The 144179-nt window shown below is 45.4% G+C and overlaps 1 protein-coding gene across 1 annotated transcript; it reads right to left on the reverse strand.

Annotated features, from left to right (window-relative positions):
- Positions 1–2763: 2763 nt before the first annotated feature.
- On the reverse strand, positions 2764–120161 carry PSAT1 (phosphoserine aminotransferase 1). The gene is made up of 9 exons (XM_085633269.1): positions 119806–120161; positions 75004–75064; positions 74419–74488; positions 74022–74227; positions 33945–34117; positions 21517–21686; positions 18325–18453; positions 15243–15380; positions 2764–3448 (listed from the first exon to the last, which is right to left on the reverse strand). Exons 1-9 carry the CDS (start codon positions 119863–119865, stop codon positions 3349–3351), a joined length of 1107 nt encoding a protein of 368 aa, XP_085489395.1. The 5' UTR covers positions 119866–120161; the 3' UTR covers positions 2764–3348.
- Between the last annotated feature and the right edge of the window lie 24018 nt (positions 120162–144179).

Genomic DNA, 144179 nt, shown 5'->3' on the forward strand with positions numbered 1-144179 from the left:
ATATTCACAACCCATCAAAGTTTTCAAAAATACTGTGCAGACACAAGATCATCACATTTGGAACCTTGGAAGAGAGGTGGTTTACAATGCTCCTCTGGATTCCACTTTGCATAAGAGGTACGTGGGAAGAACCTTGGGAAAAGGAGGGAGATGTTATTGACGCTCAAGGGAAAGTTAGGCCAAGAATATCTTGTAGAGAAATGAGGAAAAAGTGAATATTTTAAGGATTTTGTTTACAATAGGTCTTAAATTTGATGCCTTCCTGTGCTTTATGTTTTCTCGGTTATCTACTTCAATGTCTTGAGCATTGTAAAATCTACTCGCTTGTCGCATCTGTTTCCATGATTTTCTGTACATAGCTTGTTTTATTGGTTAAAGGAGGGAGTCAGATGATGATGTCGTGCCTACGGAGACCTTGGAATGATGGGTATGTCATGCTGGAATCTTAAGCGGGGGGAGAGGAGCAGTTGGCCAGAGAAGCTGGTGGGAGATGGCTGGGTTTCCTCTCCTTATGTTGGAATAAGCTACTTTCTCCTCCACATCTCCGCTATGGACTCATTCATTTCGCAAATGCCTGGAGAGATTCTTATAGTTAGCTTATGCCGATTGGGTATAAGCCAATCACTTACACATTTTAAGGTCAGGGCACTGAGGTCTTGTTAGCTGGCCGCAGGTCACTCAGTCGAAAAAACAGCATCATCATACAAAAAGATGCTTTTCCTTTCACATGCATACCCCTCTCTATTGATAAAGTAACTATATATTTATTACTACATGCTGGAGCTAGGATTACCCTATTTTCACAAGATAAATTCATGAAATTCTGGGCAAACAAGACATTATTACCTCAGTTTGTGACCACCACTACTACCGAAGTTGGCAAAATAGAGTTATTTGGATATTTTGGGGCAGAAATTAGTTTAAACTATAAAAATATGCAGAAAAACATTATGTTGCACAAAAGTACTATATTTTTTAGTATGGTGGCATCAAGCTGATCTGGGGAGAAAGATCCCATATCTTTAGTACATGCTAAACCACCCTGCAATTGGGTGCAAAGGTCTGAACCAATGTTTGAAGATGAAGTTGTAAAAAAAGCCCAAAAAAAAACTTTATGCACCATAAACTCAAAGAGCGGATTGTTAAAGTCAAACATCACCTTCTTAATGCCCCTGTGGCATTTAAAGAATACCCCATTACTTTCAGCTGCTGCATTCACGGTCTGGGACTGACCAGCTTCAAGTAGCATCAAAATGTTCACCATTCTAGAATGGGGCAGAAAGGAAGATTTTGGGTGTGAAAGTTTATTGTAAGAAGCTGTGATTGAGACTGTAATAAACCAACCTTAAGGTTACCTTTCATGGCCTTGTGTTCTTTAGACTATTTTTCAGTGTCTCAAAGTGTAAGAGGGGAACGGAGTAAGACAATTCAAAAGGTGTAAGAAGATGGTATCATTTTGGAGTTGAACGCCGCTATATGGTGGTCGCCTTTCATTTTGGCTAAAAAGAAAAACAGGTAAATTAACTTTGGGCATGGACTTGTGTTGGCTTAACAATGTTATTTGGGTGGAAACGTTTTCTCTGCACTGTATAGAGGATCTCATATGTTTTGAAGGTCAGCCCAAATGGTTTTCCAAATTTGATCTTCATGCCGTATACCATCAGGCAAAACTAGACACAGATTCTAGTCATGTAACAGAGTTTGTGACACAGGATGGCCCTTTTGAGTTTGTCGGATGGAACTGGGACACACCCTCTGTGGCGTGGCGCGGGCTTTTCTCAAAGTAATGATCAAAATGCTTAGGAATATGTCTGAAGTGGTAGTGTTTCAAAAGGATATTCAACTACACATTTAGAGACAGTACCTTGGATTTTCAGCTTAGTAACTCCTTAGAAATCCAAAAATATCTTCCAAATAACTTAGTGGCAAAATACGAACTCAAACAGATTAATGCTCTTCTTTAACTTTAAGTATTTTGAAGTATAATAAAGTGAATGAAAAATGCACCTGCGCAAGGCAAGGGACCGCAGGCCAGAGCAACTGACTCTGAACTCATGAGACAACAAAGATGTTTTGAAGTGGAACACATAAATGATCAATTGGAAACATGGAACACTACTGGATCATTAGCGTGCCAAAGCTTGAAGCAGAAATATAGGATACCTTTGAAAGGATACTGTGCATGCTGGTCTGTCCAACAAGGAAACAGAGAGCGTACCGCGAAGGTAAACACCACTGTGTCCATCACACAAAGAAATCCAACAGCACAGCATTACCAAGCAGAAGAAAGGACTTTCACCCCTAACAGACAATGCACAAGTACATTAGTTATTGAAATGTTTTATAAAATCGGTCCTAACTTTTCAATAGCACAACACAGTAAAAATAGATGAGAGGAAAGTCTGTTGGAAATTACAGAAAACGAATGAAATGTATTCCAAAATACAGAATCTAATGGGGAAAAGAGGTTAACAGGAATTCACATTGTGGAACAACACTTAAAGACAGAAAACGAAAAAAGTACCTATGAGTAACAGGGAACGAGGGTGTAGCAATTACTAAACAAACTATTTTGAAGCTAGGAGGAAAATGGCAACTTTAGTTTCGAGATCCAAGTGATTACGTCAAACCAAAAAACTCTGCAGCCTGCACATCTAAATATGTGCAATGCAGGAAGAATCTCAAACTGTTTGGCTATTTCATACACCAAAGTCAACCATTTTCTCCCAGCAAACATTCACAAGAAAATTAAATGTATGGGACTTCAGTTTTTAAAACACTTTTAATTGTTTCCCATTTCAGATAGATCATGAACTGAAATAAAGAATTTTCAGGAAAGAGGTCCAAATGTAATGTCACAAAAATGTTATTGCTTAATATCAGATGTAGGACAGCGAGTTACACTTGAGCATACCCATATAAAATGTTAAGACATACAAAATATCATGAAACACAGAACATAAACCATGCATTACATTTTTTACATAAATACACAGATATGATTTTGATTCGTCCAAGACACCATTGATAAGTGCTTACTGGCACAGCAGCTTTAATGAATGACGTTTGGATATTGGCAACACCGCTTTGTCATATCACAGTATATATAAATCATCGTCTTCTTGTAGTGTTCAGTACAACGCACAGCACAGCGGTGAACGGTAGAAATGCAAACATCAATTGAGGAATGTTACAAAATTGCAAAAATAAAGCCTACAAATATGAAGTTATTTTGCAAGATGGAAATGTCTGATGTTGCATGTGATAAGAGCATGTAAACTCAAACACATAGCTTATTTTCTGAGCTTTACAGAAAATGGTACACCGTTGTTTGCAGGTATTCCCGGTCTACTGCATCTGCATGAAGTTCCTCATAAAAGTTGCAAGCTTCTCAACTTCTTCAACAGTAACAGCGTTATAAAGGGAGGCCCGAATGCCACCGACTGACCTGTAACACAAAGGAAAGGGGAACACTTACACACCACAAGGTCACACTCAGTAGAGAGTCAAGAACACTTTCCAGTCCAAAGAATTAGGCAAAGCTGTGATTTAGTTAACGCGTGGAGTATACATTAATACACTAGGAAGTAAAAAGTGACAACCCCATACATTTTAACACTGTGCAGTCATATGTATTAAGTGGAAATAAGAGGAAAAAAAAGACACTAAAAACAATATTCCATGACAAATACACTGAACTGAACTGCACAAGCGGTCTATTGAGTAGGCCTTGTTTATAACCAATTATAGCTTAGACGTTGTGATGGGCAATCATCAAAAGGTTATTAATGTAAGTGAATGGTTATTTTTGTTGAAGGGATAGGGGTGAATGCAAGTACTGCACCATCCACTGTACGGTTTTTATCCATTCAGTGCCTGTAACTTCAAGGGTGTCCACATAAAACACTTGTGAAACCTCATGGTTGTTCTGTGCTTTTACAAAAGACATGAAGAACAATGAAGAGAACACAATCACCATTGAGACACGTGTAAAAGACTTTTAGATTGACTTTAGCCATAATCGATCTTCACACAACCAGAATAGTTGGTACATATGTGTAGTGTAACATGATTAATCACACTGCATGCCAGTTCTTACAGGGGGAATGACGGGAAGGAGGGAAAGGAAGAAGATGGAGTCTTTGCACCACTAAAGATATGATGTGCGTGTCAGTTTCATCTTTTTTTTCTTGAACAGAAACATGGGTACGGGAAACATGAAAATAATTTCTAAAAGCGCTTTCTTACCAAAGTCATTTTGCCGCTAACTAGCCTAAACAAACAAGTCGGTTAGATCTTATATCTGCTGTAAGAAAAGGTAGGTTTTGAGGAGCTTCCTGGAATGTGTGATCGTCCACAGCTTTGATGTTCACTGGAGGCAAAGTCCAGCTTGGCAGAGAGAATGGCAAAGGTACTTCCTACCCATCTAGATTACTTTATTCTGAGGACAGCCATGTCCTTGATCTCTGCTGACCTTGGAGGTCTCTAAGGGCATACCAATTAAACTTTGATTTAATTGATGCTGCACCAGACCCATATAACACCCTATGCACCAAGCAGAGGGCCTTAAACATGGAGCGTTTGAATACCGACAGCCAATGTAGGTCATTCAGTGTCTCTGGCACACTATCAATCTCACAGACAAATTCTGAGCAACATGTAATCTGGGACATACCGCCTGGGTGCCTCCCAGATAGAGGGAACTGCAGTAACCCAGGCGAGAGGCAATTTAGGCTTGGACAAGCGTTTTGTACCGCATGGGAGATAATAGGAAAGATTTTCTTGAGCATCCTAATATTAAAGTAGCATGTAGTTGTTACTTGGTTTATGAGAGCTTTAAAGGACAAGTCTTAGTCAAAAATCACTCCAAGATTCAATGCAGAATTGACTGGTTGAGTTACTGAACCCATCTCAGACGGCCATCATGCATGAGAGCAAAATATCAGGACATCTTTTCCTCACACGAGTAACTTTTAGACAATTTTATCATATCCACTTCTCATACAATCCTTGAACTTTTTTTTTTTTTTTTTAACCTATTTTATTGTTTTTGCAAAATAAGACCTTGACAATGGCCCCATGGGACCAAATATACATCGCAGAATGGCAGCATAGTAACAGTCTTAGGACATTATTACACTTATATGCAAGTGGATTAACCAAAGCGCTAACTCTCATCCCCCTCCCTTATATTATTAACTAACCGAGACCACCCACCCACCCAACCAGACTCACCAAGTTAGTAACACCACCTGATATCCGCAGCAGATACTCAATGCAGATTACAATTCTTATAATACAACTTGCATTTTGTCTATCACATTATATTAAGGACCGTTTGGGAACTGCTATGGGTTGGTTCCGCAAGATATTGGTAATGCACAGTAACAATCAGCACTTTAATGCAGTAAAGGTTCGGCAGAGACAAATGACTCCAACATTGCATCCCAGTCCAGAGAAATCGGGTTTTTCCTCAAGCCTTTGTTTTCTTCCCTGCTCAGTGCCATACTTTCAGCCCTCCCCCACCAGACCACTTCGTTATGCCATGTAACCGCTACCGGGGGCTGTGTGGATTTCCAACGCATTGTAATTGACCGTTTCGCTAAAATTAATAGCAGATTAGCAAACCTAGCCTGTGTTCCCTGCGACTAACGCTTTTTACATAGTCCCAATATGCAATATTCCACTGTGTCCTTCCCTAGCCCAGATGTTACTTCATTAATGAGTTTGTAAACTGTCGCCCAAAAAGATGACAGTATCGGGCATGTCCATCGCATGTGTATTAACTCAGCAGGATGTGTGTGGCATCGAGGACAGACATCTGCCGTGCCCGGGAACATTTTGCTCGATCTGTGTGGGGTTAGATACGCCCTGTGCACCAGCATATACTGGATTAGTTTGAACTTCAAGTTACGTGACACAGTCTTGGGATATTCCAATATTTTCTCCCAATCCTTGTCCGATAAATCCCGGAACAACTGTAACGAGAAAGTCTCACAGAATTCCACCGGCAGGCCATCAAGGCCTGGGGTTTTGTTATGTGAGAGGTCCTTTATTGCCGATCGGATTTCTGCTTTTGATATGGGTGCTGCTAGTTCCTTTTTAGGTCTCGCCTGACCCAGCGCTGGTCTAGCGAGACTTATTGAGAGAGCTCCAAAAAGTGCTACCAGGCCAGCCTAGAGCTACAGTGCATGTGCGCGGGCCGCGCTTTACAGCAATTACTTTCACTTTCGCGGCCGCTTTGATGTTTGATCGTGATCGCGATCACGATCACTTTCACGGTCGCTTTGCATAGCCAATAGGTCTCGCTTTTGGGACCTTATAAGTATTTAGTTATGCAACTGTTGCATGGCTAAACACTTACAAGGTCCCAAAGGCGAGACCTATTGGCTATGCCAATGCTTGTTCTGTGTGTCTGCTAGGTGGGGAACTCAAGGCCGTCAAGGAAGTCAGTCAACTGTTCCTCATTGAGTTCCACTCGTGGCACATAGAATGTTTTATAGTAGTTTCTAAAAGCCCATTGATGCCAGATTGCGTGTTTACCACTGCACCCTCCGGTGTATAAACCTCATGTATACGAGTAGGGGGTGGCATGTTTCGTACAATCCTAGCTAGTAGTGCACCAGCCTTATCTGCCTCTGCATGTTGTGTTTGAGTGGAAGTGCGGTAATCGATTGTCCTCAGTTGTTCCAAGAGATCGGCATGTTTTATATGTGCTTCCTGTAGTGCTTCTATATGTGCATCGTCTGACGCAGCAGCGTGTTCCAACCCTCCAGCTCTCGCAAGTCTTTATCAACGAGAGCCTGGACCCCTGCCTTAGTACCAATGGCCACACAATGGATAACCGTCTAGAATGCCTCTCACTCCACCTGACGTGTACTTGCAGTGTTTGCATTTTCTGTGAAGTAACTGGTTATGGCAGCGAAGAGGGAAGAACGAAAGACAGGGTCCTCTAAGGCAACAGGCTGCAACCTCCAAGTCGGTACCGCGTGGTGATTCTACCCCATTCCAGCGTCAACTCCAAGGGGTTATGATCAGACGGTATCTTCCCGATATAAGTTGTGTGGGCAACATTTTCGAGTAAAGGAATAGAGCAAAAACACCCTGTCAATGCGCAAATGCAACAAACGCATTGGGGAATAGACGGAATACTCCCAGCTTGTCGGGTTGTGCACCCGCCATGCATCCCCGAGATCCCACCACATCGCCCAGCTCATTAGTGCCTCGGATTGCCTCCTAGTGCCAGCTCCTAATAGTGGTGGGTGTGAACAATCAAGGTCTAATTTTAGTACTATGTTAAAATCCCCTCCCTCCACCCAGGGATAACCTTCCCAGTCCGCTAATACCGTATTTAAGGACCACAAAAATCTATCCTGATCTACATTGGGGGCATATATGCTTCCAAGTACCAGTGGTTCCCCATTCAGTGTACCACGGAGCAGCACATACCTGCCATTGACATCTATCTTCTGTTCAGAAACTACAAACAGGGTGCCCCCATATAGCTGCCCCTCTCGCAAATGCAGAGAAGGATGTACAGAATAGCTGCCACCGCCATTTTTTCCACAGCTTAACGGCATCAGAATGAGTGAGGTGTGTTTCCAGCAGTAAAACAATGTGGGCTTTCCGTCTGTATAGCTGCGCATAAATTCTATGTCTCTTGTGTACGGACCCCATCCCCCCCTAACATTCCAGGTCAAAATGTATTTCCCTGTAGTATCCATAATACGAGTTGTATAAGTTCGACATGCTTGTCCAAGTGCAGGTATGGCAGTAGTTAATCCCTATGCAGCAAGTGAGTCTGGTAAAACTAAGAACAATCTCCAATATTAGGTTCCCCCGGAAAACAGCAGAGGACCAAACCATGATAATACTACTGACTAAAGAGTCTAACAATTAAGATGAAAATGCAGTTGCAATGAGGGGAGGGTGGGGGCTGTTAACCATAAACAGTGGGAAGCCTAGGGGTGCATTGCACCGGAGCAGTCACATAACCGGCCAAGTCCGGGCCCTAACACAGCTCCGGTGCAAGCGGTGCCATAATTACATACACAGTAAAAGACAGCTGTAATTACGAGCAGTAAGTCCCCCCCACCGGCTCCCGTGCATATAAACCAAGTGGATCAGCCCAAGTAGTCATTCATTGTCTGAGGGGTGATCGAAGGAAAGAGGGCCAGACTACTTTCAGAGTCTGGCTATACAGTAGGGTCTTCAGACGAAATGTGCGATCCTGCGGACGAGTGTGCGTCTTGGTCATCGAGCAATGCAGCTGCCTGTATTGCATATTTCGGACCTTTGATGATTTGCTCCTGGGATGGGCTTGTCGTGGCCTCCATCCGTGGCAGTTTCTTACCGACTGTGTCCAGTCTTCAGAGTTTTGTATGGTTTCGGCCTCGATCTCTGGGCCAAACTTTGTGAGGTGTCTGGTGTCAGCGTGACTTCCATCCATTCCTCTGTGTCCGCCGGGCTGTCGAAAAAATAGGATTATTGGTCATGGATCACTTTCAGGTGGGCCGGAAAGAGGAGAGCATATTTTAGGTTGTGGCATCTAAGCTGCTTTTTAACTTCCTGGAACGATGATCTCATTTTTTGTACTAATGTAAAATCTGGGTATAGAGATATTCTTTTGTTTTCTAATCTTATCAGGCTTTTTCACGGGCTGTACGAAGCAAAGTGTCTCTGTCCTTGAAGTTTAGAATATGAGCGATCATCGGCCTGGGTGGAGCACCAGGAGGAGGACGTGCTGGTATCCTATGTGCTCTTTCCACACTAAAGAGCTCAGTGAGGCCTTCCGGCGCAACCACATCTCTGAACCATTGCTCCATTTATTGGGTGGGGTTCGATCCCTGACTGCGTTCCGGCAGGCCCACAATACATACGTTATTGCGGTGGGCTCTTCCTTCAGCGTCATCCACCCTGTCCTGGAGGCCCGAGAGCTGCCGCCTCGGTTCTGAGTGGGTCTTGTGCTGTGGCATGATCTCTGAGAGGTGCAGTTTATTGTTTCGGACCGTATCCGCTAGCTTTGTATGATCAGCCTTCAAAATCGTGAGACCGGTTGCAAGTGCGCTTACTTGCTGTTCAATTGCTTTTCTGGAGTCGCGCACCTCTTGTAATATCAGGTCCAATTTGCCGGCTTGTTCACTCAGAAAAGTCGGTGCTATACAGTCAGGATCAGAGGTACTATTAACATCCTCCTGATCTGTTTGGTTGGGCCTACCCAAGGCATGGAACTCGCTCAGTTTCCCCCTAGAGAGCCCCATCATGCACAGCGGGTGCCGTGCAGCAGATGGAGTACTGTATACGTCATACTTCCGCAGGCCGTGCCACACACACACAACACTGCTATGGCCTGCTAATGTAGGCTCAGGTAACCTTCAGTGCGGATTCAAGCAGGTAGTATAGTGTCCATTTATAGCCCCAGTCCCTAGCCTGAACAGGCAGGTCTCACAGGCATGCAAGGGGCCCCCTGGCATCGGGCCGAACAGCCGTGTACAGGAGCACTGATCATACAGTTCAGTGTTTAGGTCATGTGTAGCCTAAACAGCCACAATACTCACAGTTCGTTGTTGCAACAGCGTTCAAGGAGTGCATAAATCCGGTGTCTTCTCAAACGTGTTGGGCCCAAGAACGGTCCTGGGTCACCATTCCGGTCTCAGGCCGAAGACAAAAGGTGCACCAATTACATCCAGCCCTCAGGCGGCACACCCGGCGTAGGCCGGCACCTGCATGCCTCCACCCACATGACACCGCAACAGCCCAATCCAGCGGTACATGCAACAGTGCATTGCAGGGGGGAGACGCAACCACACAGCTGCAACCGCCGGACTCCCAGGGGGCATCCGCTTCTTCCGATCAGCCAGCCCACAGCTCAGGTACTTGTGTGGGATTACTGGCAGACAGAACCCTCCATGTCCCAACCGCTTTACGCGCAGCTTTGTTTGGCAGGGCCTTTCAGCCAGCACCGATCGGGTCTCCCAATTCACTGCGGTAATATCATTGGTTCTGGCGGGCTTCGGAGAATTTATTAACCGGTCTGTCTCAACTCCACTGCGCACCTCATTGGTTCTGGCGGGCTTCGGAGAATTTATTAACCGGTCTGTCTCAACTCCACTGCGCACCTCCTTTCGTGGCAGTCACTTTCAACATTGAGCTACGCAGTGCGGCCTCCCCCGTCCCGGTGGTCCTGGTCCGGGCCGCGGCGCACCCGTCTGCATGCATGGCGCTAGTGATAGTTGCATTCAGTCTATATACCCAAATCGTTGCCCGGGGAGTCGGGGTCTGCGATAGCCCCCTTAATAGCGTAGTTGTTGCAGGATAAAGGGCCCGGTCCGGAGCTCAGCTAGGACGCGTCCGCCATCTTTGGCGGTTAGCCACGCCCCCCCCCCCCCCCTACAATCCTTGAACTTGATCACTGTCATCAGTGGATTGCTAGAGATCTTAAGTATCATCTGTGTATTGTCGGCATACTGTGATACTTTAAAACCATGAGATCAAACCAACTCAGCCAACGGCACCCATGTATAGTTTAAACAACGTTGGTCTGAGTGAAGAGCACTGTGGAACACAGCAAAGAGCAAATGATTGTGACCTAAATAGTTTATATGCCACATATTGAGCTTCTTTCATTCTTTCGAACAATAAGAATACGAGAGCCTCATCGTTAATACCCATCTGAGAAAGAAGAGCCACTAGCACAAAGTGCACCACGGTATCAAATGTCATGGAGTGATCCAGTGATAAAAGAGCAGCAGAGCCTCCATGATCTAAAATGGTTCCTATATCATCTGTGACATATCAACACAGACGTTGTGTTAGACAAAAGTTCCTTGTTAAAGGCTTTTTCCAAGATCTTAGCTGGCAAGGGAACTGGAGAAATCAGTCTGTAATGTTTCCACACTATGGGATCTGCATTCGGCTTTTTCAAAAGAGGCTTCCTTCCAAATTTGAGAAAAGACAGTCTCAATGGCCAGAATTAGAAGGGACATAAGTAATTAAGTTAGACTGTTTGGAGCAAGGTGAAGAATTCAGTGGTCAGATGGGGATCTCGATTTAACCGCCAAAAGCAGGTATCAAACTTGTAGTTCAGATAGGCATGTGAACTTGTGTAACAAAGTATTTTGGGAGACCAGTGCCTTGTTAACCAACACTAGTTCTAGATCCAGAATTGAATCCAAGGAAACTCTAGACAGAGATCTTGTTATGAAAAACTAGCTAGTTGATTACAGGTCTTCCGAAAGTGTAATAGAAGATTTGAATGCGTGGCCGAGACAGTTTACCACCGCAAATAAGTCCTTGCCCAAAGTTCTTAAAACTTTGGATCTTATGTGTTAAGAACTTTGATTTTGCTTAGACAAGAAAAGAAGAATCGCAGCTTTATATTCTAGTATTGCTGCTCCATGGTACAATTTATCAGTCAAAAAAACAAAAATGGCTGTAGGTTTGTGTTGTAGATGTAACAGTGCCACATATGGCGAAAGCTATGTCCTGTGCCACAAGTACATACAACACAGGGTGTCATCCATTCACATATATCCCATTCACTCAAACACATTGTTACATCACCACAGACCATGCACTCACTGACGCACATTGCAGTCCTATTATAGTACCACTAGTCACAGTACTTTGCTCATAGTATCAAGCTCCATGGACATTAGGTTTAAAGTCAATGAATCTAAGTGAGGGGTGTCTAGTAACAATGAGCAAGTTACTTGGCATTCAGTAGCTCACAATGGTTTTCACAGATCAGAAGTAGCTCTCCTTTCAGAAAAGGTTGGCGACCCCTGGATTAAAGGGTCTTTTTGGTCTTGACCTACCTTGGGTGACTAGGATGGTGCTCATTCATTGGCGGAGTTATAATGAAGACCTACGTATACTGTACGTACTAAAGAGTTTTTACATTCTTCCATAAACTGTGGGGCTTTAATTGTCGTGCGTATGCCCAATCAACTGAATCCTTAACTGTATGGAACTAGGTTGAAATTTGGGCACTAATGAGTACATTATGTTTAAAGTAGTAATGTTGTCTGCGGCTCCTGGCTGTGTTATTCTTGCAAACGACGACCTCTGGTTCTTAAGTGTGTTGGAAAAACGATATGGATTCTTCCGGTCATGATGCAGACTTCTCTATGAACTTCAAATTGGAATGCTAAACATTCCGCCTATTAGAAAAATTGCCATACTACAAACTACTTTCTTTGAGGTGGACCAGGCTTATAACTCTGGTTATTTACTTGTAGACTTGAAAAGGAGCACAAGGGAGGCACACGCTTTAGTTTGCCTATTGAAACTTTTTTCTTGGTTCACTTGGAATGGGTTTGATTTAGTTAGGTAGCTCAAAGGATGTTATCAGACCTTGTTTTGGGAGGAGGGTGTTGCAAGGCAGACAAGGGCTACAGGGCCCCAACTGTGGTGGTTGAGGTAGTTTGCCACTGGTGTCCTGGGTCTATCCTACTGTGGTTCTGCAGACTGGGAATTTCCACACTTTACTGTCAGGGAAGTGAGAGCAAGCGGTCCAAGGCTTCTCAGGGAGGTAGTGCGTGTGTGGGTGGTGGAGAGGGGGGGGGAAATGAGCTCAGAACTCAGTAATCAACCAACAGACACAATGACTTAAATTTCTAGCCCAGTGGTTGTAGTTTCCTTAAAAAAAATTTTTTATATACATGCACAACAAAACGAAATACTACCCAATTCACTAATACTCAAATCCTCTGTTTCGTTCTTGAGGGGGCATTACACCCTCTCTCTCTATCCAATGTCCTTCCCCCACTTCTCTCTGGGTGATATCTAGGTGCCATAGTCTCCAGTACAGAGAGGCAGAGGCATGAATTAGGCGCAGGTTATGGCAATTCCTCCCAGGGGGCTTAGAAACACATTCCAGTCACTTGAGATTACCCTTGGTTTACGTTGGGTTGAAAGTTTCAAGTGTGTGCACTTATCTTCTGAAAGCATCATCTCAGCCCATGTGCTACGCAAGCAGAGCAAATCTGGAGATGTCTGTACGACGGTCTGTGCAGGGTCAATACTGTTGCAGTCCATGACTGTCATAGTCACTCTCTGCTGTCAATATGCTGGGTGCATACAGTTCAGGTTTGTGCGTCACCCAATTGTCTTGCCAGAAGAATAGGCTTCTTTAGTGAGTCAGGTTCATCACAGCGATGTGTAGATGTGGCCTCCTAGGCTGATTGGGTGTACAGCAGTGATAAGCATATACAGTTTTCCCAGCTCATAAGGCTCACAATAAAGTGGTTCAGCTGCGGCACTTCCAAACCAATTCATGGCGGCGAGTTGCATTGGTATCCGCATGGAGTCACGGCCACAGTGGACAGAGCATACGACCAGGTCTAGCGAAGATATATATATATATACACACATTTTGTGGCTGTTCTCAGGGAGGAATCCAGCAGAGAGACAGAGATCCCCCACTCCCAGCACGATGCAGGTTGCTCTTGGCTTCGTTCTCTGATAGGGTCTGCTTTCTCTGGGTACCCCACACAGCAGGAACCCACTGGGCTTCTCCTCTTTTACAGTCGTTCTTCCTGCAGGGGGAGGCACACTCCTTCCATCTCTCAGGAGCAGGCATGCTTCTAGGCACTAGGCAGAATCTCTGTTCCTCCATCTGAAAGTACAGACATCAGGTAATGTGCCCTCAACTCTGGGAGACTTATCTGTCAAGTAGACACCTTCCCTGGTTACAAAGCAACACTTAAGTACTTTGCAGCCTTGGTCAAGAGGAACTTGGGAATGGAAAAAAGGAGGGTGTGGTTTAGGCCCCACTGACATATGCATTTTCTAGTCAGGGGATGCAGATCACGTTCTCAAATGTCAGAACTAACAGTGTGTAGTTTTCTTTCAAGTGTCCCTCTCAGGTTACGCTCCAAACACAGCCTTTATATAAAGAGATGCTTCTTAGACCAAGTAGCGCTGGGGTTGTCTCCAAGCAGGAGCACCCATCACATGGGGACGTTGAACTGCAAGATATCTGCACCCGACTGTCATCAGCATTTCCTAAGCAGTTATAACAGGCGAAAGGACGGTGCTGACTTTGAAACTTTCTTGCCCTGAAAAGAAACGGCACTTCCACCATTCACTACTACCATCAACCAAATGGCAGTGCCAGAGAAGAACTGATTGGCAGCTCTATGTTAACAAAAGTCTTCTCGGAATTTCTAAAAGTAACCCTGTCTCAATCCTCCTCACCTCAATGTCTAGATCTCCACCCTCCAGCTACAGGAATTCAAGCAATACACGTATACTGTCCTGAGAAGCTGAACTCATACTCCCATTTAGGCCATGCTAAACCAGGGGCATCCAAAATGGATCCCGCTGTTTTTCCAGTACTTAGACGGACAGTCCTACTACCATGCATGTATGTATCATGGGCTCACTGTACACGCAGAAGTTTGTGCAAGGTTCTGGGGTGCAAAAAGCAGTGGAACCTTTCACGAATAGGGTCACCAGGCCACACTACCCCATATAAAAAGGTACGCTCCCTACACCACTTTATATGCCACACCCTGAACAGGGAAAGCAGTCCTAATCTCACTATGACGGCAAGCTTGAAGCACCCCCCTGGTCAAAGAACAAGTCCTGGACCCATGGTCTTTAAATACTCTTGCCTACTCATTTAGGAAGTACTGTATTGAACAATCAATTTATGACTCCCTAATGTACAGAGATAGGTTCAGAGACCGAAAGCTAAGAAAGTATCTTCCTCAGGATAACGACCAGGCCAGCATGATGAACGGTAGCTCTAATAGAATGTGCTTCCTCATGTAAATTTTGGAGAAAACTCTAATGTGCTGCCCTTCAATTCTTTCTACCATCCATGTCCTATTATTCCACTTCCATGAAGCACCACCCACCTTCATTAGGTTCCTTTATATTCATATTTTTCAAGTAGGTTGAATGGAGGGAACTCACAGTGTTATGGCCAACACCAAGAGAACCAGTTTTAACAGTATTTGGTTAAAGAGCAGCAACAAAGCCTCACTTCATCCCAATCACAAAGGGCCACACCATATCACAGTAAGCTGTTCCCTTTTCCGGGACACCCCTAATCTTTCCCCCCTACTTTCACAGCTTGTCCACATGGACCAATAAGATGGGGCCTGCTGTATGCAAGATCTAGAGCTGCCTGGCTCCTCTACTCTGGACTCAGATCAATATGGAAACATCTGTCATTTATAAAAGACTGCGTATGCGTTCACAAACATGCAAACAAAAGTTACTGTCATCGTTACCTGTGACCTTTCAATGACATCATTCCCAGCTCAGCAGCCTTCTCAAGAAACTTCTTTTCCAAAGTGTCATCACCCTTTGCATTTCCTATACGGAAAGGTATGTTCATTTTGCTTCTGCTCTTTTTTTCAACAGGGCAGCTAGAAAAATATATAAATTACATTGTTGGTTTCAGCAATGTGCTGTTAACTGCACGTTGAAGGCAATAGCTTTACCTCCTTTTTCAGTCCACATACACAACAAAAGTTTGTTTTAACAATTATCTGCCCTAATAATATTTACTGAGGAAAGGTCTAAAGACAATTGTATACAAGACAACAGAACATGTACATTTTGTTGGCAACACATCCTTTTGATCTGTCTTTGCTTTCACATGTAAAGGAGAAAAGGTTAAAAGTATTCATTTTTCACCCACAGAATTTCGACTTGCGCCCAAGCGATGATTCTGCTTTCATAAAAAACGGCTAAAAATGACTTTGCAATAACTTATTTTTTGTAAACTATTTCTGTATCAAATAAGAATTTTAAGAAAATGTAATACTAAACCAAAAAACTTGCAAGCTTGGCCAACTTAGACTTATTGGACTTTTGTATTCATTTAAAGATGCCACGCAAAAGCAGAGTCTATTATTGTCAATTACTATTTTGTTAAATATGGGCAATTGCATTAAAAACTGAGATTTTCTTTTTTGAAGCCCATAGAGCAATACCTAATAAACATGAACTTCTCACAGGGAACCCAATTCTGGACAGAGTATTATTTAAGAATAATTAAATTCAAGAAGATTTTCCATTTTAATATAAAAATGTACTGGCTCTTTCTTCAGTCCCATGGGACAAAATCACTGAACTAGAAAGTTGTCCACAGTTTGACTCTGCACTTGGGGGCAGGATGTAAACAAAGACCAGCAGGAATGAAGCCCCACTTTTGGTGTGGTCAGGGCTATAGAGAGCAGCACAACTTTTAGTGCAATCTTAAGTAGTTCTGAGATTTTACAGCAGACAACCCGGAGCAGTCTACATACTGGTGCAATTTGCAGGTTTTTATCTGGCTAAAAATAGTGTAATTCTCAATAGGAACACAGATTAAAATATATAATTGAGTGCACCAGGAAAAGACTATTACTACCTTCTGATCATACCAGTTCTCTTTGAATCACTGGCTGTGCTATTCCACAAATCAAATGCCCTACTTAGCTATTATAATATCTCCTCTAACAGTAAAGACCTTGTAGTATTGATCCCACACACACTGGTCTTAAATGAAAAAATGACCTTTCTGCAGACCTTTGCTTCACTGAAATAAAGTCAACATCATCCCACAGTCTAATTAAACACAGTGCCATAACCTTGGTGGCTCATTTCCAGCCATGTTGCAGTTCTAGGAGTAGCTGATTGCATGCCTGGGACATTTACTTCATCTGGCTTTTAGCCCTCACAATAAAACCAGAGTGCATCAGAGGAAAGGGCAGTGAATCATAAACTCGTCAGTACGCAAAAGAAAATGTGATACTCTGTGGAGAGTGTCAAAAGAACTCAAAATTAGGGTCATAAAAAGCATACATCTAGTCAAATGTATTCTTTTTAAAGTTGCTTTCGTATACGAAAGCATGAATTAATTAATTACGTCTATAAAGCATCATACACTACCATTGGCCGGCTTGCTTATTAAATTGACGCCTCTGGTCTTTTTACAAGGATTATCTTGCGCCTCTTTAGCAAATAGTTAATCACCTATAGTTTGTGGCTTTGATACCCAATACTATAATCATATCTGTAAACTTGCAGGGATGTCTTCTGGCCATGGAGCTGTAGCCTTAGGCCTGGACAGAGTGATCACTCTACTGAAGACAAATGCTAGGACTCCACTCCAAGCCACTAACCAAGTCGCTCATGAGACACAGTGGACGAAGAAGAGAGGCACTGGGGAAAAAGTGCATCAGCCTTTGATGATTTTATCTACATATGGTTCCAACAAGTCATTCAAAGACTATTTGCAGGCCGTCAGGGGACGATACAACTGCCCTACAGTTATCCAGTTATGGCTACTCAACTAACAGCTTTCTTATTGACCATTTGAAAAAGATTATTCAGACAACAGGGCTGTGATTCCTCTTTCACTACCGTTCAGAGCGACATTTGACCACAGCATCCCTTTACAGAAATCAGCAACCAGATCTCTAGCACGGTAAGTTTTTGCTGCCATCAAAACTGCCAGGTTAGAAGAACTAGCACTCTCCTCCCAGACGACTTTAGAGCACTGTTCTTAAGAACTAGCGTTCAAATTCCAGTGCCGCTAAACTCTCCATGGAACTGGTGAAGACTCCAAGCAATGATCACAACAGAAAGAACTATCTTATTCTCATTTAGAAAAATATTTAAAATCATAAGAAACAAAACCAATCTTAAACTTCACTATCAGGAACAGTATAAAACCTGCACTTCAATGCATCCACTTACTAGGACTTGCCGCTTGAATCTGTTACAATAAATTAGGATTGACAAACACTGCCTCCTGTATCAATAGGAGTAAGCAACCAAGACTAAAAAACTGAGGCAGATCACTTCACTACAGTAGCCTAAATAAGTGAAACACATTTCAGAGGAAGTATATTCGCAAGATTGGATCGCAGACTCCTAAACTACTCCTTTATCACATACAGTCATTCATTGATCACAAATACTCCAGACTCCTCAAAATATAAGGGGAAAAAACAGCCAGTCTCTTTCCTCTACTACTCTTGCTAAATCCCTCCTGAATATCCCTAAACTACAGTTGTTCACAAGGATCTCTCCCCAATACAAAAGCAAAAACAACCTACTAAAAACCCTATTGCAACTTCGAAGCAGCGAAAAAAAAAAAAAAAAAAGAAAAGCACGCATGTGAATCCTAAACAGTGCCAGTACCAAATACGTATTGCTGGGACATCAGTGTGGGAGTAGGAAGTGAGCATTCTTATGCATTTATTTGCTATAACACTAATAAAATCGAAGTCTTTGAGGGTTTATAATATGCAAAATACTTTAAATAAGCGAGTGGACATGAAACACTTAAAAAAACAATAAGACAAAATAGTAACTTACACATAAAATCCATGGGATTCATCAATGAGATCATAAATCATACTTGATTTGAGAAGAGTCATCTTCTCCATGGCTGCAGCGCCACCATTGTTCTTAATCCATTCCAGAACAAGACCTGTAATGTAGATGCTGTAAGAAGGAAACCATGAAAAAGTCACATTGTGCACCAACGGACACAAATCACAACTGGTTTCCTGTCTGTAGTTCATCGATAAAAGCAGGGAGTCCAACACAATCAACAACATCCATTTCTTGCTTTTGATGGCATTTCACGGCTTCCAACGGGGACATTTAAGACACTACAATAAGACTTTGATTGAATATCATACCTAGCTAGCTGCAGGTGGAGCACTATATCGAGGAAGCTGAACTTTACCTCCCTAGAGGTCAGCATAATTTGACACATCCAGCAAGATAGACAATTGTGTTATCATTTGAAGATGCCTTGTACAAAACAACGGGGGAATAAATGTCAACACTGGAGGGATTACTGGTCAGCAAAGCTTTGAATCACAAAATATAAATCATTGCGAAGCAACACAAAGAATAGTTTGTGTAATTCTTAGGGATGATAATTGACAGTATACATTTTTAATTTACATGAACAGTCAATTTTACAATTTGAAAAATCTGTAGGGAACATAAAGCTTTAATCTTGCAGACACAAATTTTATGACGCTCTTAAATATTTCACTTTATTACAAATTACTTTCTTGTGCAGTTTGTGTGGAAGCTTTGCAATAGAAAATAGAGCATGTGCAAATATCTACCTTATTTTGCCGAGCATGTGACAATTTTCATGAACTATACAAAACTTCCTCTGTCCTATAGACAAGTCCTTTTGTTCAGGATGGAAACAGTCACCCACCCTTAGGTGGCAAGCTTCCCCATAGGGACTCTCATCACACCAGCCCAGGAGATTGCTGGTGTGGGCTACAACTCCCTTCAGCAAGGAAGGAGGAGCTCTTGGAGTGTTTATAATGTTGATGGTACTGTGGGAGCGGTAAGTGTGGAGGAGGTACGCAGAGTAAGTGCTTAAGGAGAATAAGACTGCCTCTTGGTGGACTGAACAGTAACTCTACTCTGATGTCCCCAAGTGATAGATTAAAACTGAGAGGAGTGAAACTTCAACCCACCCCCTGCCCCCCTTTAAAACTGATCTAATACGATCGTTTTTGAAGACCGTATGATCCTTTTTTTGCACAATGAACACTTTATAGAGTGCTTCGGGGCTCCGTTCTATTGCCATCACATTTTAAGTTCTATATCTTACCATGGTTCCAACTAATCTATTGGCAGGGCCTAAAATGTCATTCCTGTAAAAGGACACTGAGGACTGGGGATGTTACCCATCTCCAGAGCAGTTAAGAGAAGTCTCCTAGAAAATGTCCACTAGTTCAGGCACAGTGGTGTAAAACTTAACGCTGCTGGGCCAAAACACAATTGTGCCTTTTCCATGCTCAGTCCTCCTCACTACTCCTTGATTTCCCTCCTAAGTATGTAAAGAGAGTCAAAAAACTTGAATTCTAATGCAAGTTACGTTCCCTCCAACATTGGCTTCACCACAGAGTTGCCTTCGAGAAAGAATGGGAAAAGGACATAACAGAATGGGCTATGACTGACAATATACGCATAAAAGCTGGTAAAAAGGATAAGAAAGCACCAGAAGACAAGCCAGCTGAGTAGATAGGATTATTGAACTAATGAGGAGCCCAGTGAATGAATCATCACAAAACTAAGAATCTAGAGAGAATATTTATATGATTTATGAATATCTATGCTTAATGCAATACAACTGTATGTGGAAAACAACCTAAAGTTGCAACTAAAACATGATCGGATATTCAGCTCGGAATAAGATATGCTGAATGTTTATTTAAGGCTTAATGCTAATATATGACAATATTCAGATTGTTATGTCTGTATTTTCACTTACAAACTACAAATAAAAAGTTTTAGAAAAGTATTATTTCCTAAATCAACAAAATGGTCAAGAACAGTAGGTTCAAACTCCAACTCCTACGAAAGATACTCTGTTTTTACTGGTGAACTTTAATAAAATAAATGTGGGAACCCTAATCAAATGTAAACTTGATAACAGCAACTCCCTGCTTGGAAAACACCTGACGTTTCCTGTAGCATCACGACCACCTCATTTCAACCATCTTGTTTAAAAAACATAATTTGTCCTTCCAAAAACGGACCTAATTTCCACCTAAAGAAGTTAATACACTTACACAAAACAATTAACAAGTACTGCTCGCCAGACCTTCGAGATCAGCTAATCCCCTGCTTCTGACAGTCATCTATTGACATCCACATACAATGGGACTTTAAATTCTATGAGCTTGGTCTTAGACTGTATGCGGTTCTTCCTCTTTATTTCCTTGGTCAAACCCAACTAAGCATGGCTTTTCTGTTACTCTCCCGCTTCCCTGAGCCCAGAAATCACTGCGTGAACAGCACCTGAACACAATCTGGTTTATTTTCGTGCACAGTACAAATAAAGTTAATAAATTAGCACACTTTCAGTAAACATATGCCTGGTCCTTCTTCAAGCCGCACGATTTTTTCTTTAGAACAGTCGCAGTGTGTGACTATACTATGTAGTGGTTACTGTAAGAAACATACAGCACCCAACATACATTTTAAAAGTGTGCTAAAAAGCAATGATGTCTGGACCATTCTGAAAACGGCAGATATTATTTATGACTGATCAGTTTTCAGAAACTGCCAAGAGTTTTAGAACCTCCCAAATATTCAAAAAAAGGAAACTTTTTATAGTTCTACACGGCACTAAATCGGTTTGTGTGCTAATGATGAGAGCTAACCCCAGACACCAGCTCTGTACTGACTTTAGAGCGACACAATGTGAGAGGCAACATTCAAGCTACTAATTGAGGCGTGTGCAAGGCTCAAGACGCCCTACTCCCTCGGAGAGAGAAGCAGGCCAGTGCCTGCATCTGCCCTTATTTAGGCTGATTGCATAAGCACTGTTGGCTTTCATTTCCACTGCTCCCTCCCTGTGTACGATGACATACTGAAAGAGCTAAGGAAATGCACATGTGATATATAAAGGGAGCGTCCGCATCAACTGAATGCGTTCAAATACCAAATGTAATGTAGAGGGGGGAAAAAAAGGTACAAGTTGCGATTTCATACACTTGTCTTTTGCAAGATGATCAGAATTACCTGAAACATGGAGGGGTGTTGTATAAGGAATTGTTCCCCACTTGGATTTTGTAGTCGAAGATCGTAGGGCACTCTTTTAAAGCAAACCCGAGCAAGTCTTCACGGACTATCACCACAGTGACGCCAGCACAGCCAATGTTCTTCTGCGCTCCAGCAAAAACGAGTCCAAACTATAAAAACAAAATAAGTCGGTGAAAGCGGGTGTCATTTTAAGGCTGCAAAGCACTTGAGAACATACATTCAGTGTGGGCTTTAGGGTGGTGTGAACATTGACATCCCACAGGACACCAAGGTCAAAGGTGTGCACGCTGCATGACAGGCTGATCGGAGACAAGAGCAGACGGCAGAGATCTTGCTGAGAGTGGCATTTTACAGGTGATAATTACAACGGCATGATAACGCTTATAGTTAATGCACTCGAGGGAGAGACGCCATTTTGACTCAGGATATAGTAGCAAAGAGTGTTAATGTCCCTGCTACAAAGCACAACGTGTGACATGTAGATCACATATCATTTTATGCAGCTAGCTCATTGGTTATTGCTATTGTCATAGGGATCCTTTTGTTACTTGAAGTTTTTGAGTCACAATCCTAATATAGCATATTTGAGCTATGAGCTGGCTTCAAAGCACTGCATGCAAATTGAAAGGCATAGGTTTAGAACCTTACTGTTTTCTTCCCCTCAAACTTTCGTTATTCTTCGGATGCTAGCGAGGTTTCCTATGTGTAGCAATTCAGTTTTATTAAAATGACCCATTCCCTCCATCCCCAAATGACAGGGTTACGTTTATGGGTAGGATTTTTCTAACCCCTTGCACCTAGTTTATATAACTAAAGCAATGCAAACCTAGTACAAAGTGCTGCTTTGGGGTTCATTTTCCAGAACAAATCCTGAATTGTGGTTACAGTAACCTTAAAGTAACACAAGTTGGCACTTTACAATACTTTACGTGAAGGAGGCATGCACAGGGTGGTACACAGACAGCCCCATGCACTCACCCATGGATTTCTGATCCCAATCCCCATCTTCTAACTTTGCTACAAATAGATTGGCATACAATAATAACGTCCCCTCAAGGGAGAGGTAATGTTGGAGAAAAGATTTCTTTTTCTCCAAACCTTTTTAAACTTTGCAAATGTGCTGCAAGTACATCGCAGATACAAGGAGGTAAATGTTAAACTTTGCATAAGAACAAGCTTAGGTTTTATACTGGAAGGGTACCCTCCTAGCACAAAATGTAATGCTTTGTCAAACACCCTCGCATTATGGTGCAGTCTACATCGGGACCAGTAGCGCTATAAAATAAATAAATGTGAAAGAGGGCCATAGGATAGAGGAGGGACACCACTGGAGGGTGGTAGTGAGGGTACCCATTAAGAAAGGTCACGGGGGGGGGCGCCAATGAAGACTGATACACTGGGCGCCACTGCATCAAAGCTAGCCCTGCATATATACTGCAAAACATGTGTTTGACAAAACACCAGGTCTAAGCTAGAATGTACCTCTTACTAGACAAATTGATAATCATCATAACATCTTTTCAAGGTTAGTTTTCAGCTTCGGCTAACAAGTTGGATAGTGAGTAAACCGTAATAAATATTCCTGTATATCTTGTATGTAAATTGCATATACTAACAATGAAGACAAGAAAATATGTAAAATCTGCAGTTAAGCTTCAGCAAGCCAGCACCCCTACTGACGTTTTGTATGCATGCCAAGACAGTGGCCAATGTGCAGTTTGCATCATCGGTGGTGTGCTCTGCAGGGGCACCAATGACTGACTGCATGATAATTCAACTCCTTTCTCAGCAGTTCAAATCCAAAGGCGATTTCTCCGAATCGAAGCAAAGTAACAAACTTATGGTATATTTTGTTTATATCATTTTATAAGAAGTTTTTTAATTTACAGATCTTTACCACCACACCAGAATTTACTGTTATTGAGTCCAAGGTTTTGTTTTCAACCCTCACTTCCAAGCCAAAGCCTTTATCTCAGTCTAACTTTCCATTTTCAACTACTGGAAGATGTAAAACTCCCCGAAATATCAGATCTTATTGCTCAACCCTAATATTACAGGCAGCTCTTTAATCTCACATAACTCCGTATTTTAAGCCACAGGCCTTTTCTTCCAATTTAAAATATGTCCACTTCCACCCTTCACATCATGTACCACAACGAAACCTGTAACCGATTTAGCAATACCATTTATACATCGAGTAGTTTGATATTACAGCTCATTAAAAAAAAAAAAAAATAATAAAAAAAAAAAATCGCTCGATTGCTACGTACTATTTTATCACAGATTTTACCACCAACACTGGTGCAGGATTCCATCCTTTAAATGGCAAGCACAGATTTTCCAATGGCACAGCAGCAAAATGATTCAGTGAAACTGTGGTGAAATTTGACAAGCCAGGAACAGAGTGGAGCCAACAATAGCAGAAATCGCCCAAAAAAACCAGTTCAAAATTATCAATCGACTCAACAACGTAACCCCTCCACATTAGGATCCAATCCGCAGCCAAACTGCAATATATTGGCCTCCTACTTCCTTGTAAAATCAAACAAGATAGAAAGTGATCTCCAAACAGTAATGGAACACCTCCAACTAGCCCCAAAGCCGCCTCTAATAGAGCAGCTCCCAAACCAACATGGACTCACCGTCAAAAACAATGCGCTATGGCACACTTTTAAAACCTTTGATGAAAGGGCCATTCTTAAGATCTTAACACTTAAACCATCAAATCAGTTCTGCGACCCTTTATCAGTCAACGTCTTCAATGAGATCAAAACTTCTATACTACCTCTCTGGACTAGGATAGTGAATGCTACACTACTTCAAGGGGCTGTATCAGACTGCCTAAAATCAGGGCAGGTAACCCCCATTCTAAATAAAACCACAGCAGACTACACAATCCCAGATAACGTCCTTCAAATATCCACCATCCCCCTCCCTGGCACAGCAACTTGAAAAATTAGTCTATACCAAACTATGCAACCACATAGCTCAATTCCACTTCACTGACCAATTCCAATCCAAGGAAACAGTCCTTACACATGGTCAATGACGCACTCAGATTACTAGATCAAAATTAATCCTGCCTCCTGTTCTTCCTAGACCTATCCTCAGCCTTCGATATGGTCAAACATAACAGCCTCCAGCACTTACCTGAACACAGAATGGGTTTATCAGGGGTTGTGCTAAAGTGGTTCACTTTGTTCCTAGACAACAGAAATAAAAGCATCAAGGTTAACCAATCCTCTAACCACTACCATTCCGGTCACCTTGGGGTCCCTCGGGGGTCCACCTCATCACCTACCCTCTTCAACCTGGTCATGGACCCCTTAACTGAAATCCTGAAATATTCCAACGTACAATACCACATGTATGCAGATGATACCCAACTATACCTAAAAATATTGTCCCCTGATTAAATCAGATTACTCAACACAACTTTGCAAACAACCCAAAACTGGCTGACTAGAAACCACCTCAAACTCCACTCGCTCAAAACCGAATGCCTACTAATTATCCCACCTAAAAGATTCATCGACATGGAAGACTGGATTAAACATTCAACAGCCTTCAACTGCCTACCACTCATTATAGATTCATCAATATCACTGGAAATAACACTAGACAAGAATCTCAACACATCAGCTCAGCCACCAGAGGAGCAAAATTTCATATGAGCAATCTAAGAAAACTAAAATTCTTCCTCCCCTCCGACAACCTCAAATCAGACATGCAAGCTCTAGTGATCACTAGATTAGAATATGGGAATGCAACCCTATGTGTTATGCCGAGATCCAGATTGGAACCACTAAAGGCATTCCTTAACTCGGCTGCAAGGCTTATCATTGGTTCCAAAAAGGAACAACAACATCACTTCTGATCTGAAGGCACTAAACTGGCTCCCTTATGAGGCAAGAATACAGATGAAAATTGCTTGCAAGACACAAAGCCTTGCACTTCAACACACCAAAGTATCTAGCTGATAAACTGGAATAGTCAGGTGATGTCAGACCGCCGAGAAGCACCAGCACCCTACTTTTAAAACCTCAAAAAGTTCTGAAAAAAAATCTACAACTGTACTTTCTCTGGACTGGCACTTAGAACTCCTTGCCCCCTGAAGTCAGAATGAACCCTTCAAGCACATCCTTCAAAATAGAAGCCAAACTGATTTTAATTAACAAAATTCTACCCTGAACACGACTCATTTATCCAGGTACCAATCTGACGCAGTTCATCAACCAGGGTCTTCGCTCACCACTATGTCCAGATTTTTAACGCACTCCTTCTCCTGACCTGTAATGGGTACAGACGGCATTTGTTTCATGGTTGTCTTGTTTTCTAACTGTCTGGAACATTTGTTAAGCGCTCTGATACCCTTCCAGGATCTAGTTTGCGCTATATAAAACTTTATAAATAAAATATGGATTGCTTTACAGATGCTGGAGCCAGTCCAATGGGCACAGTAGAAGGTCAACTGGAAGATCTAGTGAAGGCCTAGGCTCACCGTTTTCCGCTATGATGGTTAACCACCTACTTGGTGCAAGGCAGGCCTTTCGTAGACCCCGCCACGAAAGTTATTACCACAGAGGCCCAATTCACAGGATGGGGTGGGGTGGGGTGTGCATCTCAACCAGCACACGGTTCAAGGACAGTGCCACCCCCCCCCCTCAGCACCAGGATCACTGCGTCAATTACTCGGAACTGCAAGCCATTCAGTTAGCCCTCAATGTTTTCCTCCAGGTCATTCGATGTTTCCAAGATTTGGCTAGATCCTAAAGCTAGAGGATTGGTTTCGTAGGAGGTGGCTCATCCAGTACATTCAAAGTAGTGCTGGACACTACATCAAAAGTAGCTCAGCAGCAGTTAGTTTCCTGAAAGGAAGAGTTGCTTCTATGCTGGCGTTTAGGATTTATTGCCCCCCTTCTCTATACAAAATTTTGTTCCAGCCACATAGAGCTAAGCAAGTTTGGATTAAAATCTTAAGCAACCAAAGTGATTTTCCATGTGCCCTGCATTCTCTTTAAAGACAATTTTTGCTAAACTGAAGGAAAGCTTTGATTGTCTAAAACACAAACATTGATTGTAACTTCCTCATGCCCTTCGCCAAAAGAAGTTGGCTAACTCATCAACACCTCACATAAACTGCTTTGAGGAGCAGACAAAGCGTGGCTTAGCAATACTATTCATACAGTGAGTAATTTAATAGATGTAATAACTATTTAAAAAGAGAACTCAATCACTACAGCCTTCCCTCCCCTAAATGGTAAGCACGGACTGTCCAAGGGTACACCAAATCGAGTAATTGGAAGTGTACTGATGTCTGACACAGCCAGGAACATGGTTGTCTGAGCTACCAATAGAGATTGCTTCAGAGGTGCTGGAGATGATCCCCATAAAGTCAAATTAAGAGGCTCCTCAAGTCAGTGACTGCTTTTACCAACAGACACACACACTCAAACCCCCCCCCACCAATTGTTTGCGAACAATTTGAAAATCCGATATTTCTAGGAGAATATCAACTATGGTCTCCGCGACCAGGTATCGGAGGATTGAACAGACAATTATAAGAAAGACAAGTTGTTTGAGAGTTTTAAATCTATAGGCGAGTAAAAATAAAACAACAAAACTGCTTTGGCTTTAGGACAACGTGCAATATGGTTTTTTTCTTAATTATGCTCTTGGGTCAATTACATTGTGGCACCTAAGTGGTCGAAAGCTCTATCAGAGAAATAAAAACATGCTCTGTTCCTTGTGCCAGCATATTGGATCAGGTACCATTTCCCCCTTCAAACCAACATGGAAGAACAGCGAACACCCCATACATACCACTGCTAAAATGTCCACCACAACACAAAGGTAAGGCTGCAATTCATCCTGCAACCTTTCCTTACTGGTCTAGAACTGGTCACCAGCAGAGCTGCTTTGGTCAGCACTTCAACTTCTGAGAAACGTTTTTACATACAGAGTCCCTCTGAAGACTAAAGAAATGCAGTGATTCATCCCATTTCCAATTCATTAGGACCCTCTTAATGGCAGTCACATAAGAGACTCAGCTGTGGCATTTCTTACCTCTTAAATATATTCCATTTTTATAAACAAATTGTGTGCAGACAAGTGTCCGCCCCAGACACGTTTCGATCGCAAAAGCGATCTTGATCACCTGACGCGCCGGTGACGGGTATCCATTTTTAAACAGAATCCAACCAATAGAATTCGTAAAAACAATTAGTTCTACGTAAATTCAAAAGAAAAAGTAGAAAGACTAATGCACATTTAGAGAAAACATCCTGATTACATTATTTGTCTTATTTACAATAATGATGCATATTTTGGCTAGCTCATAGATTTAAAAAGAAAATCATTCATTCTGGTTATATGCCATCGCCACTAATTCATAAAAGCAGGGACTAGGACTTATATCTACCCATGCTCATCTTATTTTAGTTACAATGAACTTTTCAAAGAGCCATGTTAAGGAGATGTGCTCAACTATCGATTATATAATTATCAGAAAACATTCTGGCAGTAGAATAATAACTGGCCAATGCCAATTAATTCACATCCCATATTGCATATGATAAATTCGGCTAATTTCAAAGGTATGCAAGACAAGTGCCTAAATTAATTTGCAATCATGATATGTACCACGTACCAAAAAATTGTCCCCTTCCTATGGAGTAGATACACAGTGTATCGTTATTACAAACTTATTAATCTCATATTGTTATCTCTTTAAAACATGTGCAAAAACAGTGCAAAAAGGGAAAATTGTGAATAATACATGAATCCCATGAGAATATAAAATCTTACAAAATGGGGGCGCAGCAAAGGGCATCAAACGTCAAAATTGATCGTATCATGTGTGTCTTTGAGAATTGATTTAACTGAAAGTTGATATTGTCAGATCTCTAATGAGTTTAATGCCCACAGAAGAAGTGTGAATATATCAAAGAATAAAAATGTATCAAACATAGTATGTTCCTAACGTTATTTATTGAGAACTCAATCTCCATACACAAGATGTTTTGAATAATTGATTGAATTCTGTATTTATAGAGAGAGAAAAAAATATATATGTCATTAGGCTCTATGGTTCTGGTGTTAACAGTATCCCCTATATTATCTACTGGCGGTCGCCAGGAGATAGTTATAGTTCGGACCGTATTTCCATAGGAAATCCGCAACATTCTATTTGGAATAACTTTGGCGCCGGTTGACGAATCCTCGCGAAATTTTCAAAATAGGTGGGGCGCTCCGCTCCTACCCTGAAATTCTCGGGGGGATTCGTCAAGCGGGGGCTGAGAAAAAAGGGGGGTCCCAAAACACGTTTTCCCCATGCAATTTTCCATAGGGACCTTTAGTCCAAGGTACAGCCCGAACGGCTTAACAGAATTACTTGAAATTTGGCAGAGAGGTAGTTCTCAGCTCAGGGATGTGCCTTTTGCATATATGGAGTCAATCTGTTCAGTAGTTCCGGAGAAAATTGCAGTTAAAAGCACATACATATCTATAGCCGCGCACCCCAACGTGCGCGAGCGTAATTCGGCCGCCATTTTGCTTGTTTTCAGTGCGAGAGTGAAAAAGGAAGGTGGCGAACGTGAAAAGGGGGCAGGGTAGAGAGTTCCTGACCCCCTAGCCTTTGTCAGGGGGTCCCTGAAGGACCCCGAAGGCAGAAAAAAACATTTTAATTTTTTTTTTTAAAAACCGCGGGGGTGCGCGCACCGTGCGCGCACGGTGAAAAACCAAAAAATAATAATACATTTTAACATTTAATACGTAGTTTATTGTAAAATAAATATATTAAAAAAAATACATACATAACTTAGCATTTAAAAAAACGTACAAATTCACTGAAAAAACCATAGGTTTCACACATGTTATAGTTGGGTGGATATTTCACTCGTAAAAAACCAATGAAATTCCCCCGTTATAGTTAGTTCAGATAACTATAACTCACGCGGCCGCCACTCTATCACAAGGATGATGTCATCAATGATGTCATGAGTGATGCCACTGACCATGTCATGAGTGATGTAATATGTGACGTCATCAGCAGTGGATTGCGGGCTCGCGAGTTATAGTTATCTGAACTAACTATAACTGGGGAATTTCATTGGTTTTTTACGAGTGAAATATCCACCTAACTATAACATGTGTGAAACCTATGGTTTTTTAAGTGAATATATATATATATATCAGAATCTGTTGTATTCAAATTATAGGAAGTGATGCAAGTCTTCACTGGTGTTTAACCCATGCGGTATGCGTGTATCTAGCATAAGGATAAGAGAAGACTCCAACTGCCTTAATTTTTTCTCCCTGTTGCCTCCCCGAAAGTAAGGGGGAACAGGCCCAATCACAGAATAAGTTAGGTCCTTCAATCTGTTATTGTGCACAGCCTTAAAGTGTCACGCCACTGGGTAGTTTTCATCTGAATTTACTATGGCGCGCAGATGTTGAAGAATCCGATTAAAGACTGGTAGTTTGGTATTGCCTATGTATTTTAAATGGCAGGTGCACTGTAGTTGGTATATGGCAAAATCAGTTCTGCATGTATAATGCTCTTTTATACGAATTGGAGTATCACTAAAGGCTGTGCAATATTCGGACAGATTCAAGCCGAACTTGCATGCTCAACATGACGAGCATTTGATGAAACCAGATAGCCAGTTTTTTTTCACTAGGACTTCTGGGCCGATTTTAATTAGGGCATCTTTCATTGAGGGTGCCCGCCTAAAAGTTATATTAGGGAGTGTTGGCAACAGGAATCTCAGTGTCAAATCTGTCAGAACAATGGGCCAATGTTTATACACAATGTGTCTGATACACTTTTCCTGTTTACTGAAAGTGGTGATTAAACAAATTGTTTGGATGTTGTCTGATGTAGGTTCATTGAGTGCTGTAATAGCAAGACTTTTCTTAGTTTGTAGGCAGAGGTCACGTGGTCGAGAATTGGTTTTGTCTAACGCCTTTTGCAAGTTGGATCGTTCGTATCCACGGAACAAAAAAATGAGAAAAAGCCTCCATTTGACATTTCTCTAAATCTGACTCTAGACTACAAATGCGTCGTATACGGAGAAATTCTCCGTATGGTATACTGTGAATCAAATGACGAGGGTGAGCACTACTGGCATGTAGAGTGGAATTGCCAGCAGTGCTCTTCCTATGTAGTCGAGTTTGTAATTGACTGTCAACAATGTAGACCTCTACATCGAGAAATTCTACCTTTTCTTGACTGATTGTAGCTGTGAATTGAAGGTTCATGGAGTTGTCATTTATGAATGAAATGAACTGCCTTGCTTCACATTCTGTACCATCCCATACAACAAATATATCGTCGATATATGTGCCATAGTATTTTACATGATCATTCCAAATTTGTGTGTTACTTTGAGTACTCCCACCACCCAACCAAAAGACAGGCATAGGTGGGGGAAAAACATGCACCCATCGCAACTCCCCCAAGTTGTTTGTAGGGGATTTTGTTAAATAGGAAAAAGTTGCTGTTTAAGCACAGCTCTATCATTTGGAGTATCATGTTGTGGTGTTCTTGTAGGCCAATGGCACGACTATTGAGAAAGTATTTCACTGCGGCTATACCTTGTGAACGATGGATGCATGTATATAGTGATGCTATATCCAAGGTTATTAGCCACCAATCTTTGTGCCAATCAATTGGATTGATTTTCATTAGAAAATCCCCAGTATCTCTTATGAATGAGGGCAGATTGAACATGTGGGGTTGAAGAAAATAATCTACATACATGGATACTGCCTCCAAAACATTGTTTCTAGCAGAGATTATGGGTCTACCTAGGACAGGGGATACCCCCTTATGTACCTTAGGAACAAAGTACATAATGGGGATAGTGGGAAAATCGTTTTTCAGAAAAAGAAATTTTAGTCAGCAACCCCGGTCTCTTCCATTACAACATCCTTTACCAAGTTCAAATCTGTCTTACTCACTTTGGCATATTAATTGGTGTCAGATGACGTTCTGCTTCCCTCAAATAGTCAGCCCTTGGCCACATAACTATGTTGCCTCCCTTATCAGCATTCATTACAACAATGTCATTCTTGTTACGTAGTTCATTTATCAAAGCCCAATAATTTCTAGCTTGATAATTACATTTCCTATGTCTGGATTGTACAGAAGTTTGTAATTTCTTTAAATCCTCCACAACCATGTCACTAAAGACATCTACACAGTCTTTGGGCACGAGTGGATAGAATGTTGATTGAGGGCTAAAAGGACTAGCGGCCGCCATTCCTAAATTTACCCCCAATTCAACAGTCTTGTCCAAGTTAACAGTTAAATCAGTTTCATTTTCATTCACAAGAGACTGTAAATCACCAAGAATGGAAATATCAGCAACTGTGAGGTTTGATGTACCAGCAGTGTTTGCCACCGTTGTGGGGTGAGTTTTATTGAGTTGGAAGATTTTTCTGAATTTTATCTTACGAATGAATTTGTACATGTCCACCTGAGATTGTTTATAAGAAAAAAATCGATTCTGGGCAATAAGACAAGCCCAGCGTTAACAGCTGGGTTTCCGCTGTAGTCAAGGTGGGGTCGGTAAGATTAATAATGGTGTTGTCTATTTTTACTGGCGATTGCGCCTCCACCATCCTCTGCCCCTTTTGGATATGGTTGAGCCGCCGTTTGCGCCTCTCCCGTCTGGATTGACTGGGTCTGCGGGTGTGGTGTTTTGTTTGTTCCTTGTGCGTAAAGTTGATCGCCTGTCCATTGTTAAAAAAAAAACTCAGCTGTTCCCCCAACGTGTGTTTAATAGATTCCTCTGTGTTTCCTTGTAGAGGCATGCTGCTTGCGCCATCCTCTGAATCATAGCTAGTCAGGGAATCAGAGTCCCCTTGTGCAGAATTGTTGCCACTTTCTCCGGGCGCCGATTGCGCTTTTGTTTGTGCGGTCGTTGCAATGTTATTTACATTATCAAATTTGCGTGAGAACGTGAATACCCTGCCAGACATGTAGTCATCCCGATCCCGGGCAATCTTTAAAGTATATTATATATATATGGTGTCATGTGATCAAGGCAGGGAGCTGTCGAAACGCGTCATGGCGACTAAGGAAATAAAATAAGAAAACCAGCACTTATCTTGGGTCCACTCTCGTTTGTTGGTGTTGAGAAACTTGATGAGACGAGACTGTTTCATATATATATATATATATACACACACACACATATACATACATACACACATACACACACACGACACAGTAAAAGAATTAGCCACAATATTAAATTTGTGTACCTATGACAGTATATAATGTTGGATTGTAGAATACTGCATTCTTTTGCCATTTATATATCACTTTCTTACTCCTTTCGGCATGTTCTACTTTGTCACAACTAGATTCCTAAGATAGACCTTAAAATTATTGCTTTTTGGAGAAATGTGCCCAATCCATAATAAATCGCTGGTGTTCTTACTAGATATTGAAAAGGGAGAACTAACATTTTGTAAATTGAGCCTCCCAGATATGAAGCACCCCCCAAGTGGGTGTGTGGTCAAGTGCATGGTCAGAATGTAGACCTTGCAAACAGAAAAAACAGTTTTGATCAAACTCCTGTGTTCAGGCAGAGCTCTGGCCCGAAAGTATATTGGAGCATGAAGTTGGGGGTGAAAATACCTTATGGAAAGAAAAGCTGGAATGGCCTTACTCTGTGCAAATAACAATCATCTGGTACTGCTTGCTTTGCCCTTGAAGAGGACACTGTTGATACGCACTCTGCCTCCATGCACACCACATCAAAGCCAAAACACGCTCATGTGGAAGAGTGAGGTTTAGTTTTGACAGAATAAACAGATTTTACCAAAGTGGGGGTCAGTTAATTCCTCTGCCAGGGGTACCTGTGTCCTCTAGAAGAATCTCAGAAGTCACCAAACATTTGTCTCCTCCTAGGCATTGGAGTGACAGAGTAACCACATTCAACTGTAAGTGTGGTACGCTCTTGTTGCACATCGAATACTGAAGAACCTGGTCCATAGCTGGTTAACAACAAACATGAGCGTCAAGCTCACTGGTGGAAAAACAGGATCAACCCGGAAAGTTGATGCAAAAGGGCTGGATGTGGCACAGTTGTCTTCACAAAGCAATGGCTTGCGTGGACTAAAATAATTTGTGAGGGAGGAGTTTTAGGGTATTGATGTGTGCATAGAACTGGGGGTTACCTTGGTGTGTGCGTGTGAGAAAGAATACAAGTGTCAGTCCTTTCTCCTAACTTAAAGAGCTCTGTATAGGAAAATTTGATAAAGTCATGTGCCAGGGTCACTTCCAAATTGGTTTAGTTGTGACTGGTATCTACTTTTGCACAATCTGAATTATAGATCATATGGCCAAAATAAACTATTTGATTAAGCAAAAACGTTATATCAATACTATCTACCTTTGAAATATCCACTGGCCTTGACAAGATATCTGAGGACATGTCACAAACCAAGACTGCTCCTTTGACATCAGGTACAAAGTCAAATTCCACACCATGGATGGTTTCATTTGAACAGTAATACACGTACGAGGCATCAGGGTTCAGTTTCCAACTGCTCTGATCTGGTATTTCTGAAAAAGAAAGAAAAAAACCTTCAGTGTGTTTCAATTCATTACAATACCTTATAACGAAAGCTTTATATAATTTCCGAACATTCGACGATTGTCAATCCTTGGTCTTACACAGAAATGCATCTTTCTAACTCTATAGTGCAAACCGAATGGCCATACAGAAAGGACACAGCGTACATATATTTTCGACTTTGCTTCCTTTTGCACAGCAGATTATTTTATTACTTTGTTTCCAGTATCATGCCTTTGCACAGAGATACAAAATCGTTGGAAGAAATCACAATGTTAACCTTCTTAAACTTTTTTCCAGTGGCCGGGACCTCAATAGTTATCTGGCAGTATTACATCAGGTGGGCTGGGATAGGAAATGAAGAGATCAAAAAATAGATATTTAAAAAACAAAACAAAAAAAAACTACATATAGTAAAGTAATTTGCAGATAACAATCCCACCAAAAGAATATATATATATATATATATATTTTTTTTTTTAATCAGCCATATCCCTCTATAATCGCAAGCTTGACTTCCTGTCCCCAAATAGGATTGTAAAGTCTAAAAACAATTGAATAATTTCTCCCCCGAGTTTACAACATATAAGCTTGGTGCTCACCTGTCCACTGATATGAGCCATTACTACTGGAGGGCAGCTTTGGGAATAGAGGGGGGCAAGAGGACGGTGGGAGAGAGGAGTAGATGAAGAGACCGATGGCACAGCATGAGCCGATGAAGTCTGGAATAGTCTAAAATCATTGGCAATCTACTTCACTTTAGGAAATCACTTAAACTTCTCTTCACTCATTAAGGTTTTAAAACTGGAAGTGTTTGGGTTTTAGTTGAGCCGGCATCAAGACACCCTTGGTTATTCGAGCGCTTAAGAAATTAACAGAACATCTTCTATCACACGCTTCATCCCCAGCGGTAATGAAAAAATATAAATCAGGTGAATATATTTTTCAAATCGAAAATATCTCCCAAAGAGACTGAAAGGGTCAAGATTAAAAAGGACAACTCAAGAGTCCAAAGAATCAATACATGCTTAGTACGAGAGATTGTTGTAAGCATTTAAGCAGTTCAGTGGGGCAGACTAAAGACATGGGACATTTTGTGTACTGATCTGTCTATGAGTTGAAGCTGGAGGTTATTTCCATGATTCAGCAGCATTTGCTTTGCTGGCAGAGCAAGCCCATTGATGAAATATTGAGACACGCTAAATACTGCAGCGCTGAACTGGAAATGAAAGACAAGAAATTGATGGAAAAATAATGGTAGCACAAATGAAGGCCGAACAGCAAAGTCAGAATCAGCAGTTTTTTGGGAATGTTGGTCTCATGCAGGAACTGAATCAACAGGGAGTTCCTATGATGCAAGGTGGTAATGGATTTCAACCGCAAAGTAGAGGTTGTGGTGTCCAGATTGGTCCGAGTTCAGGGACCGATGCGGCCACTTTAAAAAAGTCAAGTCTTTGCCACGTTTGCGAAAGGTTGGGGCACTGGAAGCGGGAATGTCGTTTTAATGCTGGTAACATGGCAAATGGAAATCTGGTTCAGAAACGTGGATTATTGCAATCTCAATGTAATTATGTGGGTCATACACAGCAGGTGCAGAGACAGAGTCCGTAATTCTAATGTACCCGAAGCTCAGGTAATGCAAGTTCCACAAACGCCAAAGCCACAACAAAATGCATATGCCCAAGGATATAACAGGAATCGGGTTTCCAATGCAAAGACCAATCCTTTCGTGAATCAGGGTACATCTCAACAGTACTCTACGATACAAACAGATGAGGTTTACAGCTCAGACCTGTCGCAAAGACGGGGCCTAAGAGGAGGATTGCGTACTTGGCGCAACCTTAGAGGTAGACCAGAGTGGTCCATTGGTGGATGATGAGCCGAATGGTTACCCCACATCATTCCTGATTGACAGTCGTGCTACCGGCTCTACTGTGAGATCAGCAAAGGTTCCCAACCTACACCTCTCAGGACAAAGATCCAAGTTTATGTGTTCCAAAAAAACAAATGACTAGCCTAGTTTCGGAAGCAGTGCCTGTCACGATAGTCCTTTGAGAGGAATCACCGATTTGTGGTGTGTGACTCTAGCCCCATTCATCTGCTTGGACAAGATCTTTTCTGCAAGCTGAATAGTTCCCCATATGGTATAGTACTGTACCCCATATGGTAATGAGTATCAGATTCATGATGAAGATATTGGCTTTAAGCTGGTCAGCCAGTGAACAGATTGTACCCCATGTTGACAAACAACGATTTACCCTGAGAGCTAAGAGTCAGTGTTTTCTGAAGTCTGGGACTTCAGGAAAATACACAAGTCTAAGGTGTTGAACCAGTATGCAGTACAGTAAAGCCTAAATGTATGGTACCCGAGAATCTAAAATACAATCTGACACTTTACTATTGCTGGGATTACTCCTATGATTGAATTGGCAGTTCGCACTGGACTGTTCCCATGAGGCACACAGTCAGACTGATTTGCATATGGCATGTCTGAACTGGGGTGGCGGACTGAGCTAAAGAATTATGATGGATTAAACCCAGATCAGTTGACTGGGGGAGAGTGCTTGCAATGTTCTTTTTTTTTTATAATTTTTTTTATTGCAACCGTTACAAAAATTACATTCCATATACAAAGGATTGAAAATACTTGCAGAGATGGAAATTTAAATTAGACATTATTCATATATAAAAAAAATCAGATATACAATAACTACATTTGAAAACAAACAAGCAATCACGGGGACCATTGAAACTATAACTAGACATAATATACTCATACATTTCTGTTATTATTCCTCCAATTTTCAATCGGCTTCCAAACCATCTTGCCTAAGGCTCTCGCCTTTTTACCTTTGCAGGCAAAAATAGCCTTCTCCTGGTTATACATAGCCAACGGCCTAGTTAACCAGACCTGGAAGTTGGGGGGATCTGTGTCCTTCCAACGGGCTGTTAGAATTATTCTATAGATCGCTGTCCCCAGGAACAAACAAATTCCTTCTCTCTTTGTGTGACCGAGTGTGTTGTCATAGCCCAGCATGTATAGGGTGGGGGATTCAGATATTAAATGCCCAAACACTTCCCGCCAAAAACCAGTTATCAAATTTCTTAGAGGAGTAAGTTTACTACATTCATAGAGCATGTGGAGTAGATGTGCCCCACTTTTTCCACACCTCGGGCATTCTGAATTTGCCCGTTTTCCCCAGGAGTAGAGCTTAGCTGGTGTAAAATAGAGATCATATATGGTCTTATATAACTGAGCTTTCAAGTTGGACGAAACAAATACTTTCATTGAGAGGTATAGGGACATATCGATGTCGACATTGGGGTTATTTAAATTGCTTGACCATCTCTTTTCCGTGTTTTCCAGATCATCCTGGCGGTTTTCAATTAGAATTCCATACAACGTGCCAATCCTAGTTGTAGATTTGGCCAAACATGCAAATATAGGAATATTAGTCAAAGAGAGATCAGCACTCTTTAATTTTAAGATTGTATTACTCTGGATAAATTTAAATATATTGTTATCCGGGATATTGAATTTACCTTGCAGGGCTTGAAATCTATTAATATTGCATGGTAGCAAAAAATCCCCTATCGTTAGAACTCCCAGGTGTTCCCATCTTCTAGCCATACTATCGTATATGTGAGTTGGTAAAGCTGTAGAGTGCCACAGAGAAATATACTTATTATATTTGGGTATATTAAGATGACGCATTATTTTCCTCCAGATACCCCAAGCACTAATTATGATCTTAAACTTAGTTTTCTTGTAGTAGGAGGGTTCCAACTGTTTTACTAGGAGACCGTGATCCTTATCTCCTATGAGGAGCTCATAGATTGACGGTATATATTTATCCCCTATTTCTTCTTCGGGTATTTTAACGAAGAATAGCGTCGTCATCTGATGGATCATGGTGGCCCACAAATAAAATCACAAATTCGGAACAGAAAGGCCCCCTCTCCTAGTTGGTAGAGAAAGATAGCGGATTGATCTCCTTATTTTCCCATACCCCCAGATAAATCTAACCATCTGGGATTCCATGGCCTTAATGATTTTATCGTCTACTAGTAACGGAATTGCACGAAATAAATATAAAACCCTGGGTAGTATATTCATTTTGAGGAAATTCCCTCTTCCAATAATTGAAAGATGTAGACTATCAATTCTTTTTAAGTCGTTCTTAATTTTTTGGAGAAGAGGGTCGTAGTTTATATTAATTATTTCCTCTATTTTTGAGGATATCCGAACTCCTAAGTAGATTGCACTGTCAACTCTTCTTGGGTCAGCAATTTGGGTATTAGGAGTGCATATGACCATTGTTTTATCTCTATTTAGAGAGTATCCAGAGAAGCGGCCGAAGACTTGAGTAATTTGTTCAATTGTCGATAAGGCCTTAACAGGGTGAGGTGTTATTATAGCCACGTCATCGGCGTAAGCGAGGATTTTAGTGTCAAATGGGCCTATTGTGACGGGTTTGATAGACTCTGTTTTTAACAGTTTCAGAATTAGGGGATTTATATAAAGGGCGAAGAGAATCGGAGAACATGGGCACCCTTGACGAGTCCCTCGAGATATGTCTAAATACCCTGACTCGAGACCCATTGCCAGAACCCTCGCCTTTGGTGTAAAATACATAGCCTTGATGGATTTTATGAGACACGGACCGATTTTGTTTTGTTCGAGTACCGCCCATAAAAATGCCCATGAAACCCTATCAAAAGCTTTTTCCGCATCTAGGAGGATCATCGACATCCGGGCGCCCGAGACACCCACGGCCTCAAACAGAGCAATAGCACGGCGGATGTGGTCCGTAGTGCCCCTGCCCGGAATGAAGCCGTGTTGCCATGGGGAGACCAGACGCTCGACGATCCCCCCGAGACGGTTGGCTAGGATCTTAGAATAGAGTTTCGAATCGGCATTTATGAGAGAGATTGGGCGGTATGATGTAGTTAGATTGGGTGGTTTATCTTTTTTTAGGAAGACAACTATATTCGTTTCCCTCCAGGAGCTAGGTGGGGTAGCACGGACCTGAATACTTCTAAATAAATCTAAAAGGAGGGGCGTTATAATAATACCAAGAATTTTATATAGCTCCAATGGTATTTTATCTGGGCCTGCGGCCTTACCTGGAGCCAGATCTGTAAGGGCCGTTTGCACCTCTACAAGGGTTATATCTCTTTCTAGATCTTGTCTAGTATCATCATCTAATCCTAGGTTACCCCCCTGCTCAGTTGCCCACCTAGCGAGTTCATCCTTGATTGTTAGGGGGTCCTGCGTATCCTCGCTTTGGTAAAGATTCTGATAGTATTTCTTAAAAGCTTCTAGAATAGCCTGAGGTGTTGTGTGTTCTTGACCATCTGCATTAATACTAGCAATTAGGTTAAGGGATTGTTTTTGTTGAGTACGGAGAGCTAATTGCTTGCCGACCATCTCACCTGCCTCATATATCTCGTTGCGATGGGATTGGTAGATCTCTGCAGCTCTCTTGGTCAGCCTGCTATTAATTTCCATTTTGAGGATCGTCATTTCATTTAAAATCGGCCCACCATCACCACCTTGCATCATTATAGCAGTGTGCTTCTCCTCTTTTCTAGCTAGTTCTAGGAGAGATGACTCATTTGCTCTAAGAAGCTCCTTCCTTTTTCTGGCAACATAGCTCATTGTTTCCCGTCGGATTGAAGCTTTGAAGCAGTCCCAGACCACATCTCGTGGGGCGCTATATCGATTAGCATCTATAAATCCCTGTGCCCATATCTTGATATATTCTATATAATCCTGATTAACCAATAATTTTCTATCGAAGGACCAGCTTGACCGGGGTCTTAAAATATTATTAGTCCTTATTGTGAGCACTAAGGGATTATGATCCGAAATAGTTTTTGGAAGTTTATTTATTTGTGTGTCATTGAGTTGGGTACTTGTCATCCAGATATAGTCGATGCGGACATATTTATTATGTGGATATGAAAAATATGTATACCCCGGATCCTGATGTCGTTTCGTGTCCCACACATCGGCTAGGCCTAGACTTTCCTTTAATTGTAATATGGCTCTATACACCTTCGGTTTATATCCAACATATTTAAATTGGTCATAGTTACATATCGGGGCTCCGTGGGTCAGAGAGATGTTAAAATCTCCACAAAAAATTAATGTGGAGGTCCAGGATGCTAATTCCAACTAGATTAAAAAAAAAGATGGATCATCCTGGTTAGGTGCATAGATAGAGCATATCGTAATACCTATTTTGAGCTCAACGATCGCCCACCTACCCAAAGGGTCAACTGTCTTGCGTATAGGTGGTCCTAAAAAGGATTTTGCCAGAATAGCAACTCCTCTTGTTCTAGTGGTATAGGTTGTGCATGCCATCAAGTCAAACCCCGGGACCTTCAATATATTTCTTTCTACCCATGGGATATGTGTCTCTTGAAGACATATTATGTCGAACGTATTCTGGGAGATCATTCCCCACATTCGATCCCTTTTCCCTCTGTCATATTCCACGAGCATAATTTTAAGCTAGCCATACTCCATTGTATCTATTAACCAGCGAAGTCTTACCATGTGACCAGATTTACCAATAATAATCTCATAGAATCCATTTCCATCTCTGCTACCATATTCATTTCTGTAGCTGCGGTTGCATATTTTATATGTTTTCACCCCCCAGTCCCTGCCCCAGAATTCCCCCCCGTTACCCTCCCTACCCCCACCCACCCCCTCCACTCCCCCAGCATTAGGGCAATTAGACTCCGTAAGAGTCTGTGATGATGGACGTGCAGTAAAAGGCCAGTGCTCATTAATAAATCTAAAGACCTCCTTAGTAGTATATCTTTAACAAAGATTTACTTTTTTTTTTTTCTAAACACACCTTTCCCCCTCCCCATCTGGATATATATCTCAGACCTTGGGACCTTGAAACCCCGGGGGGTTTAATGTAAACTAATGTCAGGATTGCAATGTTCAACACTCCGTCCATCATCCCCTTTGATTTTGCTGAATTAATAATTGAGCAAGGCATTCTGGGGGAGATTATGGGGAGTCCATGTAACTCGCCCATCAGGGGTTTACAGAAACCCAATGGCAATTACTGCATTATTAAAGACCTGTGAAAAGTCAACTCCATTGTTACTTGTTCTTCTCTGGTACCGAATCCAGCTGTAATTTTGTTTAAGATTCCATGTGAGATCGAATGGTTTTCTGTCATTGAATTGTGCTAAGCCTTCTTCTCCATACCGTTGCATGAAGATAGCCAATTCCTCTTCGCTTTACGGTTCGGCAGTCATATTTTAGCACAGTACTCCTACAAGAGTACATGGTGAGCCAATCCATTTTTATTCAGATACTTAAAAAGAATCTGGAGTCTTTGGTGAATTCACCCCCCCCCCCGAATCACTCAGTCCTAGTCCAATACATTGACGGCCTATTGGTGGCGTCACATTTGCAGAAGGCTTGCAAACAAGACACTACTGCTCTGTTTAAACACTTAGCAGAGATTGGACATAAAGTGTCCCCAATCCAGATACAGTACTTTAAGAAACAAGGTCTATATCTTGGACATCACATTGAGAAAGTAGTGAGGAAGGTGTCTGTTATAATTAAAAGAAAGATACATAGTCCAGGTGATGTAGTTTAGGATCGTTGTTTTATTCTTTAGATAAGATCCATATTAAGCCTCATGCTAGGCCTTCTTCAATGCCATTCAATGCCATTCAATGCCCCACCAGGAGCAGCCTCCCTGCTGCTCAGCCCTTCCACACCAACTGATCACTTCTTCCACTCAAACGCTCTCCAACATTCCGATGACATCACACAGACTGAGCAGCAAGGCAAAGGCAGGAACAGAGGATGCATTAATCGCATACAAGATTACAACACATCCCCCCCTCATCAAAATTGAACAAAATAGGAGCATGCAAAACCAAAGTTCATACATGCAACAAGACTAATCAAGAAAAATGTGCGCTGATGGACATACACACATATAAAAATCAAAGAGCTTCAAGAATAACAGAAAAGGGTAAACTTGCAACCCCAGACAGGCAAAACAGAAAGCCAGAAGATAAGAAATCTCCACACGTGCGCACATGTGACGCACAGACCAACACCACACACGAAGTACCCAACCAACTCAAGGGTAATACCAAACAGGAAAGACTGAGAAGCCTCCAAATAGGGAGTCTTCTTGCTTGCGCACTCTTAACGCACAGACTAAGACCTCACACGAGGTAACACCAATCTAAGGGTAAAACCAAACAGATAAGACCTAGAAGCTTCAAAAGAAGCCTTCACATGTGCGCACCCGTAACGCACAAACCAAACACCTCACATGAGGTAACCACCAACCTAAGGGTAAAACCAAACAGGTAAAACCAAGAAGCTTCAAAAGAAGACTTCACATGTGCGCACCCGTAACGCACAGACCAAACACCTCACATGAGGTAACCACCAACCTAAGGGTAAAACCAAACAAGTAAGACCGAGAAGCTTCTAAAAGAAGTCTTCACATGTGCGCACCCATAACGCGCACAGACCAAACACCTCAGACGAGGCAAGACTAATAAAAGACGTACACAACAAGACCAGGGACAATGCCTATCTCTCCCACACTATACAAACAGAAGTAAAACAAAGACACTTCACCCACTCACCCCCTCTCATACAAATATTGGAACAGATAACGATAATTGGTACTTCATCGCATAAAAAGCACACACAACGGAGAGACAGAATTAAGGCATTTGAATACAGACGACAACATTAATAAAAATGTCTCAAGAAAACAACAAACTAAAATAAAGAAGGTAGTCACCGTTGTCAGTAAGCAGCTTAAGTCTGGAACAAGTGAGCTACAACCAGGAGAAAAACAGTACCTTGTAGGAGGATCAACCAACAACAGTTCCTCAGAAAATCCAATCTGCCAGAACATCTTCAATCTCTTCTTAAAAATAACTGGATCACCAAATGTCCACGAGGCAGTCGGCGGACTTCACAAAACGCCTCAAGATGTGAACCGGAATCCTGGAAATGCTTGATTGGCAAAAACGTGGTTGGCAAAACGGGAGCGTGCATCAGGAAATAGCCAAAGGATAAAATAGATGCCAGCCACAAGATGGCGGCACGTAGGTGACGACATGCCGGATGGCTCTCGGCACGTCGCTGCACACAGAAACGAGGATGTCGTGAGGGATTCCTCTGATACCGCGCGCAGCACCACAACTAATTATCTTTCAAATCGGTAAGGCTCGCGCTGGCACCAACGAACGCTGACGTTTTTTTTCTAAATAGCGCAGCAATGAAACATACGACCAACAAAATATACTTCGACCGTTGATTCCCGAAAACAGTCAAAGGAGTCTCACAGCACAACAAAACACTGCAGCAGAGCGCATTTAAACTTGGGAGCGGGTCTTCTCCACAACAAGACATAGAAGATTGAGGGCAGGCACTGGGGTTAGATCTGTCCTTGAGTGTAGCCAGAACAGGAACAACATGCACTCTCCCAATGACATTACCTTGGCCAAGTCAGTAAGCAGTATGCAGGCGGTAACACCGCAACTCCCCACAGATCATTTTTAATACCCCATCACATTATCCATAGCAGGGTAAAGTAGACAGAGGAACTCTTGGGAATCAAGAGGGAGACAGCAGACAAATAAGCAGGTATATGCAGGTCACTACTTTGAGACTGTCCCAAAATGCAGGAGGGCACACTTCCTCCAAGATAGGCAGGCAGCGGACAGTAGGCAGGCAGGTAGGAGCTGGAAAAACGTTCCCAGCCGTTCCCAAAATCCAACAGTCAAGAGTCAGGAACCAACCCAAATCCAAATGTACAGTACAGATAAAATCCAAAGACAGGTAGGCTTAAAGTCTTAGACAAACTGGCACTTACTGGTTGGGGCGACCGTTGAAATGGTCACTGGTGGGGCATTAGGAGTGCCAGGCGTCAAATCTACAGGTTGTAGTTCCTTTCTTGAGTTTTGAAAGTCCAATGTCCATTAAAGTAGCACGCAGGTTCTTAAAATCGTCGCCAGTGTTATAATTAAAAGAAAGATACATAGTCCAGGTGATGTAGTTTAGGATCGTTGTTTTATTCTTTAGATAAGATCCATATTAAGCCTCATGCTAGGCCTTCTTCAATGCCATTCAATGCCATTCAATGCCCCACCAGGAGCAGCCTTCCTGCTGCTCAGCCCTTCCACACCAACTGATCACTTCTTCCACTCAAACACTCTCCAACATTCCGATGACATCACACAGACTGAGCAGCAAGGCAAAGGCAGGAACAGAGGATGCATTAATCACATACAAGATTATAACAGTGTCATAAGACAGAATCTCTGCAATTCTGAAAATGAATCTGCCCACAACTCAGAAAGAAGCTAGGATGTTCTTTTGAATGGTGGGCTACTGTCAACAGTAGATTCCTAACTTTTCCCTAATGGCCAAGCCTTTACAGAGGCTGACACACAAAGATGAGTCAGATCCGGTACCATCGGATGAAAGCTGCATGTGTGCCTTCCCAGAGCTGACAGAACGTCTCCGCCGTGCCCCCAACACAGGGAAAGCCCGATTCTAATAAATGTTGTGCTTTGTTTTGCAGTGACAGGGAAGGCTGTACTCTGTGCTAACCCAGATACACGGGAATGCTCGCAGACCCGTTGCATATATTTTAGCTACACTTGATCCCGTAGCTGCTGCTTTGTCCAGCTGTCTTAAAGCTGTGACATCCACTGCTGTCCACATAGAGCAGCACAAGAGCATTGTCATGGATCATCCATTAACACTTTTTGTTCCTCACTCTGTAGAGGTCCTGTTGGCTCGCACCCGAACCCAATACATTACCAACAGTCGCCTCACTAAGTATGAGCAGGTCATCCTTAGTGAAGAGAATGTCACCCTGAGGAGATGTACTAAGCTTAACCCTTCCACTCATTTACCAACACCTGGAAACGATGTAATTGACGGTGAAGTTTAGTACAACTATTTTGATGTTACTGAACTATGCACTAAGCACAGACCGGACACACTAGATATGCCACTACCTGAATCAGATTATGTGCCGTTTGTTGATAGGTCCTCCTAATAGATTTGCCCAAACTAACAAGAGTACCAAGGCCCGAGTCTGCTAAAGGAGGGTAGGGTTGTCCCTTAGAAGAACACGGAATAGGGCTAAGGATGTCTCACAAAGATCATTTGTACATATTTTGCTGAAAAGACAACTGAACTTTGCTCTGCTGTTTGCGCAAATGGAAACAAACTGAGAACACTGTTCTGAAAATTTCTACTTAAACGATCTAACATCAGAGAACTCATGGAGCCGAATACTAATAGCCCTAGATGCGTAGGAGATTAGGTCGTTGCGATCTTTGTATTAATGGCACTGCTTATAATGTTAAGTTTACCCAACCATTCTCATGTAGGCTAGCTTAGGTCTACAACTGTCCCTCAAACACCACTTCCTACTGACAGTAGTTTACCTGCCATAGATGAGAAAGACTTACACGAAGATGCATCTAGAGGAGACAATTCATTGAATGTTTATTCCAAATTGCTTTATGAATATGCTGACACAATGGATGCTAGGGATTGATACATCTGCATGCAATTACCCTTGTCAGTTAGAGGTAATAACATATTATCACCTCCCCTTGACATATGGAGCTACCTGTAGTTTATTGCTGAGCTTATTCTATGGAAAGGGTCATTGTCAATATTATTACTGGAATCAAGACTTGGTTTTTTCAGAAGTTCCCGTGTTCAAGCATTTGAATTGTCAGCCTGATGCAAAAAACTTAGAGAAAGTGGGACATTTATTTAGAACCACCCTGGCATCAGACACTGTTTATGTACATAGACATAACTTGTTTCTGAATAGGTGAAGAAAAGAAAAATCATAGGATTCTGTAGAATACAGGCGAAGAGACATATTGGCTAAAGCAGCAAATCATTCAAAAGTACCCCAATGGGCCAAAGAAGAAAGTGAGCACAGGTTACTGGGAAATTTAGCAGCATTCGATTGGCAACACTAAAGGAAAATATGTATATTCATTAGGACATCCACAACAGACTGTGTGGAACATTAAATGTGATCATACTGTTGAAGTTTGTGAAAACTATGGATTACACTTTGATTTCCTGGAGTATATTATATTTGTGGGACCATGCCTTTTAAAGGTTAGCCAAGAGATGGTATGGAATATTTTATTACATGGGGATAATTTTCCAAAACCTGAAAATGTAGGAGACCTCTTTGATGCCCTAGTACACAGGTCTTAAAACTGTGGGGCGCACCCGCCTGGGGGGGCGTGGATGGGTTCCCAGGGGGGGGCGCAAAGGCCTCTGCAAGAACATGTAAATGAAGACGCCTGGAAGTGCAGCGATGTTTATTTGCTGCGATTCCAGGCTGTCTTCATTTACTCTGAAGCCCTCAAGAGTGTTGTGGGGCCAGAGGTCAGTGGGTGTGCTGCTGGGGGCTCGCTGGGCAGTGTCTGGAGTCTTATTAAGACTCCAGCACGCCTGAGTTTTTCACAGGTCTTTAAAGACCATTGGCACATTTAAATACCTGTGGAAACTGGTTACCGAGGCTTAGTTTTTTTTCTGTTTCCAGTACTCCCTGGGCCCCCACTATGCCTATTTTTACATTGTATTTTACATTTACTGCTGTAGTGTGAGAATGCATTTCATGAAAAGGAATATAAAGTAGGGTTGCCAATAGAAAAAAATGCCAGCCATGTATGTTTAAAGAGCCTAAGACCTTGCTTTGACACTAAATAGGGTCTTAAATAAAAGCGTATGTATTCATTTGTAATGTGACTTTGTCTGTTCCTTTTATTTTCAGTCATGAATCATTCAGGCAGCACTAGAACACATTTAAAAGTGCTTTAGATTTGCTTTTCGAAGTATGCACAGATAAGTGCTGAAAATAGGGCTTTAGGTACCGTTTATTTTTGTACTGTCTGGGACATCAAAATAATGAACTGGCAACCCTAATCATAAGACTGGAAGTTTGCTGCAGGATCAGCACATTATTTATTTCCTTCACCCTCGATTCCCTGATTAATTCCATAATGGCAATAGTTTAATTTATATCTGAAACCCTATGCCCCGTCAATAACATGCTGATTAACTTCAAGTGTCTGGGAATTCACCCTGCATTTAGACAACTCACTCCTCATTCTCACCCTTCACTTTCACACTCACCCTGCACTCACAGTGCATAGTTATGGTTTTCCTGCATTTGACACATAATCCATCATCTGCTGCATAATTTGCAGATTAAACAATGCAGCAACACATGTTACCTCACAGTGGACAACCCTTTCTAAAGGTTGACTGGTCACCTTTCTGTTGCTTATTGCTATATGTGGGTGTTAATGTGGTACTCACGAGGGGCAATAAAGGCCAGGACAATGTTAACAAGTGTCAAAATAGCGCAGTAATGCTATCACAAAAAAAATGCAGCATAATTCACCTTTGCTTGCTGCAGAATTCAGTCAACCATGCTGCATAATTTGGCCTTCTCCTGCCACATAATTCCAATGGCCCTGTTTATAGTGCTGTGAGGTCCCAGCCCGTGGCAGAAAGCACTGTGAATATGCAAGTCATTATTTTAAATCAGTATTCACATACTGTAAACTAGTCTGCTGCAAATTGATGCAGTGATTGAGATAAAACAAGTTCTTACAAAATATACTTTAGAAATAAGTAATCAAACTGTATCTAATGAAGACATTTGTGTAAGTGTCTCCACTATTCCAGATTCCAGCTGATAACTCCTTTACATTACATCTTAAAAAGATTAGATCTTTGCCACCATAAAGCTTTAAGCAGATCCACTGGAATTATTCAGCAGACCAGGACAACATTATGCAGCACGTTTGACTAAATTATGCAGCAAGAAAAGGTACATTATGCAGCACAAAGCGCCACATTTTGTGGTTAGCATTACTTCATTTTTTTGTCATTTTAACTCACAGTAATGCTGTCAGGGGAAATATTTCACCTCATTAGTACCAGTTTAACACCCAAATACAGCAGTAAGCAACTACAAGATTACCAGTCAATCCTTGCAAAGGGCCTTCCACTGCTCCGGAACACTTTGTCACGCTTTAAGTAACTTTTGTTCTGTTTGAGCTAGAATCAAGTTTTTTGTTGTTGAAATCTGCAGATTATGTAGCAAATGCAGTGAACTGATAATTATGTGGAAAACGCTGCTGCTGCAGAAACTCATAATTCCAGTGGCCCTGGCTTTAAGTGACTCAATTAACGGCTGGTAAGAAGTCTGGTTTCTTTTTTAACTTTCTGCACTACCACCACACACTTCGATTTCAGGCAGATGCATCTCAAAGTCAGTATTAACCATTCGGGGCAGTTTTTTTGTGAAAGCTGAGTCCATGGGGTGGCAGGTAGAAGGCCAGCAGGCTTGCATTCAGATGCAGAGACCCAATTCTCTTGATCCTTGGGGCCTCACAGTAATGGTCTAGGAGACAGAGGAAAGGAGCGAGATTCATATATATTGTCAAACAGAAGGCCCAGAATAGGGAGCGATGTATGCGGACTCATTTTTATGAGTACAAATGGACAGAGACCACTTCTTCAGAGAGATACCCCAAAGAAGGGGACAATACAAGTGTTTTTTTTGTTTTGTTTTTTAAAAGGGACATTCATTAGTGAAGCTGGTTCTGCTGCCAAGTGTGTAAGTGGCCACTGCTGGTTATCATAAAGGAGCAGATGCAGCAGGACTGGGTCCCAGGGATTTGGGGGGCCCACTGCATCACAATTATGACTGTCTACCTTTAAAAAAGGGGCATCATAGCTTATTGTCCTTTCGAGCATTAGGACAGAGGTGATGATCCATCATGGTGGGAAAGAGGTAAAAGAGGCAGAGGAGATAGCCTGCTACTCAGGACTGCAGTTATCATTAGTGTGGCAGGTATAGTTGCATGTGGGTCAAAGAGTGTGAGGGGCTCACAACACCCCAATTATGGGGAGCAGTTTGTTTGGGATATCTGTTTTTGTTTGATGCATTTGCGGTCTCATATTTGGTGCGGTTCATAAGCTATAGAAAAAGTATTCCTGAAATCCTCTCATTAGCCCCGCTTCCTGTACGCAGTCATGTCCCTTCCGCTCCCCCAATCCTTGCCATAAAGTTTTGGAGGGGGGCCCCGACCTCGAAACATTTTGCTAAGGGGGGGGGCTCAGAGTAAAAAAGTTTGAAGACCTCTGCCCTAGTACCATCTGCACGAGCGATACTCAACTTGCATAAGATTAGAAAGTTTTCTACTGTAGCTGCTAAGTTATCTACTAGTACACCTGGAGGATTGTTATTTATAGATACTGAAATGGTTGCAATCAGATCCATGGTTTTGCACAACAGACTCGCATTTGACATCCTTCTCGCATAGGAGGGAGGAGTCTCTTGGATGTTAAAAGTTCAACAATGTACTTACATTCTGGACGAAAGTAAAGACTTGAAGAAATACATTAAGAACATTACTGACTTAAAGAGATTTGAAAGGGTTAGAAGCAACAGGTGCTTGGGAAATAATATTGAATGGATTTTGGAAACTTGGGAGTAGAGTTGTTGGAAGCATATTGAAACCCTTAGTGGTAAATCAAATTAAATTTATTTCGGTTCCAGGAACCTTAAAAGTTTGACAGATAAAACGTTACAGTTTAAAAAAACTTTAACACATTTGTGAGACATTGCGATAAAATTTAAGGAAGAAAAAAAAGTTGATAAAATTCAGAAAGTTAAAAATGCAATACATAAAAATATGATTTAGAACGGCAGAATTCGTAGTAATTGCGCCATGTGGATTCTTCTCATTTGTAATCTATAAGGGATACAAACGTGCACAAGTGAAAAAAGGACTGAAGAGAAAGAGAGCAGACATAGAACTAGAAGATAGACAGAGCAAATACTATGATGATATGACATTTCTAGAGAAATCCAGAAGAAAAACGATGTCAACAACCAGATTGTGATTTGTCCATCTGATAAAAAAACCAAAAAAAATCCCTATCTTAAAGTGATGGCTTGACTGCGCATCAGAGGGGGGGGATTGGTGCAGCGTAATTTTAGCTCCATTCTTACTAAGCACATGTTTCTTGTGTGATCTAATGACTAATATGAAGTGGTGGTGCACTTGACATCATTAAAGTGCAGTCACTGTATAAGTCACAGTAGAAGTAGAGACTTCAAACACTGCGTGCCTTAAACGTATTAAATTATATATTCTTTGATGACCTGAAGAATAAACCAATTTTACTTATTAAATGAGTACTGACTATGGAAATGGAGATTTATATAATGTGTGCACTGTTTCATACATTGCATAAAAATGTAATTCTTAGCCATACTACACCTACACAATACTTACACCTACATATTCAAGATTTTACTGTATGCCACATGTAATACGAGTCTAAAGTAATGACAATTGACATTTATTCGTGTTTGAAAGTGCATATGCCTATATAAGGTACACCATTGATTTAATACTTTAAAGTTGACTTGACACAGGGGCGTGGCCAAGATGACAGGCGAGTAGGACGTGCCTGCTCACTTCTCCGCACGCCACCTAGGCCCAGCCGTCTAAATAATGCTGAGCACTGGGAGCACCGCTTTAGGGGTGGTGGGGACAGTAAGCGGGGAGTACAGCGGAGATCACTGGGATAGCCCCCCACCCACCGGCTTTGCAACGGATGTGGCGCCGGGCCCCGCCGAGACTAGAGCGCTTCTTCCTCGCCATGGCTGTAGAAGTGAAGACACCCCTACCCAGATGGGGTTGAGTTGAGCCCTAGAGCGGGGCCCGGACATGGCTGAGGAGCCTCCCTCAGTGTCAGCGTTTGCAGCGGAGGGGAGGGCCTGCCGTCATGGACTGGAACGGAGCTGGCGAGGCCGCGGTGAGCCACCCCCCCACCCTTTCAGAGTGGAGGCGACAGGGGATCGAGGAGCGGATCACCCCGGGGTGCCTGGGACTGGGAGGCACCGCCGAGGAGAGAAATGCATGCCCTGCTCTCTTCTCCTTGCACTTTGAAGGCATGAGGTGATAAGTCCCAGGAGCATGGTGAATCTGGCTACCCGCGGGGCCTGCAGCCGCCAGCGCTGGTCCCCCTAGTCGACACCTGAAACCCTGAGGAAGTGCGATGCCCCCCACCCCTATGCCTGTGTGACAGCCAAGACACTTGGGACTGCTCGTTGCGCGACTACTCGCAGTGCCTGGGAACTTGTCCCAACCCCTTGGCTGGCAGTGAAAGGAGCTAAACTTATGCTGCAGTGGACCCCGGTGCCGAGTGTTGGTCGCAGAGAGGCCACACGAGCCATAGTGTCCGGAGGCGGTGGAGCACTAGTGGCAGCGGAGAAGGAGGTGTAGAATGGTGGACATTCCTCATACCCAGTGGGGCCTCACAGAGAATCCCCCTAGGTCAAAGCGGAGCGCCAATCGAGATGGCTTCCACCACAACCAAGAAAGACAGGTCGGTTAAGGACCTTCTCCTCAGGTCTGGTACTGATACTCCCTTTCGCACTGTCGGACCATTCGTCAGTGCACCCATCTCTGGCCCTCTCTTGTCCGAGCCCTACCAGTCGGCTGTGGAGGTTAAGAGAGATGATGCTACAGCGCCCCACGGTGATTCAGCGTATTACTTGGACTATAGAGGATTACCTGTCCAACAATAATACGCCGGACACCCCCATTGCCATGTTGTGGGACACATTGAAGGCAGTAGTTAGGGGGAGGGGAGTTTCTAGCAAGATCTGCGCATGATAAATCCCGGAGAGAAAAAAGGGAGCAACTCTCGGAAGCGGTGGTGGAACTGGAGCGGATACACCAAAGAACTGGTGCCCCCAGGGTCTGGAAGCAATTAACGGCAGCAAGAGCCCAGCCTGCCGATCTGGACATTAATAGGGCTGAGCAAGCTGCACTCCGGCTTCTGAATGTACTTTATTCTAAGGGCTACAGACGTGGGAGGCTTTTGGCAAAAAAATTGAGGGCACAGCGGCAATTGGACAACGTCCCACCGATTATAGATCATTCCGGGCAGGAGCAGGCCACTGATCAAGGCATTGCAGATAGCTTTTGGCAGTTGTACGCATCCCTGTACAAGGCACAGGAATGTCCTGAAACAGCACCTACGTAATATCTGCAGGGTGTGAACACCGCCAGGCTAGTTCCCAGTCAGGTGAAAGACCTCGAAGCACCGGAAGTTAATTCTGCCATATCAAGATTAAAACCACTTAAGTCTCCAGGCCCAGACGAATTCTCCTCGCTTTCCTACAAGGCATTCTGTACTACCCTGGTCCCACTGCTAATGAGGGTATTCAACTAGATTGGTTTGTCCTCTCCTATTCCACCCTCGATGCTAGAGGCGTTAGTCGTGGTCATACCTAAACCAGGGAAGGATAAGCGGAACTGCGCTTCCTATCTCCCTCCTTAATGTTGACCTCAAAATATTCAGAGGGATTCTGGCACAGAGGCTCTCTTCTTGCCTTCCTGAGCTACTCGACCCAGATTAAAATCGGGCTTTGTACCGGGACGCCAGTGCTTGGACAACACAAAACGTCTACTTCATAAAAAAAAATAAAAAAATAAAAAAAAAGATAAAGCGGAGCATTTCCAGAACGAATGCAAGGTCCTTCAGTAGATGCCGAGAAGGAGTTTCATAGGGTCCACTGGCCCCATCTCAAAAACACCCTACATCACTTTGGTCTGCCAGATCGCATCGTTAATTGGGTCTTCGCTAGTTATACCAACCCTACTGCTTTGGTCCGGGTAAATGGAGTGGTCTCGGCCGCTTTCCCTATCCAACAAGGGACAAGACAGGGGTGCCCTCTCTCACCGCTCCTATTCGCTCTATACATGGAGCCCATGGCGCAAAGAGTGCGCGACAACCCCTCAATCTCAGGAGTAAAGTTTGGAGGAGAGGATCACAAAATTAGCCTGTATGCGGACGACGTGGTGGCCACCCTTGAGCAACCGGAACAGTCACTACCTGCCTTGCTGGCAGAGCTTGAACGCTTTTCGCACGCATCGGGATTAAAGATGAACGTTAGCAAGTCCCTGGCTCTGGGTGTGACTCTCAGACCAGCTACGTTAGACTGCCTTAAACGCTCTCACTGCCTTCAGTGGGCTACGGATTCTATCCCATACCTGGGCCTGCAACTGGCAAGCAACATTCGGAGTACTGTCTCCTTGAACTACAAAACACTGCTGCGGCAGATTCGAGACTGCCTTTGTCGATGGCGACTGTACTCACCATCCTGGCTGGGCCATGTTGCAGTCATTAAAATGATAGTACTACCTAAAATCATATATTTCAGGCCCTTCCTGTGGCCCTTCCCCCTGGGGTGCTGCAGGCACTGCGGACACAGACCGTTTCATCTGGCGAGATCAGCGGCCCAGGGTGTGCAGAGACTTAAGTTACAGAGCTCCAACAGAGGGCGGGGGATTGGGGATTCCAAATCTGCAGGAGTACTACTGGGCAGTTCAATTGCGGGCTCTGGCCCAATGGTCTCGGCCGGAGTCTGAGAAGCACTGGCTGTTAATGGACAGGGCGATGGCTAACCAACCACTGTGGGGAGTTCCCTTCCTTTCCAAATCAGCTAGGCCACGTAATCTTTACCTATCCAAGGTGACACATTCCACCATGTCGGCTTGGGACAGTGTGGCTGTCTCACGAGGACTTACAACATTCCCGTCCCCAATCACGCAGATAGTCAACAATCCCGACTCTACTGGATGGATGAAATTACCTTTCCGCAGTGGTCAAAAACAGGTTGTCGCTCAGTAGGCCACTTCTTCGCGCTCAGTAGGGCACATCTTCGTCATAGAATGACAGTTGCCTTAACGACTTACAGGCGCAGCATCATCTTTCTGAAAATGAACGCTACCGTTACCAACAGATCAGGCACTGGGCATTTCAGCCAGAGGTACGAAAGGGGGCAGAAAGACCACTAACGTCATTTGAAAAATGGCTACTCACTAGACAAACGGATGCTCGATTGACCACGGAGCTTTACAAACTAATCCGTGGAGGTCTCAGTACTGAGAAAACACCTAGTCAGCAGAGATGGGAGGGGAACTGGGCCGGAAGCAAACGCAGAAGGAATGGCAGGACATCTATTTCAGGGCACGCCATTCTGCGCATAGTGTCGCTAATAGAGACTGCGACGAAAAAAGTAACATATTGGTACTTGACACCTCCACGGTTTCACAGTTGCAATCCAGCACGTAGCCACTTATGCTGGAGGGCCTGTGGTTCTGTGGGTACTTTGACCCATCTACTATGGGAATGCCCCCTGCTTTCCCACAACTGGCAACAGGTTTTGGATGATATAGATTTCCATTTCCAGACTCAAATACCTAGTTTCCCATCTTACACTCTCCTGGGCCTCCCCAACCCCATTACCTTCCCGCTTAAATCAAGAAGGGAGAAACAGATGGCATTAGCAATGGGGGCGGCACTACAAAATATCCTATCTCACTGGGGAAAAACAACAATGCCTACCTAGGTCGGGTGGCTGCACAGACTGTGGGGGGGATACTCGGAATGGAGAAAATCTCCCTCTCACTGAATAATCCAGGGGCCTCCTTTCATGACCTGTGGGGACCTATTCTGTCGCTATTGACTTCCGAATTCAAGGAACTCACTAGTCCAAAATACTTGAGACTCCTCAGCTTGGCAGACCCACCTCAGAGTGAATCTTCGACTGAGAGGTCAACTAAGGGCACATATGGCTAGATGATCTGGACTGGGGGGGGGGGGGGGGCGCTATAGCTTGGTAAAACCATGGCTACGTACCTTAAGCTTTCAAGAGGCGAGGGAGGGAGGAATTGGGGAAGGGGGCAAGTTCTGTTCACTATGTTTGTCCTTTGGTATAATGGCTACCATCTTAGCTTTTTCGATTCGCAGATCATGTAGCAGGGTTTTTGGAATGTATGCCATTGTTATATGTGGAATGTCTATCTTGAAATCAATAAAGAAATTTAAACAAAAAAGTTGACTTGACACAACCCATTTACTTTTCTATATGAATTAATATTTTACATTTTGTGCTTACATGACTTCCTGGCAGGTGCGTTCACAAGGATTGTTAGTTGAAAATAGATACAACACTGTATTAGCAATAGAGAGCCTGAAAAGAAGACCTTGACAAAACATGGATAGCCAGAGCGTTAACTAAAAAGTCTTATTCAGCCCCATTGCAGCATGGCCAGAGTGAACAAAGACGATGTTGTTCCCATGTTCAGTGTTGGGCATTTCGTAAATGTTGCTGCGTACAACATGAGAATGGAAAAGGACAATGGAACCCCTGATGATGAGAACAGAGGGGTGTTGCACAAGAGACTGTGTGTAATATTAAGTGTTCACACCATCGGAGTTTAGGTACTCTTCCCTTTAGACTTTGAGAGGTTTAGACCTCTATGCTTTTCCTTGATTCTTTACTAAGTGTGGCTTAGGCTGACACTTACTCCCCTGACTTTAAAAGACTTTTGACCAAGCTTCTGAAGTGCTGACACCTTCCCATTCTTCCTATTTATTCTGCACTGCCCTATTTTTTTCCTTTTATTGAATTTACCCAGCTTGAGATTCTTTCAAATACAACCATCCTCTTCAGTTTAGACTTTGACGATTCACTCATGTAGAGAAGAGAAAACCAGAATCTCTTCTCTGAGCACCAAATCTTGATCAAATGATCTTCTGTATTTCTATGACTGAACTTCTTGTTTGCTTAATACTGGTACGCCTAAACGTATTTAGGAGGTTGGATTTCCCAGTTGTTATTCTGTACCTTTACAGCATAGTGCGGATATTTGTGTACCTTAACTTGATTACTAACTTGTACTAAACCTTCTTAATTACAGTCCCAGATTCCTAGTCCTTATTGTGGAGCCAAATGGGTTAAACTGTAAATTGAAATTTGAACAATCTAACATTAACTCCCATCACCGCTCAGTCAACGAGAAAGATTCATTGGAGGACAAATAGTAAGAAGGTTGGCCCAGAATGCTGGATCACACACACACAATGATTCAGTAGGGAAGGGGGTGGGTTTTAGCCTGCTTTACAGGGGGCAAAGGCGTACATTGCTAAAGTAAGGATTAGTTACTTACCTGTAATCCTAGTTCTCTTCCAGGGGTATCCTCAAAGTCATAAGCATTAGAATATTCCCGCCCATGCGCGGGATCCCGGAAGCACAAGATTATATGTGCCCCACATATATATATCTCTATACATACATGTATAAACAAGCAACTGCAGCCAATAAACACTAGACCTGAAACATGCTGTAAGGAATTTCCACTATACATAAAAGATAAGCATTATAAACATGAGAAACAATATTATAACTTGTTTAGAAATTGTTTTAATGCTCAGAAAACAGCAGAAATTCTTATAAATCACTGAAAGCATAGGAAGTTCCCAGGCTGCATTGCAAATACCCAGTCTAAAAAGACTGAAAAGCTAACTAATAAATGCATAGCAATAAACTGACACCGTGCCTTTAAGGCACACCTGACCCCCAACTTCACATCATGCCTCAGGGGTGACAGTTAGGTCAGTTGTTCTTTGCGGAGACTGAAAAGCCATAGCACAAAGAAATAACAACCTCTGAAAAAGATAACACCTTTGCCCGGGGAGGCGGGAGGGTTGCTTATGACTTTGATGAGGATACCCCTGCCAGAGAACTAGGATTACAGGTAAGTAACTAATCCTTCTCTTCCAGGGGATCCTCATCAATAGTCATAAGCATTAGAATAGAATAGCGAGCCTCACCTCATCTCCCTGCGGGCAAAGGAAAAAAACAGAGAATGAACAGTATGCTTAGATAAACCAAGCTACCCAAATAGGTTCCGCAAGGAGGCTTGGCCTACTTGAGCATCCGCTCTGGAATCGGATTCTACGCAGTAGTGCCTGGTAAAGGTATGAACCGATTTCCAGGTGGCCGCCTTGCAAATCTCTGCCATTGGAACGTCATGCAAGAAAGCTACTGTGGCCGCTTTCCCCCCTAGTAGAATGAGCCTTAGGGGCCAAAGGTAAGGGCCTTTTCGCCAGCTGGTAAGCTAAGGTAATGCAGGAAACAATCCATCTGGAAATGGATCTCTTAGCGGCTGGGAAGCCTGTTCTCATGGCGCCATAGTTGACAAATAGTTGATCTGTCTTCCTAATGCCTTTGGTACTTTCTAGGTAGAATTAAAGTACCCTCTTGAGGTCTAAGGAATGAAGCGACCGCTCAGCCGGGGTCGCTGGGTTCGGGAAAAAAGATGGAAGAGAAATGGACTGATTAATATGAAAATCAGACACTACCTTAGGGAGAAAAGATGGATGCGCCCTTAAGACCACTTTGTGCTGGTGAAAAACCGCGTAAGGCTCTTTGGTACACAGCGCTTGGATCTCGCTTACTCTGCGTGCCGATGTAATGGCTACCAGAAAAGCGGCCTTCCAAGACAAGTGCTGCAAGGAAGCTCTGTGGATTGGCTCAAAAGGTGGACCCATCAATTTGGACAATACTAAGTTCAACTCCCACGGAGAAGGGTTTCGAACAGGGGGGGTAAACTTTCTTCAACCCCTGTAATAAGTCCTTGGAAAAAGGAGGGTTGATTGGGAGACCTCCTGTAATGGCAGACAAATGGACTCTGATTGATGCATACTTTAAGCCTGATCTTGCTAAGTGCAGAAGGTAAGGGAGAATGACATCCTCCTGCCCCTTCGTAGGATCAAGGTGGTTCTCTCTACACCAAATGAACAACCTCTTCCACTCAAACGCATAAGACGCTCGTGGAGGGTCGCTTCGCTTCTTTCAGAATATGCATGCAATCAGGAGGCAGACCTAAATGTCCGTATTGCAGGACCTCAGGAGCCACACTGTTAAGTTCAGTGAGGGAAGGTTGGGATGAAGAATCCTCCCGCCCATCTTGGACAGCAGGTCCGGCCTGCAAGGCAGTCGCACCGACAGATGGAGAAGGTCCGGGTACCACCACTGGCGTGGCCAGTCCGGAGCTATGAGGATCATCTTCATGTTGGATCTGAGCAGCTTGGATACCACCTTCGGAATCAGAGGCAGGGGCGGAAAGGCGTAGGCAAATGTCCCTGACCAGTCCATCAAAAGAGCATTCCCCCTGGTCCCTGGACGGTGGAATCTGGACACGAAGGCGTGGCATTTTGAATTTGTCGTCTGCAAACCGATCTATTTCTGGACGACCCCAACAATGGAACAGGTCCGCCACCACCTCGCCGTGTAGCACCCAGTCTGGCTGATCTTCGAAGTGCCTGCTGAGTGCGTCTGCTTTGAGATTTAACTCCCCCGGAAGGTGCACTGCCACTACCGAGAGGTTCCGGGAGAGCAGCCAGTGCCAGATCGCCTGTGATTCCAGGGAAAGAGGACGTGACCGAGTCCCGCCCTTTTTGTTCAAGTAGAACATGGTCGTGGTGTTTGGGTCTGCACCAGGACTGAATTGGCCTTGATTGCAGGGAAGAACGCCTTTAGAGCAAGGTGGATTGCCCGGAGTTCCAGCATATTTATGTGGTAGCCCTGCTCTCTTGGAGACCACCGACCCTGTATCTGGAGGCACCCCATGTGTGCCCCCCAACCTTGCAGAGACGCGTCTGTCACCACCGATTGCACTGGAAGTGGCTGGTGAAAAGGGACTCCCACCATCAGATTGTTCCGACAAGTCTACCATGCAAGGGAAGATTTCGCCGCCTGGGAGAGAGAGAGAGATTTGATCTCCCCAGCAGCCTGTGGACTGATCTCATTGGTCTTCTAGAGCTTGTTGCAAAGGTCACATTCTCAGTCTGGCGTTGGGAATGAGAAAAATGCAGGACGCCATGGATCCCAGCAGTGATGCTACCTGCCGGGCTGACGGCCTCTGCATCTGCTGCATAAGCCTGCATTTCCGCTTCATTGAAGACAGTCTCTCCGCCGAAGGATACGCTTTTCCCACGCTTGTGTCCAGAACGGAGCCAAGGTAGTGGATGGTCTGAGTGGGCTGCTGCACGGACTTTGCCATGTTGACGTGAAGGCCGAGATTGTGGAACTGTCGCAGACAGGTCTGGAAGTCTTTCCTCACCTGTTGCTGGGATGGAGCTTTCAGCAACCAGTCGTCTAAGTAAGGGTAGACGAATAGACCCTGCCTGTGTAGGCAAGCCGCCACCACTGCCATACATTTGGTGAAGACTCGCGGAGCTGACTTGAGCCCGAATGGAAGGACCTTGTACTGATAATGCTTGCTGCCGACCACGAACCGCAGGTATTTGCGGTGATGTCTTGCAATGGAAATGTGGAAGTACGCATCTTGGAGGTCCACCGAACACATCCAATGTGGACATATTTGATGAAGCGCCAACATACGAAACTTCTCCTTGACGATGACTTTGTTTAGGAGACGAAGGTCTAGAATCGGCCGAAACTTGTGCTCTTGATCTTTTTTGGGCACAAGGAAGTACCGGGAGTACACTCTTCTTCCGATTTGCGAAGGAGGAACTTTTTCTATGGCCTGTTTTTGAAGAAGGGCCCTCACCTCCTTTTGGAGCAGCTTTAAGTGGTGAGGACGGGACTTTTTTGGCGGTATGTCTTGTGGACGCGCTCGAAAACGTAGCGCATATCCATTTCGCAGTATATTCAGCACCCAGCGATCTTTTGTGATGCTGTCCCACTGAGGGGTTTGAACCCTCTGTTGAGGCCCCTTGCGTTGGTTGGGTCTATAACGGCGCTTGAATTATTTTTTCTTCTCCAACCCAACAGCTTTGAGGGTGTCCAGTTCAGTTTTCATGCGCCCCATCTCCTCATCCGTGTGAGTGCCGAAGAGGGAGGAGCCAGAGAACAGGAGGTTTAAAATCCTTTGCTGCGCATCCGTCTTGAGCCCTGTCAGCCTTAACCAGGATGACCTTCTGGCGCATACGCCGTGTGCGTAAGAATGGGCTGATAGCACCACAGCACCGCACCATCCGCCGCAGTGCTAAATCGACGGATTAGCCACCAGGGACCCTTCAGTGACTATTTCTTCGAAGTCCTTTTGGTCCTCCTTTGAGAGCTTGGATTTGAACCGCTCCATAGAGTCCCAGAGAGCCCTATCGTATCAGCCCAACAGCGCCGCCACGCTGGAGACCTTGAGGGAAGCCGCTGCGGACGAGCAGGCCCTGCGCCCCCAGGAGTCCTGGGTTCTGCTCTCCTTATCCGGCGGGACGGAAGAGGACGCCGATACAGCATGAGTCTTTCTTGCTGCCGCCACAATTACTGAGTCCGCAGGAGGGTCCATTTTGACAAAGACCGGATCAGAGGCAGCCGGCTTATATTTTTTGAGGATACGAGCCGGAATGAATATGCTACTTACCAGTATGCATCTGTTCTTGGCATGTAGGGCTGCTGACATTCATATCTGTGCATAGATCGCCGCCTAGTGTTGGGTCCGGATGTTTGCACGTTGTTGTCCTGGAAGAGTCTTCGAAGTATCCTTGGATAGGTGACTCCTCCCATGGACTACAGTGCGCATGGGCATCCTCTCCATCCTCAGATTGTTTTTCGCCATTGTGGCAGTGATGGAGTAGATACAGAAAGTGATGACCATGCTTGCAATAATTCTGAGAGCTGCAGCTGCGACAGGCGCCGGGGAGGAGGGAGGGCGATATGAATGTCAGCAGCCCTACATGCCAAGAACAGATGCATACTGGTAAGTAGCATATTCAGTTCGAGGCATGTGGGCTGCTGAATTCATATCTGTGCATAGAATACATAGCAGTGCCCTCTATTGGCGGCGGCTACCCGTGCCAGCTGCAGCGGTCTGAAAAAGTGTTTTGAGAACAGCCTGTCCTACAGCTGCCTGCTGTTTTGACTGCACATCTACGCAATAGTGTTTTGTAAATGTGTGTGTAGTGGACCATGTGGCTGCTCTGCATATATCATGCAGGGGAATATTTCCTAGGAAGGCCATGGAAGCCCCCAACTTGCGTGTTGAGTGGGCTCGTGGTGGAATAGTTAATGTGCGTTTTGCCTTTTGATAACAGATTTGAATACACTTAACTATCCATCTGGCTATCCCTGCTTTGGAGATGGCGTTACCTTTGTGGTGTGGGGCAAAGGCAACGAATAGTTGTTTTGTCTTCCTGAAGGGTTTAGTCCTGTCGATGTAGTACATGAGGGCCCTCCGTACATCTAGTGTATGTAATGCCCGCTCTGCAACAGTTTGTGGGTTTTGGAAGAAAACGGGCAGTTCAATAGTCTGGTTCATGTGGAACTGCGATATTACTTTGGGCATGAATTTGGGGTTGGTACGTAGTACGACCCTGTTGGCGTGAACCTGAATAAATGGCTCTTGAACGGTTAGTGCCTGGAGTTCACTAACTCTTCTTAGGGAAGTGATCGCTACCAGGAAGGCTACTTTCCAGGTAAGGAATTGAATCTCGCATGAGTGTAGAGGTTCAAAGGGTGGACCCATCAGGCGTGTGAGGACCAAGTTGAGGTTCCACATTGGAGCCGGTGGGTGACTAGGTGGAATGACTCGTTTGAGTCCTTCCAAGAATGCTTTGATGGCAGGCACTCTGAATAGAGAGAGGTGCTGCCTGGTTTGCAGATAGGCTGATATTGCGGTCAAATGGACACGTATAGAGGTGTACGCCAGATTGCATCGGTATAGGTGTAAGAGGTAACATATGATGTCGTGGATGGATGCGTCCAGCGGGTTAATGTCATTATTACCGCAATAAATGACGAACCTTTTCCATTTGGCTGCATAGCAAGCTCTTGTAGTAGGTCTCCTGGCCTCCTTGATGATGTCCATGCAGTCAGGTGGCAGATTGAGATAGCCAAACTCTAGGACTTCAGGAGCCAGATCGCCAGGTTCAGCTGTTGCGGATCTGGGTGCTGAACCTCTCCATGGTTCTGCGTCAAATGCGCGGGTTTGATCCGCAGCCTTTGATGCGGTACCACGGAAAGTTCGAGGAAGGTGGTGTACCACGGCTGGCGTGCCCACGTGGGAGCAACTAGGACGAGTGTCAGGGAGTGTTGTCGGAGTTTGCGAGCCACCAGCGGTATCAACGGTGCTGGGGGAAAAGCGTACGCAAATCTGCCGGACCAGTTCATCCATATCGCATTGCCCTGCGACTGCGGATGTGGGAATCTGGCGGCGAAGCTTTGGCATTTTGCGTTTTCGCTTGTCGCGAATAGGTCTATCTCTGGGTGACCCCACTGCTGGAAGTACGGTTGGAGTACTGATGGGTGTAACTCCCACTCGTGCATCTGGTGGCTGTGTCTGCTGAGCAGATCCGCCATCTGGTTGTCCTTGCCGGGGAGGTGTTCTGCCATGAGGAACATGTTCCTCTGAATGGCCCACTTCCACATGCTCTGAGCCAGATGAGACAACTGTGGAGAGTGTGTCCCTCCCTGTTTCTGTATGTAGTACATTGCGGTCATGTTGTCCGTCCGGATCAACACGACCTTGTTGCACAGATGTACTTTGAAAGCCTTCATGGCCAGGAAGATTGCCATCAGTTCCAGAAGGTTGATGTGCATCTTCTTCTGTTGTGTCGTCCATAGTCCCTGCACTGTGTAGTGTAGTACATGAGCTCCCCATCCCTGGAGAGACGCGTCCGCTGTCAGTACTATTTGTGGAACAGGCTCTTGGAACGGTCGCCCCTTGCAAAGGTTTTGTGGATTCCACCAATGCAGAGAGTTGTATGCCCGACCGCTCACCAACACTAGGTCTTTCAACTGTCCTTGAGCCTGATTCCACTGACGTGCTAGGCACTCCTGAAGTGGGCGCATATGTAATCTCGCGTGCGGGACTATGAAGATGCAGGAGGCCATCATGCCTATCAACTGCATAAACACTCGCGCTGGAAGCGAGTGATTGTGTTTGAACTTGGAGATCAGCAGTTGTATGCTGTTGATCCTCACTAAACTTGGCTGAGCTGAGGCCGCCAGAGTGTCTATAGTCGCGCCCAGGTACTGTTGTACGTGTGCGGGCTGGAGATGGGACTTTGGGTAATTTAGTGAGAATCCCAGACTGTGAAGAAGGTGAATGGTGCGGGACATATGGCTTGCACATTGCTGGGCCGACTTCGCTTGAACGAGCCAGTCGTCTAGGTAGGGGTAGACGTGTATATGCTGCCTCCGTAAGTGTGCTGCCACCGTAGCTAGGCACTTCGTGAAAACCCTGGGCGCTGTTGTCACGCCGAAGGGAAGGACTTTGAACTGATAGTGCTGCCCCTGAACAGTAAACCTGAGGTATTTTTTGTGTGAGGGGTGGATGGGTATGTGGAAGTACGCATCCTTGAGGTCCAGTGATGCTAGGAAGTCTCCCTGCTTGAGAAGCGGAAGGACTTGCTGTAGAGTGAGCATGTGAAAGTGCTCTGAAAGAATGTACTGGTTCAGGGGTCTCAGGTCTAATATAGGCCTGAGCGACCCGTCCTTTTTTGGAATTAAGAAGTAGAGGGAGTAAACCCCCGTGCCCTGCTCGTGGATGGGTACGAGCTCGATAGCGCCTTTTAGAAGCATACTTTCTACCTCTTGCTGTAAGAGCGTTAAGTGCTCTGAGGACATAGGACGGTTTCTTGGTGGTATTGTGGGTGGAGTGGAAGTTAACTCCAGACAGTAACCGTGTTTTATAATATCTTTGACCCACCTGTCCGTGGTGATGGAGTTCCACGTGGACAGGAACCGTTGTAGCCTTCCCCCGACAGGTGTTATGTGGTCGGGAGGAAGGGAGAGGGCGTCACTGCTTGTTCTTGGGGGAGGACCTGGTGTTGCCGTAGCCACGTCCTCTGCCCTTGGTACTGGAGCCACGATAGCCACCTCGGGTGTTCTTATCGTAGGTGGTCTGCGTATTACCCTTGTTATATGTTTGTTGTGACCCCTGTCCTCTACCTGCACCCTTGTTTCCGGGGCGACGAAAGGAGCCGCTCCGAAAGGACTGAGTTTGTAGGGCGCCCATGGACTTTGCAGTGTCCGTGTCCTTTTTTATCTTCTCGAGGGTGGTGTCAACCTCAGGTCCGAACAAAAAGTCGGGGTTGACGGGCTGATTAAGTATATTGTTTTGTACCTCAGGCTTGAATCCTGAGATACGTAGCCAGGCGTGACGTCGTAGGATGACGCTAGTGTTGATGGCCCTGGCAGCCGTGTCTGCAGCGTCTAGTGCACATTTAATGGCAGCATTTGTGAGTAGCTGTCCCTCTCTGATAAGGATTTCTGCACCTTCTTTGTAGGGGTCAGGGAGGTGCTGAAGAAGTTGCTCCAGTGTGTCATAGTGCGCTCTATCGTAGCGAGCGAGGAGCGCTTGAGTGTTAGCTATGCGCCATATGTTTGCAGCTTGTGCGGCAACTCGCTTGCCGGAGGTCTCTAGCACCTTGGACTCTTTGTCCGGGGGAGGAGCGTCACCCGTTGTCTGCGAGTGTGCCCTCTTGCGGGCATTCGCCACAACGATGGAGTCGAGTGGTAATTGGCCTCTGATGTAAGTAGGATCCCCAGGTGCTGATCTGTATTTTTTATCGATCCTGGGGTTTATCACTCGTGCCCTGGTGGGTTCCTTGAAAATGTCAGTGGCTGGCTTGAGGACCCCCTTCAACATTGGCAGAGTCTTTACATGTCTTTCTGAGGATGCAAAGGTGTCCATTAGAAAGTCATCTTCGATGATATCAGAGTGAAGCTGTACATCATGGTTGTTTGCCGCACGTTCAATCAGAGCGTTGAACGCCGCAGTATCCTCTGTGGGTGATGTTTTTGGCCCATATAGTTGTGTGTCCTGTGCATCAAGAGGTGCACTGGGGTCTGCAGGGTCGCCCCAAGTTTGGTCAGGGTCCTGCTGGTCATCAGGGTCCGTGTCCACATGGTAGGGGACTTGTTCATCCAAGTAGTCCCCCAATGCATCCGTGTCGGAGCGTGTGGGGGAGGCCCGGTGTGGATCCTGGTAGGGTGAATAGAAGGGTTCATACAGGAGAGGTTCTGAGTCCACAGGCAGCTTCCTCTTTAGCGGGATCCTGAAAGGCTCCAATGGCGGTTCCGAAGTTATCCTTCGGCCGTGGAGAATCATCCTGCCAGTGTCGGCGTCGATGACGTGTGACGGAGACGGCTCGACAGGTGTAACCGCAGTTTTGGTGACCTGTGTCCTGAGTTGAAACGCCTTCGGGATTGTGGGTGGAGGCAAGCCGAAGGTAATGCTGGTCGGCACCGACGAAACCGCCGGAGCCGAACCGGAACCCGACGGGTCCTGGAGGGCGTCCTTGGATCTGCAGCCTGGCATCGCGCCAGGCCGTACTCGGGGCGCCTTAGAGGTCGTGGCCCCCGCCAGGGTCGTCGAGGCGGCTGCAGATATCTTCTGCGCCCGTGGCGCATCGAGTCGAGGTGCGGAGATCACCGTCGACGTCTTCGACACGTGAGGTTTTGGTGTCGTCGAGGGAGTGCTGCGAGGCGTAGCAGGCGGGACGGCCCTCGGTGTCGGTGGCGTCGACGCCGGTAACCGGGCAGGTTTGTCGGCGCCGATGACCTTCTTCCGTTTGTCGACTCCCATGTCGCCCGTCTCGAGTTCGGCACCGAAGTCTCTCTTGGTGCGGTCGGTGCCGACCCGGTGCGCTGGCGTCGAAGGTGTTGAAGGCCTCGATCCGACTAGCGCCACTTTCAGTTTCGGTTTCGTAGGAACCTGAGCAGCTTTCGGTTTCGGTTTCGTGGAAGGGAAACCAGCTGGCTTAAGCGGTAATGGCTGCCGCTGAACGTCCGAGGCCGGGCCCGAGGGCGGGGCCGAAGGACTGCGTGATAGGTCTCGGGTAAGGCCCGAAGGCGATCCCTCGACCGGAGCCATAGTCTGTGGCGCTGGTGAAATTTCGGTCTGAACAGGTAGGCCTTGTTCATCATCGGAGCTACTCTCTTCGGCTCCTAAGGCCTCCTCGTCGTCTCCTACCTCGGTGTCGTCTTCACCTCTGTGGAAGAGTGACTCGTCGGCCTCGTCCGATCCGGGTTCGTGTTCGTGTTCGGAAACGGGACTGGAGGGTAAGACTTCTACTTCTTCGACGTCGTCAGCCTCGTCGAAGATGTCAGCTGGGGCCGGTGCCGCGTGCTGCGCTTCGAGCCTCGCCGCTCGACGATTCCGCAGAGTCTTCTTTGAACGGAACCGGGCACAGGCCATACATGTCGATTCGTCGTGGTCCGGCGAAAGGCATTTGTTGCACACCGGATGGACGTCGATGTGTGGGTACTTCGCATTGCATACCGGACACCTTTTGAATGGCGTCCTGGATTCCATCGTCGAAGTAGAGTCGATGGACAGGCAAATGCGAACAAAGTCGGTGCTGAAAGTTAGTAAACTAACAAAAAGTATCGAAACCCGATCGATAAACAGTACCGACGCGAACTAAAGGCCTTGTGGCCTCGACAAAAGTTTTTCCTAACTTGAGCTAAGATAGCACATCCGAACCCAATGGCGGAAAAAAACAATCTGAGGATGGAGAGGATGCCCATGCGCACTGTAGTCCATGGGAGGAGTCACCTATCCAAGGATACTTCGAAGACTCTTCCAGGACAACAACGTGCAAACATCCGGACCCAACACTAGGCGGCGATCTATGCACAGATATGAATTCAGCAGCCCACATGCCTCGAACCCGCTTTTACGGTTGCTGGGGTTAGGAAGGTGTCCATGACGGGTTCCATGATCCCTGGGACCAAAGGCAGCAGCGGACGATACGCAGTCTTCTGGTGAAGAGTTTCGAAAATCACCGACGTGGTGACTTGCGGGACTGACATCTCAATCCCCAGCTTCTGCGGACCCCTCTGCAGCACCTCATGGTAGGTGTTGATCTCGTCTATGGGCGAGACCCTGGACACTGTGCTGCCCGATAGCGTGGGGGAGTAGTCCCTTATTGAGGACCTGGTGGATGAAGATGACGTTGATGGTGACCTCCTATCCCTGCGACAATCACGAGCCCGTGATCCGGCTGAACGCCCCTCCCGCCTGGGGGAGCGCGATCTACGTCGCCACCTCTCAGGTGACTGCTCACGTGCTGGCCTGGGAGGACTTGCTCTGTCCACTTCCTCCACCAACCTTTGCAGCGGAGAGTCATGCGCTTGGCTGACATATTCCTGCATTCTCCTCGTAGCCCCAGAGTCCTGCCAATGATGTGCTGGGCGACAGTCGTACCGCAGAAATGGTCTCTTGAGGCCGAGGGGAAGACCTGCGGACTTGGCTGGCAGACTCTCTTGGAATTGCTGGTCTTGGAGATGCCCCTGAGCGTGAGGAGGAATGGCGCGAAGCCGACTGCGTCACCAGGACCACCGACCTGTCCGAGGCCTGTCTCGACGTCGACCGTGGTCTTGACGTCGATCTGTGACTTCGCCTTCTTTCTCGCCGGGACTCTCCGACGTCGAACGACGCCTCGGTGTGGACCGGCGTCTATGTTCAGCAGGCGAAGAATGCCGCCTCGACATGGAACGGCGGTGTGAAGCCGACGACAGAGGCCCTCTCTCCCGACGCCGAACGCCGTCTCGACGCCGGCGGAGATGCTTCCACTCTCAACGTCGACGGTACCCTCGACGCCGATAGCCGCCTGGATGACGACGGCGGAGGACTCTTCACTCTCGACGTCGATCGCTGATGGACTCGCGACGACGGAGGGGATCCTGCCCTCGACGACGGAGGGGTGACACTCGACGCCGATCGTCGCCTGGTTGACGACAGCGGAGGTTCCCTGCTCCTCGACGCCGATCGTCGCAGAGTTGACGACGGCGGAGAGGCTATGGTTCTCGACGCCGATAGACGTACCTGCTCTCGACGGCGAGCCCGCTGTCGAAGGTCTTTTTTTGGAAACATGACCTACCGGAAGATCTTTTCTCAGCGCCGGTCCCGACGCGGAGGTGGAAGGACGCGAGGACTTGCTTCTAGAAGTAGTTCTAGACCTCTTGGAGCCCTTCCTCACCGGAAATCGTCCTCTCGATGGTTGTGCCAGGCCATAAAGGCGAATTCGTTCCCTGTCCTTCAAAGTTCTCTTGGACAGGTTCTGGCAGTGAGGACATGTCTTAGAATCATGATCCTCCGGTAGACACAGGATACAGACCCTATGAGAGTCAGTCTTGACCTTCTTCTTGCCACAAGAAGGGCAAGGATCGAAAAGAGATGGCATTTTAAGGCTGAAAAAATGCCCAAGTCTGCCTAAAAAAAAAAAAGACAGCCTCTTACTTCGGTAGATGTAAAACGTCGAAGTAAGGGAAAAAACAGTTGTAAAACAGACAATATTTTCTGACAAACTCAGAAAAGAGTGGAGCTCTGTTGCCAGGATCCTTCCAGAAGGAGCCGGAAAGAACAACTGACCTAACTGTCACCCCTGAGGCATGATGGGAAGTTGGGGGGTCAGGTGTGCCTTAAAGGCACGGTGTCAAGTTTATTGCTATGCAGCTATTAGTTAGCTTTTCAGTCTTTTTAGACTGGGTATTTGCAATGCAGCCTGGGAGCTTCCTATGCTTTGTGATTTATAAGAATTTCTGCTGTTTTCTGAGCATTAAAACAGTTTCTAAACAAGTTATAATGTTGTTTCTCATGTTTATAATGCTTATTTTTTTATGTATAGTGGAAATTCCTTACAGCATGTTTCAGCTCTAGTGTTTATTGGCTGCAGTTGCTTGTTTATACATATATATGTATAGAGATATATATATGTGGGGCACATATAATATAGTGTTTCCGGGATCCCGCGAATGGGCGGGAATATTCTAATGCTTATGACTATTGATGAGGATCCCCTGGAAGAGAACTTTTAATATTCCAGTTTTTCTTTAGTCTTTAGAAGAGCATTAGGATGGTGACCAGTAGTAAAGGTAAGATTATGTTGATTTGAAGAGGTAGGCCAGAATGCTGCCTCATGGAAGCTCCAATTGCTTCAATACACAAGGGGGAGAAGAAATTAGATGCTGCAAAACAGCTGCCTGGAGGTGGATATTAATTTCCTCCAACTCACCTTGAGCTCCAGGGATGAAAGCAAGTCATATGCAGAAGATGGACAAGTGCAACTTCCAAAAAGGGGGGGGGGGTCATCATTCTGTACTGTATTCACCGGGGGGGGGTCATCATTCTGTACTGTAGCCACCATCTCCTGGCACATTTTCGCAAACACTAATCTGATTTTAAAGCTAAATAGTTAACAGCTGAACTGCAAACATCTTTGGGGAGAGAGAGGCTGGAACTTACTACGTACCACCGCCTCAGTACTTTCCACATGATCTTGTATCGTTTTTGGGGTGGGGTGGGTGGATACCGTTACCACTATTCTTCTAGAGACCTATGTCCTGTTATACTCAACTAATAATGTTTTATATAATCGCGCAGGAGGCGCGCCTTGTTCGCTTATCTCTTCAATGACAGTCTCATGAACCTGCCTTCTGCTGCGAGTCATCTTTACTGAGAAATCTATCTAACACTGTTTGGTGCAACATGGCAGTGAAAATTAAAATGGCACAATAACATGTTATTTAAAAGCAATTGCACTAAGAAAAAGGTTTTTATTACTGGAGGGTAAAGTTCCAATTTGCGTTTATTACCAGACTACAGCATGTGACTACAGCAAAAGTGACTAAAAAAACAAACAAACAGTTTTTATTACCACAAACTGGTTTTGCTACCACACAGATTGCACGCAACAGCTACTTTACACAGGGAAACAGCTCTCCCAATTGGTACAATAGGTCTTGAGTTGTAACCCTTTGTGTCCTGCTTTTGGTTAAATACAGGAGTTAAAACAAATGCACATGACAAACATAGCGTGGCACAAACCATCTATGTTGTTGGTTATAATTTTTTGAGTGTGGGGAGTTCCATCATGACTCACTAGAGGCTTCCATTCTCATGAGTCATGGTCCTGCCCTACACTCAACTGGGTTAATAAATATATTAGAACATTGGAATGTGGAGCACTCCATTGTAGACAATGCAGTGCTCCGTGCTTCTACGGGCCGGTAAAGGCCCGCAGAGCAACATTCCAATGTTTTACAAAAGCCTCTCGAAGCTTGAGGTGATTTAAATCTCCGAGCTTCGAGAAGCCTTTGTTTAATTTGTTAGAACATTCTGCCCTCTAGTGGCAGAATGTTCTAATAGCCTTATAGCCCTTCGTAGCAGGGCTATACCGCTATTAAAGTCCCGCTGCTTTTGTTAAAGTCCCTCGCCTTCGGCTCGGGCCTTTAACGCTGCAGCGGGCCTTTGATAGCTGGTATAGCCGCTACGGCGGGCTATAAGGCTATATTAGCGCTCTGCATATCTGCATATATACTATAATATCACTAATCATCCTCCTTCTGAATTTCCCTTGCACGGTCTTCCTGTTCCCAGCCAGTAACACTTATGGGTCACTCCGCACAGTACTCTATACTAAATACAGAAAGCAGACTGTTCTTGATAAATGTACATTTTCATCTAACTATATTGGAAACTACATCAAGGCGGATATCTTTAATGTTCCATAGTTTTCCTCCATTATGGCTGTGCAAAATGGATCAACTGAAAGTCCATGAAAATGTTATATATATATATATATATATATATATATATATATATATATATATATATATATATAGCCCATGTTGGGCGAATGAGTCATGCCGAAGCGCCTGCTTATCTAAATAAAAAGAAATCACGCACCAACTCGGAGTCCGTGTCCCTATCTTCGCCTCGTACTCGAAACAAACTGTGGGAACTCTGGTATATATTTTTCGATTCCGCCCCCCCCCCTCAATCCAAATTTAATTGGCTTGAATAACCTGGTCTCACATTTCCTATCCACGTTTTAACTTCACACCTGCATTGTGAGAATTTCAAAATCTATCCAGCAGATATGGGTGGAAGGCATGGGAGGGAGATTGTCACTTTGTGTAATTTACAAACAAGTCTAAGTTTGCTGTCTTTGATTGAAGTTAGCAGTGGCAGCTAGTGACAGTTGAAAGTGTTGAAGCATAAAAAGTTACTTTTTGAGTAGCGAGCACCGCATTTTCCTTTACTTTCACCTTTTCATTATTTGAAAGACTGTGTACCCCAATGATGGGCGACCTCCATCATACACAATTACAGCTTGAATATGTGACCACTGCCATGTGCTCTCTCTGTAAAAAGGCCAAGGATTAGATGGCCATGTATTCTGAACACGTTTTGGACCGACTGAGGCGCTGTGAGAAACTAGCATTGCCTTCAGCACCCCGCAGGAGCGCTACACCAAAATGTGCCACGCGTGTGACATCATCATGAGACTAACTGTGTAGTGTGCAACAGGATCCTGTGTTTTCCAAGTCCAACATAGTAGCAAATACCAAAGGGAGGGAAAGTGGAAGAATGTCCTAACGCACCCCCATAGGGAGATGGTGAGGATATTGTGAGCCATCCCCTGCTATTGGGCCTCGACACACAACCAAACATCTCGCCAGATAATTTGCATTAGCCTACTGATGTGCAGTTCAATGTTATGACATATACATAACACGTCTTGTTCTATCTGCCCAAGTACAAATGACTCTTGTATCCTTTCCCCTGACAAACCTAGCACTGTGCTCACAAAGTGACAGTACTTCCTTAGTCACAGAGCTTTTATTTTTTCACACCCTGCGAAATCGATGTATTCTATGGCCTCCCAGTTCTATGAAAAGGAGGAAACCAAGGTACTCAGATCTAAAGTAATTATCCAAGGATCACACAATGTGTACATAGTAGATCCAGAATTAGAAACTCAACGACATCTTTTGTGGATTTTTCAAGTAAACTACACGTGGCTAATTCAAAGAACCACAGCAGGTCTCAGGGCCAACAGGATACACTTTATAGCTCTGTACCCTCGTCAAATTAGTTTTACTTCGTTTGAAAAAGGTACTTTGTTTAAATATTTATTTTTTTTAAACCTGAAAACGTCCATGTGATAACAAAAGTACTTACTGATGTTTAGAATGTGCAGGGAAAGACCCCAAAAGACACAGGACACCATCTGTTTGGTGTCTTCGTAGAATGTAGAGCTGCAGTACTCACTCATCCCAGAAATCACATGTGAGGACTCTAAGCAGCAGGCTCTTTCCAGGCCTTGATTCAGAGTTCCTAGCGCTTATCTGCCTCAGAGGCAGCGCTCTGTTAAAGTCCATTTGATTACTGGAGGTTAGTGAGCTGTGTATAGATCTGTATTATACATGCAGCGAGTTGGAGACCCCTCATCGATGCGGTTAGCCCTACAGTAAGTGTTCACTCTCACCTGGCGGCTTCAATTGCCACATTAACGGTCCTGTATCCATGTCTCGGAAGCTACCTGCCCACCATTTCTGAGAACATACCAATCCTAGACACCCAACATCTGGAAGCCCCCCCCCCCCCCCCCATGCAGCACTTGGCCGTACAAGGTTATTTATTTTTTGCCGGTTTCCATGGCACTGGCGCATTTTGGGAGTGAGGTGAGGGGACGGCAGTTGAAGCAAATTTGCAGTTCAGATTTTCCAAAACCACGTTGGTATTTACCAGCAACAATTGGTGTTCCCAGAAGCCACAGAGGTGACTCAGAAGTGCCCAATTCCCTTAAAAGGGTGAATAGTCAGCAAAACTAACTGATCCTGGAGATGCTATCAGATCATTTTCAGCATGAGAGAAGCACCAGCATTGGTTGAAGCAGGCGAACGCAGTGCTCCTTTTAAGACTAGGAGCCTGTGTCTCCAGTCTGCCTGGCTGTTATACAGCTCAGACTGGTGTGATCTTAAGTGCGCATGTACGAGTCAGTCGCAAGACAGCTGGCCAATCCGACATTCACTTTATGCAGTTCATTCCTGCTTCCAATCAGCAGCAGGAATAGCCCCGCCTCCGCCCTCATACTCCAGGTGAAACAGTGGCACTTCACTTTGTAAAAAATGTTAATGACCATTTTATTTAATTTACATTTGCTGCTGCACTCGCAGCAGGCGGGGTGGCACTCTTACGCCCTAAAGGTGGAACCGCCAATGTAAGCTAGGCCAATCACCTCTTGTTCAAAATATAGTAGCAACTCTACACGGTCTTCCACAAATACGCTCCTAAAGGTGGAGAGCAGACCAACCCAAAAAATTAGGCGCCACTTTCTGATTATTTCTTAATTATGTTCAGTATTGCAGGCTAATTCTTAAAGATAGCAGTATCCTCAGTAAATTACAGCCAAGGCTCATCCTCATCACGAAGTGCAATTATTTATCATTACAGCCCCACATTCCCTATTATAAGGGCACATTCATCATAGTACCGCGACTAGTGATAAACAGGGGATCAAATGCATAAGCAGTAAATGAATCAAGGGATTTTATTGACAAAAACACATTTAAAACCTCACCCTCACTCAATACATGGGATTTCTTGCCGGCAAATTAACTCAAATAGTCTAGGATGAAAAATATACAACTAAGAAACCTTTTGTAAAAAAAAAAAAAAAAAAAAAAAGGGAGAAAACAGGGCGGGCAGACTCAGGTATGTAACCTACTGAATTCCACAGATCATTTTTTGAAGTCACATATGCATGCTAATTTAATCCCTTATAAAGCGATCCTCGCAGAGCATACACTTTTATTACACAAGCCCCTTCCTCAGACCTAGAGAATAGCCACAATGTATGTAAAGATAGTGTGCCCACCTGTGTGTTCCACAATCCCACTGCCAACTACTGGACAGAGGTGCAATGGCTCATGCTGGGCAGAACAATGGCATATAGAATCGATCTTACCAATCTCCCCCCCCCCCCACCCTGGGGGGTTTGATTATTCAACAAGAGAGCTTGAATCCACCGAGAGAAATCAGAGAAAGGCGTTACTTGCAAGTAACCGCTTTTATAACGAATTAGCAGAGGAACATTATGCAACAACAAAGTAAGATTCCATTGCTTTGATGTGATGATCACATCTCAGACTAGATATATGTGTTCAAAGAGAGATATACCTGTGTAACTTCCAAGTTTAGGGTGAACAATATTCACTTTTCCATATTTCTCTGCCTCAAGAGCAGCTTTAGCAGACCAGGCTCCAGTGACGACATAGTCTGCACATCTGCTTCCCTTCAAGCCGATTAGGTTCAGGGGCACTGAACAAAACTGGCCCGATCCACCCCCCTGCAGGAAAAGGACCTTGTAGTTTTCTGGGATATTCCTGTGGTACAGAGAAGAAGAACATACATTCCATTAGTAAAGGAACAGAAACATGGAATTCAAGAAAGCCTCACTTGCACTTCACACAGTAGCAACAAGGATTAGGCAATTCACAGCTATGTAAACATATCATTTTATGTTTACTAAGCAGGAGTATGAAACAGAGATCACATTCACCGAAAGTAAACTTACAATAATTCACGTAGCAGGTTTTCACTTGTGTTGAGAATCTTTGTGAAATCCGATGATCTGTGGCTCATTTCTGAATAAAAAGCAAGATAAAATAATTGTATTCCAGTGACTCAAATTTCAGTATCCTTCCTCAGTTCATCTCCACAAGCCTTTATCCACCAACAGCCTCCTCCCTACTAGCAAATCGTGTCTGCCAGCCTTACCAAATTTAGGAAGCCTCACAATATCTGATCGCCTTTGGCAATCCAATGCTAAGAGAAGTCAAATGTCAGGAGCGAGAAGAACATCGGACAAAGGAATGACTTTGCCTTCCAAACGACGGGCTATTGGATAACCCCTTTCAGCCCCGTTCAAGCCAGAGGGCACCAGGAACATACAGCTCCTCCAGTGGAGGGAAAACGCAAAACACCAATACAAACACATTGCGGTGCCACACAAAATGGATGCAACAAATAATCTTGTATCACTAGGTTATTTTTTTGGAAAAATGGAAAGCACCCATTTTCTTCTATCTGAAGCATTTACCAGACCAATTTGGAATAATGATTAAAAACAAATTGAACAGATACTGCCTGACATGCTTACCCAGAATACTAATACCAAGTCCTCTGTAGTTCACCAGTTCCTTCTGTGCTTCAAGCAGAACCTGTAGGATGTCAAACAGTATCAAAGTCAAATCTCAAATATCAAAAGTAATTTGCTGTAGCAACTGGGTCACACATTGAGTAAAATTGCAGTTTGTGTTGCAAGTTGCAAAATAGGCAAAAAAATAATTGACACCTGGGCTCACTCTGGCGTGCTTGCTGGTTGCTACTATTGGGATTACCAATGCTGGTAAAATGATGCCTGTATTGACAAAACTAATAGCAGTAGCCGGAGATCCTGGAATGGGATTTTCTATACTTTCAAGTTGGCTGCCATGTTATGCTACATGCAACAGGATGGCTATTATGGAATGGTATTTTCTATACTTCTAAGTTGGCCGTCTGTCATGTGCTAAATGCAATGAGACAGCCATCTGGGAAATATAGAAAATACTAACCCATTCAAAGATGGCTGACTACTGCTACTAACATTGCAAATGCTGCTGCAATAAGACAAGTATTGGCAAAGCACGCAGAGAGAGGAGAAGGCACCGAGCGCACATGTGCACTGGAGAGAGCAGAATACACCTCCCTCTGTGGCAGAGGATGACTTGGGCGTTTGTGTGTGTGGGGGGAGGGGGGAGGGGAGAGAGTATTAGGAAAACGAGAAGCTCATGCACTTCTGTGCTAAATACCATGGTGGGTAAAGAAATAAGAAACTGACAGACATAAATGCGCTCCACTCATAAGCATAAGGGCAAACTCAAAGCCTACTCGAAGAATATTTTAAAGTATTAGTTACAACTCAGTCTGCAACAGAAAGCCAAAGCTGTATTTAGTGACATCATACATTTATTTTTATTTTTTTTAAATGAGGCACTTTCAGGGTGTATTTTAGCTTACTAACAAAAGTTTGCAAAATTAGATTTTCTTGCCAGCTTTAACTTATTTCATGTTCACGCATGTTAAAGACCACCCTTTGTTCCAGGTCTATTTACCAGGCAGGTCGCTCCCCTCACCGCCACGCAGCCCCCTGTGTGACCACTGACCGCTGCTGCATTGTGTCTGCCTGCATTAGAGTGACTGTGCCCTCCTTCTCTTCTGTACCCACGAGTGAGTGATTCTCCCCCACTGTACCTGTGTATTTTGCTGCCTTGATTGTCCCCCTCTCCTTTGGTGCCCAGATTGTGTCCCTTTTTTCTTCTGTCATTCCCCGCGTCTCCCCCTTCGCCGCCCATTTCCCACCGCCGCGTCCCATAGCTCCGCCCCCTCGCACCCTATTGGCCGCCCCGCTCCCACCTCCCAGCTGCTCCTCCCTCCCTCTCCCACTCATATAGAGGCCGCGCAGCGGACGTGCGCAGCGGGCGCGCCGCTGGCAAGCCCATCTGCGCCAGTCCGCGCCTGGCCCGCGCCCAGCGCCAGACCCCCTGGCCCCCGCAGATGCCAGCCCACCCGCAAGACCTACAACGCCGCCACTCTCATCGCACTCGGCTGCTGCAGAGCCACCCCAAGACGCACCCACGGACCCTTCACCTGCCAATCCTGCAAGTTCTCCTGCATCCGGACCCGTACCGCACCCGCCAAGCCAAGCACCAACAGCAACCACCTGAAGCACCTGAAGTGCATCCTGCTCAACACCCACTCTGTCCACAGGCACACAGTGGAACTCTGGAACCTGCTCGACGCCACATGCCCAGACGTCGCCTTCCTCACGGAAACCTGGATGAACGCCTCCTCAGCACCCGCCATCGCCATCCCGGACAGATACAAGATCACCCGGAGGGACCGCGCCAACCAGAATGGAGGAGGCATCGCCATCGTCCACAAGAACACCATCCGCATCACGACCAACTCCGAAGACACCCTCACAGCCGCCGAACACCTGCACTTCCAGATCCACACCGACCCCAAGACCACCCTCATCTACGGACCCCCGGGACCTCGCACACAATTCAGCGAAGACATCGCCGACTTCATCAGCCCGCACGCCCTCCCCTCCGCTGACTACATCCTCCTCGGGGACCTCAACTTCCACCTGGAGAACAACAACGACCGCAACACCACCACCCTGCTGGACAACCTCGCCAACCTCGGACTCAAGCAACTGGTGACCACCCCCACCCACTACGCCGGCCACACGCTCGACCCAGTCTTCTCCTCCAGCAAGGACATCACCTTCAGCCACGCCACCGGACTCCACTGGACAGACCACAGCTGCGTCCACTTCAGCAGGACCACGACTCACCACCACCTGCAACTGGTCCCCCGCAGAAGCTGGAACAAGATCACTGCCGACCAGCTCACCACATCCCTGAGCCAGAACCCCCCCCACCAGATCAGCGAACCCCAACCAAGCCGCCGACAACCTCACGAAATGGATCAGCAACTGCGGAGACGACCTCGCTCCACTGAAGACCCCCCCCGCCAGACCCGGCACCAAGAAAGCATCTTGGTTTACCGACGAACTCAAAGAGCTCCAAGAAGAACTGCCGGGCCCTCGAGAAAGCCTGGCGCAGAGACCCAACTACACACATGACCACCCTCAAGCTCGCCACTCGAAGACATCACCAGATTATCCACGCCACCAAGAAATCCGCATTCAAGGAACGACTGGACAACAACGCCCGCAACAGCAAGGAACTCTTCAACATCGTCAAAGAGCTCTCAAACCCCAGCGCCGGAAACAACGACATCACGCCCTCGCAAGACCTCTGCAACTCGCTCGCCTCGTTCTTCCACAGCAAGATCGCAGACATACACAACAGTTTCAGCACACAGCCAACGCACCCTACGACCAGAACAACGCCCCCCACCACCACCCTCCGCGCCTGGACCCCAGTCAACACCGAAGACACCATCCGCACGATGAACTCCATCCACTCAGGATCTCCAACCGACCCCTGCCCTCACCACGTCTTCAACAAGGCCGACTCCCTCATCGCACCCCACCTGCGGGACATCATCAACGCCTCCTTCGACACCGCCACCTTCCCAGAGAGCTGGAAGCACGCCGAACTCAGCGCCCTACTGAAGAAACCATCAGCGGACCCCACCGACCTCAAAAACTACCGCCCCATCTCACTCCTTCCTTTTCCGGCCAAAGTCATCGAGAAAACCGTCAACAGACAACTGGCCGCCTTCCTCGAGACGAACGGATCCCTCAACCACTCGCAGTCCAGCTTCCGGGCCAACCACAGCACCGAGACCGCCCTCATCGCAGCCACCGACGGCATCCGAGCTTTGCTCAACAACGGGGAAACAACGGCCCTCATCCTCCTGGACCTCTCCGCGGCGTTCGACACGGTCTGCCACCGCACCCTAGTGCAGCGCCTCAACAACATCGGTATCCAGGAGAAGGCACTGGAATGGATCATCTCCTTCCTCGCCGGAAGAACACAGAGAGTCCGCCTACCCCAGTTCAGATCCGAGGCCACCGAAGTCATCTGCGGCGTACCACAAGGATCATCACTCAGCCCCACCCTCTTCAACGTCTACATGAGCCCCCTCGCAGCCATCGCACGCCAACACAACCTCAACATCATCTCCTACGCCGACGACACCCAGCTGATCCTCTCCCTCACCAACGACCCCGCCACCGCCAGAACCAACCTACACGAAGGGATGAAAAACGTAGCCGAGTGGATGACGAACAGCCGCCTGAAACTGAACTCAGATAAGACGGAAGTCCTCATCCTGGGATCATCACCCTCCGCCTGGGACGACTCCTGGTGGTCCCCTGCCCTTGGCAGCGCACCCAAACCAACAGACCACGCACGCAACCTGGGCTTAGTCCTGGACTCCTCCCTCTCCATGACCAGACAAGTCAACGCCGTCTCCGCATCATGCTTCAACATCCTACGCATGCTACGCAAGATCTTCCGGTGGATCCCCACCGAAACCAGGAAGACTGTCACCCAGGCCCTCGTCACCAGCCGACTGGACTACAGCAACTCCCTCTACGCCGGAACCACAGCCAAACTCCAGAAACGACTCCAGCGCATCCAGAACGCCTCAGCACGCCTCATTCTGGACATTCCCCGACACAGCCACATCTCCGTACACCTGAGAAACCTGCACTGGCTCCCAGTCAGCAAGAGAATCACGTTCCGACTCCTCACCCACGCACACAAAGCTCTCCACAACCAAGGCCAAAGATACATGTTTATTAATGTTTTTGTATGAATGCGCACACTGTATGAAAATAAGCGTTGCCTACATGCCAAAATACATCTTTTATGCAAAAGCACATATTACACTGTAGTCAGAGGCGCAACTTGAGCCAAATTTCGTGGGGGGGGGGGGCTAAGAAAAAATTGGGGGGGGCTGAATCTTTAAGCAATAGGCAGAGTAGAGCTGATTGGGGGGGTGGCTGAATCTTTAAGCAATAGGCAGAGTGGGGCTGCAGAGGCTCTTAGAAGGGGTGAAACAACAGCAAGGCCTCATTAACATGCAAATAGTCTTTTAAAGACCTGTGCAGTGCTCGGATGCGGCTGTGTGTGTGCCTGGGAAGCTGTCTCATCCCGGGCTGCCACACACGACGGGGGAGGCTGAAGCCCTTTGAGTCCAATGGCTGTAGTAGTCTCCAACACTGAAAGAGACTTCTCATTGTGAGGACGGCCACTTTATTCAACAGCAGAATGTTGTCATTCTGATTTTAATTAAGCACAATCCCGTAACTCGCACCGGTCCAGCTTGGTGGACGTGGCTGACTGATTGCAAGGAATTCTTATGTGAGCAGTGATAACCTTCCCGGATCTGTTAAACTATTGCTCTTTGAAATCACATGACCGATAAGTGGCAGGTAGAGCGCTGACCAACTGTGTGCCGCTAAGCGCACAGGGGCCGACTGACTCTGCCGCGTCTTGGATTTCTCTTTAAGCACGGCTGTGGCAGGGGCTCCCCGCCGTAATTTATACGGCCAGCAGCGTAGGATTGTATGCCTGAACACAAATACTTTCAGAACCAAGAGGAGCTTGTGGCAGGCTACGCAGCAAGGAGTGGGACGCGCCCAGGTAAGGCAGAGGCAGCGCACAGTCAATTAACAAGGAGGATTCTGGAATATCAGAGAGCACAACCTCGACTGTAGAGGGAGGACCAGAGAGGCAGAAACCTGAAACCATTGCTATTCCACTATGAGAAGCATCTCAAGAAGGAGTCAACAGCTGGTAGGAGGTAACTTCCCTGAATAATTACATTAAGGTGGGCAGGGTCCCAAAGGGTCTTCAAAATCTCACAACACCTATATACCAAAATCCCCACCCCTAAATTACTCGAAGAATGGTCAGCATTTATGGCTTCTACGTGTAAAAACAGGATGGGCTTACTTTCCAGATACGCCAACCTTGAGCTTGAACAAGTGTGTGAAGAAAAGAAAAAGAAAAAAAAAAAAAAAAAAAAAAAAAAACACACGATCAAGGAGACCTTAGGTAAACACCTGCCGCAAGAGGAGGTGAAGATTTTACTAACTGATGGAGCAGAGATCAGACAAATACGAGGGCGAGGTAAAGCAGAAAAAGAAGCTCAAGTCCTTGAAGGACAAAGAAGATTATGCCAGCGGGCGTATATTGACCTTTGGTAGAAGATATGAAGGTGCACTCAGACAAAATAAGCAACAGTGGGCCCTCAGGGAGCAGGAACTGGTAATATCCGAATCAGGATGGAGCCATACGATTGGCAAGATGGCGGCTGGTCACTCGGCCGAGTGAGCGCTCGTTGCCTACCGTCCGTGTCTTCCCTCTGATGCAAAGCGGATCGACATACGGACATATGGAGACGCCTAGTAGAGAAGAATAAGGAGACTGAGTGAGAGAGGAGTGAAGATACCGATATCGTGGAATGCTGTGGGCGCTCCTTACCTCGCGGCATCTTTCTGTGGCCGACTGCTGCGATCCCGGTCCTGCGGTGTTTGGTGTGCTCTACGGCGGCTCCTGGTGCTGCGTGGATACACCCTCGGCCTGGCTGGAATACAAGAAGGGATGTCTCCGAAGAACTCGAGAGCAGGTAAGATGCGAGCAGGGAAGACGCGAGCTGTTGGGGTAAATGCCCCGCTACTCAGCAAAGCCGTGGAAAGCGACCAAAACGATCCAAACAAACAACGAGGTGGATAGACTGCAAAAGATGGTTCAGCAGGCAATGCTGAGGCCCAAAAGAAAGTCACCCCTGCAATATTTCTGGCGGCGAAGCGAGGAGGGAAGCAGAATCAAAGCACCGACACCGCTGAGGGGGCAGAGACATTGGCAAACTCTGTGGAGGTGAGCGAGGCACAAGGCGGGGCCACAGCACTAAGTTTGACTGAAATAATGGAGTAGGGAGGGAGAGATCCGAGGGTCTCTCTGACAGTCTAATAAATAGACAGAGCAGTGGGGGTCTATCAATAATGGGAGACCCAGATAAATTGGGTGCCCGGAAATGGGAGTGGTGACAGCAGCTGATGGTGGACTACCCCAGGAGCAGAAAGGAGGCTCTAATGTTGGGTCAGAGACTGAGGCGACCAATATACAAGAGCCAGATATAGATGGTCCTTTCTTTTCATTGTGAGATCACTCGAGCTCTTCGGGGGATGCATCCCTGCAGATATCAGAGGATCTCCTCAACCTATCAAATAGACGCTGGAGTGATACTAGCAGTATATGCTTGGTAGAAGAAACCCTGAGAAGAAGTGATAGAATATACACTACCGGGACTATACGCAAGAAAACCGGTCCACAGATATCAGATCAAGCTAGTGGTCAAGTAGATCCAGGCCAGCACTCCACGGGAAGGGCAGTAGAGCAATCGGGAGGTATTTCCCTAACTCTTATATACAAGACAAAGATGGCCCATAGGGAAGAAGGTCGGGCAGAAATTTTAAAAACACAAGGTGCCTGTAGAAAATTACAGAACTCTGTCCGACGGATTACCAAAACATGTTCTGAAATCGGGGAAAGAATAATAACGGCAGCAGAGACCCGCATTTCCACCTTAGAGGATGAGATGGTGGTACAGAGGACGACAACCGAGGCATTAACAACGCATAGGGATGACTTATCCTGGAAGATCGGGGACATGGAAAACCGCCTAAGGTGGCCTAAAGAATTCCTGGTATACCCGAAGGGGTTGAGGGGGCAGATCCCTGCAAATTTGTTGTTAAACTTCCCTCCCTCCACCCCCCCCCACCCCCGAGGCATTTCCTGAGCTAGCCCAATGGTCCTGGGAAACTGAGATACAGAGGGCTCACAGATTCCCATTCCAAGTAAAACACAATCAGGCCAATACAAGACCTAGAGCTATATTGATATGTGGCCAGACAGGCACTATTTGACTTAGGTAGGCCAGACAGACAGCGGAAAGCAGCAGGAGTTGAATTCTTTGTTCGTCCTGATTTTTGCCCCACTACTGTGGAAAAACGATGGCAACTTAGACAACTAATCGTGCCTTTTCAAGAGAAGAGGGCACAAGCATTTCTTCTAGCTCCTGCCGAATTAAAAATTCTCTATAAAACAAGATTTTTCTCCTCCGAATTGAAGGCGAAAGATTATCTGCAAGAGATTAAGCACTAGGGAAAGAACACATGTACATGTAATGATGGTCATATGCAGATACTATAAGTAACAAATTGAAATTGTTTGCGCTGCTTCTCTAAGATAACGGAGTGTGAATTGTTTTTTTCTGTAGGTCTTTCCAAGCTTTGGAGAGGAGGGAGGCTGCCAGAGGGGTTGGGGGGGGGGGGGGGGGGGGGGTAAAATTGGTAACAAAAGCCAGTAGCCGTTTTAGGATTCACGAAGGAAAGATAGGAGAAAGAGGCAGCCAAGAAGGGCAGGTAAGTCTATATAGTGTCCCAAACCAGGTCGATGGCAGGTTTAACAGTGTGCACATTTAATGAAGGCCTCAACGATAGGGGGAAGCGGCAAAGAGTAGCCTACGAAATAAGGAACATGTCACCCGATATAGTTTGTATCCAAGAGACACATGTCCCTTGGAACAAAACTACTATTTGAGAGCGCTTGGTTTGGAGATGCAGGTGCGCACCACACAAGGGACCACTACCCGTGGGGTCGCTATACTGTCCAAAAAGCGTCTTTTAAAAACGAGTAAAACAGCTGCAGATAAATATGGGCGATGGGCCATGATGGAATGTATTGTGGCTAATAAGAATTGCACAATATGCTCGGTCTACGGTTCCAGTCATGATGAGGAGCAAGTTATTGAATATCTCAATATGGTTTTAGCTAATTGGGCAATTCCAGTGATTTTGACTGGCGATTTTAATATTCAACTTGAAGATATCAATAAAGGGCCCGGAGGAGATAAATATGTTGGTAAGAAACCCAAAGTTTATAAAGCTCTACAACAGCTCCTCCATGAACATGGTCTACTTGATGTATGGCCTAGGCTAAATCACCCGAACCAGGGTATACGCATAACTCGTGCCCCCACCGGAAGCTCACCAGATTAGATTACTTTTTTATAGCTAAAACGCTCCTAAAAGACGCACAAATATCGATTTATCCTCGTATAACATCGCATCATAATCTAGTCATACTGAAGCTTGCAATGTCTGGTTTAATGCGACCTAGAAGTACATTTTCTTTCGACAAAAAACTATTTTTTGGAAACCTTTATTACAGATTTCAAGAGATATACAAGTATGGGCCTACAACCTTCAGGCCGGCCGCTAGTAGACAGTGAGACCATGAAACATATTCATAAACACAAGCAGCAAGCAGTAAAAAGTCCCACAGATCAAAAAAAAAAAACTATTATTAAATGAGGAGTTTGTTGCTCATATTCATAAATGGGCGACAGAATTTTTGGCTATAAATCGCGGCTCTACTAAATTAGGTACGGTCTGGGATGCAATGAAAGCAGGACTCAGGGGAGGGGAGATACTGGGTTTTGGCCTACGCATACAGAAACAACTCAGACAACATCAGATGCAATTATATGAGGAGTTACGTCGTTCAGAATGTAGACTAATCGAGGCAGTTAGTGATAAGGCAGACATTGCACAGGCACAAACAGAGGTGGCTTGGGGCAAGTCTAAGATTAACGAGGAATGGGATAAAGATATTGCCAAAAAATACCATCTTTTTAGGAAAGACTGCTATGAGTTTGGGGAAACAACAGGCAGATGCCTAGTGAAAAAGATCAGATGCAAGGAGGTTAAGAACACTATAGTGGCAATTGAGGACTGGACAGGGAATACAATAGAAACATCAGAGGGTATCCTAGAGGTGTTTAGAACATTTTACGAGAAGTTGTAGTCAGAGGATGATCATAGTATAGATGGTCAGGAGGAGCTATATAAGGACCCTCACAGGATAATCTTGGATGAAGAAGATAAGAGGGCATTAGAGGAGCCAATATCAATGCAGTAGCGGATAGACGCTGTGGGCTCATTGGCTATGGGAAAAGCTGCAGGGCCCCGATAGACTCCCACTAGAAATATATACGCTATTGCTATCAGAAATTCAGGCAGATATGCTTGCGGTGTGTTAGGATGCACAAAAAGGGGCTGCTCCGTTATCCTGGGATGAGGCAAGCATTGTGTCTTTAAAAAAAAGAAAAACCTCCTACACTCCCAGGGTCATTTAGACCAATATCCCTAATCAACTGCAATTGTAAAATCTACGCAAAAATTTGAGACAAGTCTATCGCAGGTTATCAATGCCCTGGTTCCAGTTCACCAGCACAGGTTTATACCAGGTAGAGACACGGTCAACCATATAAGCAGAGTAACAACATTGTTAGATCTTGCCAATACACGTAAGTTGCCATGCGGGGTGATATTATTAGACGCGGAAAAGGCGTTTGACAATGTCCATTGGGAATTTTTATGGGCTACACTTAGGTGGCATGGTGTTGGTGCAGGGTTTATTCGGGCAATTAGGACAATGTACAGATCCCCAAAGGCACGAATATGTACATTAGGGTTAGAGTCAAATCCGTTAACTATATCAAGAGGCACCCGCCTAGGATGCCCCTGCTCCCCCCGGTTATTTGCAATATATATCAACCCGTTACTAAACCTATTAGAGCATAGATTAAAAGAACAACTATTAGGCCCTAGGTTGGAGCGGGTTGATTTATTTGCTTATGCAGATGATATTGCAATAGTTTCATCGGACCCTGCAATTACAATGGAGCAGACGGAACAATTGGCAGCAACATTTGGGCGGACTGCGGGTTATAAATTAAATTTAGCCAAGACACAGGTAATCTGTAATGAACAAACACAATTTAGTGAGCAGAGAGTTCTAAAGGAGGCCTTATATTTGGGAATACGCTTGAAAGCTTGCCTAGATACGATGGTTAAAATCAATTGGGAACCTCTTCTTAGCAAGATTAAAAGAGATTTGGATAGGATGGAAAATCTACACTTGTTGCTGCTGAGAAGATGCAATGTCCTCAAAATGAATGTGCTCCCAAAGGTCCTCTATTTTTTTTTTAGGGCAGTACCACTTGAAATTACTAGAAAACAAATACAGAGACTACAATCTATCTGCAATAGTTTTCTATGGGCACAGGGGAAGCCCCAGCGAGCACTGAAATGTATGACCCTGCCACGGGATTGAGGGGTATGGGCAGTACCAAACTTAAAATTTTATTATTGGGCCCGTTTATTACAGCACATTGGAATTTTATTGGTGGGAACTAATGGCGAAAGCCTAGGGGATGTGCATCATATAGATCGGCTATTATTAGGTGCAAGGAGAGAAAGAACCTTTTTTAAATTCTAGAGCCAAGCTATTATAAGACGACTCGCTGCAAGGTGCTCCAGGCCGCTAATAAGGCCTGGCGCCAAATAAAGAGACAGCTAAATATTGGTAAAATAAACTATTACACACCCACGGATGCAGCAGCATTACTTCCACCTATTTTTTGAGATGGTATCATGAATAGATGGAGAAGCAAAGGTATTACACCCTTGGGCCTGCTGGTAGACAGTAGTGGTGTTAAAACATATGCTTCATTGATGATTAAATATCATCTTCCTAAATCGGATTTTTTCAAATACCTGCAGATCCGGGACTTTTTCTGCAGAAGGAGGGACATCTTGTGTTTAGCTGAGAAAAGCAATCTTTTAGAAATTGTGATGGCTCGGGGCAAAATTGGGAACATATATCAGGCACTTATTGATTTACAAAAAGAGGATGTTGAGGCACAGAATGATAAATGAAATATGAGAGTGTTGGCAGAAGGCAATATTTTACAAGAATCTATTTACCTAGCCGAAAAACTTTTAATATCCTCAAATTTGAAAACGCAACAATACAAAACCATGTTCAATTTATACTATACACCGGCTAAAATTGCACGTTGGGGTGGTGTAAATGAGGACAAACGCATTCGATGTGGGAGGGAACAGGCAGATATAGTTCACATGTTTGCTACATGTCCAGATTTGAAATCATTGATAGATAGGATGCAGACATTTTTAACTGAAGTTACAGGGGCACATATTGAGCTAACCCCATTAGTTATGTTGTTGGGGGGTTATAGAGGATGAAACGCCCACACATGGAATGTATGTGTATATATATATTCACTGAAAAAACCATAGGTTTCACACATGTTATAGTTAGCGGAAATTTTACTGATAAAAAGCCAATGAAATTCCCCCGTTATAGTTAGTGCAAGAAACTATAACTCACGCGACCGCAATCCTCTGCTGATGCTAATACTGTATTTAGACACTTATTTGCCCATGTCTTCTTCCATAAATTTTTAGCTATACATATATTACAAATATTTTTTTTTCATAAAGACACATATGTCATCAGCAGAAGATTGCGGTCGCGTGAGTTATAGTTGCCTGCACTAACTATAACGGGGGAATTTCATTGGTTTTTTATCAGTAAAATTTCCGCTAACTATAACATGTGTGAAACCTATGTTTTTTTCAGTGAATTTGCAAGGTTTTTTAAATGCTAATTCCTAACTATAACGTGTGTGAAACCTATGGTTTTTTCAGTGAATTTGTACGGTTTTTTAAATGCCAAGTTACTTTACGCCATTCGTGGCGTGCGCGCCCACTTAACGCAGTTCGTTCCGTGCGCGAACGGTGCGCACCGTGCGCGCACAGTGAGCACACGGTGCGCTTCGCGCGCCCACTTTACGCAGTTAGTGCCGTGCACGCACGGTGGGCACGCGGTGCGCTACGCGCACCGCGTGCCCACGTTACGCTAGATGGGCCATGTACGCACGATGCGCTTCGCGCACCGTGTGCACATGGAGGACATATTATGCGCTTCCTTGTGATAGGTAATCTGTTGGGGAAATGCTGTGCTCTTATATGCCATGCACAAATGGTGGCCCACGGCCACCATTTGCACACGGGGTGGAGAGAGTGGGGTTTTTTTTTTTTTAATAATTTTTTACCGTACGCGTACGGTAAGCGTAATCGGCGAAATTTTCGAAAAATAAAAAATTACCGTTTTTTGCCTCAACTAACATGGTTATGTGCATGGGCGCTGTCTAAACAGCCCCTTTATATGTTTTTGGCATTTGTTTATCAGCTCCCCCCTCAGAGTGCGAGAGAGAAAATGGCGGCCGCCGCTTCCTGGTTTCGACCGAATCGAATGTTTACTAAGATCTAAGGGCCAATCAGAATCGCGCTCGCCACCGTACGCGCACCGTAAGCTGGCTCAGATATATATATTGATTTAAAGGCTATTTTCTCAGAATCTACTGAACAGATTTACACCAAACCTACAAAAGGCACTTCCTTGACCTGAGGACTATCTCTCTGCCAAATTTCAAGTAATTCTGTTCAGCCGTTCGGGCTGTAGCTGTGTCTAAAGGTCCTATGGAAAAATGCATGGGAAAAACGCGTTTTGGGATCCCCCTTTTATCTCAGCCCCCGCTGGACGAATCCCCCCCCGAGACTTTCAGGGTAGGAGCGGAGCGTAGCGCCCCACCTATTTTGAAAAATTTGCAAGGATTCGTCGACCGGCGCAAAAGTTATTCAAAATAGAATGTTGCGGATTTCCTATGGAAACGTGGTCCTAACTATAACTACCTACTGGCGACCGCCAGTAGGATATATCTTTTTTTTTTTTTTTTTCCCACTGAGAAAACCATAGGTTTCAGGCACGTTATAGTTAGGAATTCGCATTTAAAAAACCTTAGAAATTCACTGAAAAAAACATAGGTGTCAGGGGCGTTATAGTTAGCTGGACTTTTCACTCGTACAAAACCATTGAAATTCCCCCGTTATAGTTAGTTCAGCTAACTATAACTCGCGCGCCCGCAATGCACTGCTGATGACGTCACATATTACATCACTCATGACCTGGTCAGTGACATCACTGATGACATCTTAAATGAAACCACTGACATCATCCAGTGAATGTGTGTTTTTCTGAAAATTACATATGTATATCTCAAGGTCGATGGAAGAATAAATGGGTATATAAATGTCTAAATGGATGATTTGTTTATGAAAAATTGATTGTATAACTGACTGATTAAGTGCATCTTAGTGAATACATGGCTTAGTGAGTAATGTTTAAATAAGTAAATATCTGTATCCGTCTCTCACTTTGTGTATAAGTGGCTGCATGGGTTGGTGAGTAGCTACATGAGTCTCTATATAGGTTATTAGTTGGTTTTTGAGTATCAGTACGAGTGTCTGAGTGGCTGTATGGTTCGGTGGGGGGGTATTACGTAGTGCATAGGTGCATGAATGAGTGACTCACTGTTTGTATGTGTTGAAGACCGCATGTGTGCAGGACTGTATGGGTGGATGAGCGTGTGTATGGGTGTGTTAGTGAGTGAATGACTGTCTCAATAGTGTCTTTATGAGTAACTACATATTTTAAACTAGTATATGTGACTATTGGTGCAAATAAGTGAGTATATGTGAGAGTGAGAGACTGAAGGAGTTCCTGTATGAATAAGTATGTGTTTCTATAAGTGATTGTATAAAAGACAGAGGGCCTCATGTAGGTACCTCAATACCGGTCGGTAACGGCCGAAAATCGGTAAATATCCCGTTACCGACCGGTATTGAGGCACTTGAGATGTAGGTGGCCGATTTCTGGATTCGGTATTTACCGAATCGGAATTTTAAGAAATCGGTAAAATACCGATTCGGTAAATACCGAATCCAGAAATGCAATGTAGGGGGCACTCAAGTGAGTGCATTATTGGTGTCTGGATTCGTTATTTACCACCAACTACAAGTTGATGGTAAATGACGAATACCTTACAAAAAGCATTTTTGTGCTATTTGTAAAGTGCCATGTGGCAGACATACATGCCCTTAGGGCATGTATGTGCCCCACATGTGCACACATGCACGAATCAGGGGTGCAACAGGGTGTCAATGTGACACCCTGCCACCCATGATAATGCCTCCCCTATTACCGATTCGGTATTTACCGAATCGGTAATAGTAACTGGCTTCCCATTCATTCCTGTGGGCCTCCAGGCCCATAGGAATGAATGGGAAGGGATGCATTATTACCGATTCATAAAAAACGATATTTACCGATTCGGTAAATATTACCGATTATTTACCTACATACTATTTAACGATTCATAAATACCGAATCGGTAAAATTCGGTATTTATGAATCGGTAAATAGTATGTTACCTACAGTTGGCCCTAAGTATGTGTAAGTTTCTGTAGAAGTAAGTGTGGTGGTGTGTGTATAACTGTATATGCAAGTAAATGGATGTTTGACTCTTTATTAGCATGAGTGACTATGTGTGTGAGTAACTCTATGGGTGAGTGGCGTTGTGTAACAGGATGTGTAGGTGTACGAGTACATATGATGAGAGTACATGTATAGGACCGTTGGTGAATGAGTGGATGTGTATGTGGATCTTAGAATTACTGAACAGGTTGTTGTAACTGGTATTGGTATGTCCATTGTTTTTAAAATTTTAGTTTCTATTTTTTAATGTGTGTATCAAAGGTTATATTAGGGGGAGAAGAGGTCTGCCACTCTATCACAAGGATGATGTCATCAGTGATGTCATTTGAGATGTCATTTGAGATGTCATCAGTGATGTCATGAGTGATGTCACTGACCATGTCATGAGTGATGTAATATGTGACGTAATCAGCAGTGCATTGCGGGTGCGCGAGTTATAGTTAGTTCAACTAACTATAACGGGGAATTTCAATGGTTATGTACGAGTAAAAAGTCCAGCTAACTATAACGCCCCTGAAACCTATGTTTTTTTCAGTGAATTTCAAAGGTTTTTTAAATGCTAATTTCTAACTATGCCTACAGAGATAGGACATGTGAAGAAAGAAGAAAAAAAATGCACAGAAAGAAACAAAAGAAGTGCAGAAAGAAGCAACAGAAGTCCTCAAAGACGAAGAAAAGTGTAGGAAGAAGGATAACGTGCAGAAAGAACAAACAGAAGAGCAGAAAGAAGCCTTGTTGCAAAATCATCCTGTACCCTCAACTTTTTCAGACGGATACTGGTGGTAACGGAGTCTGACTAACCAGTCCTAGAGCCAGTGCTATGTTAAGACACTCAGAATACAGTGAAAACACCTACATACACTAGGGAACACTATGCGTTGGGGTCCCCCTGTGATCAGCATGACCTCCTCTGTAAGCCCCTAGTATATAATAGGGCAGGGGGATTAAAACTACCTCTTAAAACGCGCCACAGGGCGTGTTTGCACACGTCACCTCAGGCCCCGTCCCCTACCTTCCCCACTGTGTAAAAACGCCCTGTGGCCGTTTTAAGTTGGGAGATTAAGTCCCCTTGAATCCCGAGGGTCCCTAGGGGCAAAATAGCCCACTAGGTACCTCCAGTAAGCACCACAGAGCTGCGTTGCATATAGGTGTAAAAAGGGGCGTGGCCTCAGAACACCTGTCTGCAAGGCAGCTCCCTGGCACATACTGGAGATACCCGTTGGGCTAGTTGGCCCTCAGGGACCCTCCGTATTAAGGGGGAATTAATTCCCCAACTTACAACTGGCCAGGGGGCGCGTTTGCAGAGTGCTGCAAGGAGCGGGGCGTGGCCCCCAGCACGATGCCGGTCTTTTATTTTTTAAGAAGGAGGGCTGTGTGGCCCCCCCTTCTTTTTGTAATTTATTGGCCCTGGGGACCCCATCCCCCAGGGCCTGCACCCTAATTTTTTTTGTTGAAAATAATACATTTGGCCTTCCCAAGGCCTTAATCGGCCCCGGGGACTCCAACCCCCGGGTCATGGCCTTTTAAAAAAAAAAATATATATATATTCTTTAGGAGGGGGCTTCGTTGCCCCCCTCCTCAGGCCACTTATGGCACCGGGGACCCCATCCCCAAAGGCCAGCCTTTGTTAAAAAAAAAAATATATTTATAGACACACCTAGGACATGCTGGACAAACCGTATGTACCTATCACCATGACGATTTGCGTGATATTCATTAAAAGGCAACTATGCATACAATGAATCCACGTGCAATGTATTTACACCGCTAGTGAAGCTCTGACGTGGCTGACGCCCTACAGTGCCTAATCCTGGCACCCCCGCCGGTGGGTACTCGCCAAGTAGACACCCTTGTCGTTTATTTATACAAACATGGGTAGCTATTGACGGGCACATTTAATACACACGCACACCAAGCCATTCAAAGGGGATTCGACAAAAATGCGAAAAAACTATGCAAGTAACCCCCCTCACGGTTAATAAAACACACATCCACCGCATGTGTAATACCTTTTATTTTACTCTCTGGAAAGGAGACAAACCTCACTTGAGTCACAGCATGCTCCTGGCTGAGCCCAATGCTGTGTTACACCCACCAGTGCCCGCCGAGTGCCACACACCTCTGTGTTGTATTCCACCAGCTAGTGCGTATGCTATGACACTCTCTAGCCCATGTGCACTGTAACACCACCCCGTGAATATGTCATGCCACACTTGTCTTCGCACGGGTTATATTGCCCCATCTAACGTGCCTTCCTCGATGCCTATGTTATAACGCACAGCGCTATGCCATACATATTACAATCTGGGATCCATATCTTTGTCACAGTGCATATGCAATGTTACACTCCCCAGCACTTATTTTATATTACAACTTCAGAGACTAGTTAGGTTACACAACACTGCCCTGTGCATATTACACTCCATGGCGCACATCGCATAGCACGCGCTAGTGCCTGTGCTATCTCGCGCTCTCCAATGAATCTGTCATTGCGCACAATGTATTGCATATTATATTTCACGCCCCGGTTCATCTTATATCACACTTTTTGGTGCATAGTTTATACCATATACTATATCTAGTTTCATTTTCAATCGTGCTCTGAGGACTATGTTCTATATAACACGGCGTCCACCTACCCTTTTCACAGGCATTACATTTTGCGATGGGGGGGGGGGGGGGGGGGTGGAGGGTCAGGGGGTGTTTCTGCCAAGTGAGCCCGGAGTCACACTCACAAACGTCCTCTTCTTCCTGAATAAAAGTGAGATTATGCTGCATACTTGTTGATATTTTAAGTAGTACGTACATACACATTTTAAAAACAATAAAGTTCCTAATACCCACCTTCTCTGAACAGTTAGCTTGCTGCCCCATCCACCTCCTCCCTATCCCCTGTTGTCTGAATCTATGGACTAGCCTCCTCCCTCCTGCCATGCATGGTCTGATGTGCTGCCACTGCCCTCCATTTAGCATGATGTACCAGTCCACTCCTCCTGCCCTCCATTGCCCAATTCTATGGCCCATCATTGACCTCCTGCTTAGCCTATGTACTTACCTTGCTGCCCCTAATCTCCTTTCCCCTGCCCTCCGATGTCTTTGTGCATGCCCCTGCTCCATCCTTTTTGCCCACCATGTTCCATGGACCTGCCACTCCTAACTACTCTGAGTATTCTGTTAAAACTGCCACTCCTCTCCCACCTGCCTAGCATTGTCAGATGACTGTAACCTGTACCTGCCACCTCCACCCTGCCTGTCCACATGCCATGTCCCCATCCCCTTCCTCCTGTCCTCCATGGCCCATTTTACTGCCACACCCTTCTGCCCTCCCTGGTGTGTTGTGCTGCAACTGCTCCGCGCGGTCTGCCTGCCCCACGCGGTCTGTTGTGAGGCCCCTTCCCCCTGAACTCTCTTGTCTGTGCCCAGGTCCTGACCCTCCTTTCTATCCTCCATGGTCCTTTGTGAATGCCCCTGCACCCTCCTTCTTGCCCATCATAGCCATTTGAATTTTTGGAAATTCGTAAAGCGCACGTACACTATGCAGTTTCTTGGCGCTAGAGGGAGTCCTGGGCGGTATGGGGGCACGGGAAGCTGAGGGACTAAGGACTGAAAGCTTGCTGGAACAAAAGGGTCTTAAGGGCCTTACGGAACTCCGTATAGGAGGGAGAGAGGCAAATGGAGAGCGGAAGGGTATTCCAAAAGGTAGGCGCGAGGACTGAAAATTTCAGGCCTCCCGATCTTTGTTTCTTGAAACGGGGAGTGACAAGCAGGGATTTGGTGGAAGAGCGAAGATCTCTAGAAGGGAGATACTTGGTGATGGCAGAGTTGATGAAAACGGGAGCTGTGCCCGCCCAGGCTTGAAAAGTAAGGCAGCCAAGTTTAAAAAGGGCCCGTTGTTTGATGGGAAGCCAATTAAGGGCGATGAGAAGGGGAGAGGAATGGTGAGATTTAGATAGTCCATGTACCAGACGAGCTGCCTGGTTCTGCACCAGTTGAAGGCGTTGAAGAGCATAAGCGGGAACACCATTATAAATAATGTTTCCATAATCGATCTTGGATAGGATCATAGCCATAACAATCAGTTTAAGTGCAGAGGGAGAGAAAAACCGGAGACTTTCCTAATGATGCGCAGGGAGAGGAAGCAAGAGGAAACAACGGCGCTTATGTGGGAATGAAGTGTCAACTGATGATTGAGTGTGATACCAAGAGTCTTGGCTGAGTGAGAGGGAGTGGGGGGGGGGGGGGGGGGAGGCCAAGAGAAGGGGGCCAGAAAGAGGGGGACCAGGGGTTGCCACTGCCTCCAGTCAGCACCAGCTCTGTCTTATCCGGGTTTAGTTTAAGATGGTTCGCATTCATCCAATCCCGGACAAACAGCATGACGGACTGGAAGCTAGAGACGTCTGGTGAGGGGGGGGGGGGGGAAGGAGAAATTAAAAATGAGTTTGAGGTCATCGGCATAGTTGTAGACTGTGACCTCCATTTGTTGCAGTGCAAATATGAGGGGGAAAATATAAAGATTGAATAAAAGAGGGGAAAGAGAGGAGCCCTGAGGGACACCACATTGTACCCTACGAGGCGGAGCAAAGAATTCGGCTGGGTGGACAGCCTGGGTGCGGTCAGCCAGGAAGGAGCCTAACCAGGCCAGCACCCGTCCCCCTATGCCCGCCGCCCTGACACGGGACAGGAGAATGGAATGGTCGACCGTGTCGAAAGCGGCGGAAAGGTCGAGGAGGACAAGGGCCTGGGGGATCTTGGTGTCAAGCCCCTCCCTGAGTTGGTCCATGACCGAGATGATCACCTTCTCAGTAGAGTGGCGGGGGCGAAAGCCCGCCTGGAAGGGTGAGAGATAATTGCTATCCTCTATAAAGGAGCTGAGCGCCTGGGTTACGCTACCTTGCCCAGATAGGGAAGGAGGGATATGGGTTGGTAATTTGCCGGGGAGGCCGGGTCCGCTCCGGGTTTTTTTTAGTATAGGGAGAATTATAGCAGTCTTGAAAGTGGCAGGGACATGGCCATGTAAAAAACAGTCATTCAGGAGAGTGAGGACTGGGGATGGGCACTCGGCAAATATCTGACGGAGAATGCGTGCCGGGCATATATCAGTTGGAGAGCCCGACTTGACATGCCTGAGTAGAGTGGGCAAAGGTTCTCTGGTCAGTGCAGGAATGGAGGTGAAAAACAAGTTGTCGCCAGGTGGTTGGAAGTGAGTGAAAGTGGGCGAAGGGGAGGGAATGTTGGCTTTAATGCAAACTATTTTCTCAATGAAAAACTCATTAAGCGAGTCGCATAAGGCCTGGGAAGGGGGGGGGGGATCTTGGGCAATGTTAAGTCCGATGAAGCCAGCTCGTGGACGGTGGCAAAAATCTCACGAGGCTGGCTTTCTGCGGCTAGAATACGCCCCGAAAAATATTCTGTCTTAGCTGCTATGATGGCTTGTTTATATTCGCTAAGTATGGTGGTATAGTGTAGCCTCTGGGTCGAGCAATATGCTCTTCTCCAAGCTCGTTCAGCCTGCCGTAACTCCACTTTCTTGGCTTTAAGGCCAGGGCTGAACCACTTGTTGGCATTATGGGTGCGGTTGATGGTAATCCATTGTGCTGCCACTAACCCTCCCGCTTGCCATGCATGGACTTCTGTGCTGCCATGGCCCCTCCCACCTTCCCCGTGTGGTCAGCTAGCTGCCCCTGACCCCCTCCCACCTTCCCTCCATGGTCTGTGTATATGCCATCATAGTCTCACTGTTGCTCTCCATTGTGTGTCTTGCTTCTAGTGCCCATCCTGCCTGACCTCCATGGTCATCTTGCTGCTCCTGCCCTGCCCCCTTGCCCCCAGCCCTCTGTGTCCATGTGCAGACCGCTATTCCCTCCCCCATGGCTTGTCTGTTCCATTGTAATGCCCCTGATCCGTCCCTCCTGCCCTTTATGGTCTGTTATGCAGCAGCTTTCTCGGTCTGTCCATTATGGTCAGCTAGCTACCAATGCCTCTTTCCCCTCTGTTCTCTGTTGTCCGTGTGCATGGTCCTGTCCCCTCCCTATTGCTTTCTATGGATTGTTGTGCTGCACTCCCGTCCCGCATGCCCTGTGTGGTGTATTGTGCTGCAGCAAATCCGGATGCCTGCCCTGTAGGGTCAGTTTGGTGTACCTCTCCATGTCCCTCCTGTCCTTTGTTATCCGAGTCCATGTCCCTACCCAAATTCCTCCTGCCTACCATGATTCAATGTACCATACTTGCGAACATTTTGAACTTGTTAAGAGGGAGATTTTGAAAAAAAAACTGGGGTATTGATTTTCCCCTTTGAGTTACATTGAAAAAGAGGAGATTGTAGACAGGAGACAAATCAAATAAAGCCCATTTTGGCTTTAAAACATTGGACGTTTCCTGGCTGAAACGTGTCTGTTGGCATGTATGGTTGTACTACCACTGCCTCTTTCTTCTGCCCACAATGGTCTATTATATTGCCACAGCCTCTCTTGCCAGTCCTGTATTGTTGGTTTGTTGCCCCTGCCCCCCTTCCCACTGCCCTCCATAGTCTGTTGTGCTGCCACTGCCCTTCCTGCCTGCCCAGTGTGGTCAAATTGTTGCCTCTGCACTCTCCTACCTGCCTTCAATTTTCAGAGTCCGTGCCCCTGGCCTCTCAACAGTATCCCAATGAACAACTAGATTGCTAACATTCTATATTTATTACAAAAGTGTGGAACGCCTGACGTCATCTTGATGTAATCAAAACTGTAATACCTAGAGCATTACCTTTAGAAATTACATATATGAGAGGGTCTTATTTGCATCAAAATTATGGTTAGTGCTCTGAAAAACTAAAATGAGGACATATTTTCTGAGTTTTCAAATAGCGACAAAGAACTTTTAAATTATTTGTAATCTTTAGGTTTTTTTATCCAGTTGACCACTTGATTAAATGTTGCACCTAGGGGAGAAGATGTGGTGTTACTTCCAGAGCTGCAGACTTTGCAACTGGGGAACCAGGTTGGAGTTTCTGCTTCAGCTCAACATTCTGTGATTCTGGTCAAATCACTTAATCTCCCCATGTCTACAACCAAAATGAATTTGATCTTGTGTGATGTAACCAATGCTCATGTAAAGCACTCCAATACCGGACATGTCTGAACTATATAAAACTGCAAATACACAAAAAATAAGTGTTTTGCACACTGTCATTGGGCTACATCTGGGTGCTATTTGTGCTACATTTGGGCTCTTTTGTCTCTGGTGGCCATTTTGGGAGACTTATTTGTTATGAAGTTTGCTAATTTTCTCATTTACTACAGTCTCCTCAGTAGGAAATACTTTCAGTTTTTTACTTTGATTCCATCAAGAAGGCATTCAGATGTGTCACACATTTGCCAAAAATACAGAATGTTAGCACTCTAGTTGCTTATTAGATCACTGTAGTAAAGCTACTGCTCACCAGGGAAGTCTGCTGCTGGTATTCAAAGTGCATGTTTCAGTCTGCATGTCAGAATTTTTTCATGAAATAGAAGAGGATTTGAGAAGTCACTCAAAATGTGCCCCAATTTTTCTTTCTGCAGCACTAATCATACTTTCTATGGCAATATGAACCCCCTCATTTTGTTCCTTTTTAAATTAAATGTTTTAAGAGTTACCACTTTATTCCAATCAAGATGGCTTCAGGTGTGCAATACGTTGACATAAGTAGGACTGTTAGCGCTCTAGTTGTTCTTTAGAACACTCTGGGAAGCTGCAGTAGATCACAAAGGAATCAACTCACAGTCTCTGCCCTTGTTGGATGTACATGTTTTACTGAGAATGTCAGACTTCATTCTCACATGACTCAAAGATAATGTGAATTTACAGAAACTATGCGCTCAGTTTAGCTTATAGATCACCATCCAAACCTCTGTGGGAAAAGCATGGGAAAATAGTTCTCTAAAACATGATTCATGATATCACAGCAGAAGGCTTTTTCACATGGTAAAATAACCTTAGAACACACCACAATTCCTAAAATGAGTATGGTACCATCAACAAATGATATAATGAAACTAAAGTCTTAAACCTTCTATTAACTGCAATGCTTTTTAATGATGTGCTATCATGTATATTGGTCCCAAGATGGCTGCCAACACTTCTTGGATGAAGTGCTGACAGCCAATCAGATCTCACGATGAGATGTGTGGTTAGGCTCAGCCCAGATATATCTTATCTTTTTAACTCTAATTTTCTCAGGAACTACTGAACAGATTCACACCATTTAAGCAAAAGGAACGAGTCTGAACTGAGGACTACCTCTTTGCCAAATTTGGTGTAATTCCGTTCAGCAGTTTGGGCTGTAGCTGCGTCAACAGGTCCTATGGGAAAATGCATGGGGAAACACGTTTTGGGACCCCCCCTTTTTTCTCAGCCCCCGCTTGATGAATCACCGTGACATTTTCAGGATCGGAGCAGACCGGAGCTGGCCAAAAGTTTGGAAAATTTCGCGAAGATTCATCAATCGGCGCCAACGTTATTCCAAATAGAATGTTGCGGATTTTCTATGGAAAATAGGTACCAACTACCTACTGGCGACTGCCAGTAGGAGATATATATATATATATGTTTAATATATATTGCAGTCGCAGTAGCAAGGCTGTGTATAGCCTAATTGTGGCGCCAGAAAGAGCCCCCTACATTTGAGACCTAGAGAGGCAGGCTATTGGCTGTCTGCAAACTCGAGACTAGTTTATACGCCATTAAAAGCGCACAGAAACGTAAACTTGGTGGGGAGATCTGGGGGGCTCTAACGGAATTTGTGTCACCAGTAACATAAGATCTTAGTTAAGCCCTGCCGGTCGGGAAAGATCCTATCCTCAATTTCGAATCCGTAAATAGCCGTTTTTATAGCCCTATGGGAAGTGTGCCGGATAGTTAGTATGTGTAGATGGAATCTGGATGCAAATAATGCACAGGAGGTCGGGCCTCCCAGAGGGGACGTCAAACAGACATATATATTTGGGTTATAATAGTGTATCCAGTAGTATTTTGGTTTTATGATGTTATATAGAGCCTTATGTACATCTCTCCCGCACTGCCTTTTTTTTTTCTTTTTGGTTTTATAGGTCTTCATTTCCTGTTGTGTTGAGCATACCGTGTGTTTCTTTTTTGCCTGGTCTTTCCTCTTGTAATGGTTTACTGGCTTAATAAAAATTTTTTTAAAAAAGAGAGAAGCATCCCAAGAAGGAGTCCAACAGGTGGTGGGAGGTAACTTCCCTGAATAATTACATTGAGGTGGGCAGGGTCCCAAAGGGACTTCAAAATCTCACAACACCTATATACCAAAATCCCCACCCCTAAATTACTCGAAGAATGATCAGCATTTATGGCTTCTATGTGTAAAAACATGATGGGCTTACTTTCCAGAGACGCCAACCTTGAACAAGTAAGTGAAGAAAAAAAAAAAACGATCTAAGAGAACTTGGGTAAACACCTGCCACAAGAGGAGGTGAAGATTTTACTAACTGATGGAGCAGAGGTTAGACAAATACGAGGGTGAGGTAAAGCAGAAAAAGAAGCTCAAGTCCCTGAGGGACAAACATGATTATGCGAGCGGGCGTATATTGACCTTTGGTAGAAGATATGATGCTGCAATCAGACAATATAAGCAACTGGGTGCACTCAGGGAGCAGGAACTGTTAATATCAGAATCAGGATAAGTCTTGTTCAGACATGGAAGAACAACCCAGAACAAGTAACAGAGACTCTCTACCAATCACTTCCCTTGAAGAGCACCGTTTTGTTACAGGCAAGCAAGGGGCCATGCTGAAAACCTCCAGTCGAAAAAGGAGACACTAAAAGGAACAGGACCCAGAAAGGGGAGAGGCAACCACAAGAGACACTGCGCCGCATTGGAAAACACAAAACAGGCGGAGATAATGGGTGAGGCAAACTGGACTATCGCTAACCTATTTTCACACTGGATGAACGTTCCCTTCTTGAATTGGGACAGTCCTACTGAAAATTTAAATTGTAGCCAAGAAGACATTGATATGTTTTTGTTTGTTCGCAAGTTCAAACTAATGAACATTTTCTTACACTAGTAGAAAAACTGAGGCCTGTGGCAGTCGCTCCCAGTACCTCTACTTGAGACTCCCCTTTTGATTGCTTTTGCCTAGGGTACATTGAAGGTCTAGAATGATTGAACAGGAATGTGTAACAGCAGGGTAGGCATCTCAGAGGGAAATCTTGGGGTTTCTCGGTTTGGAAACTAATGGTACAGTTTTAAGCAAATTTAAACCTAAAGCGAGATATAAATCGCCAGACACCGCATGATAGCTTTGACACTTTCCATTAAGTGATCACAAGTGAGAGAATTGAGATATGGCAGGCCACCAAGAACAACCATGAACAGAATTTAACCAAGTGACAGAGGACGGCATTGAGCACCTTCAGCAAAGATCGGAGTTTTATCACTAATCCCTCAGGCAAGGGGGCAATGTCGTTTTGTGGGACATTGATAAATGCAAACAATGGCAAATAGACAGCTAATGACCTCGGACAGCTATCAGGTAACCACAGTGGAGGCGTACAGACGGTCCATAGTTACCATAGGTTGCTCCTAGTGTGGAGGGAAAAGGGCTTAGTTGACAGAGGGATACCAGTTCTTACACATCAACAAACCTAATGCTCCATGCTTTTATATGTTAACAAAAAGGTACACAAAGACAAGATCAACCCACCAGGGAGACCCATTGTCTCTGCCAACAGCTTGCTAGAACAAACATCCATGTGCCTTGAATCATTTCTATTCCCATACACCTAGTGTCTCCCTTCCTACTACAGGGACAGTACTGACTTTATAAACAAGATAGGGGGGGCTCCCCTGGCAATTCAGCTACTGGCTGAAAATGATATGCGTGGTCTTTGTACACATACACTGAGCACGATTTAGAAATTTAAATGTGTAGACAGTTTTTCACAGACAAATCAATCATATGATCATTCTATAATGTTAACTGGCATGCTTTTTTTAGGTTGAGCCCAACGCAGCGCGCAAGCGCTGCTTAGGAGTGACCTCTTCAAATCACTCAGGACTTTTGGGGAAACTTGTGCACGTACTGCACGGTTTCCAATGAGCACTCGTGGCACTTGTGCATGTATGGCGTTTACCTTGCAGGAGCGAGCAGCTGGCCATCTGTTTCGAATTCGGTTACAAGCAGGGGCGCGCTGTGTGCCATCTGTTCGGTTCCCTATTTCAAAGGCTTCGTCGCGTTCACGTTGTGGCCTTGTGTCCGGGCACTGTTTTCTGTAAACAGCGCTTTTTTTTTTTGTTTGTTTTTTTTCCGCACGGCCGCGCTGGTTTTATATTGTTATATACACAGTGGCAAGACTAGGAGGCAAAATGAGATTCGGAAAGAAGTGAAAACCAGAAGTAAGTTGGAATTGGGTGAAACGTCCATATTTGCAGTGCAACCGCTGCATTGGTGCATTTAAGCATTCCCTGGAATGGTGCTATTTATTTAAAATGTTAACCAAAAGATCTGGAGGCACACAGAGTTATGATGTGAAGAGTATCTCCTCCCCTGGCACAGAGACGCTCTGAACAGAGCAGCCCGTTGCACAACCGCAGGGCACCCTCCCGATCGCCTCTTTCTACATACATAAAGAAACCCCCCCCCCCCCTCCAGTTTGCTTTGTTCCTGCTCCAGGGTGAAACTGAAGGCCACCGTCATTTCCAAAACGACCAGAAGGTCGTCAGACTGACCCGCAGTTCTGTGACTCTCAGGCCAGTATCACCGATAAAATTATTTAAACAGATACAAGGGGGGCAGATAATGTGGAGATCAGGGGAGCAAGTGCGAGCTGCGCTGCACTGCTGGCACAAGCAGGGACCAGCTTATCTGCTCCTATGACAAGAGAGCCTTGCAGGGGGTACAGACTACTTTTCATTTAGTTTGAAACCGCTTACATGTGGTGATTAGTTGTTAGATACGCTGAGTGCTTGTACCTTCGCACGTATTTAGTATAATGCACACAGTACACCTCGTGCACGGAGCAGCAGAAAGCTTTTCAATGTTTTCTAGCCTAGCACCATTTGCTAGATGTTTTGCTCTGAAAAGAACAATACTGAGTGTTTAGAGTTTAGCCGCGACCGGACCATAAAACCAGAACCAGACAGGATGCCTTAGGGACATGCAACTGAGAAAGCACTTTGTACACTTTTTTTTGTTGCATTTATTGCACATTCTTACAGTACCGAGTTACATACATATACCATTACACGTTTATTTTTAAACATCTTTATTACTTCCAAGTAACACATTGGTTGTCTGATAGACGGCTCACTGGTGCAGGGCCTTCCCACTGCATTACAATAGTAGGTCAATTAAATGTAGGGCAGTATACAGTTTCAAGATGTTCACCACAAGATGCAGCCTCGGTTGGGAACTATTGTACCAGGCCTCGTCGTCTTAATGTGCGAGCCAGTTCTGGCAAGTGCTGTCCCAAGGCACAGAGAGTGTGTGGAGCCATCTGTTAACGGGGCAGCCATCTCCCAGTGTAGAACATTCCACAGCGGGAAGCTTGATTTCTTCCAACACCTGCTGAATCTCTAACGGTGCATTCTAGGATTTCAATGACATATGTATCTTCGCTTGGCTTATAACAATGCCAACGCTGCTCTACATCATTCATAACTTAAATAAATTGGAAAAGCCAGTAGCGCTGGCTATCAATCAATCAATCAGTGACACTTGTAAAGCGCGCTACATACCCGTAGGGTCTCAAGGCGCTGGGGGGGGGGGGGGGAGGGGGGGGTGCCGCTACTGCTCGAACAGCCAGGTCTTCAGCTTCTTCCTGAAGGAGAGGTGGTCTTGGGTCAGGCGCAGGTCGGTAGGGAGGGAGTTCCAGGTCTTGGCGGCCAGGTAGGAGAAGGACCTTCCTCCTGTAGTCGCTCTTCGGATGCGGGGGACGGCGGCGAGGGCGTGGTTGGCTGAACGGAGGTGGCGTTTGGGAGCGTGGAAGTTGACTCGGCTGTTGAGGTAGCTCGGGCCTTGGTCGTGTAGGGCTTTGTGTGCGTGGGTGAGGAGGCGGAAGGTGATTCTTTTGTTGACGGGGAGCCAGTGAAGGTCTCTCAGATGTCCGGAGATGTGGCTGGTTCGTGGGATGTCGAGGATGAGACTTACAAGGTCCCAAAGGCGAGACCTATTGGCTATGCCAATGCTTGTTTTGTTTGGAAAAGATCTTTTTTTTTTACATATTTGAAGACACATGGTATAGACAATTGGTCGAGACTGCAATGTGCAGATGCTTTATGCTGAGCTATGCAGGAATATTCATGGGCTGTTGGGAAGAGAAACATGCATAGACTGAGGCCAATGAACATGACTAAGCACATCATTTTCTGGACAAGGTACATTGAGAATTTGTTTGTTATTTGGGTTGGGCCTAAACAAGAACTAGAGAGGTTCTTAGCACACATATCGACTAACAATCTCAACCTATGTTTTCCCCACAATACATAAGAAACAAAACTAGATTTCCTGGATATATGTGTCAGGATTGAGAACGACTTCATTCAGACTTGCCTTTTCAGGAAGACCACCTCAGGCAATAATGTATTATTCCTCACAGTCACCGCCCACAGAAACTTAAGTGGATCATCCTATTTGGTAAGATTCGGAGGGCAAGGTGAACCGTAGCACACAACAGGCTTTTGAGGAGGAAGACAAAAGGGCGATCAGGAGGTTTAAGGTTAGAGACTATCCATCCAAGGTACTTAGAACAGCCAGTGCCAAAGCAGCCGGTCTCCCAGAGAAAGCATTCTGGCCAAGTAAGAGAAGGACAAGAGTGAGGGTAATAAACTGAGGATGATCACCACTTTTAACACTGAATCCCCCACCATTAGAAACATGCTAAACAGACATTGGTACATAGTCAAAACTGACCCGGTTAAAGGAGGACGGGTGACTCCTCATCACCTGGTGACCCATCATAAATCAATGTCCCTGAGGGGCATGCTGGTGAACAGCTATATGGCCAAACAAAAACAGAGGATAGTTGTAGGAAGAGAAGAGCTTCTACAGGTGTGGGCGTTGTAAAGCATGCAAGACTAGCAAAAACACAAAGACATTTTTACTACCCACGGTAAAACTGGGAAAGTCATCACATGTAACAGTGATTACTCTTTATGTGTCTTGGTATGTCCCTGCGGCCACTTGTATGTGGCGAACACCATTTTCCCAGTGAAGAAGAGAATCTTAAAACACTGGAGGGCCATTAGGAATGCCGACCAGAATTACTGTACTGATAGACATTGGTGCAGTGATCATGAAAAAAATCCCAACACTGTTCTTTTTTTTGACTGGACAGAATTGCATTGACCCCCAGATGGGGTGGCAGGGAGAAGACGCCGAGGATACTTGAGTCAGGATATATCATTCTTTTAGACAGCAAATCTCGGCATAGTTTGAACAAGGATGAGGAGCTACTCGTGCATATTGGATATGTAAAATTGCATTGCGATGTTTGACTCTCCGATCTTGTTTTTTCCGAATGCTCCTTGTATTTCACCGAACATACTGTTTGCTGGTGGGGGTCTTCCCCCGTTCCCTGTGTACAGTATCTCAAGTCGAAATGTTCACTGGAAGTGCATGACTACCTAATATAGGCTGGGACAATCCCACTCTTTAGCTGGTACCTTGTGGCAATCTCTTCTATTTTTAGTATTCCTTACATAGATGGATGCACGGTTTTATATTTTGTTGTTTTTTGTGTTAATTTTGGTTGTACTAGCGTGCTACATGAACCAGGATGTTGACACCCCCCCCCCCATCTGATTAATCTGAGAAGAATTTGAGAAGACAGAGCACCCCATAAAATTGGATGTATAGTGTTGTACCTTTATTTCCTTTCCCTGCTGCTCAGCCAGTATGAATGTGATGTGGATGTGGAATGTAAGAATGTGGATGAGAGAGCAGAATGTCGGTGTGCCTGGTTGTGTGTGAGAGAGAGACAGTTGGGAGACTGTGGGCTGAGCAGCAAGGATGCTGCTCCTGATGAGGCCTTGGATTATCTTAACTACCATCCTGTAACTACCATCTTCCCTTCCAAGCTTAAATAAACCTTTACTTATTTTTTATACCTCATGGCTATATTTGCAGTTATTATTTGCACTTGGTTTCTTTCTCCTTAATGCTGTAATTCTAACTGTATGATCTTTAATTAGTTATCTCCATTTGTACATTGCATATTTCTCTTGTATTGTACTTTTATTGTGCAATGTTGTAATCATTATTTATTTATTATGTTGCCAAGGGAAGGGGATGTGTTGTACATTGATTTCCTTTCCCTGCTGCTCAGGCAGTATGAATGTGATGTGGAATGTTAGAATGTTGGAGTGCCTGGTTATGTGTGAGAGAGACAGTGGGAGACTGGGCTGAGCAGCAAGGATGCTGCCCCTGGTGGGGCCTTGGATTATCTTAACTACCATCTTCCTTTCCAAGCTTAAATTAACCTTTACTTATTTTTTATACCTCATGGCTATGTCTGGAGTTCCTACAATTCAACTTTGTAACATATAGTTATGTTCTTTACATATGTTTTAAAGTGTGAATAGGAGGTGTTCAGTTCAACCATGCGGTTTGGAATAATGATCTTTAATAAGTATGTGTCGATGCTTAAATTGGGGGGGCTCGGCTTGGAATAAATATCTGTAATGTGTATATGTTTTGATGCTCAAATAGGGGATGTTCATGTTAACCACTCAACTGGGAACAATGAACTGTAAATGTCAAATATGCATCTGTATATGTATTACTGTATATTGTCTGAATGTGCAACTTTCAGGTTCAATACACTTAACTACAATCAGCAATAATGCCAGTATGCTCAGTCACATGACTGAAGAAACCCCATGTTCCCATATCTTATTTTATATTTCCCTCATGTATTATTTGCCATTCCTATTTGACGTAAATGGATTTGCCACAATAACCGTTGTATGAAATGCGCAGGTTGGGAAGTGCATATGGACCTGGCAATTCTTAGGCGTAACATGAAATACACAGCACGCACACCAGGTGACGCGACGATTGTTTTATGTGCTTCTGTCATCATGAGGTACGCCAGTATGGGCACGGGACCCTTGATTATTTTAAATACCAACACGGTTAGTTATTGTCATTTCAATCAGTCTTCAGATCCAAAGATCGGAATGGTCCTCACGGTCTATGGAAGCGCTAGCACGCAATGTCTTTTTTCAATGCTTATTTTACTTGTTTGTATTAATGGTGGTAGAGCACATAAGCAACTCCGGCTGTGATAAAGACAGTTTGGTTTGATTAAGCACAATCCTGGAGTGCAAATGTTAGTGTCCTGGACCAGAGAATGTGTTTCTCATTTGAGTATATGTGTAAGTGTAGGCGGTTATAGTTGGGACCAACTTTTCCCATAGAAATGGTGTTTTTGTTGTTATCTAATAACTTTGGGGCAGGTTGACGAGTCTTCATGAAATTTTCAAAACCAGTTTACCACTCACTTCAGCTGCTCTCTTGAAAGTTTTGGGGCGATTATTCAAGCGGGGCTGAGAGAAAAAAAAGGCGAGTCCCAAAACGATTTTTACCAACGCAATGTCTAAGAGAATTTTTCTCTTTTAGACACAGCTACAGCCCGAACCGCTGAAAGGATTTTCACCAAATTTGGCTGAAAGCTAGCTCTTGGTCCAGAAAGCGTGCTTTGGTGCAAATCTGTTCAGTAGTTTCAGAGTAATTAAAGGAAATAAAATATAGATATCTAGGGAAATGGATCTTCCATGGAGTATCCGCGAATCCCCGGGGAAAAGCAAGGCCCGGATTGGCTGGTCACAATCTGAAAGGAAAGTTGCAGCTGTCATTCGGTTTCTCGCTTGGGCCAAGGAAAGCCAAAATAAAAAAAGAGAAAGGTATAGAGGGTGAGGATACAGGTATACTGACCCCATAGGACACAAGGAGTGGTCTCATGGGCAAAATCTAGCCCAAATTTTTTTTTCCCACCGAACAGAGTATCTGCGGAACCACCACGGCACTCAGCAAGATCCCCCCAGTGTAAACCCGCGAACCCCAAAACACACCCAAAAAAATGTTTTAATCCACGCACACCAAAACCCTGCTGCGAACAGCCAAAGGCCGTGCGCAGGCTGTGGCAGAGTGCATGTTGTCACCCACCACCATGTACGGCCCTCAAGGTTGTATTAACGTATGATATGATATATATACACACACATTTTACATTAAAAAAAACACGTAATTTAATGAAGAAAAATAAAAAAAACATAGGTTGCAGAGACAATATAGTTAGGTTGCCGTTTTGCTCACACAAAACCATAGAAATACATCAGTTATACTTATCCAAAGAAATTACAACTCGTGCCATTAAGTAACTTTAGGCTATGAAGTTTTTTAACATAAGTATAACTATAACGGATGCATTTTTATGGTTTTGTGGGGGTAAAAAGCCAACCCAACTACAACATCCCTGTAAACTTTGTTTTTTTTCAATGAATATATATGTATTAAAAAAAAACTTTTAAAAATGAGCAGAACAAAAGGTCTTGCCTAACACAAGGCCTAAAACTTTCTCAGTTTCTCATTACAATATCAAAGAACAAAGGCATTGTAAATATTCAATGCCAAATGCCGACTTTCAGATCAATGTCTCATTTTAAACAGAGCCCATTCTGCTCAAACTGTGCATATATAGCGCAACTTATAAGCCAGGAGGGTATGAAGATGCTGGGCTGACTGAGACACTGCATAAACCCACCTTTACCAAGGTACTCCTCTAATAGGAACATAAAAAGTGCTGCATGCTCAGGCCCGCTCTCTATGCACCTGGACTGAACATAAGCGACTGACTGCAAAACAATCCTAATGATATAGGGTATAGGAAAGTCACCCCATTTTTTGAGTGATGCTGGTGGTTACTGACTCTGAAAGTGCCCTGGGCTCTCCTAACCATGCCAAGGGAATGTGCTTTGTCCTCTAAAGGTATATAGCAATTGGTATAATTCTGATTGAAAAAGACAGCTTACCTGCAAGTCCCTAGTAGACGATAGGTCATGTAGGTTTAGAGACTCCAGTGGACGTAATGCACTTAAGTAGGCACTGGTTGGTAACTGGTGTCGTTTTAAAGCCAGTCTTGCAGGCCGGTTTTAAAATAAAAGGGTGTCCAAATTCGACTTTTGAAATAAAGGTGCTTCTAAAGTACAAAACTACCATTTTATTACATAAAAGTCAAAGCTAAGGTCTGCCTTAGGTGACCCAGGAGTAGGTTGCATTGTTATCAGCCCTAGGCGGAGTGGGAGAGTGCAGCGCGAACTGCCATTCGCACTGATCTTTCTGCAGCTGGAGGATAAAAAAAAAATTGTACCCGAGCGGCAGATCGCGCTCACCAACTTACCATTGGCGAGCGCAAGTGAGAAAAAAAACTCTGCTGCACTTTGGGGAGCGGAGTTTTCTACACAGCGCAAGCTCTGCAGAATGCAGAAAACTCTGCAAAATCAGCGGAGTTTACCGCCCAGGCATAATAGTTATTTAAAAAAAAAACAGGCACAACATAAAAAGGATGTTGGAGTGCTGCTAGCCCCATAGGCCAATATCAGAAGGCTCTACTAAACTTAATAAAGTCTATATCTTCTAGGGAGCTAGCAAGCAAAATCATTCAAATTATCAAATTAATGGCCAAATTAAATCCAACAACTTGCCAAGGTTGGAGTTAATGTAACTATTAAAGGAAAGTCGTTTTAGAGCTTACTGTCCTGAAGTTACCTAAAGCACCCCGGTAGTAGCCTCTTCTGACTGGCCAGCCTCTGACAGCCTGAGCCAAGATGCTCCCCGAGTATGTGTGAAGAAGCCTGTGGCTGAAACAATACAGCCATCTGGTGGGAGATTTGCTTCCTGGAGAAGCCAGTGAGAGGAAGTGGCTAGGGAGATAAGATGGACCTCAACTTCCAGGAAATACGTTGTCACAGGACCAAAGCCAGCCCCCACTTTTATCCCCAGCCACATGGGAGCCCCCCCCCCCCCCATTTAGATTAGGAGAGATTCTGAAGGGGTGTAGTGAGTTAGCCACACCTCTGGGTTGGGTTACGCAGGCAAACATATCAAGGAGACATTTTCTACAACTTGATTTTTGTGAAAACTGTGCATTATGGGTCAAAAATATGCCAATACTTCACAGGAAGTAGTCATAGCAGAGGAAAGTAACTTTACCCATATTGGTTGGGGTGGAATAGAGGATAAATATGGGAGAGCTGCATGAGCTCTTCAGAACACTGCCTGAAACAATGAAGGACTGCCCTGCTGGACCCTTGGACTTCACCACAGAAGTATTGCACTTAAAAGGACTGCACCTGTTGCACTCTCATGGCTCCACAAAGAAAGGACTGTGCCTGTCTCAAAGGAAAATGAGTGGACACCATAATTAGCAACAGGTAAAACAGGGCTGGAAGAAGTTGCCTGCAAGCCCAAAGAGAAGATCACCACAGCAGAACAAATGCAACTGGATTTTACCTGGGCTGTGTAGGTGCATTGTGGGAAACTGATTCCTAGCCCCCAAGAGGCAGTCAGGAGTCTCTGAACCCTTGGCCGGAGCTAAGGGACCCTTAGTTTCCCCAAAGGGACCAAGAAACGTTAAGATTTAAAAGTTTGGAAACTTTCTGCGAAGTGTAGCAGAAAAGCTGAAGGAGGAGACCGGCTTGGCATTGAGAATCGGCCTGACCGCGCTGGTTTGTCCCACTGAAAGCTCCGGAGCTCCTTGCCATCAAGGACAGAGACTTAATGAGGTATCCTGCTGCAGCAGGCCGCCATCGTTGAATCAAACTTCAGATCCGGGAAGCTCAAGGACCAGCCGACAAGCTCACCAACGAGAGAAAGCTCCAAGAAAAAGCCTAGGTCCAAAGGTAAACTTTTGACCTGGACCTAGCGCTCAGCCTTTTTGACCCACCTTCCATAGCAGTTGGCCTAAAACTTTGACCCGGTCCAACACGACTAGATTGACACGAGTGACGCTTTCAGCTTTTTGGTGCTAGAATGCACAATTTTTTATTTGATATTTAAAAATTCATACCTCCGTTTCACTACATTAGATTTTTGACCTTTTGATGTTAGCCTAAAGATAAAAATAGTTTATTTTTATAAATTGAAGTTGGATTTTTATTGTGTTGTGCCTTTTACTTATTTACTATTTTGGGGTTACTAAATGCTTTACACATACATCTTCTAAATTAAGCCTGACTGCTCGTTTGCCAAGCTACCAAGGATTCATTTATTGAGACTTGACTGGACCCATTAGTGATTGTGGCGTTATTACTAGCTGAAAGTGAATACCTCCACCTACTAATAAACCACATTCCTGCATAGGACAAACTACAATTTGACTATAAGCAGGCTTTAAGTAGGTCCGGTTCTGCTATGTCTCACACTGAAAACCAACTTTCAAATGGGTCCCTATTGCGCTCGGTTTTCTGGTTCTTAACTTTAGTGGCAAAACCCTTGATTGATTTCCTAACTAGGACTGAAACCCTTATGGCAGAACACTGGAATTACGGGATTGTGAGGCTGATGTTTTCTGCATAATAATGGATATGCCACATAATTCATCATTTGATGCATAATTTGCAGAGGTTTATAAAAAAAAGTTCTCAGCTCAAACTGAACAAAGTTATGGAAAACGTGATGACAAAAGTTGTCGTCACCTTTTAATTTCCTATTGCTGTATTGTACTGTTGAACTGTTACTAATGAGGTAGAACATTTGCCCAGGCAGAGTTATCTGTAAAGTAAAAAAAGGCGAAACTTGCCTTTTCTTGACGCATAATTTAGTCAACGCTGCTGCATATTTTGGTCTACGCATGTTGCATCGTTCCAGATGCCCTGACCATATCATATTTCATGGCAGTGATGCAATTTCCGTTTACAGTTCACGTTTTACTTCATCTTGCATTTACTAAGAATATTTGCTTCTTTCAAGATGTTGTTTCTATTGCTGCAATCATGCAAGAGAGGGCTTGTGTATATTGCATACTTTGAACTGAGACTCCACGAAATGTCTGAGTTCAGATTGCACTGAGTTTTTGTGACGGTGCGGGATTGAGAGCTCTGGAGTGGAGGCTAAAGGCATTGCACTTTCTCAAGCCACCTTTCAGCGGGTCACTGAAGGTGTGTAGGCAACATGCACATCCAGCCATTGGCCTCTCTGCAGAGAACACAGAGCGATAGTCCCTATGTGCCAGGTGGAAAGTTCAAAATATGCAGATAGGGAATTTCTGAAAGATGTGCGGGGAAAAGGGTGCCAGTGTCTAACAGAGAGACAGCAGAAGAAAGTGGTATGAAGGTGAGAATATGTTGGAGACACCCCAAAGTACACTACACCTTCCGCAGACCTTAACATAAATTCACAATCTAGTATGTTCAGAACTGAAACGTTTTCAATTCTAATTTTTCTGTACGAACTTGTTGATATTCATTTACCTGATACAGCTACCAAGCATCGGCAAAGCCAATAAACCGGTCTGGCGTGTTTGGGGTAAATGTACTGAGTGCTGTAACATGTCTAGATGCGGTAACAAAACAAACAAAACAAAAAAAAACACAAGGCACACTAATACTAGTCAGGGGGCATATGTATTGTGGAAGGACAGTTTTTTTTTTAGTTTACATATGTTATCACACGCCCTTCATTACATAGGCCACGTCTCTTGGCCAGGATTCCTAATTGCGCATCTTTGGCCACGCCACTACCACCCACCTCTTCATCCCACTTAAAGCAATTACTATAGCTCACGCAGACTGGTGTGCGAGACCTTAAATACATTATCTCACTGATTATAACCTTTCAAATACAGACCGATGGTCAAATAACTCCCCAAAAAAATTGCTTGATCCTAAAGAATATGCATGTTATATTAGCAGTGTTCAGTTTACCGAACTTGAGAGATCGCTTAACTACACGTTGAATAGGAGAGATGGCATTGTATTTTGACAAGATTAGGGGCAATTCACAGTTTCAAAACAACTATAATTTGCAAAACCTCAATTCAAAAGTTGTCTGAATAGAATAACAAACACAGAAACGGGCAGGAGGTTCAACAATGGTAAACACACGTATGCTAAAAAGAGGGTACAGGCACATGCCACTGCCCAGTTCTCTCAGAATTGCGGCATGAGAAGCTCGTGGAATCTGAAACTGGATGAAAGAACAGACGAGGGCATGCAGCCAGAACAATTCAAAGTTGCGGAGAAAGAGCTGACACTACACATTGTCTGGTATTCCCACACGGGACACGCCCCTTTGTATCTCACTGGCTGCAATTTTGCCGCTCTTTGGGGTTTGGTTCTCACCGTGCTAGTAACAGCTGCTGGTGAGACAGCCTCACGGGTGCAGAAAAAAAGTAACATTTTGATACAGTGGCGTTAAGTTGCTCGGCCCGCAAATCATGGGCATGCCATTTAACAACTAGAATGCGTGCTTACTTACAGGGACATCTTAAGGATTTTGGGGGCCCTGGGCCAAACATATTTTGGGGGCCCCTGTTCAGAACAGCTTTGAGTTTATGATCCAATTTGAGCCCCTGTTTCCCACGCAGTTTCCGCTTCCTCAGCTGCATTAGCGATCCAGTTTGCAACATAGGCATTAGCCTATATATTCCTGATGCAAACAGACGCTTGCAGCTGACAACAGTAGTATTTAGTGTTTCCTGCCCTGCTACTAGGTTTTTAATACTTTTTAAATTGTATATTGTGGCTGAATTACTCTGTGCTGTTTAACAATTTCCTCTACCTACGCGCACTTGCACTTTACTTGATTCTGCTTGCCTGCACCTCCTTAGCTGCTCCGATTCGCATCTCGCTTTTTCTCCAGTCCTGGTCCGTCGTGGCTGATACGCCGATTGTGCGGAGGGCTGGGGCTACTATCGGGCTCCTCCCTTCCGCCCCGTAGTTTCCGCTTCCTCAGCTGCGTTAGCGGTCCAGTTTCATCAAAGGCATTAGCCTATATATTCCCGATGCAAACGGACGTGTGCCTTCGGCGCGCCGCTGGTGTGCCAAAGGCAAGGCCCTCTGCGCCCTTCAGCATTCCGGAGGCGTCTGGCTCTGACCATGCTACCCAGTTCCCCTCCGGTGAGTTTCTTCCACTACATTACAATAGGGAAAAACCACTTAGCCTTAGGTGGCTACCTTTATGTCAGTGTACAGCCGCTGATCCGAGCTTGGAGGTAGACTTTCGATTTAATAAGTGCAACTGGTCTCTCCTCCAGCCCAGGAAACTCGCACCCAAGATCCTCCCATGCAACAATAAGTGTAAAAACAATAAGAAAACAGAGGACTTACAGGCCACCCTTTTAAATTGTCGTTCTATGCAAATGCATGAACCACACATTTATGACCTACTTTTAGACGAACAGCCTGATCTTTTATTTCTCACTGAGACCTGGCTGTCTGTAGCCTCCAACCCTACTATCACTTTGGCCACCCCTACGGGTTATATAACCCTTAGGAGAGACCGACAAAGTCGGAAGGGGGGCGGTGTCACCATAATTTACAATTAAAAACTAAACTGCTCTCCCATACCAATGGAAAACATCGAGGGTGCAGAGTCCTTAGGCTTCTGCTGTACCTTATCCCACCATCATAGCATAGCTGTTTTTATGATTTATAGACCTCTCGGTGCAATTGGAAATGTTATTACTACACTTAATACAGCCACCACCTCCCTGGCCTTAAAATACAACAACTGCCTTATTCTGGGAGATTTAATTATGTATATGGACAATGGAAAAGACCCTCAAACAATTTCTTTGTTTAGGACGCTGCAGGCCTGCAACATGTTTCCATCTATTTCTTCGGCCACCCATGAGAAGGGCCATACCCTAGACCAAATCTTTCACAACTTTGACATATAAGCAAGCCTACCTCTTCCCATTACCTGATCTGACCACCTCCTATTAAAATGTGTCATTCCCAACTCTGCCACAGCCCCTCGGGCTAACACAGGGCAGAGGGTCCCTAATTACAGGACGTTCCATAAAATATCCATCCCGATGTTAGCAGATGCCCTCGGTTGTTCCTCACCGGAGCTGTCTGGCTGCCCCGACTCAGACACCCTCTCAATAGAGTCATGGCTCCTTACCAACATTGGTACAGTGGTACCGGTTGTTTCCCGCTCCTCAAAGAGGCCGGCCTCACCAGCTCCATGGTTTAACGGTTCCCTCAGATGTAGCAAAAGAAATTGTAGAAAAATGGAACGGAAATGGCGTAACTCCTATCTACCTGAGGACAGGAAGGTGTATAAAGACACCTTAAAAGCTCATTACATTCTTGTGAAGGCAACCAAGAAAAACTTCTTTAAAACCAAAATAGAAAATGCCCAAAATAAGAGTAAGGAAATCTTTAGCATAGTTAAATCCTTTACCGTCCCGAAAGCAGGCACAAAGGAAGGGCCATGTACGGAAGAATGGTCTAAGCAAATAGCTCAATTCTTCCACAAAAAGATCTCCGTGATCCAACAAGCCTTCAGTAACATTCCAGAGGAAGAACTGACCTTCTACCTTAGTTCCAATAGCAAATTTCACCTCTTGGTCCTCCATCTTTACTAGTTTTCCCTGAGTTTTAGCTTGAAGAGTCACTGACCCTTCTCCAAACTATTAAGTCTGGCTCTCCTACCGACCCATGTCCAGCGAATATCCTGAACCTATTAGCTCCAACCATAAACCCCACGGTAAACCAGCTCTTTAATGCTTCCCTCTCCTCAGGCACCATGCCGAAATTATGGAAGAATGCTAAGATTCTTCCACTGATGAAAAAGGCTAACGCCAAACTGACGGACCCTGCCAACTACAGGCCAATCTTCCTGCCCTCTCCAAAGTTTTAGAAAAGCATGTAAACAAGGCCCTCCAAAAACACATTGATGATGGGAAGCTCCTTCATGAGTCCCAATACGGTTTTAGGGCTAACTACAGTACGGAGTCCGCTCTCCTGGATGTGATTGAATTTCTCAAGGGTAAGCTGGACCAGGTAGGCAAGGCTGTTCTGATAGTGCTCGATCTGTCGGCGGCCTTCGATACGGTCCCACATGAGAGGCTCCTGGAGAGACTTGCTAACATCGACCTGGGAGGGCGCCTTAACATGGATGTCATCCTTCTTGGCAAATAGATCTCAGGACATCTGGCTCCCACCTTTCTCATCCCCGGTTCCGGCCATGAATGTAGGTGTCACTCAGGGCTCCATTCTCAGTCCTACCCTTTTTAATATATATCTATCCCCCCTTGCATTTCTGGTAGAGGAAGAGAGCGTCACAATTGGTTCCTATACTGATGACACTCAGCTGATTTTTACATGTGAAAAAGGAACCGACTTTGACAGTGCAATCCTGACAAAACTGAAGAAATCCAGAAATGCCTGACTGGAGCTCTTGGTGGCCAAAATATCTGCTGCCCCCCCCCCCCCCCCCCCCCCCCGCCCCCGGAAAAGGAGAAAGTCAAAAACGTAGGAATTGTCATAGACAAGACACTCTCCATGCGCTTTCCAATCCAAAATCTAACTGAAGCTTGCTTTGGCATACTCCGGATGCTAATAAAATTCCTGCCACTGTTACCGCATGAAAGTAGAAAGATCGTGGTGCAGGCTCTGGTGACATCAAAGCTTGACTATGTCAACAGCTTGTACCTCGGTCCTCCCAAAGCCCTTATCCAGCGCCTACAAGTAGAAAAAACGTGACCAGAGCCATCCTAAGACCTAAACCCAGATCTAGTATGAACCCTATTCTTAAGTCTCTACACTGGCTCCGCATAAAAGAACGGATCAACTTCAAAGCGATGACCATCTTCTTTAAAGCTTTCCACAGCTTAGGAGCCGGCTACCTAAATAAGCGAGTTAATCACTGCACAACATCTAGACTCCTAAGATCTTCCAATGCCTACCTGGCCATCGTGCCTAATATATGCCGTGCCCGCACTGGAGGCAGATCCCTCTGCTTTCTAGGCGCAAAATTGTGGAATAGACTCTCTGAGTCTCTGAGACTAACCACAGACCTACTCTCTTTCAGGAAGAACTTAAAAACCTGGCTTTTTAATAACTGATGGGTCTTTTACGCACGTTTTCCTCCCGCTGTCATGTGCCAAGACACTCTAGTCTGAGTGGCTGCGTGCTTTATTAAATACATTATTTCATTAGGTCCCTGACAGTGCAAAGGAACACTCGTCCAAATTCTAAGGGCCTTATTTATGAGGCCTTGTTTCACTTTTATGCCGCCGGTGCGTCACTTTTTGTGACGCACCGGCAGCGAAAACAAGCATTGGCTTAGCCAATAGGTCTCGCTTTTGGGATCTTATAAGGGTTTAGCCATGCAACAGTTGCATAACTAAACAATTATAAGGTCCCAAAAGCGAGACCTATTGGCTATGCCAATGCTTGTTTTAACTGCTGCAATCTATTGAAGCCTCACAGAGAACATCAAAGCGGCCGCGAAGGTGATCGCGATCAAACATCAAAGCGGCTGTGCGGCCGCAAAAGTGAAAGTAATCTCGGTAAAGCGAGAAGCGCGAAGCGCGCGCTCGCGCACATGCACTGTAGCTCTAGGCTGGCCTGGTAGCACTTTTTGGAGCCCTCACAAAATGTCTCGCCAGACCAGCGCATGCGCTGGGTCAGGCGAGACCTAAAAATGTGCCATGTTGCGCCCTATTTACAAAGTGACCCATCTAGGCAGATGCGTCACTTTGTAAAGCCCTGCACCACATTATACCTGTGCCAGGTATAATGTATGCAGGGTGGGTGTTCCCCCGCAAAAAGCCTCGTAGAAGTGGCACATTGAAATCTATGAGAACTCAGTGCGCCACTTCTAGGAGGCCATTGCGTCAATATCTTACACCTGCCTCACAGCAGGTGTAAGACTGATGCAGGCCCTTTCACATGGGGCTTGCCCCATGAGAGGACACATTGCTGGACTTGCGTCTATTTTCAGACACACCCCAGCAATGCATCACTTTTGCGCCTACAGATACGCCAGAAATACTGACGTATCTGTAACTCCTTGCGACATGATGCGACTTACAGTAAATATGACGCATCCGTCACGTTGCAAGGAGGGTGCACTAAGAAGTGACGCATCCCTGTTTTCACACAGCGATGCATCACTTCTCATAAATAAGGCCCTAAATGTGTTTACATCTAATATTCAGGGATAGGTATGTGTGTTTTCAATATGATAACACAGCAGCAGCTCACCAATATTACTGCAAATAATCTCTGACGCCGTCCCATTTCTTATGTGTTAGGCCTTGTTTTGATCTAAAAGAAACTTTTTTTCTGTATACTGCATGAAACATAAACACAACATTTCTCAGCAAAATGGCTGTACTAGACTATCACACATCAGGCACATAAAACATAAATTAAAGGAAAACTGTATTTAAAACAATCCGTTTGAGAAATAATCAAGGTCATTAGTGCAAAACTCTGGAGAACGGAGCTGACTTTGTCAGGGGGCCCCCTGAAAGGCTGGGGCCCTGGGCCAGAGCCCACTTTGCCCATGCATTAAAACGTCTCTGCTTACTTAGATAACGACAGACTGCGAGGAAAGTAAAAGCTAGTCCGCCTTAAAAAGCAACGGAACCACGACTCTCTAGTGACATATCACATATGCACACAATTACACTAAAATCAAAAACAGAGTTTAAACACTCCTACTTCATTTCCATTGGCTCACATTTTGATTCAGGGGCGGATCTAGGACGTTTGGGGCCCTGGGCAGAAAGAGGATGTGCGAGGACCCTTAAATTTGCATACTGCACGTGAGACATTCAAGCTGTTAGCATCTCAATTGGAGACCCTGCTCTTGAAGCTGCTTTGAGCAGACCCCTCCTGGGCTTCAGCCCCTCCCTCAGGCACCGACACGACACTTACAGCTCATAAAGGGCTGAGGGTGTGATTATTAGTTATCAATTCTGGTGGGGGTGAGGGAGGAGGAAGCTGAACTGCAATAGGCACCTCAACAGGAGGTCTAATTGCAGGACAAACCTGTAGACTGTGTCCTTGCAGCTGGGATCATAGGAGGGCCCTCCTCCCATGGGCCTTACCACCCTACACCATTACAGCCACCCATAGGAGAAGACCCCCCTCCCCTGTGTCCAAGACACCTTTCTTTCAATTGAAAATGCAGAATCCGCAAGAGGACACGTGCCTGTGCCACTGTAGCCTGGCTCTGCCGAACTGAAATGTGGCCCTAAATTGGTGGGCTATGTGCAAGGCTAGCCGCGGCCCACGCAGGTAAGAGAATAAAATAGTTTCCCTCGTCATCGTCCATCTAAACAACCCCATCCAGCCCCACTGCTCTTCCCTGCACAGGCCGCAGCTGTGCGAGACCTTGGGCAGCTGCCACACTGTCCATGCCTAGCGCCGGCCCTGCCTCATACTCTGGATTAAGAGCGGGGAAAACTGTTAAACTACAGCAGTAGTAATATCTTGCTTTACAAACTGAGGGTTACACCCCACTTCTGGCACCTGCAAAAACTTTAAATCACTCCTGATCGGTTTGGAATTTGGAGCACATAGGGGCATATTTACGAGTTTAGTGGCGCAAGGCAGCGCAGTACTCACCTTGCTGCCCTGCATCAAAGGGGAAGGGCAGGAATACACTGTATTTATCCAATACGGCACATTCCTGACCTTTCGCCTTGCACTGTCACCGTTTTGGCAGCCTAGCGCCAAAGCAGGCACCCTTACACCATGGTGTCTCGGTTGCATCTAGGATTGTTTTTTGTGCAGGGCACCTTCCTGCGCAGAAACAATCCAGTGAGGCTTTTTCCATGTGTACTGCAGAGTGCAGCTCTCCAAGAAAGAGTTAAAAACGAGGAGAAATAAAGATATTTCTCCTAGTTATGCCGCACCTGGGAAGGCATAAGGTTTGGGGCACATTACCAGGTTCACAAGCCCTTGTAAATCTAGGAGTTTGTCAAAATCAATGGAGGCGTGGAAACACCCAACACAACACCTCCCTTGCGCAGAGTAGGCCAACACAGCGATTTGCGTGGCTTCATAAATCTGACCATGAGTATTGCGTCAGGCATGTACCACTTTGCGTGGTGCAAACGTAACACAAACCTCTCTTGACTGCACCATCTGATCCGTAGGGGCCTGGCAATCACGGTCGGAAAATGTACAGTTTCAAGGGAAGGCTTTTAGCCTAAGCATGCGACCTGCACCGTCTGCCTGCAGCATCTTTCAATTGTAGCCCCTGAAGATGCAGCATTCGTTGACAGCGGCAAAGTGCCATACAGTGCTGCCTGTGGAGTAGCAAGGTCGGACTAGCCTTTAGGGCAATTTTGCAAAGCCACAAACTAGGTCAGACTGGTACTGAAAGCAGACCAGGGCATACAAATAAAAGTAGCCCCTTTCACGGGACCCGATAGCTAAAAAAGTGACCTGCGTTTGTAAGCCGGGCAGTTTCGAACATGCTGTGCATGGGTTTTGCAAGGTATGGGAGAATGTGGGTTTATGTGGTGCTGCAGGCAAGGTTTGTGGTAATGTAAGGGTAAGCAACAGTAAACACCGACACATGAGGTAAACAAATCCACACACTGAACGGTCAGGCCAAGCCTTCTGGCACTGCCAGAGTGCCCTATAGGACAGTCCGACCCTGGCCAGAACAGCTGCTTTAAGAGGTCAGTGCGTGGGCGGTTTTTGGCTGTTTAAGGACATTTTATGGTCTGATTTTTATTACTGCTCAGTTCCCAAATATTACCACAAACATTCTATGCGGGCAACCACAAATGCATACAGTTGCACATACCATGGAATACACGCAAGAAGCATGTCTCTTTAAGTTTAAAACTACCCCAATTTGCAAATGTAGGCCACTTTCATAGCTATAAGATTCGCCAATGGTGTACCTGAGTCGGACCACTGGAAGGAGGGCAATTACAGATAAAAGTAGTACCACTGTCTAAATATACACCTTGCAAATGTATAACGTCCCCCTTGACTGAGAAGACACCTCCCCACCACCCAGCAGAGTTTAACAGCTTATGTTACAAAGGTAAGAAAAAGCAATCCCCCAACACCTCATGAAGGTAAGAAAGCGCTACATACATGCCACTACGCCGCAATGCACCCAGTGACCAGTTAAAACAGTTTACAATTAGGGGCAACGCGAGACAGGAAGGTAGGCGGAGGTTGAAACACAACTTACAGACGCCGGCAGCTTGGCAGGCCCTGCCCCAAAATTCAGAACCTGCTTCTTATTCTCCATGTGGAATGTAATTCAGCTGCAGGTGAAGAAGAAATGCGCGGAAGACTCTGCTGCGGTGGCGTGCTGGGGCTGCAGGGGTGGCGTTACAAGAGAGCTGCAGAAGATGTTCACTGCTGCCAGGAGACAGATGGTGCTCTGGGATGCTACCGCGGGAACTGACTGGCAGGTTCGGCTGACTGGCTCCCAGAACGTCTCACTGCAGAAGAACGAGTGACGGAGCTGTATTTGGTTTCAGGCCAGTCTACTTTTGCAGAGCACGGATGTTTCTTCCCCGCGTCCTTGTGCAGCTGCGGCTCACGATCCAGTCGCCCAGCACTAAATAACTCTCTGCCGGCCCTCTCGCCATTGGTCCGTTTCGCATGCAGCCTATTTATTGCGGTATGGGGATTGGTCGCGGCGTTCGGCCTCAGCACTGTCATTGGTTGGGTCTGCACGAGCGCGCCGCGTGATCATCGCTTCAGTGCAAGGCTGAGTGGAGATTGCACCATCCAGCAACAAATCTCTACACGTGAGCCCGGCGGAGCGCGAAGGAGCCAGCTTGGCGAGCTGCAGAGCATCAGTATAATGTTTCATACGTGTTTTCCCCCCCACCACCAAAATTCATTTGTGGTACGGAGTACACCTACCGTGCAGGTTACATTTACGTTTACCAGGGTGCAACGCGATTCTCATGAGACTTTTTGAGGTTGCTGATAGCATCGTACTGTCTGTTTTTCGTAAATAAAACAGTTGCATGAATACAATTCTTTTAACATTATGCCAGGGATTGGTTCCATAATACTAACTAGGCCCACGAAAACCCAGAGATCGCGTGCACTATGCATAGTGTTGTGTACATATGAGTTGGCTCAGGCCGTGCATTTCGTGCTGCGCAACGAGATGGACAGGAGAAGTTGTAAGAGGCGTGGTGAGGGGTTCCCAGATTGATATGACTGCTGGGTTGTTGTCTTTGTTGGTGTATAGAGTGCTGAGGGTGTCAAGGGGGGAGGGTCGAAGTGTTTGTATAATGCTGAAATTTTGCTGTGGAAGAACTCTGTAAGGTAGCCACAGAGGTCCTGGGAGTGGGTGATGGCGTTCTCCGTTGCTGCTGGGTTGGTGAACTCCCTGACAATGATTGGAGCTGGCTTTTAGGCGGTTGTTAGGGCCTCTTTGTTGGCAGTCTTTAGTTGGGAGTGGTATTTGTTTAGTGCTCTCTTTGAGATTTTCCCTGTTGGAGGGGGTCTTTTTGGTGCACCAGGTCCTTTCCAGTTTCTTGCAGTTTTGTTTGGTGTTGACAAGTTCGTCTGTGAACCAGTTGGCTCAGTGGGGGGATTTACTGGGTCCGGAGGGTTTGAGGCAGGTGACTTTTTCGGCGCAGTGGGTGATCCAGGTATTGAAGCTTTTGATGGCTTTGTCAGGATTGTGGGAGGGGGTAGGTAGTTATGCATCGAGGGTGTTTGTCCAGCAGTCCTCTGATACCTTGCTCCAGCTCCTGTAGTTGGTTATGGGCTTGGTGGTGGAGGAGATGAGGAAGTGTACTATAGAGTGGTCGGACTAGGTGATTTTGCTAGTGTGGCTGTAGGTGATTTTATTGCTGGCGGAGAAAATGTGGCCCAGTGTATGTCCAGCGGTTTGTGTCAGGTCGGTTACTAGCTGCGAGAGTCCGAGGTTTTCCAGGATCTTGACGAGGTTGGTGGTGTTGGGGTCAAAGAGGTTCTCCAGAGGTTTCAACTGGTCCAATTCTACACTCTCCACAAAGCCTACTTAACTCCGGCAAATATTTTGCGGTATTTCGGAGGCTCTTCATCGGGATGCCCTCGTTGCAATGCGGAGGGGGCTGACTTCGGACATATGTTCTGGTCCTGTCTGGGCTCTTACTGGGCAGATGTGGTGGCGTGTTTGAATCAAGTGACTGAGCGTGAGCTGGCAGTAGACATGGGAACTTGCCTTCTACTTTGGTTTCCGCACACCCCGTACAAAAATTACAAGCAAATTTATTGATCTGGGGCTGATAATGGCAAAAAGGGAGCTTACCATGCATTGGAAGGCAAGGGCAGGGCCGAGCTTTAGGAGGTGGAAGGCGAGTTTCCTGGTTTGGGCGGGGAATGAAGGGACGCTTCGTCTACAGTTGGCCAGGCGTGCTTCTAATGACAAGATGCTAGACGCTGCTAGGGTGTGGGGAGCTTTGGTGGAGGAGCTACGTTGCCCGGGGGAGCAGGATGAGGAGGGTGGGGATCAGGCGCGCATGGCCCGGAAAATGGGGAGTGAGGAGGGGCCCACTGGGACCGCCGGGGAGTCTGCTCAGGAGGAGGCCGCTTGAATACTTTCCAAGAGAAATCGGTATTCGTACAATTTCTCAAGACGTGCAGAGTGGTCGAGCTGCAGGAGTAGTATGCATGTGGGTGGCAGCATGGAGCCTTTGGTCCTTTTGAGAACACTGATGGGGCTTATCCCATAATTTTGAGTTCGGCTCCCTGGTTGCGTGGGGCACTATATGTCTCACCGGCAGGGGTCCGCCGCGGGCACACTGACAAGGGGGGGGTGGAGGTAGAGAGGGGGCGGGGTGGGGGTGTTAGGGAAGAAAATGCTGCGGAACTACCTTCTCCTGCACTGTCCTAAGTTACCTAGCTCTCTTGCACGAGACTACTGTATGTAACGTTGATTTCATGCTGCAATAGTTGGGGAAAAATCAATAAAAATTCTTTAAACAAAAAAAAAGAGGTTCTCCAGGTAGAAGTGGAGGTCCGCTAGGAGGAGGAAGTCTTTGGAGTGGCTAGCTAGTGGGAAGATTAAATCTGCAATGTCTTTGCACAAGGCAGGGTGAACTCTGGGAGGTCAGTAGGCGAAGGTACCTCTTAGTGTAGTTTTGCTGTTAGCGTTGATCGGAAAATGGAAGTGTTCCATGATGGGAGTGGGGGCGTCTGTGGTGGAAGTGCAGTTGACTTCCTCCTTGTGAATGATGGCTATTTCGCCACCTTGTTTGTTGGTGCGGTCACGGTGTATTATTTTGTATCCGCTGGGAACAGCTGCAGCAATGACGAGTGCTGATGCGATGATGTGTGCTGATGCCGGGTTTAGCCATGTCTCGGTGAGAAAGACTAGGTCTGGCATGAGAGAGGTTATGGTGTCACAGATTTCGCAGGCGTGTTTGTGGAGAGAGCCGGTGTTGATGAGTAGACAGTGGAGTTTTTCCACGTTTGTGGTGGTGGGAGGGAGTTTCGGTGCAGCAGATATGATGTTGCAGTCGGGAGGGTAGTGCCAGCAATGTCTAAGAGAATTTTTCTCTTTTAGACACAGCTACAGCCCGAACCGCTGAAAGGATTTTCACCAAATTTGGCTGAAAGCTAGCTCTTGGTCCAGAAAGCGTGCTTTGGTGCAAATCTGTTCAGTAGTTTCAGAGTAATTAAAGGAAATAAAATATAGATATCTAGGGAAATGGATCTTCCATGGAGTATCCGCGAATCCCCGGGGAAAAGCAAGGCCCGGATTGGCTGGTCACAATCTGAAAGGAAAGTTGCAGCTGTCATTCGGTTTCTCGCTTGGGCCAAGGAAAGCCAAAATAAAAAAAGAGAAAGGTATAGAGGGTGAGGATACAGGTATACTGACCCCATAGGACACAAGGAGTGGTCTCATGGGCAAAATCTAGCCCAAATTTTTTTTTCCCACCGAACAGAGTATCTGCGGAACCACCACGGCACTCAGCAAGATCCCCCCAGTGTAAACCCGCGAACCCCAAAACACACCCAAAAAAATGTTTTAATCCACGCACACCAAAACCCTGCTGCGAACAGCCAAAGGCCGTGCGCAGGCTGTGGCAGAGTGCATGTTGTCACCCACCACCATGTACGGCCCTCAAGGTTGTATTAACGTATGATATGATATATATACACACACATTTTACATTAAAAAAAACACGTAATTTAATGAAGAAAAATAAAAAAAACATAGGTTGCAGAGACAATATAGTTAGGTTGCCGTTTTGCTCACACAAAACCATAGAAATACATCAGTTATACTTATCCAAAGAAATTACAACTCGTGCCATTAAGTAACTTTAGGCTATGAAGTTTTTTAACATAAGTATAACTATAACGGATGCATTTTTATGGTTTTGTGGGGGTAAAAAGCCAACCCAACTACAACATCCCTGTAAACTTTGTTTTTTTTCAATGAATATATATGTATTAAAAAAAAACTTTTAAAAATGAGCAGAACAAAAGGTCTTGCCTAACACAAGGCCTAAAACTTTCTCAGTTTCTCATTACAATATCAAAGAACAAAGGCATTGTAAATATTCAATGCCAAATGCCGACTTTCAGATCAATGTCTCATTTTAAACAGAGCCCATTCTGCTCAAACTGTGCATATATAGCGCAACTTATAAGCCAGGAGGGTATGAAGATGCTGGGCTGACTGAGACACTGCATAAACCCACCTTTACCAAGGTACTCCTCTAATAGGAACATAAAAAGTGCTGCATGCTCAGGCCCGCTCTCTATGCACCTGGACTGAACATAAGCGACTGACTGCAAAACAATCCTAATGATATAGGGTATAGGAAAGTCACCCCATTTTTTGAGTGATGCTGGTGGTTACTGACTCTGAAAGTGCCCTGGGCTCTCCTAACCATGCCAAGGGAATGTGCTTTGTCCTCTAAAGGTATATAGCAATTGGTATAATTCTGATTGAAAAAGACAGCTTACCTGCAAGTCCCTAGTAGACGATAGGTCATGTAGGTTTAGAGACTCCAGTGGACGTAATGCACTTAAGTAGGCACTGGTTGGTAACTGGTGTCGTTTTAAAGCCAGTCTTGCAGGCCGGTTTTAAAATAAAAGGGTGTCCAAATTCGACTTTTGAAATAAAGGTGCTTCTAAAGTACAAAACTACCATTTTATTACATAAAAGTCAAAGCTAAGGTCTGCCTTAGGTGACCCAGGAGTAGGTTGCATTGTTATCAGCCCTAGGCGGAGTGGGAGAGTGCAGCGCGAACTGCCATTCGCACTGATCTTTCTGCAGCTGGAGGATAAAAAAAAAATTGTACCCGAGCGGCAGATCGCGCTCACCAACTTACCATTGGCGAGCGCAAGTGAGAAAAAAAACTCTGCTGCACTTTGGGGAGCGGAGTTTTCTACACAGCGCAAGCTCTGCAGAATGCAGAAAACTCTGCAAAATCAGCGGAGTTTACCGCCCAGGCATAATAGTTATTTAAAAAAAAAACAGGCACAACATAAAAAGGATGTTGGAGTGCTGCTAGCCCCATAGGCCAATATCAGAAGGCTCTACTAAACTTAATAAAGTCTATATCTTCTAGGGAGCTAGCAAGCAAAATCATTCAAATTATCAAATTAATGGCCAAATTAAATCCAACAACTTGCCAAGGTTGGAGTTAATGTAACTATTAAAGGAAAGTCGTTTTAGAGCTTACTGTCCTGAAGTTACCTAAAGCACCCCGGTAGTAGCCTCTTCTGACTGGCCAGCCTCTGACAGCCTGAGCCAAGATGCTCCCCGAGTATGTGTGAAGAAGCCTGTGGCTGAAACAATACAGCCATCTGGTGGGAGATTTGCTTCCTGGAGAAGCCAGTGAGAGGAAGTGGCTAGGGAGATAAGATGGACCTCAACTTCCAGGAAATACGTTGTCACAGGACCAAAGCCAGCCCCCACTTTTATCCCCAGCCACATGGGAGCCCCCCCCCCCCCCCATTTAGATTAGGAGAGATTCTGAAGGGGTGTAGTGAGTTAGCCACACCTCTGGGTTGGGTTACGCAGGCAAACATATCAAGGAGACATTTTCTACAACTTGATTTTTGTGAAAACTGTGCATTATGGGTCAAAAATATGCCAATACTTCACAGGAAGTAGTCATAGCAGAGGAAAGTAACTTTACCCATATTGGTTGGGGTGGAATAGAGGATAAATATGGGAGAGCTGCATGAGCTCTTCAGAACACTGCCTGAAACAATGAAGGACTGCCCTGCTGGACCCTTGGACTTCACCACAGAAGTATTGCACTTAAAAGGACTGCACCTGTTGCACTCTCATGGCTCCACAAAGAAAGGACTGTGCCTGTCTCAAAGGAAAATGAGTGGACACCATAATTAGCAACAGGTAAAACAGGGCTGGAAGAAGTTGCCTGCAAGCCCAAAGAGAAGATCACCACAGCAGAACAAATGCAACTGGATTTTACCTGGGCTGTGTAGGTGCATTGTGGGAAACTGATTCCTAGCCCCCAAGAGGCAGTCAGGAGTCTCTGAACCCTTGGCCGGAGCTAAGGGACCCTTAGTTTCCCCAAAGGGACCAAGAAACGTTAAGATTTAAAAGTTTGGAAACTTTCTGCGAAGTGTAGCAGAAAAGCTGAAGGAGGAGACCGGCTTGGCATTGAGAATCGGCCTGACCGCGCTGGTTTGTCCCACTGAAAGCTCCGGAGCTCCTTGCCATCAAGGACAGAGACTTAATGAGGTATCCTGCTGCAGCAGGCCGCCATCGTTGAATCAAACTTCAGATCCGGGAAGCTCAAGGACCAGCCGACAAGCTCACCAACGAGAGAAAGCTCCAAGAAAAAGCCTAGGTCCAAAGGTAAACTTTTGACCTGGACCTAGCGCTCAGCCTTTTTGACCCACCTTCCATAGCAGTTGGCCTAAAACTTTGACCCGGTCCAACACGACTAGATTGACACGAGTGACGCTTTCAGCTTTTTGGTGCTAGAATGCACAATTTTTTATTTGATATTTAAAAATTCATACCTCCGTTTCACTACATTAGATTTTTGACCTTTTGATGTTAGCCTAAAGATAAAAATAGTTTATTTTTATAAATTGAAGTTGGATTTTTATTGTGTTGTGCCTTTTACTTATTTACTATTTTGGGGTTACTAAATGCTTTACACATACATCTTCTAAATTAAGCCTGACTGCTCGTTTGCCAAGCTACCAAGGATTCATTTATTGAGACTTGACTGGACCCATTAGTGATTGTGGCGTTATTACTAGCTGAAAGTGAATACCTCCACCTACTAATAAACCACATTCCTGCATAGGACAAACTACAATTTGACTATAAGCAGGCTTTAAGTAGGTCCGGTTCTGCTATGTCTCACACTGAAAACCAACTTTCAAATGGGTCCCTATTGCGCTCGGTTTTCTGGTTCTTAACTTTAGTGGCAAAACCCTTGATTGATTTCCTAACTAGGACTGAAACCCTTATGGCAGAACACTGGAATTACGGGATTGTGAGGCTGATGTTTTCTGCATAATAATGGATATGCCACATAATTCATCATTTGATGCATAATTTGCAGAGGTTTATAAAAAAAAGTTCTCAGCTCAAACTGAACAAAGTTATGGAAAACGTGATGACAAAAGTTGTCGTCACCTTTTAATTTCCTATTGCTGTATTGTACTGTTGAACTGTTACTAATGAGGTAGAACATTTGCCCAGGCAGAGTTATCTGTAAAGTAAAAAAAGGCGAAACTTGCCTTTTCTTGACGCATAATTTAGTCAACGCTGCTGCATATTTTGGTCTACGCATGTTGCATCGTTCCAGATGCCCTGACCATATCATATTTCATGGCAGTGATGCAATTTCCGTTTACAGTTCACGTTTTACTTCATCTTGCATTTACTAAGAATATTTGCTTCTTTCAAGATGTTGTTTCTATTGCTGCAATCATGCAAGAGAGGGCTTGTGTATATTGCATACTTTGAACTGAGACTCCACGAAATGTCTGAGTTCAGATTGCACTGAGTTTTTGTGACGGTGCGGGATTGAGAGCTCTGGAGTGGAGGCTAAAGGCATTGCACTTTCTCAAGCCACCTTTCAGCGGGTCACTGAAGGTGTGTAGGCAACATGCACATCCAGCCATTGGCCTCTCTGCAGAGAACACAGAGCGATAGTCCCTATGTGCCAGGTGGAAAGTTCAAAATATGCAGATAGGGAATTTCTGAAAGATGTGCGGGGAAAAGGGTGCCAGTGTCTAACAGAGAGACAGCAGAAGAAAGTGGTATGAAGGTGAGAATATGTTGGAGACACCCCAAAGTACACTACACCTTCCGCAGACCTTAACATAAATTCACAATCTAGTATGTTCAGAACTGAAACGTTTTCAATTCTAATTTTTCTGTACGAACTTGTTGATATTCATTTACCTGATACAGCTACCAAGCATCGGCAAAGCCAATAAACCGGTCTGGCGTGTTTGGGGTAAATGTACTGAGTGCTGTAACATGTCTAGATGCGGTAACAAAACAAACAAAACAAAAAAAAACACAAGGCACACTAATACTAGTCAGGGGGCATATGTATTGTGGAAGGACAGTTTTTTTTTTAGTTTACATATGTTATCACACGCCCTTCATTACATAGGCCACGTCTCTTGGCCAGGATTCCTAATTGCGCATCTTTGGCCACGCCACTACCACCCACCTCTTCATCCCACTTAAAGCAATTACTATAGCTCACGCAGACTGGTGTGCGAGACCTTAAATACATTATCTCACTGATTATAACCTTTCAAATACAGACCGATGGTCAAATAACTCCCCAAAAAAATTGCTTGATCCTAAAGAATATGCATGTTATATTAGCAGTGTTCAGTTTACCGAACTTGAGAGATCGCTTAACTACACGTTGAATAGGAGAGATGGCATTGTATTTTGACAAGATTAGGGGCAATTCACAGTTTCAAAACAACTATAATTTGCAAAACCTCAATTCAAAAGTTGTCTGAATAGAATAACAAACACAGAAACGGGCAGGAGGTTCAACAATGGTAAACACACGTATGCTAAAAAGAGGGTACAGGCACATGCCACTGCCCAGTTCTCTCAGAATTGCGGCATGAGAAGCTCGTGGAATCTGAAACTGGATGAAAGAACAGACGAGGGCATGCAGCCAGAACAATTCAAAGTTGCGGAGAAAGAGCTGACACTACACATTGTCTGGTATTCCCACACGGGACACGCCCCTTTGTATCTCACTGGCTGCAATTTTGCCGCTCTTTGGGGTTTGGTTCTCACCGTGCTAGTAACAGCTGCTGGTGAGACAGCCTCACGGGTGCAGAAAAAAAGTAACATTTTGATACAGTGGCGTTAAGTTGCTCGGCCCGCAAATCATGGGCATGCCATTTAACAACTAGAATGCGTGCTTACTTACAGGGACATCTTAAGGATTTTGGGGGCCCTGGGCCAAACATATTTTGGGGGCCCCTGTTCAGAACAGCTTTGAGTTTATGATCCAATTTGAGCCCCTGTTTCCCACGCAGTTTCCGCTTCCTCAGCTGCATTAGCGATCCAGTTTGCAACATAGGCATTAGCCTATATATTCCTGATGCAAACAGACGCTTGCAGCTGACAACAGTAGTATTTAGTGTTTCCTGCCCTGCTACTAGGTTTTTAATACTTTTTAAATTGTATATTGTGGCTGAATTACTCTGTGCTGTTTAACAATTTCCTCTACCTACGCGCACTTGCACTTTACTTGATTCTGCTTGCCTGCACCTCCTTAGCTGCTCCGATTCGCATCTCGCTTTTTCTCCAGTCCTGGTCCGTCGTGGCTGATACGCCGATTGTGCGGAGGGCTGGGGCTACTATCGGGCTCCTCCCTTCCGCCCCGTAGTTTCCGCTTCCTCAGCTGCGTTAGCGGTCCAGTTTCATCAAAGGCATTAGCCTATATATTCCCGATGCAAACGGACGTGTGCCTTCGGCGCGCCGCTGGTGTGCCAAAGGCAAGGCCCTCTGCGCCCTTCAGCATTCCGGAGGCGTCTGGCTCTGACCATGCTACCCAGTTCCCCTCCGGTGAGTTTCTTCCACTACATTACAATAGGGAAAAACCACTTAGCCTTAGGTGGCTACCTTTATGTCAGTGTACAGCCGCTGATCCGAGCTTGGAGGTAGACTTTCGATTTAATAAGTGCAACTGGTCTCTCCTCCAGCCCAGGAAACTCGCACCCAAGATCCTCCCATGCAACAATAAGTGTAAAAACAATAAGAAAACAGAGGACTTACAGGCCACCCTTTTAAATTGTCGTTCTATGCAAATGCATGAACCACACATTTATGACCTACTTTTAGACGAACAGCCTGATCTTTTATTTCTCACTGAGACCTGGCTGTCTGTAGCCTCCAACCCTACTATCACTTTGGCCACCCCTACGGGTTATATAACCCTTAGGAGAGACCGACAAAGTCGGAAGGGGGGCGGTGTCACCATAATTTACAATTAAAAACTAAACTGCTCTCCCATACCAATGGAAAACATCGAGGGTGCAGAGTCCTTAGGCTTCTGCTGTACCTTATCCCACCATCATAGCATAGCTGTTTTTATGATTTATAGACCTCTCGGTGCAATTGGAAATGTTATTACTACACTTAATACAGCCACCACCTCCCTGGCCTTAAAATACAACAACTGCCTTATTCTGGGAGATTTAATTATGTATATGGACAATGGAAAAGACCCTCAAACAATTTCCTTGTTTAGGACGCTGCAGGCCTGCAACATGTTTCCATCTATTTCTTCGGCCACCCATGAGAAGGGCCATACCCTAGACCAAATCTTTCACAACTTTGACATATAAGCAAGCCTACCTCTTCCCATTACCTGATCTGACCACCTCCTATTAAAATGTGTCATTCCCAACTCTGCCACAGCCCCTCGGGCTAACACAGGGCAGAGGGTCCCTAATTACAGGACGTTCCATAAAATATCCATCCCGATGTTAGCAGATGCCCTCGGTTGTTCCTCACCGGAGCTGTCTGGCTGCCCCGACTCAGACACCCTCTCAATAGAGTCATGGCTCCTTACCAACATTGGTACAGTGGTACCGGTTGTTTCCCGCTCCTCAAAGAGGCCGGCCTCACCAGCTCCATGGTTTAACGGTTCCCTCAGATGTAGCAAAAGAAATTGTAGAAAAATGGAACGGAAATGGCGTAACTCCTATCTACCTGAGGACAGGAAGGTGTATAAAGACACCTTAAAAGCTCATTACATTCTTGTGAAGGCAACCAAGAAAAACTTCTTTAAAACCAAAATAGAAAATGCCCAAAATAAGAGTAAGGAAATCTTTAGCATAGTTAAATCCTTTACCGTCCCGAAAGCAGGCACAAAGGAAGGGCCATGTACGGAAGAATGGTCTAAGCAAATAGCTCAATTCTTCCACAAAAAGATCTCCGTGATCCAACAAGCCTTCAGTAACATTCCAGAGGAAGAACTGACCTTCTACCTTAGTTCCAATAGCAAATTTCACCTCTTGGTCCTCCATCTTTACTAGTTTTCCCTGAGTTTTAGCTTGAAGAGTCACTGACCCTTCTCCAAACTATTAAGTCTGGCTCTCCTACCGACCCATGTCCAGCGAATATCCTGAACCTATTAGCTCCAACCATAAACCCCACGGTAAACCAGCTCTTTAATGCTTCCCTCTCCTCAGGCACCATGCCGAAATTATGGAAGAATGCTAAGATTCTTCCACTGATGAAAAAGGCTAACGCCAAACTGACGGACCCTGCCAACTACAGGCCAATCTTCCTGCCCTCTCCAAAGTTTTAGAAAAGCATGTAAACAAGGCCCTCCAAAAACACATTGATGATGGGAAGCTCCTTCATGAGTCCCAATACGGTTTTAGGGCTAACTACAGTACGGAGTCCGCTCTCCTGGATGTGATTGAATTTCTCAAGGGTAAGCTGGACCAGGTAGGCAAGGCTGTTCTGATAGTGCTCGATCTGTCGGCGGCCTTCGATACGGTCCCACATGAGAGGCTCCTGGAGAGACTTGCTAACATCGACCTGGGAGGGCGCCTTAACATGGATGTCATCCTTCTTGGCAAATAGATCTCAGGACATCTGGCTCCCACCTTTCTCATCCCCGGTTCCGGCCATGAATGTAGGTGTCACTCAGGGCTCCATTCTCAGTCCTACCCTTTTTAATATATATCTATCCCCCCTTGCATTTCTGGTAGAGGAAGAGAGCGTCACAATTGGTTCCTATACTGATGACACTCAGCTGATTTTTACATGTGAAAAAGGAACCGACTTTGACAGTGCAATCCTGACAAAACTGAAGAAATCCAGAAATGCCTGACTGGAGCTCTTGGTGGCCAAAATATCTGCTGCCCCCCCCCCCCCCCCCCCCCCCGCCCCCGGAAAAGGAGAAAGTCAAAAACGTAGGAATTGTCATAGACAAGACACTCTCCATGCGCTTTCCAATCCAAAATCTAACTGAAGCTTGCTTTGGCATACTCCGGATGCTAATAAAATTCCTGCCACTGTTACCGCATGAAAGTAGAAAGATCGTGGTGCAGGCTCTGGTGACATCAAAGCTTGACTATGTCAACAGCTTGTACCTCGGTCCTCCCAAAGCCCTTATCCAGCGCCTACAAGTAGTAAAAAACGTGACCAGAGCCATCCTAAGACCTAAACCCAGATCTAGTATGAACCCTATTCTTAAGTCTCTACACTGGCTCCGCATAAAAGAACGGATCAACTTCAAAGCGATGACCATCTTCTTTAAAGCTTTCCACAGCTTAGGAGCCGGCTACCTAAATAAGCGAGTTAATCACTGCACAACATCTAGACTCCTAAGATCTTCCAATGCCTACCTGGCCATCGTGCCTAATATATGCCGTGCCCGCACTGGAGGCAGATCCCTCTGCTTTCTAGGCGCAAAATTGTGGAATAGACTCTCTGAGTCTCTGAGACTAACCACAGACCTACTCTCTTTCAGGAAGAACTTAAAAACCTGGCTTTTTAATAACTGATGGGTCTTTTACGCACGTTTTCCTCCCGCTGTCATGTGCCAAGACACTCTAGTCGGAGTGGCTGCGTGCTTTATTAAATACATTATTTCATTAGGTCCCTGACAGTGCAAAGGAACACTCGTCCAAATTCTAAGGGCCTTATTTATGAGGCCTTGTTTCACTTTTATGCCGCCGGTGCGTCACTTTTTGTGACGCACCGGCAGCGAAAACAAGCATTGGCTTAGCCAATAGGTCTCGCTTTTGGGATCTTATAAGGGTTTAGCCATGCAACAGTTGCATAACTAAACAATTATAAGGTCCCAAAAGCGAGACCTATTGGCTATGCCAATGCTTGTTTTAACTGCTGCAATCTATTGAAGCCTCACAGAGAACATCAAAGCGGCCGCGAAGGTGATCGCGATCAAACATCAAAGCGGCTGTGCGGCCGCAAAAGTGAAAGTAATCTCGGTAAAGCGAGAAGCGCGAAGCGCGCGCTCGCGCACATGCACTGTAGCTCTAGGCTGGCCTGGTAGCACTTTTTGGAGCCCTCACAAAATGTCTCGCCAGACCAGCGCATGCGCTGGGTCAGGCGAGACCTAAAAATGTGCCATGTTGCGCCCTATTTACAAAGTGACCCATCTAGGCAGATGCGTCACTTTGTAAAGCCCTGCACCACATTATACCTGTGCCAGGTATAATGTATGCAGGGTGGGTGTTCCCCCGCAAAAAGCCTCGTAGAAGTGGCACATTGAAATCTATGAGAACTCAGTGCGCCACTTCTAGGAGGCCATTGCGTCAATATCTTACACCTGCCTCACAGCAGGTGTAAGACTGATGCAGGCCCTTTCACATGGGGCTTGCCCCATGAGAGGACACATTGCTGGACTTGCGTCTATTTTCAGACACACCCCAGCAATGCATCACTTTTGCGCCTACAGATACGCCAGAAATACTGACGTATCTGTAACTCCTTGCGACATGATGCGACTTACAGTAAATATGACGCATCCGTCACGTTGCAAGGAGGGTGCACTAAGAAGTGACGCATCCCTGTTTTCACACAGCGATGCATCACTTCTCATAAATAAGGCCCTAAATGTGTTTACATCTAATATTCAGGGATAGGTATGTGTGTTTTCAATATGATAACACAGCAGCAGCTCACCAATATTACTGCAAATAATCTCTGACGCCGTCCCATTTCTTATGTGTTAGGCCTTGTTTTGATCTAAAAGAAACTTTTTTTCTGTATACTGCATGAAACATAAACACAACATTTCTCAGCAAAATGGCTGTACTAGACTATCACACATCAGGCACATAAAACATAAATTAAAGGAAAACTGTATTTAAAACAATCCGTTTGAGAAATAATCAAGGTCATTAGTGCAAAACTCTGGAGAACGGAGCTGACTTTGTCAGGGGGCCCCCTGAAAGGCTGGGGCCCTGGGCCAGAGCCCACTTTGCCCATGCATTAAAACGTCTCTGCTTACTTAGATAACGACAGACTGCGAGGAAAGTAAAAGCTAGTCCGCCTTAAAAAGCAACGGAACCACGACTCTCTAGTGACATATCACATATGCACACAATTACACTAAAATCAAAAACAGAGTTTAAACACTCCTACTTCATTTCCATTGGCTCACATTTTGATTCAGGGGCGGATCTAGGACGTTTGGGGCCCTGGGCAGAAAGAGGATGTGCGAGGACCCTTAAATTTGCATACTGCACGTGAGACATTCAAGCTGTTAGCATCTCAATTGGAGACCCTGCTCTTGAAGCTGCTTTGAGCAGACCCCTCCTGGGCTTCAGCCCCTCCCTCAGGCACCGACACGACACTTACAGCTCATAAAGGGCTGAGGGTGTGATTATTAGTTATCAATTCTGGTGGGGGTGAGGGAGGAGGAAGCTGAACTGCAATAGGCACCTCAACAGGAGGTCTAATTGCAGGACAAACCTGTAGACTGTGTCCTTGCAGCTGGGATCATAGGAGGGCCCTCCTCCCATGGGCCTTACCACCCTACACCATTACAGCCACCCATAGGAGAAGACCCCCCTCCCCTGTGTCCAAGACACCTTTCTTTCAATTGAAAATGCAGAATCCGCAAGAGGACACGTGCCTGTGCCACTGTAGCCTGGCTCTGCCGAACTGAAATGTGGCCCTAAATTGGTGGGCTATGTGCAAGGCTAGCCGCGGCCCACGCAGGTAAGAGAATAAAATAGTTTCCCTCGTCATCGTCCATCTAAACAACCCCATCCAGCCCCACTGCTCTTCCCTGCACAGGCCGCAGCTGTGCGAGACCTTGGGCAGCTGCCACACTGTCCATGCCTAGCGCCGGCCCTGCCTCATACTCTGGATTAAGAGCGGGGAAAACTGTTAAACTACAGCAGTAGTAATATCTTGCTTTACAAACTGAGGGTTACACCCCACTTCTGGCACCTGCAAAAACTTTAAATCACTCCTGATCGGTTTGGAATTTGGAGCACATAGGGGCATATTTACGAGTTTAGTGGCGCAAGGCAGCGCAGTACTCACCTTGCTGCCCTGCATCAAAGGGGAAGGGCAGGAATACACTGTATTTATCCAATACGGCACATTCCTGACCTTTCGCCTTGCACTGTCACCGTTTTGGCAGCCTAGCGCCAAAGCAGGCACCCTTACACCATGGTGTCTCGGTTGCATCTAGGATTGTTTTTTGTGCAGGGCACCTTCCTGCGCAGAAACAATCCAGTGAGGCTTTTTCCATGTGTACTGCAGAGTGCAGCTCTCCAAGAAAGAGTTAAAAACGAGGAGAAATAAAGATATTTCTCCTAGTTATGCCGCACCTGGGAAGGCATAAGGTTTGGGGCACATTACCAGGTTCACAAGCCCTTGTAAATCTAGGAGTTTGTCAAAATCAATGGAGGCGTGGAAACACCCAACACAACACCTCCCTTGCGCAGAGTAGGCCAACACAGCGATTTGCGTGGCTTCATAAATCTGACCATGAGTATTGCGTCAGGCATGTACCACTTTGCGTGGTGCAAACGTAACACAAACCTCTCTTGACTGCACCATCTGATCCGTAGGGGCCTGGCAATCACGGTCGGAAAATGTACAGTTTCAAGGGAAGGCTTTTAGCCTAAGCATGCGACCTGCACCGTCTGCCTGCAGCATCTTTCAATTGTAGCCCCTGAAGATGCAGCATTCGTTGACAGCGGCAAAGTGCCATACAGTGCTGCCTGTGGAGTAGCAAGGTCGGACTAGCCTTTAGGGCAATTTTGCAAAGCCACAAACTAGGTCAGACTGGTACTGAAAGCAGACCAGGGCATACAAATAAAAGTAGCCCCTTTCACGGGACCCGATAGCTAAAAAAGTGACCTGCGTTTGTAAGCCGGGCAGTTTCGAACATGCTGTGCATGGGTTTTGCAAGGTATGGGAGAATGTGGGTTTATGTGGTGCTGCAGGCAAGGTTTGTGGTAATGTAAGGGTAAGCAACAGTAAACACCGACACATGAGGTAAACAAATCCACACACTGAACGGTCAGGCCAAGCCTTCTGGCACTGCCAGAGTGCCCTATAGGACAGTCCGACCCTGGCCAGAACAGCTGCTTTAAGAGGTCAGTGCGTGGGCGGTTTTTGGCTGTTTAAGGACATTTTATGGTCTGATTTTTATTACTGCTCAGTTCCCAAATATTACCACAAACATTCTATGCGGGCAACCACAAATGCATACAGTTGCACATACCATGGAATACACGCAAGAAGCATGTCTCTTTAAGTTTAAAACTACCCCAATTTGCAAATGTAGGCCACTTTCATAGCTATAAGATTCGCCAATGGTGTACCTGAGTCGGACCACTGGAAGGAGGGCAATTACAGATAAAAGTAGTACCACTGTCTAAATATACACCTTGCAAATGTATAACGTCCCCCTTGACTGAGAAGACACCTCCCCACCACCCAGCAGAGTTTAACAGCTTATGTTACAAAGGTAAGAAAAAGCAATCCCCCAACACCTCATGAAGGTAAGAAAGCGCTACATACATGCCACTACGCCGCAATGCACCCAGTGACCAGTTAAAACAGTTTACAATTAGGGGCAACGCGAGACAGGAAGGTAGGCGGAGGTTGAAACACAACTTACAGACGCCGGCAGCTTGGCAGGCCCTGCCCCAAAATTCAGAACCTGCTTCTTATTCTCCATGTGGAATGTAATTCAGCTGCAGGTGAAGAAGAAATGCGCGGAAGACTCTGCTGCGGTGGCGTGCTGGGGCTGCAGGGGTGGCGTTACAAGAGAGCTGCAGAAGATGTTCACTGCTGCCAGGAGACAGATGGTGCTCTGGGATGCTACCGCGGGAACTGACTGGCAGGTTCGGCTGACTGGCTCCCAGAACGTCTCACTGCAGAAGAACGAGTGACGGAGCTGTATTTGGTTTCAGGCCAGTCTACTTTTGCAGAGCACGGATGTTTCTTCCCCGCGTCCTTGTGCAGCTGCGGCTCACGATCCAGTCGCCCAGCACTAAATAACTCTCTGCCGGCCCTCTCGCCATTGGTCCGTTTCGCATGCAGCCTATTTATTGCGGTATGGGGATTGGTCGCGGCGTTCGGCCTCAGCACTGTCATTGGTTGGGTCTGCACGAGCGCGCCGCGTGATCATCGCTTCAGTGCAAGGCTGAGTGGAGATTGCACCATCCAGCAACAAATCTCTACACGTGAGCCCGGCGGAGCGCGAAGGAGCCAGCTTGGCGAGCTGCAGAGCATCAGTATAATGTTTCATACGTGTTTTCCCCCCCACCACCAAAATTCATTTGTGGTACGGAGTACACCTACCGTGCAGGTTACATTTACGTTTACCAGGGTGCAACGCGATTCTCATGAGACTTTTTGAGGTTGCTGATAGCATCGTACTGTCTGTTTTTCGTAAATAAAACAGTTGCATGAATACAATTCTTTTAACATTATGCCAGGGATTGGTTCCATAATACTAACTAGGCCCACGAAAACCCAGAGATCGCGTGCACTATGCATAGTGTTGTGTACATATGAGTTGGCTCAGGCCGTGCATTTCGTGCTGCGCAACGAGATGGACAGGAGAAGTTGTAAGAGGCGTGGTGAGGGGTTCCCAGATTGATATGACTGCTGGGTTGTTGTCTTTGTTGGTGTATAGAGTGCTGAGGGTGTCAAGGGGGGAGGGTCGAAGTGTTTGTATAATGCTGAAATTTTGCTGTGGAAGAACTCTGTAAGGTAGCCACAGAGGTCCTGGGAGTGGGTGATGGCGTTCTCCGTTGCTGCTGGGTTGGTGAACTCCCTGACAATGATTGGAGCTGGCTTTTAGGCGGTTGTTAGGGCCTCTTTGTTGGCAGTCTTTAGTTGGGAGTGGTATTTGTTTAGTGCTCTCTTTGAGATTTTCCCTGTTGGAGGGGGTCTTTTTGGTGCACCAGGTCCTTTCCAGTTTCTTGCAGTTTTGTTTGGTGTTGACAAGTTCGTCTGTGAACCAGTTGGCTCAGTGGGGGGATTTACTGGGTCCGGAGGGTTTGAGGCAGGTGACTTTTTCGGCGCAGTGGGTGATCCAGGTATTGAAGCTTTTGATGGCTTTGTCAGGATTGTGGGAGGGGGTAGGTAGTTATGCATCGAGGGTGTTTGTCCAGCAGTCCTCTGATACCTTGCTCCAGCTCCTGTAGTTGGTTATGGGCTTGGTGGTGGAGGAGATGAGGAAGTGTACTATAGAGTGGTCGGACTAGGTGATTTTGCTAGTGTGGCTGTAGGTGATTTTATTGCTGGCGGAGAAAATGTGGCCCAGTGTATGTCCAGCGGTTTGTGTCAGGTCGGTTACTAGCTGCGAGAGTCCGAGGTTTTCCAGGATCTTGACGAGGTTGGTGGTGTTGGGGTCAAAGAGGTTCTCCAGAGGTTTCAACTGGTCCAATTCTACACTCTCCACAAAGCCTACTTAACTCCGGCAAATATTTTGCGGTATTTCGGAGGCTCTTCATCGGGATGCCCTCGTTGCAATGCGGAGGGGGCTGACTTCGGACATATGTTCTGGTCCTGTCTGGGCTCTTACTGGGCAGATGTGGTGGCGTGTTTGAATCAAGTGACTGAGCGTGAGCTGGCAGTAGACATGGGAACTTGCCTTCTACTTTGGTTTCCGCACACCCCGTACAAAAATTACAAGCAAATTTATTGATCTGGGGCTGATAATGGCAAAAAGGGAGCTTACCATGCATTGGAAGGCAAGGGCAGGGCCGAGCTTTAGGAGGTGGAAGGCGAGTTTCCTGGTTTGGGCGGGGAATGAAGGGACGCTTCGTCTACAGTTGGCCAGGCGTGCTTCTAATGACAAGATGCTAGACGCTGCTAGGGTGTGGGGAGCTTTGGTGGAGGAGCTACGTTGCCCGGGGGAGCAGGATGAGGAGGGTGGGGATCAGGCGCGCATGGCCCGGAAAATGGGGAGTGAGGAGGGGCCCACTGGGACCGCCGGGGAGTCTGCTCAGGAGGAGGCCGCTTGAATACTTTCCAAGAGAAATCGGTATTCGTACAATTTCTCAAGACGTGCAGAGTGGTCGAGCTGCAGGAGTAGTATGCATGTGGGTGGCAGCATGGAGCCTTTGGTCCTTTTGAGAACACTGATGGGGCTTATCCCATAATTTTGAGTTCGGCTCCCTGGTTGCGTGGGGCACTATATGTCTCACCGGCAGGGGTCCGCCGCGGGCACACTGACAAGGGGGGGGTGGAGGTAGAGAGGGGGCGGGGTGGGGGTGTTAGGGAAGAAAATGCTGCGGAACTACCTTCTCCTGCACTGTCCTAAGTTACCTAGCTCTCTTGCACGAGACTACTGTATGTAACGTTGATTTCATGCTGCAATAGTTGGGGAAAAATCAATAAAAATTCTTTAAACAAAAAAAAAGAGGTTCTCCAGGTAGAAGTGGAGGTCCGCTAGGAGGAGGAAGTCTTTGGAGTGGCTAGCTAGTGGGAAGATTAAATCTGCAATGTCTTTGCACAAGGCAGGGTGAACTCTGGGAGGTCAGTAGGCGAAGGTACCTCTTAGTGTAGTTTTGCTGTTAGCGTTGATCGGAAAATGGAAGTGTTCCATGATGGGAGTGGGGGCGTCTGTGGTGGAAGTGCAGTTGACTTCCTCCTTGTGAATGATGGCTATTTCGCCACCTTGTTTGTTGGTGCGGTCACGGTGTATTATTTTGTATCCGCTGGGAACAGCTGCAGCAATGACGAGTGCTGATGCGATGATGTGTGCTGATGCCGGGTTTAGCCATGTCTCGGTGAGAAAGACTAGGTCTGGCATGAGAGAGGTTATGGTGTCACAGATTTCGCAGGCGTGTTTGTGGAGAGAGCCGGTGTTGATGAGTAGACAGTGGAGTTTTTCCACGTTTGTGGTGGTGGGAGGGAGTTTCGGTGCAGCAGATATGATGTTGCAGTCGGGAGGGTAGTGCCAGCAGGTGAAGGTTCCAGCCATGTGGCATGGAGATGCACAGTAGCAATTGATGTTGCAGGGCCCTGGGTTGAGGGCTCGGAGTTCATTTCCTGAGTATCTATGGTAGGATGGCGGGGGACCATGGGAGCAGGCACTGGGCGCAGTCCAGACATAGATGGGTGCAGATGGGCTGGCCTTCTGTGCGCCATCGGTCTGCCCATAGCGGACACGCTGCGACCTCCATTAAGTAGGTTACTGGAAGGGAGGGCAGGGCACTGGGCGTGGTGCGAGGGAGGCGGGAGCGGGAAGAACAGCTGGGCAGGAGAGCGGGGATGCACTTGGGAGCACGGGGTTGAAAAACAAGAGGGAATGTGTGATAAAAAGAAGAAACAAAGTTAGAGAATCTAAAAGAAACTAGAAAGTTTAGTGAATCTGAAAAAAAGAACAAATTAGGGAATCTGAACGAAATCAACAAAGTTAGGGAATCTGAAAGAAAACAACAAAGTTTAGGGAATCTGTGGGGAGAAAAATGGAGGTTTATGGAAGAGCGGAGGACAGAAAGAGTGCGAGGAATGAGAGAAAAGAAGCGAGAAAGAGGCAGAAGGACGAGTAGTTAGGCGAGGGAAAAATGCAAGAGAAAGGCAGACAGAGCTTGCAAACTGTGGAGAGCAAGCTGAGGGTCAGAAAGAGTAGAGGTGTGCAGCGGTTAAGGTGAGCAAGAGAGAGAGCCTGCTGGAATGACCATCAGGGGAGAACTGGCACGAGGACCTGCTCAATGGGACCGCGCTGTGGTCTCCATTAAGTAGGTTTCCCGGTAAGGGCCGGGTGCTGGGCATGTGCGAGGGAGGTGATAGGAGGGAAGAACAGCTGGGCAGGAGAGTGGGGATGCATGGGTGAGTGAGTTGCTTAATACAGAAGAGGGAATCTGTGGGAAAACAAAGTTAGGGAATCTGAAAGAAAAAGACAAGTTAGTGAATCTGAAAGAAAAAGACAAGTTAGGGAATCTGAAAGAAAACAACAAAGTTAGGGTATCTGAAAGAAAAGTACTACGTTTAGGGAATCTGAAAGAAAAAGACAAGGTAGGGAATCTGAAAGAAAACAACAAAGTTTAGGGAATCTGTAGGGAGAAAAATGAAGGTTTATGGAAGAGCGGAGGACAGAAAGTGTGAGGAATGAAGGAAAAGCAGCGAAAAAGAGGCAGAAGGATGAGCGGTTAGGCGGGAGAGAAGTGCAAGAAAAAGACTGAGAGACAGAGATGGCGAACTGTTGAGAGCAAGCTGAGGGATAGAAAGTGTGAGGAGTGCAGCGGTTAGTGTGAGAGACAGAGAGCTTGCTGGAGCAAGTGGCAGGGGAGAGCTGACCCGGTCCCATGTGTACCTTCTCAACAACTTATTCAAACTTTGCAGCAGTTCATACTACTGCATTCCACTTTTTCCATGTTAAGTAACTTTATACAGTTGACGATCGCACCCAAGATTGGTGCCTCGCCTTTTCTATACTTCATACCGCTCCATCCATTTTACAACTGAATGTCCAACTATACAGATCAATAGCTCTACTGTCTTGCGACCACCCACAACACCTGAAAAGAACACTATAAATGAGATACAAAGAAGATGCAACGCTCTAACACCCCTTTTGAGACAACCGTACATAACACTGGAAGCAGTCCCATGACCACCGACCCAGTTGCATGATCCTAACCCTACCCCAATACTTTTGCGCCGTTTCTTTGGCCTCCTCGACCCTGAAAGAATGGGAGCCATAATCTCCCAGCGGTTCCCCCAGTTTCTTCAAGGCTTTCCTCAAAACCCATAAAAGTTAAAAATGTGTCACCCCGAGCCAACCAAGTGCCTGAACACCACCCCTCCCGATGCCCCGCCAATCGCTCCATGTTTGGTGGCCCACTTTTCTGGGCATAAGCTTGACACTGCGTGTGGCTGCAACACCATAGTCTTCCCTGCAGCCCTCTAATCAGTCTTAGAATGACAAATGTATAGCTCCAATCTGTCCCAGAGGCTCTCACTGCTCATACTATGCCTGTGGACCCCCCGCCTTAATAAATCGGACAGCCTGAAACCCCCAAAAACATCCATGTCATTAACGGTGAGAACAAAACAGTTTCTTCTCCGCCACTGCATATGACCGGTAGGGCTCCAACCACTTCACCAAGAAGCTGCTTTTATAATGGCTTCTTAACTATGGGATAGCGCCACCGCTCTCGTGCCCAACCCTCACCTTCCCCCTAGTTCCCCGGCCAATGGGGCATAGCCCCACATTAACTTGCCTATAAATGCAATTCACGTCAACCACTTCGCCAAGAAGCTGCCTTTGTAATGGCTTCCCCACTCTGGGATGGTGCCACCGCTCTCGTGCCCAACCCTCACCTTCCCCCTAGTTCCCCAGTCGATGGCGCATAGCCACACTGAAATTGCCTATAAATGCAATTCCTGTCAGCTTCCCTGTAATCATTATTCTGGATAAACCCTTCTCAGTCAACACTAGCATATACTGTACTACGTCCTCCTCCCTGTGCCGTACCTCTGACTGTTGCCTAGCACCACTGGTGATGAACCTCTGACAAGCATGCACATAAATGCCTTCCAAGTGGATTCTGCAAGAGACCCTACCACCAACTGAAGCATCCTTTCTTGCCTATGTTCCACATTGCTGCCGGCATTGGTGTCTTGGACTTGTCTGCATCCATGGCCAGCCCATTAAATCTCTCCCACTGTAAATGAGACAGAGCATCTGCTATGTCATTGTCCACCCCTGGTATATGCCATGGCCCTGAAAAGGGCGCAAGCAACCCTTAGCAAAAACTCTCAACAGTTTGAGCACCTGTGCAGACTGTATATTGACCGCATGCACCACCACCATATTGTCCACTCAGAACAATACCTTCCTGTGCACCTGTTCCCGATCCCAAAGGGTCACCGCCATTACAAGGGGAAAAAATTCCAGGAAATCTATGCTACTGCCACCCCTCGCTTCAAGTCCCTCCGCACACCACCTGCCCCACCAGTACAAAGCGAACTCCAGCCCACCTGCTGCATCAGAGTATATCTGTAAATCCCACTCCCAGTCCTGTGGTGTTACTATCCAGATGCCATTGAATTAATCCAAAAACCAGCGCCACATGTGCAGGTCCTCTTTCGCCCCTGTCTATAATCTGATGTGGTGATGAGGTAGCGACAGCCCTGCGAGTGACATGCCCAGACGCCTTCAAAACATACTCCTGGCCCTCACTACTCTACATGCAAAGTTTAGAGGGCCAAGCTGCATCAGGACCTCCCTGACAGTCACCTTTTGCTTTTCTAGCATGACGCCTTGCAACCGCTCCATTCGAACATTCCTATCCACCTGAAGGCGCTCTTCCATTGGTACCAAATCTAGCTCAATGCCCAGAAATTAAAGCACTGTCATGGGCCCTTTTGTCTTTTCTTTTGCTAGAGGCACCCCAATGTCACCCCTTCGCTCTTGAAAACTTGCCAACTCTTGTTGACAGTCCGCAGAACTGGGTTGACCTATAAAAAATAAGTCGTCCAGGCAGTGTGTAACTGTGGTGCACCCTGTCTGCCAAGTGTATACCCACTGCAAGAAAGTACTGAATAGCTCAAAAAGCGCACATGAGTTGGAACACCCCATGGGGAGGGCTCTGTCCACATACCAAGACCCTTCAAACTGTATCCTAGCAACTGGAAGTCCTCTGGGTATACTGGCAACAGCCTGAAAGCTGACAAAAGCCAGTCAACAAGAAAATCACCTTCAAGCGCCTCACACAGAGCTACAAAGTCCTACACAATGCGGTACCTGCGTACCTCAATCACCATCTGGCATTCCACACACCCACCGCAGACCTCCACTCTGCCCAAATGGCCTTGGCCACCGTCCCACACATCTGCAAGACCACGGCTGAAGATCCTTCTCCTACCTCACAACAAAGAACTGGAAAACCCTGCCTGTCCACCTCAGGAAATCACCGTCACGGCCTCAATTCAGGAAGCACCTCAAGACCGGGCCCTTCAACTGAACCACAGTGCCTTCAACAGATTATCAGCCCCCACCAGCACCTTGAGACCCTCACATGTGAGTAGTCACATTTTAAAACATACCTGATTGATTGATTGATTGACTTTATATCGCACTTAGCCATCAAAGCCCCAGGAGCGACCTGTTCCACTAATGCCATAGCCACATCCAC

Source organism: Triturus cristatus, chromosome 2_1 (genome assembly GCF_964204655.1).
Source record: "Triturus cristatus chromosome 2_1, aTriCri1.1, whole genome shotgun sequence".
Classification (NCBI taxonomy): Eukaryota; Metazoa; Chordata; class Amphibia; order Caudata; family Salamandridae; genus Triturus; species Triturus cristatus.

What these genes read in the sequence shown, in the direction of transcription:
- PSAT1 (XM_085633269.1), bottom strand. Translation starts at nt 119,865, where the DNA reads ATGGAGAATAAGAAGCAGGTTCTGAATTTTGGGGCAGGGCCTGCCAAG. An exon ending in GGCCAGTGGATATTTCAAAG is followed by an intron (nt 21,687 to 33,944) that starts GTAGATAGTATT and finishes TTGTTTTTATAG; the next exon opens with TTTGGACTCGTTTTTGCTGG. An exon ending in ATGTCATTGAAAGGTCACAG is followed by an intron (nt 3,449 to 15,242) that starts GTAACGATGACA and finishes TTTGTGTTACAG; the next exon opens with GTCAGTCGGTGGCATTCGGG.